The sequence below is a fragment of the Sceloporus occidentalis genome, unplaced genomic scaffold (genome assembly GCF_023333645.1).
Source record: "Sceloporus occidentalis isolate IW3139 unplaced genomic scaffold, rSceOcc1.0.p SCAF_150, whole genome shotgun sequence".
NCBI lineage: Eukaryota > Metazoa > Chordata > Lepidosauria > Squamata > Phrynosomatidae > Sceloporus > Sceloporus occidentalis.
The window spans coordinates 195,433-302,613 of record NW_028317130.1 but is presented as its reverse complement, the minus strand read 5'-3'; the positions used below and the strand labels follow the sequence as shown (position 1 = coordinate 302,613).

Genomic DNA, 107,181 nt, shown 5'->3' with positions numbered 1-107,181 from the left:
CAAGTGCGAGCCCTCCGGGGATGGCTTCCTCCCGGACTTCGCTCTGGGCTCGGAACCCTCAGTCCCCAACGTTTTGTGGGGGCGCTTGGAGGGCTTGTCGGTGGCACTGGGTTTTTGCGAACCACGGGTCACATCGGTGGTGGTGGACAACTCTGCCATCGGCGGGGCAGACACCACGCTGGACACGCTGGCCCAGGAAGAGTAGGCGGCTGGTGCAGCTGAGGATGGACGCGCCCCCCTCTTGGACTTTTCCCTGAGCGATGGCCGAAGTCAGCCGGGACTCACGATTCTTCCGAGCCTGGGAAGATAGGGACTTGCAGAGTGGACAAGCCTTCGGGTCGTGGTCCTTTCCTAGGCACAGGAGGCAGGAGGAGTGCGGATCTTGAATGGGCACCTTGCCTCCGCAAACATCACACTTCTTGAAGGGTGCAGGCATCCTTCTGAAGTAGACAAAGTGAAAGGGAGAGTCCAAAAACGAGGTCAACAAGCCGAAAGTCCGAAGTTACCAGGGGCGAGAGAAAGAGAATGGTCAAGAACAGTCTGAGGTCAAAAGTGAAAGTGATTCCAATTGCAAGCTAAAGCGAGCGAAGTTCCCTGAAGCAGCTAGCGCGGCGAAAAAAAGGAACCGGGAAAAAGAGCGGGAAGGCAGGAGCCTTATAACGGGTGGGCAGAGTTACCGCCAAAAAGTTTCTATATGTTGCAAAGTAAACTTTGCCTAGTGATTCCAGAAGGTTCCGAACAGCACTGCGCAGGCGCAGTGAAACCCATTTATATGATTCGCAGAGACCACGAAGAAGAATGTAAAAGGTGTACGCTAAGTATTTATTAATCCAAGGAAAGAGTAATAGGAATTGTTAAGAACCATCCAAAGGATAAAAAAATAATTTCTAAAATTAGAGAAATTGGGAAAATGTGAGGTGGAATGGATGCTGGCTTGTAAATAAGCAGTACAGAGGAAATCAAAACTTATTATAAGGAAATACTACTCAGAATTACACTTCTGTTTTGATTTTATTGCATAGTTCGTTACAAGGAACACAGACACAAACTACTTTTTTCAAGTTCCACATATTTTAATTTAAAGGACAGACTCTTATTCCTGGCATTACATAAGATAAAATTACACTTCATATAGCTTTCCTCTCTCTTTTAAAAAAATACCATATCAAAGTGGGAACACTGTGCATCAGTAAAATCTTAAAATGTGAAGAATAATATTTCATACTCTCTTTAGAGCACTCTCCTCTTCAGTTGAAGATTACATGGTCCTTTTTGGAAGCTCAACCTCCTTCACATTATAAAAAGGAACAGTGCTCAATGCTAGAGGGTTATGGGGGACCCGTGAAACCTTCTGTGGCATGACCTGTGTAGAAAGTAGCATTTGATTACACTGAGAGTGAAACCAGGTTGTAATTTGTGATGGGTGTAATGACCTGATTTTTGTTTTAAATCATCCCTAATTGAATTGATCACAAGTGGAAAACAGTGTCTGTCATCATGGCTACTTACGATTACATTTGGAACATTACCACATCTATAGGATCATTCTACTTGAGTCATTTTACAACATCTAACTAGCCCCCTTGTTGTGCTGGATATTTAATTGCTACCACCTCATAGGGAAAATTGTTATCAGTGTGTAGCTAAAAAGAAAAGGCAATAGCTTTAGTCAGGCAAATCCCAGCTAAGCCTTATGTTTGACATAGTCGTTAAAGTCTCTCTTCTTGTTGCTAAAAGAGATACTTCAGACTGCTGTTGTATGAATTCTGAATGGGTAGTCATTTACAGTTTTTTTTGGCTTTACTCCTGTGCCTTAAATAGAGCCAGATAAGAACTCTTCAGCAGCTGAAGCTTTTCCTGAAAGGTACATATGGATGGAAAATACTTCAACTGCTAAATTTCTTATCTCTTTCTGTTAAGTGCACCCAAACCTGGAAGAAAGTGTGAACCGTAAAAGTAAAGAATATAGTTATAGTGTTTTGAGTTCTTAGATCTAAGGTTTCAGAGTTCCTGTATTTATTTGTGTAGTATTAAGAGTTCTTGTCCGTCCCCCCCTTCTTGTTCCAGGATGAACCTGCTAAAATTTCCTCTGTCGCTCTTAAAAATACAAAAGCTCAGTCCTCTGCATTTGGGCATCCTTTTTATAATTGTAAAAGGGAGTTTAGACATATTTACAAAGAGCAAAATCTACTGGATGCCAAATGGAAGACCTTTACATGGAAATTACTTTCCCCTAAAGCATTTAATAAAGAACTGACTTAGAACTGAATATTATTGATTATTCATATCAGTGTACTGGACCTCTGAATAAGCAACAGCAATATCCAGTGCTAAGCAACATCGAGGCCAATTTATCAGCAGCTCTATAAAAAGTTTACTCTACTATGTACCACAATGTAGAGATCAGTTAACAAAACATTGTCTGTGCTCCTTAGTTATTTTCAGTGAGAAGTTTCAGAATCCATGAGCCAACTTGGGTCATTTCAGCTCAGAAATTAGATGTGACCAGCTGAGATCAGTACCAAGATTGTCATCAAGCCCAGGAAAACTGACATCAAGTAGGATTTTGCTTAGACTGTCATTCATAGTATCCAAGACTAGGCCTTCCATGAGTGAATGGTTTTCTGAAAGAACAGAGACTTGAAGCTCTGGGGATGACTGCTTGCTGGGTGCAGGAGAGCTTGTCAAGGGGCCAGAGACCATAGCATTGGCTTCTGCATTTAGAAGTGGCAGATGTGGGGAATCACAGAGGGATTGTCTTGGGGGAGTGCTACAAAATCCCAAAAGATCTACATTCTCCTGGAGGGATAGTAAAGGTACTGGAAGGGTTCTCACAGGGGTGAAATCCAGATCACTAGTTTCTTTGGCAAAAGGTGCCAGTCTCCAGGTGTCAGTAAGTGCTAGGCAAGGTGGAGCAGCTACAGAAGTTTTACTAGGGGTGGAAGAAGCTGGTAGTTTGTTGAACATCTCTTTCATTGGAGTTTTAAAGGGACCATCTTCCTCTTGAAAGCAACTAAGCTGAGATGAGTTTACCACAGCAAGAGTCTCCTGCCCAAATTGAAGGTCATGTGTGAATGAATCTGAACTACCACTGGATGGCAGAACCATAACTGGTTCTTCTGAACAAGGCAGGGATAAGTGCTGCTTCCTTCTGGATTTGCCAGTTTTATGCCTTTCTTGCCTCTTTATAGGCATTGTATCCAACGTGTGCTGGGGTGGCAACGTGAGGGCTGTAAACCGTCTCTTCTGTTCTACAGGCGGAGCTGCAAGGCATAAATTCAGTTCTTTGTCAGGTTTTGTTGGCTCTTCTTTTACAGATAGTGCTGTAGGAGAGACCCATTCTGTGGAATAAAAGGTGTCATTCTCTTCTTTAATAGTCAGGGCTGTAGGAAAAGCTCTGCTGATCTGACAGGAATCCTCCTTTGTGGAGGCAAATGGAGACAAGTCCTCACTAGAGCAAATCTCCTCCTTTATGGAATTTGCAGAGAACAGGGCTGGCTCTTCAGTGGATGATGGCACCTACAGTAGGAGCATAGGAGGTGAGAAGTGTCAGTATAGTTCAGAACAAAGTAATTGTTTTTAAAAAATCAGTTTAAAGAGTTATTATGCATCCTGTCTGAACTGCTTGAGAGATTGGTTAAACTTAAATAATGATAAGCTTCTAAGTTTAGAAGTTTATCATTAAGTTTAGAAGCATATGGGAATAGATATGGACGCTTATCTAGTCCATGACCAAATCAAAGTCAATCAAGATTTCAATAATCACATTATAAGGAAAACGCTTTTCAGGATCTGAGCCAAATTCAAAACACATTTTAACAGAAAGATACCTCAATGAAGCCATCTATCCAAGAGAAAAATTAGGTAAAGAAAAATTGCTGAGATATGAAGATAAATTGATAAAAGAAACATCAGACAATTACAAAATAAAATCATTAAAGGAATTAAGACAAGAAGGTTACAACATACAATGGTTCACTTATAGACAGGTAAGAGAAAGATTATTATATATACAGCAAACAGAATTAGAGAAATTATTGATGACAAAAGAAGACACAAAACTACTATCAAGGATATATAAATTTTTACTAAATCTGGAAATGGAAACAGAACTAATAAAATACTGTATGATAAAATGGGCACAAGACATAGGGGAAAACATTCAACTTGAGAAATGGGAAAAAACCTGGAAAAGAAGATTGAAATACACTTTGTGTATGGACTTGAAAGAAAATATTTACAAAATGCAATTCAAGTAGTACTTGGCCTCAGATAGATTAAGTAAAATCTACAATGATAGGTGTTGGAAACGTTCAACAGAAAAAGGGACTTTTTATTATATATGGTGGCTATGTGCAAAAGCTAGAAATTATTGGACACAAATACATAAAGAAATTACAGATATATTACAAATTCAAACTGAAAATAAACCCAAAATATTCCTTTTGGGAATGTTAAATGAAGATTTGGAAAAATAACACAGGAAAGTTTTGGTTTTTTATGATCATAGCCACCAAAATCACCTATGCTAAATATTGGAAGGATGAGAAAATTCCAAATATCAAAATGGTTTTCAAAATTATATGAATATATGGAAAATGATAAACTTATACAACTATTTTACAATCAATTGATTTTACAATTGAAAAATTTGAGGAAGACTGGTTGAAAATCTGTAGTTTGGAAAAGACTGAGATAAAAACCATTATAAAAGTTTTTGTTTACAAAAATATTTTTTAAAGAGTGTAAATGAGTGTAAAGCCACAAAACAATGAACTGGTTATAAATGCATGATCTAGTGGAGAGATATGTTTTCTGTAAACAAGGTTTTAATAAGAAATCTAAAAATCAGTATCAGAAATCAGAATTAGCAGAGAGGGGAGGAAGCTAATAAATGTATGTTTTAGGTTTTTATGTTTTAAGTTCAGTTAAAATGGATTTACAAATGTAAGTGAATGTGTTTTTATATTTGTTTATAAATATATTAAAAATAAATAAAAAATAAGTCAAGAAGTACCAGAGAAAGGTTAAATATATTATATTCAAATGTTTAAAATTATATTTTATACTGGCTCTGTTAAATATTTTAAACAAAATTGGTAATCAGACTCTAAAAATTGTGTTTGCTGGTTTGTTGTTACTGAAGAGGAATCTTTTCTTCTTTTTCGTAAATGTACATTTCAGGAAGAAGACTACTTTCTCTTTTAAGAAGGCATGGGGAGTGTCTTTTTCCCTTCCTGGGCAAAACTAAAAACAAACAAACAAACAAAACCCAAAACCAAACCAAACTAAACCAAACCCCAAAAAACCCCTAAAGATCATTGACAATCTTTCTCAAGTGCCTTGCATTAGACTGGGGCATAATCTGTTTCTTGAGGTTTTACGGGTATCTCTGAGACCGATCCTTTCCCTCAGGGAACCTAGTGGAAATGGGTATGGAATGGTCCTGGCAATACCCTAGGAAGAACACGAGAAGGTATTTGAGTTTGGCATTGTGTGGGCCAAATGGAGATTTGAAGTAGGGTCGTGCCAGATGGTGAATCACTGTGGAGGTGGGTGTCACAGAGGCAAGGTAGATCATTCACTCAATGCTAGGTGACAAATTCTCACTGATAATTAAAAAGCATTTTCCAGCTCTGTAAAATAAAAAATCCTTGCCCTACTCTGAGCATAAAGACTAGCCTTTCCCTTCTACTGCTTGGAAGCCTACCAAAAGTACAAGATTGTTTCTGCTACTAAGTGTACCACAGCACTGTGCAAATTGAACAATGATTCCAGTAAATTCCTGTGAGAAGGAGGCAGCCTCTCACCTCATGCCAGTATAGGACATGTGTCTTTAGAGAATGACCTGCCTGGCCCGGCAGGAGATAGTTTATTATAAGGAATGTATGATAAAATGAATGCAAGACATTGGAGAACAAATTCATTTAAATATGTGGGGAAAAGTTTGGGCAAAAAACCTAAAATTTACTAAAAGTGTGCATCTGTTAGAAAATTAATATAAATTATTTTATAAGTGGCATTTGACACCCACAAAGTTGGCTAAGATAAAAAAAGGTAAAAGAGATAGGCTTTTGGAAATGCAGGCAAATCAATGCCTCCCTCTTCCATATGTGGTGGAAATGCCAGGATGCTGTAAAGTTTTGGAGGGCGATTCATGGTAAAATCCAAATGATCTTTTTAGTTGATTTAGGCGGGTTACAGACCGCCCATTTGGGGCGGGCTGCACTTGCCCCTTTCCCCGGTGTAACGGGGCCTCAGCTGCCAGATTGGCAGCCTCCGAGGCCCCGATCCGCCGCTTTCCAGGCTGCGGGGAAGCGGCAAAAGGCCCCTTCCCCACAGCCTGAAAAGGGGTGTCCTTGGGGCTTCAAGCCCCAAGGACACCCCGCGGCGGCGGGGAGGAGGAGAAAGGGGCCGCTTAGCCCCTTTCTCCCTTGCTTCGCTGGGCGCAGCCGTCTGAAGGCTGCGCCCAGCGACGCAAAGCGGCGCTGCAAACCAGGAAGGAGCTCCGAAATGGAGCTCCTTCCTGGTCCACGCAAAGGGCGCACTAAGCACCCTGGCGCGGACCGACGACGTCATGTCCACGCCGCCCCGTATAGAGGCGGCGCGGTCATGACGTTGTCATGGCGGCCCCCATGTGGAAGGGAGCCGCCATTTTGTACGGACCCAGTCCGTACTAGGGTTAGGGGGGTGCGGAAGCACCACACCTACCTAACCCTAGTACGGACTGACTCCGTACTTTCATGGCAGTTTGTAAGCCACCTTTGAGATGAAAACTAAATTATATTTATTGAACATAACAGAAGACTTGAAAATAAAATTAAGTAAAGAAGAGATAGGCGTAATATTGTACATGATCACTGCAGCCCGCCTAATTTATGTAAGGCATTGGAAAGAGAAATATGATTTGCTACTGGAAGACTGGACAGTGAAAGTATATAATTTAATGATTATGGATAAATTAACAATGATGTTAAATGACAGATCAGATCAGCAATTTGAGAGAAAATGGTTGAAAATTAAGAAGCTTTGGATCTGAAAGAAAAAATCCCATTGCTTTTTTTTCTTTCCTCATTCCCCCCCCCCCCCCCCCCTTTTCCTCTTCTTTTAAATATTGATGTCTCGAGACTACTTTGGACTGGATGATACATAATCGTATAAGCTTGCCTCTGTTTTATAGGAATTTTCTCAAAAAAATTAGAATTTAGAGGGAAGGGAGGTAACCACTTTGTCCTGTTTGGGTAGAAGAATGTTTCTCATAGTAACCATGGCATGCTCTCCTCCACTTCATTTCTTAAGTATGGTACTTAGTTATGTTCTAAACTAAGTGTGTACAACATCTGGAACTGTAAAAATAAAGCCCTCCATAAAGCTTTTTAAAAAAGGAGAAAGAATTTTAAAAAAAGGAATTTAATTATTACGGTATTAAAACAGATAGTTATTTAAAAAACTTTATCAAATTGTTGAATGCTTCCCCCCCCCCCCCTTTCTGCAAGTTCTAAGGGCCTGTTGACCATGAATAATGTGTCAAATTTTGTGGGGGCCCCATTTGCAGTTTGATTGATTCCTCAAATTGAAGCATAACATCTTAAAATGAGCTGTTGAATAAAATTTATTTCTATCCACGACCATAGAAGTGTGAAGTAGTTTAGAATTTATTTTCGTACCATTTAACTCTAGAGTTAAAATATGATCATTGCGGAATAGCGGTCTATAAATAAAACGTATTATTATTATTATTATTATTATTATTATTATTATTATTATTAGAGTCCCTCCACCAATCCATAAGTAGCACAGGTCTAATGAATGCTTTGGAATGAAGCTGGGTGTTCCAGTTTAACAATTTCTTTCACCATTTTAATGAAGAAGTGAATTCTGATGCAGATCTGGGAGGGGCTATAACTAGTTTAAAGGGTATGCCAAAAAGTCAAAATTATCAGATAAAAACATTAAGCCTTAAGAAGGGCCAAGATGACACCCTATAAAGATTTGGCACTGTGATTTCCTAAAGGAACCATTATTATACCTTTTGTGAGCACCCACATTATCCTAGTATTTATCCTGTGTAATTGAGACAGTACATGCAGGCGCAAAAATGGAGGCATCAGTTGACCTGAGGGAGCTTCATGTTTTTCAGAAGTACAAGAAATGGGGCAGGGGCATGAAGGGGGAACCCCTGGAGCTGCCCAATGATTGACTGAGGCCAGAATTCTGTTGCTGCACTATGCTAGTTTAACGCTCCATTATACTAATGCAATGCATTTTTGCAGAACTGCAGGTGTGGGAAGGCACAGAATATAATCAGAACTGTTGTTAGGAGGATGCTCTTGGTTCCAGGCAGCCTGTTTCTTCCAATTCCTGGGCAGGTTTTCTAAATCAGTATATTCTGAGTAGGCTGGCTTGGAAGCATCATCTGTGCAAAGCCAGCCTTCCTAAAATACTGTACCCAGAAACTAAGAATTACAGAAATGGTAGAGGAACCAAAAGCTTTCTCTCCCGATAGCTGCACTGATAAATTTCCCAGGCTCTCCCCTGGCAATGCTGCATCCACAGCCTTTTTACTCCTGTTGCTATTACAATGCTAGTATAGTGCACCAACAGGATCTTGGCATGAGCATGTATAGTGCCACAAAATGTTGAGTGTCTGTTGAAGGAAATGGAAAATAGGGGTGGCTGGGGTAAGGGGTATATCAGGTTGCAGTTTATTGAGGTTTTGCTGTAATTAGGATAACAGATCAAGAATTAATCAACTCTATTTGCCATGGTTAGATTCAAAGAATCAGTTGGAAGAGACTACAAGGGCCATCCAGGAACGCCAATCAAAGCACCCCTAACGGATGGTCATCCAACTTTTGTTTAAAGACCTCCAAAGAAGGGGACTCCACCACACTCCAAGGGAGGATGTTCCACTGTCAAACAGCTCTTACTGTCAGGACGTACTTCCTAATATTGAGGTGGAATCTCTTTTCCTCTAATTTGAATCCATTGCTACAGGTCCTATTCTCTGGAGCAGCATAAAACAAGCTTGCTCCATCTTCAATATGATACCCCTTCAAATATTTAAACAGGGCCATCATATCACCTCTTAACCTTCTCTTCTCCACATGAAACATCCCAAGGTTATAAGTCTCTTTCTTCTCATAGGGCATGGTTTCCAGACGCTTCACCATTTCGTTCACCTTCCTCTGGTCACCCTCCAGCTTGTCAACATCCTTTTTGAATTGTGGTGCCCAGAACCAGATACAGTATTCCCGGTGAGGCCTGACCAGAGTACTACTATTTCCCTTGATTTAGATATTATACTTCTACTGCTAGCCTAGTATCACATTGGCTTTTTTGACTGTTGCATCACACTGTTGACTCATATTCAACTTGTCTACTAGGACTCTTAGATCCCTTTCACATGTAGTCTTGTAATGTCCTCCATTCTATATCTATGCATTTTATATTTTATCCCTAAGTGTAGTACCTTACATTTCCTCCTAGTGAAATTTATTTTGGTACTTTTGGCCCAGCTTTCTAATCTGTCAAACTCATTTTGAATTTGGAGTGTTAGCTACTCCTCCTAATTTGGTGTCATCTGCAAATTTGATATGCATGCCCCTATTCTTTCATCCAAATCATTGATAACGATGTTGACATTTGCCCTCTTCCAGTCTGCTGGGACTAATCCCATTCTCCAGGAGTTCTTAACTTAAAGAATATTGCCAGTGGTTCTGAGATTACTTCTGCCAGTTCTTTTAATACCCTTGGATGTAGTTCACCTGGTCCTGGAGACTTGGAATTCATTTAGGTTAACTAGGTATTTCTGTACTAACTCTTTACTTATTCTGTGCTGCATTTTCTCTATTGCATCCTGGGCTCCATTTTCCTCAGGTTGAATGTCCTTTTCCTTTTGTAAGAAGACTGAGGCAAAGGTGGTGAGCAGTTCTGGCCTTTTCTCTGTCCCTTGTTAGTATTTCACCATCTTCTCCACACAATGGCCCTATCATTTTCTTCTTGTTGTTTTTGCTATGGACATACCCCCAAATCCCCTTTTATTGTTACCTTTGGGAGATAGCTCTACTACTACTCTGCACAGAATATGTTTATTTGAAATACACATTCATTTAAGAAGACATGCAAGCAACATTTAAGAATATTAGAAAGGTTTATTCCATTATCCAAAAGGGTGGATGTTCCTTATCCTCTGACCTGAAGCAAGAGTATGCATCTGTCAGAATGTGGAACCAGTATCCAGGAAAATCAATTAGTCAGTCTTATGAAGAATAAGCAGAACTTTATTGATAGCTCCAAGATCAGCAGTTCAACTCCATTCAGTGTTTAAGCTGAGACTAACCCCCCCACACCAAAAGCAATACATAAAAACCCAGGTTTGTTTACTCCACCCCCAACCAAAAGCCTGCACAACAAAATCCCCACCTCTTTCTCACCATTATTCATCCCCTATCTCTCCCCCCATAGCTTCTATCCCTCTATGCTCTAAGCTTGCATTCCAAGCCTCTGAGAGAGGCCTTCAAGGACACTGGATAACAGCCACCTGGTACCACTCAGCTCCTACATAACTACATCTATACTAGCCATAGCAAAAGCATCCCAACCCCCAGCATCCCCACACACATAAAACATATATCTGATAGAATACTAGCAAGGATTCTAACAGCATCCAGCATCTCTACTTGGCTTTTGTCTCTAGGGGCCCCTCTTAGGGATGTGATAGGTTAAGGTTTAGCACCTCCTGTGTTAGGGCCTGGGGTGAGGCAAAGCTAGTGTGCTCTGTCTTTGTGATACTCTTCCTCTTTTTGCTGGAGCCAATTAATGGTAAGGAGAATGAAGCACAAATATAGGTTGAGTTTCTCTTACTTGCAATGCTTGGGACCAGAAGTGTTTTGGATTTCAGATTTTGATAAAATATCTTGGAAATGGGACCCAAGTCTAAATAAGAAATTTATTTAACTTCCATATACAAGTTATATACATAACCTAAAGGTAATTTTATACATAATATTTTAATAGATTTGCACATGAAATTTGTGTATACTGAGCCATCAGAAAGCAAAGGTGTCACTATCTCAGACACTCATGTAACAATTTTGGAGTATTTCAGATTTCCGAAGGGATAAGGGCCATTCAACCTGTACTTTGTTTCCTTGGACTTATGAGAGGTATAGTATAGTTGTATCAAAAAACAATGTACAGAGCACCAGGAAAGTTTATTTCCTTTAAGTGGTAGTACATTCCTTGGAGACAGAGTAGAAAAAAATCCCTTTGCAGGGATAAAATTTTGGGACTATACTATGGGAGAATTTTTAGATGGCAAGGTAGCTGCTTCTGTTTTTCAGCTGCCTCCAATGGTGCTCTCACTGTTAGGGATTAAAGTTGGTGTTTACCAATTGTTTTCCTGTCTGCAGTGAAAGGAAGAGGTAGTATTGGAAATAAAGACAGAATCACCTAAGCCTGGAGCACTGAGAAAAAACCAAAAACCTATTCTGTCAGATGCAGGATGAGAAGTGAGAAGATCCGCTGAAGACAGAATATTCTAGCATAGCCCTGCTGCCACATATGGATGAAGAGTCATTCTCAACAGAATGCACTTGTCCTTGGACTTCCGGTTGGTAATGGCTCCCTGATGAGACGCACTATGAGGAGGCTCTTGGGGATGTTCTTACTTAACGTGGTTTGCTGCTCTAAGGAATATTTCAAAGAACAGCGAAATTATCCCTTAGGTATAAGGGGGTCGGAGGGGGCTCGACGGAGGCCCAGAGGCCGCACTCCAAGGCTGAAAATTCAGAAGTAGATCCAGTCCTGGTGAAATTGAAGGGTCTGGATTGAAAATGTAAGGTGCAGCGGGGCTGGAGAGCATACCACAACTGCGGGTTAAGGAGTGACTTTTGTTGTATTAGGGAGCCACCAATTTTTAATTTTTGTTTCTTTTGGAGTTAACTTGGATTTGAAGTTAAGGAGTTGTCGCAGAAAGAACTATTATCACTGCTGGGGTGTAAATTCCAAGCAGAATAATAATTTGGATTTGTTGCATTTAACAATTGAATTAATTTAGAGACGGACAGGACTATTAAATGTATTTCTGAAATTTCAAGAAAGAACCAAAAGAGACAGTGAGGATAACCTATTACCTATTGTTGTTGGTGGTGATTGAGAAGAAGAAAGTGACTATCTGGAACAATATAGATATCTTTAAAATTAACGGATAAGTAACTATGCCATGATGCCTTAAGTATTTCAAGGGTTAAGAACATTTATTTACTTGCTGAATACACATTCTAGCTGGTGTCCTTGAAGTCATCTGGGAGAGAAGCTGTGTCTTCTTTGTTTCTGTTTCGTCTCGGCTTGGAGAGAGAGTGGAGAGAGAGAGGAGAAGCGGAGTCCGGACCGCGAGGTGGAAAGGAGGAAGAAGGACAGAATCATAGAGTGGAATTGGAGGAAGAAAGAAAGGAGCCGGAAAAGGGACTAAAAGGAAGTGACGGTGTAACCATAGAGTGGACTATAGAGTTGGACATAGAGTTGTTAAGGAAGCGGATGGACGATAAAACAGAGAGTGCATCAGAGTGTTGGGGAAAAAGGAAGTAAAAATTAAAGGAACATGGAGAATATAGTGTTTGGAAAAAGGAAAAGTTTGAACTTTTGGAAATACAGTACTTAAATTTTGAACGGACGACTTGATGATGGATTTGAACGGGTGGGTTAGTGGGAAGGAACATGGTTGGGGAATAGAAGGGGGTGAAGATTCCATAGGTAAGGGCGGGGGGAGGAAAGATACTGTTAAAATGATGATCTTAGCCAGGATTATATTTTTATTTCAAAATTTACCAATTATTGCTAATGATGCCCCCTTGGAAAAATGGAATAAGGACATCTTGAAATTTGTTTGGCAAAATAAAAAAGCAAGGATAAAAGCAAAAGTCTTACAAGATAAAATAGAAAGAGGGGGATTAGCTTTACCAAATTTAAAGTGGTGTTATCATGCATGTATTTTAGATTGTCTTATAGATTGGTTTAAATTAGAAAATAAGAGATTGTTAATTCTAGAAGGAAATGATTTAAGATATGGATTCCATGGATACTTGTTTTATGATAAATTGAAAGTGGACAGAAATTTTAATAATCATTTTATTCCCAAAGCCCTTTTTAAAGTATGGATGAGATACAAAGAAAAATGGTGCCCAAAGATCCCAACATGGACTTCTCCCATCAAAGCATTATTTAGAAGAGAAGAATTCGGTGGAAAAAATTGGATGTGTTATAGATATATAATAAACATAATGGAGAAAAGTGTTATTTTGAAAACACAAGAAGAGCTTCTAAATGAGGGATGGAACTGTAATAGGTTCACTCATAGACAATTAAGAGAGAGATTTAATATGGATATTAAATTGATAGGTATAGGTCCCACTGACTCAGAATTTGAAAATATAATTTGGCGAGATAACATCAATTTTTTTTTTGAAATTTTATAATATAATTCTAAAATGGGAATTACAGGATGAGACAGTGAAAGAATTTATGATCAAATGGGCAGTAGACTTACAGCAAACAATCGAATTTGAGCAATGGGAGAAATTATGGAAAAAGAGAATCAAATATACAAAAAATATAGACATAAAGGAAAATGTTTAAAGGAACAAATGCTGTATGTTGGAAGTGTCACTCAGAATTAGGAACGTATTTACATGAATGGTGGAAATGTGAGGTAGTTAACAAATATTGGGGGAAAAATACACAAAGAAATGAAAAAAAATGTTCAACAATCGTGCAGACCCGAAATTGTATCTTTTGAATATTCTAGACAATCAGAAACTAGAAATTATGGAAGGCAAAATAATATTTTTGACAATAATAGCGGCAAGAAAGGATCTGGCAAAATATTGGAAAGTAGAAGAAACACCAACAATTGAAGAATGGAAATGGAAAATATTTGATTTTTTTTTAAATGGATAAATTACCATATTTAACAAGACATCAATCATTACAAAAATTTTATGAAGAATGACAACCATGGATTAAATATCTTCAATCTGAAAACCCAGAAAATAAATGGGTAGCTTTGAAAGACTGAGTTGGTGGTGAACTGGTGGTGATAGAAGACATGAAAAATATATTTCTAATTTGTAATCAGTTCTTGTTGTAGATATAAATATTTAGACATATGAATATAGGAATAGGAATAGATAGCACTGGAGGATTTATATACATATTGAGAGAAAAGTTTTGTTTTTCCAGAATTAATGAAGTAACAAATCCAGTTGAAATAAGTGAATTATTACATTAGTCACCTATGGATTATGCATAAAAAAATAACTAAGAGTTAGTAACCAATTATTTTTTCTTAATCATTGGTTCTAATGTGACAACTTTGGAAGTGTAATTATGATTATCATGAAATATGAAATGAAGGGATTAGATAACCTATCACTCAGTGCCTTTCATCAGATACTGTTGAGGGCTTCCTCTGTTCTTGGAACAGGATGACTTTGCTCAGTATTTGATGCTGTGATATAATGCAGCCTATATTAGTGTAATGTATTGTATATGGGTCTACTTTTGAAAAGTTTTTGTCAACTTCAATGAAACCTAGCCTGATTATTAATTGGCATGGGTGGCTTTAGATATGTTGCCTAAGGGTTAAAAGATTTTCATTAGTGCCATTTGTTTTCAGCTTTATTTCAAAATGATGACTTTTGTTTTAAAGCCTTAAGTAGTCTAAAATGATTGCCTTCTCCCACATTCACTTGGCTGGCAGTTGAGACAATATTCAAATTCTCACATCTTTAGAGATTAGTCAGGAAGCTACTAGAAACAAGGCCTTTTCTCTGCTGGTGATTGTATTATAGCAATAGCAAGGGCATTTCTATCTCGGTTATCAGTGAACTAGCACTCCCTGAGTGGCTTACAATGTGTAAGCTAATTGCCCCAAACAAGCTGGGTACTCATTTTACAATTCTATTCTACAAAAGGATGGAAGGCTGAGTGGACCCTGCTGCCATTATGGCTGCAGAACTGGTATTTAACCACTGTGCCATGAGGGCTCCCTGTTATAAAAAAACCCAAAAAACTTTTTTGCTATATGTTTTAATCTGGTGACTTTCTTGATGTTCTTTAGGTCAGATGAAGAGAACCTTTCACGGCTGAGGGCTAAATTGGTCTGGGATGTCAGGGATTTTACGATTTTAATTGTACAATTTTAACTGTTGTGTTTTATGTATATTAGCCGCCTTGGGTCCCACCTTGGGAAAAAGGCGGGATAAAAATAAATAAACAAACAAACAAATAAATAAATCTTCTCACTCCCATCCACATTCTCATACACATACACCTCAATTGCACTGACACAATACATTGTCTATGTGGATCACTTGGGGCATGGGGATTTTCCCTGAGCAAGAGCCACTCTCAGGGAAAGAGTAACAGCTGGTCAGAGACAGCAAATTCCTACCCTCAGCACAGAACAGGAAAAATCTCTCAACTGCTGACTGAAGATAAGAGCTTTCCCTTATCTAGGTTACAGGATTACTTCAGTTCTCATTTCAACCCTGTAACAGTTGTTCTCATGAGAGTTTTAGCACAATTTTTCTTCCACACACATCCATCCCAAGGCATGTAGACAGACAACACTATCAATAATTTGTGACAACCCTTCCCACCATCCAGTACTTAACTAATACAGTATTAAAACGCTACAGACAAGCAAAGTACTTCACTATCTATACACCATGGATGGAAATCTTTGGATCCTGAAACAGAGGAAGTAACTGCCAGGGTGGAAGTTCATTGCCCAGGCCTGTTTTAGGTGCCAGGCAAATTTCATTCTGTCTTGTCAAACGTTTAATAGTATTTATGACCTGCTATATCCTGGCTTTGGGGCCGCTGTCCTATACAGACTGAAGTGGGGAAAAGTTTTAGGTATAAATGTGTCTTAAAGCATCCTAGTGGTGACAAGACTAAACCAGAATATATTTATGGGACTACTACAAGGACTGACCTTTGGAGCAATGCGCACCTGCTTGCTATTCTTCAGCTTCTCAGAGGTACCATGAGTCTCAGGCATCTTCGAAGAGGGATGAAATATAGGGGACTGTCTCACTGGGAACTGGATTGGAACCAAGTAAGAATTGACACGTGGCAACAAGGGCTTCATTTTTCGACCTTGAAAGAGAGAAAAAATTAGCTCAGTATGCAGAATTGGGGAACTAACAGATCAGTCAGTGTAGCAGTTTCATGCTTTGTACAGTTATCACACTTCATTTTGTATTACTGATGTGTAAATTAGGATGCAAATTGTAAACTTAACAATATACAAGAGGACAAGTAACACAGCAATAAGGAGGGCAACTGCCAATCTGAGGGCAATAGCCAAGAGTTCACTCTCATGTTCCTGCCAATGTGACTTTGACAGTAGCAGGACAAATTCCTTCTCAAAGAGCTTATCACCCGGACAACCCATATTTCAATTTGTTTTGTTCTATTTGACCCTGGACCCCTCTCCCTTGGTCTTCTATATAACATAGGCCCAATAACTTTGTCTTAAGTCATATACAGTTTTATAGCTGTATATGACAGCTTGGATTATGACAGAAACAGACAAGTAACTAGGGAGTCTATTTTAACAAGAGAATTACTTATTCCAAGTATAGAATCATAGGGTTGGAAGAGAGCAGAAAGGCCATCCAGTCCAACCCCCTGCCATTCAGGAAACCACAATCAAAGCAGTCCCAACAGATGACCATTCAGCCTTTGCTTAAAAACCTCTAAAGAAGGAGACTCCACTACGCTCGGAGGCAGCATATTGTACTATTGAATAGCTCTTCATGTCAGGATGTTCCTCCTAATGTAACCAGGGATGGGGAGTAGTGGTGATTTTGGGGTTACTCCTTGTCCTACTCCGGAGTATAATATTTTTTCTTAATATTGCTCCTACTCCCGTAAAACCTCTTACTCCTTACTCCTACTCCCCAGCCCTGTGGAAAAGCTCCAGCTGCTTTGCAAGACTGGTGTGTGTGTGTGTGTATGTGTCTCTCTTTGCCCCCCAGTCACTTCCCCAGTGCAGTATTATAAAATTGTTTGTGGTGTTTGCATGTACAATAACAGGAATAAGGAATAATAAATTTATTTTGTTACTTCTTATTCCCACTCCTACAAAAACCTCTTATTCCTTTACTCCTTACTCCTACTCCCCAGCCCTGAATGTAACTCATCCCAGCCAGTAATATCACTTCACCCTAGACCAGCTAAAATTTTCAAATATTTTTTAAAGGCAGTTCCATACAGAGAACACTACAGTAGTTCAAAAGGATGAAACAAAATCCTTTGTTACTGTGAAATCCAACATCTTCAGTATGTGCAAATACATTCTTGGCTGCTGAAAAGGGGATTATAATTTCATTAAAGACAGTTTGTATTTCTGAAATATAATGTGCCTTTTGACTGATCAAAAGCAACTCTGTCCTGATTAGACTAAGCTTCAGTTTGTTCCCCCTCATCAGTCATAAGACACTGATTTAGAACTTCAACCATTTCCATGGATTTAGATGGAAAAGAGATAAAATTGGATGCCGTAAATATACTGGTGACATCAATCCCCCAGAAAACAAATCTCCCAACTTTTTCACCATACGGAACAGGGTATTATCAGTATGCTGATGACACCCAGATATATTTCTCCATGTCTCAGTCTACAGTTTTGACTTCAGATGGTGTCTCTCCTCTCAATGACTGTCTTTGAGTGGTAATGGACTGGATGAGGACTAAAGCTGAATCCAGACAAAACACAGGAACTTATAGTATGAGCCCCTAATCCAGGGATTGTGATACAATCTCCAGTCCTAGATGGAGTCACACTCTCCTCAAAGGAATGTGTTTGCAGTCTGAGGGTGCTCCTAGATCCGTCGCTCCAGATGATAAATGCAACTGTCAGAAGCACCTGTTATCAGCTTCGGCTGATACGTCAGCTGCTCCTTTCCTGGAAGTGGGGGACCTAGAAACTGTAGTGCATGCGCTGGTAACCTCAGACTCAATTTCTGCAATGCGCTCTACATGGGGCTACCTTTGTGCTTAATTCGGAAACTTCAATTAGTTCAGAACATGGCAGCCAGGTTGATTACTGGTAAAACCAGAAGTGATTGGATAACACATATTCTAAAATCGCTTCACTGGCTGCATATTAGTTTCCGGGCATAGTTCAAGCCCTAAATGGCTTGGGTCCAACCTATCTCCGGGACCGCCTCCTTCCGTACAATCCACCCTGCACATTCAAATCCTCTGGGAGGAATTTATTGCGACATATAAAAACTAGGCTAACTGCAACCACCCAGATGACCTTCTCATCAACCACTCCCAGATTCCAACCTGCCGGAAGAGATCCATCACATCACCAGTCTAGACAGCTTTAAAAAAGCTATCAAAACGGATATTTTTGGCAGGCCTTTCCTGAATAGAAAACCTAGCCACCAATTTGAACCCTCTTATGCCTCTGAATTCGCCACGGTTTACTGCCTGATTGTTGTTGTTGATACTGATGATGTTGTTTTGATGTTGTTTTAATGTGTGATTTTAAATTGTTAAGGTTTAATTGATATTTTAAGGGGATGGTGGGATTGTGCATATGGGATTGTATGTAAGGAATAACTTGTAAGCCGCCTCAATTGTCATAGAGAAAGAGGTGAGATACTGTATAAATAAAAGTTTTATTTTATTATTTATGTATGTTAAGTGTCATGGGGGGACGGACGGACACTAAGTGCAATGGTTATGCTGTTGAATAGGAATGTCCCACCCCAAAGGACCAGACCACTGTAAAATGGTGCCATCAAAGTTCCATTCTAGCTAAGTAATGATATTGAAAGATACAGACAGGATCCTTGGAACTAACAGTGGCATACATCTACTTCCAGCGGTAGGTCCCCCACCAAAGCAGTCTCTGCTCAATCACTCGATCTGGAGATAGACTGAAATGGAGTGAGTTAAGCCATTTCATTCACAAATTCCAGGAATCCCCAAAAGTCCCATTTGGATGAAAACTGGAGAGATAAAATAAATTATATCTGCATTAGTTTGGCTCTCGTAACTGAAAACTATGTTAATTAACTTTGATCTCTATTCATCCAGTTGTAATGGATATATTTGAATGAATACACTGCAAGGATGAGGAGAGGATCCTTTGAGGAGGGAGACTTACTACACCAGTGGTCGAGTTTTGCCCTTTTTGGCTTCCATCTCCCCGCCCCCTCAAAGTGGAATATTGGAAACCTACTAGAAAATTCACCAGAGGATAGAGTTTTTTTTTAAAAAAATTCCAAATTTTTTTATTACACCGTGTATAATACATAGTACACAATCATGTTTCATATTATAATTTTCTCCCCTCACCCACCACCCAAATAAGAAAACAGCATAGAGAAATTTACAATCAAATTAACAATTGGTTTTGGAGATATGGAAAATATTATTGATTATATTATTAACTTCTTCATACCTCATTTTACCTTTCACGCTCTTAATTACTATTTCCCATTTGTCTTCCCATGGTTCTTTATTGCTTTCCCCAATATATTTTAATATTCTTTCCCTAAGAAAGTCGAATAGTATATATTCTTTTATATATTTAAATAAGTAAGCCTTGTTCCAATTTAATTTGTTTCTCCATCCATAAGCAATCACTGCATGAGCAGCTTTTAGAAATTGATATCATTTAAATCAAAATAATTTTTAACTTCCTCCCTAATTTGTTGTTTATTTTCCTCCTTCAGAATAACCACAGGATCAAAAATCCATTTTTTACATCTTTTAATATTGCTTCCTTCATTCTTTATGTATAATGGTGCATGATCTGAAAGCCAGACTCCCCCAGCATTAATTTCTTTTATTTTCAAACTATTGTCTTTTTTGACTAGGAAATAATCTATACAACTACATTTTTATGTCTAGCTGAATAATATGTATTTTCATAATTATTGTTTCCCGTGCTTTCATAACCATCAATAATATTCAATTTCTCTAAATTAATTTTAGAATTTTCCTTTCTATTCTTTTTCTTTTTTGTTCTTCCCCTTATATTTCCCTTTGTATTACATCTTGATATATCAAGACTGAAGTCCCCTCCCAGAAATAGATCCCCTTCGTAAAAGTCCTCCTGTACAGTTAACACCTTATTTATGAATTCAACTTGTTTTTCATTTGGGGCATAAATACAAGCAAACACAACTTTTATCTTCTTTATATTCCCTTTAACAAAAATATATCTCCCCACCAGAGGATGGAGTTCAGGAAAATTTGGGGGGGGGGGGGATCTCCACTTATCATGTCCTACAATGACTAAGCCCAGTAACACCCAGTTGAAACAACCATATATTCTTTCCTGGTTTACCCCTACATTTCCTGTCCTACCGTTCATCTGTTGTCTCTCCTATGTGGAACTTTACTGTGAATGTTCCATGGGAGCAGGACCTAATATTTTATAGTACGAAATATCATGTACAGAAATGATGCAAACTAAATTATTTTTTTAAAAAAAGTTGTCATCACTACTTTTGTCACAATGGGCTATAATTTGTCACAAATTTGTCACAATCGGTGATACTTCTTTCCCTCTCATGGTACAGAATGTAATAGGAATTTCATAGAATCACACAGCTGGAAGAGACAGAAAAGGCCATCCAGTCCACCCCCTGCCATGCAGGAATGCACCATAAAAGCGCCCCTGACAGATGGCCATCTAGCCTCTGTTTAAAAACATCCAAAGAAGGAGATGCCATCACTCTCCAAGGGAGTGTGTTCCTCTGTCAAACAGTTCTTACTATCAGTAAGCTCCTCCTAATGTTTAGATGGAATCTCTTTTCCTGTAGCTTGCATCCATTGCTCCAGATCCTGGAGCAGCAGAAAACAAACTTGCTCCAACAAATATTTAAACAGGGCTATCATGTCACCTCTTAACTTTCTCTTCTCCAGGCTAAACATACCCAGTGATGCCTAAGTCGCTCCTCATAGGGCATGGTTTCCAGACCTTTCACCATTTTGGTCACCCTCCTCTGGACCCGTTCAAGCTTGCCAACATCCTTTTTGAATTGTGGTGCCCAGAACTGGATGCAGTATTCCAGGTGAGGCCTGACCAAAGCAGAATAGAGTGGTACTATTACTTCCCTCAATCTACACACTATACTTCTATTGATGCAGACTAGAATCACATTGACTTTTTTTTAGCTGCTGCATCACACTGTTGATTCATGTTCAACTTATGATCTAATAGGACTCCTAAATTCCTTTCAGATGTACTGCTGTCAAGTCAGGTGTCCGCCATCCTGTATCTGTGCATTTCATTTTTTTGTCCTAAGTGTAGTACCTTACATTTCTCCTTGTTGAATTTCATTTTGTTATTTTTGGCCCAGATTTCTGATTTATGAAGATAATTTTGATCACTTGAAGAAGTTTGATAACTCTGTGTAGAGAAGACGATATGTGTCACTAGTCATTGCCATGTAGGCTTTTAAAAGGATTCTAGTCCATACTCTAACCCACTAGGTTCTCAGCCAACACTGCTCCGGCTGGCATCCCATTTGTTTAATCACCCCCTTTCTCTTGAAAACCCAAGAATCGTTTTGAATGTTCTCTGCAGGCAAAGGCACTCAAGATGGTTGAATAGATACCACCCACCTTTTCCACAGAATTCTTATTCTGTTCTAAAGAGCCACCTTCTGATAGCCACACTAGAACTAAAAAACTTTTCATTAAGGCACCTAGTCAAGTGGACAGAGTTCTGATAGACCATCACAGTTTTGTCAATCTTTCCCTCAAGCCTTGCCTGCTGCTCTAAGAAAACGCAGGAAGGAAAACTGGGACACCCCACTTCCACCACCATTTGACTGACGGAGCCACTAACTCCCAAACTCTTTGAGCTGATGTGATGGTCACCAGAAAATGGAAACTTAAAAAACAGACATCTTAATGAAACTTTCTTTAACTGTTCAAATGATGAATTTTACAATCTATTGAACACCAAACCTAGATACCACAAAGGGAACCTGTCCCGGTTGCCCCTCATGGTTCCCTTTGCTATGTAAGGCCTGCTTAGCCATGCTGTAGCCATGTTGGGAGCCTGGGTATAAGGAGAGGGTGGAAAGCAGCTGCGAGGGATTGTGGTGTTTGAACCAAGGTCATATAATACCAGGTTCTTCATCGGAATGAAATGTGAAGAGAGGGAGATGAATCTGATGTTTTTTTCTGCTTCCTAGCTTGCTTCATCATTCTATGCACACCAGCTGGAAATCTTTAACATGTGTAAACAACCTTCTAGTTAGACTATTTCATTCAGGGTAGGATGTTTATTTAGGGCTGAGAAGATTGGCCTTTTTTCTGGGTTTCACAGAGATGCAGGGTACACACTCACGTGTAGTCTGTAGTTCAGTTTTTTGGCTACTAGAGCCTCCTAGATTCTTCTGCAGATCCACAGTGTGCCGTTTTTGCTGCTGTATTGATTTTGGGTTGAGAAAGACAAGAAAACAAAAGTTAGAGGAGAATCCACCACTGCGCCATTGCCTTGTGATCTTCCAGAGGGCAAACTGAAACTAATACATGGAATATAGCTGTCATAATATAGAGACATTGCGTGTTATGTATCACCTACAGCTGCAAGCAAACACATTATTTTTGGTGACTGCCATCTTAAAGCCCCATAGAGCCACTTGGAGTATGACAAAGCTTCTTCAGCAGCTGTGAGATCTTCTATGAGGGAAGGGAAATGGGAGAACTAGGTATAGTATCTCACATTGCCTGAGGAAGTAATAAATAATTATACAGTGTTGCAATCCAGCCAAGATCCCCATGCTTGTGTGCAGCAGCAGAAACTGAGGGAGATGAAGGAGAGAGCTGCTTCTAGAAGGACTGAGTCAATCTACTTTGCTACTTGCAAGTCTATTACCAGGTACAGAAGAGAGCGGTCAGCTTTAATCCTGCCAGCCTCTTTTCGTGTCCAAAAAAGATATATTAAAAGGCGTTATTGCCAGGATTACTTGGAATATCCTGCTAGTTTGTTCTATAAACCAGTTATCACAGTGGAAATCAATCTAAAAATGCAGCACAGACATTAAATACATTACGTACTTAAGCTAAAACCCACCTTTTGACCTACTGACAATACAGCATTAATAAACATAAGCCCCAATCTCTTAGTCCAACTACTAAACTTCTAGTCAAGCCTGTTCTGCCTCATTTTCCCCAGATGCTACCATGTGAGAAAGAGAGGGAAAGCAATAATTTTATAATGAGTCCAGTATAGATAAGCATCATCTATACATCTGCAGCAACCAAAATGAAAAAAGAAGCCCAAGCTCCCAGCCAGGAGGGAAGGTCTTACTGATTCCAAGAGCTCAGGTGATGCTGGTGACCCCGCATCCAACGACTGGTGGTGGCCAGGCATACAAAAGGAATGAGAATGATATTATCAGTGAAGCAGGAGAATAAACAAATGCTCAGGCAGAAAAAACAGTGGCAGAACAACCTATCAGCTCTCAGCAAGACAGTATGTTGTACACTGTTGACAAGCACTTTCAGAGCCTCCTGTGTTCAGAATACCATTGACATCTGAAGTTAAACCAGTCAGCATAAAAATAAGGGCCTTTTAAAACAAAGACATGTGCAATGATTAGACTGAAATTACTGTGAATATTTTTTCCTCACTGTGGGTGGAAAACTAATCATAAGGCTGAATGCAAGAAAATAAAATAAAATCAAGATTTGAATATAGTGTTGCCTGGGCAACAGAAGCATCCCTTTCCCACCTCCCCACCCCCCCAAATTAGAATATATCAGGGTTGTTTTTTTTAAGCTCTGGTCTGTTTTTGTGAAAAGCTTCATGCTGAGTTTCCCAACATTTAGAAGCAGTACGTGCCTGCTTGTAAGCCAATGATGCACAAGGCTTTTGCATCCAAGTGAATACTGATTTAGTCTGGGAGGAGGCTAGGGTGGGGGGAAATTTATGTCAATTGACCTTTGCTGCAACCTGAGAGGCACTTTATATGTAAAACCTTCTCATTTGCTCAAGATCTGGAGTAACAGAGCCTTTTAAGAAAAAATTTGAAACGCAATTAGATTTTCACATGAATATCTGAGTTAGAGTACAAAGTGGGGGGTTTTTTATATATTTTTATGTGGATATGTTTTGTTTGGGAGTGACCATGCTAGTGTTAAAAACTTCTGAATTCTCCAGGAAGCTCTTATCTCTTATACATTTACAAATGATTTCCCAATGGCAACCAGAAAGTGATTTCTCCAGATTATGAGATGGGCACATCGGGTTTTTTTTTATTATGATGTAGTTCATGACACTTACATTTGAGAATTAATTCCTAGAGCCTGCCTCTTCAGGAGATTCTTTTTCTCCAACATATTTGAAAATGATGGATGAATTAAATGTGAATTTGTGTACGCCTTTTCATTTGAAGAATAGTCAAAATATTTTCTTATTTGTACTGTATAGTATTCTGTATTGGTTTTAGTTGTTTTTCTGTTCATTTGATTTTATAAATGTATGGGAAATGTCAACACAAGACTCAATGCTTCTTTTGAGATTATGCTTGGTATGGCAATTGAATGTATGATTTAGAAATGAAGACAACTGTGTAATTTTATAATCTGGACCTAATTATGGTATACATGTTTAAAAACTAGGGATGTTGTACAGTTAACGTTAACATTGCATGGTGTACGTGTGTAGCTGGCAACCGGTATCATCCAGCTAGAAATGACAGTTTGAAAATTGAATTGCATAGGGTTTTCTTAGCAAAGAATATTCAAGAGGAGGGTTTTCCAGTTCTTTTCTCTGAAATATAACCAACAGCATTTGGTATTTGTTGCAGTCTCCCATCCAACTACTAACCAGAGCTGACCCTGCTTAGCTTCCAAGATCAGATGGGATCTGATGCCTTTAGGGTATTTTGCCAACATATCCTTATGCACCTTTAGAGCTTTTCCTACAATTGACTACTAAATGATATACTTCCTAACAACAATAATGTTTTTGTGAACCTTAATGTGTGAACCTTTTCTTATGTGTGAACCTTTTTGTGAATCTTAATCTAACTGGGTAGTCAGATGTTTTGATATTATATGACAAAATGTCTAGAGAGCAAAAAGAAGGATCACTGGTGTAGTGGTAAGCAACAGTTATAGTTTGTAAGGCTTTTCAGTATTTGTCAGGTAATTTGCTGATGATGCAGTTTATATAACTAGTACCTCCTGTGTCACTCTGGGTTGCCTGTGTGCTCATTTACAGAAAAAAACTTGCTGAACTCATTCACTCTTCTTACATATGATGACCAAATACTTCTGCTCCTTGTTTAGTGGCAAACTATTTTCCTGAGTTCAGATGAAACACGAAACTAAGTACTGTAGCTTCTAATCATCATGTCCAAGGGAGAACATGATTTGTTCTTGTACCACTTAAAATTCAGCATTACATTTGTATTATTTTAAAATGTCTATATCATCTGCCTTGTTAAAGAATGTAAAACAATAAAATCATATAAATATGCTAAAGAATAAAATAAAAAAATACAATACACAAAAATTTTAAGAAGTGACAACAGGGAGGGGGAAAAAGCCAAACAAGCATAGTTATTTCCATCCAGTACTAAATGGCTTTTTAAAACTAGCCTAAGAAACACCAGAGTGGTGACAGATACAATTTTACTAGAAGCACAGTATATGAAACGTACTGTATATACTTGTCTACCACTCAAGAACTTTATGTCCAAAAATTGACTCCAAAACCCTGGGTCGACTTATATGTGGGTCAATATGGTAATGCTGATGGTGGCACCTCATTCAGTGACAAACTCACACACATACACTCTTTGTGAGAAGACAAGCCGGCCATTGCAGACAACTGTGGATGGGCCAGCAGTAAAGAGCTTCCATTCTGAGGAGAGGCTATTGTAAAAGCAGGTTTCTTGGCAGGACTAAAGGGGCACAGGGCACCTGTGCCTGTTTAACCCCACTCCAAGGAAGAAATGGCTGCAACCAGGGCTCTTTGGTGCTTCCCTGCTGTGGCAGAGAAATAGCCTCTGTCTGGGGAAATGCTGAAGAGCCATCATGGACCTGAGGAGCCTCAAAGCCTCAAATTATTACTTTGGCCCCAAAACTTGCCCTTGACTTATACCTGAGATGGACTTATAGTCTTTATACAGGATCTCCAGTACATCCAATACAATATAGATGGAACATGACTTTGTAAAAATAATGACACTGCACCATTTGCTTGTCATTTGGAGGGATTAGAGAAGCAGAGAAGAAGCAGGGTGTTGCTAATGCATCCAGGCTACAATATGAACTGGGGACAGAAACATAAAATAAAACAGTACAGTTGGCCCTCCGATTGCATGGGGGATCCATTCCAGACTCACCCGCAAAAACGGAGACTTGCGTGTATTCAAACCTCATAGGCTTGAATAGGGCATGCCTCCATGCGTGCACGCCATTAGAAGTAATGGAGGTCACCCCCGCGCATAATCAAGGTCGTGGCTCTCAGATTCGCAAGTTAGGAGGGGTGACAAAGGAACAGTATCACCCTGTTGCCCATACAGCTAGCATAAACTAAGCTTATGAACTGTCCTCAAAGGCATAAATAATAATAATAATAATAATAATAATAATAATTTATTTATATCCCGCCTCTCCCTGTATTGGATCGAGGCGGGTAACAAGATATCAAAAACAATAAAATCAAGTAAAAAACAAACAAAACAAAAACAAAATGCGGAAACAATAGTTAAAAGACATATTACATTTCAAGTTCCCAAACTCCCTCCCACCCTATAAAACAATAAAACAATTCCTAACCGATGGCCAATAAAATGAATCAAGATCATTCAATCCAATGGGAACAATTAGGTAAGTGGAAAAATTGGAAGTCAGTTCGGGAAGGTTCGCTGGAAAAGATCCATTTTTATTGCCTTCTTGAAGGCACCTAATGATGTTATTTGGCAGATCTCATCCGGTAAACCGTTCCAGAGTTTTGGAGTGGCAACAGAAAATGTCCTCTGGGAAGTGGTTAATAGTCTAGTTCTCTCTGACTGCAATAGATTCATCCCAGAGGACCTGAGAGTGCAGGAAGGATTATATGGGAGGAGGCGTTCACATACAGCATTGCAGTAATACAGCAAGTCATCAAAATGTAGATAATTATGGACAGTTCTTTGTTGAAGAAAACTAGGTTCCGTTGAAGCCAATAAAAGGCACCATGCCCACCACCTGAGAATTCAGTGGTAAAGCAGTATTCACAGACAATGTGACCTGTCCTTTATGGGTAAGTGGAATCCATCCACAGAGATTGCAACCTCTGTTTTATCTGGATTAAGTTTCAACTTGCTAACCCACTTCTTAGCATTCAAGCACTCCCAATGAATGGCAGTGGTTGTCATCACTAAGATGATGACACTGCATTCCAGATTGTTGTTATTGATCCCAGAGGTTGCAGGAGTTAAACATAGGGAGAAGAATCCCACAGTATCCCACAGGATGAAGCCCTGCCTTTAGTGCAGTCACATCAGATATAAGAAACACCACCTCCCTGATTCCTTTCAGGTTCAGAATAAGGAGAGTTATACTCTTCATCTCTAAATACTGGTAATCTGATAAGGTACATTATGTTTTATCCTGAAGATTTGAAAAACCTTCTTTATAACCACTATAATGGCTTTCTAAAATGTTATGATCACACAATAATAATTCTTACCCTTGGTTTTAAAAAAGATCAGCTGCACACCAGCATGTGTTCCTCTCATTATTTATAATGCAAATAAAATTGTTTGAGAGATGAGGAATTGTGGAACCAAACTCCTTTTCAGTATGAAAGGTACTTACCTTGAACACCCGGTCTAGTGTCAAATAGCGATTAGCTTCAGGGTGAATAGTCCAGAAGGAGATTTTGCCATTGGCAGATGTCTCCCGAACAAACATGTCATGAAGGGAAAGATTGTGCCGGATGGAGTTCTGGATGGAGAGGAGAACCTTTTGTGGTTTTCAGTTTCAAAACACTTATGAATTCTTCAGGCAAAATGAAATTCAGACTGAAAATCCACAATGACTTTGACATTCAAACTTTGCAATCACAGAACATATCTTTATAGTTCTGTTTTTGGGAGGGTCATGTAGCCCTTCCGAGTTATTGGATTGCATCTCCTATTCACTCTCATCATTGACTAGGCTGGTTAGGGCTGATAGGAGTTGAAGTCCAGCAATATCTTAAGGGCCATATATTTCCTAGCCTGGGCTGGTTCATATAATCAGCAGGTAGCAGCAGTGAAATTAAGTATCTACTTTTACAACTGAATGCTTCCTCAGGAGGGAAAAGATTTTCTGTGCATATAAAAGCTGCATATGAAGAAGGCTATCATGGAATCATAAAATAATGGAGGCTAACAGAATTGATATACTGCTTTCTATGCACATGGCTTAAAAACATAATTACAGTCAGCTCTACTTATCCACAGATTCTGCATTCACAATCCATGGCTTGAAAATATTTTTTAAAAGTATTAAAAATCCCCCCAAAAAAACTTTGATCCCCCCCCCCATTTTATATAAAAGACACCATTTTACTACTCCACTGTATATAATGGAACATGAATATCCAGAGAGTTTGGTATTCATGGGTGTGTATGTATGTTTTCTAGAACCAAACCCCAGTGGATACTAAGGGCCCCCTGTACATAAATAAGAACTCAGTCCCCACATGATTTTTCTTCCTAACTCCACATTTCTAGCATTGCAGCAACTTAAAATTTAGTTTTACCATTTAGAAATACAGTTTAGGCATGTTTTGATGCCTAATTCTTTGTACAACAAGGCTTTTCTCCTTTATAAGCCAAAACATTCATTACCTTCCAGCCTGGTTTGGCCACATGCTTGAAGTAAGGGAAATGATCCTCAATCCAGGTATAGATGTCTTTCAACATCATGCGCTTCTTCTCAGTGCTGTTAATGGCAAACTGGATCATGGCCATATAGGAGTAGGGAGGTCTTTCGGTGAATGACTCCAGCCATGCTGTAGAGTCTTCCTCAATCTTGTAAGTATAAAAGAAGGGAACACACTATGAATGATGGAAGACCTATAGAACATTACATAAAGGGCTTTTGAATCTTGGTGTGCCAGACAGGGGAACACTGGTTATGATAAGATTAGCAGCTTAGCTGATTAAATCTTTAAAGTAGAGGTAGGCAACTGCAGAAGATTCAGGAGTTAGTTTTCTGCCCTAGGGGACATCAGAGGGCTGCACTGACTGTTAAGAAATCCATACCAAAACACCCCCTTCACCTCAAAAAAACCCTACCCTGCACAAAATCTGCAACCAATTTAGAAGGTGGATTGCCTCTCATAGGTCACTCTACTACCTTTTTGTTGGTCCTATGGCCAGTAGAAGCAGTGGCACACCAGGCAACCTTTCTGAAGATTTCCTGGTGGTAAGGAAGCAGCAAGCAGTGGCTCCGTGGACAGGTCAACCCCATTTCCCTGTGCTGCTCAGTGTGGGGAAATGAGATGGTGCAGATCATGGTATGTGGACAACTGGTTTGGCCCAAATTGGGTCCGGTTGAACTGTCCACACACCAACCCCCCTGCACTCACCTGGGGTTTTGGGGATACCCCAGGGTTTTCTTTGATTTTGCCTTGGAATAAACAAAGTTGATTAGACAGCAAAAACTCATGGTAGTGTCAGCCATGATTATCCGTGGCATTCCATTTCGGACCTCCTGCATGGATGCCAAAAATTGTGAGACCTTAAATCCCATGGTTTTTAATGTAATATGTGCTGCCATGCACACGCACCGCTATTAGGACCAATGGGGTTGCCATGCATGGAAGCTCAAATCCATGATAGCAAGACTGTGGTAGGGTGGGTGGACTGTATTTCACTGGAAGTTGCTGTGTCATGGAAACAGGCAGCACCAACTTCGGGGGGTTTTGTCCATGTAGACAAGGCTCTAGAAGTTTCCAGAAGATAATTAAACCTTAGATTTAAAAAGTGGTTTGAGTAATCTGAAGAGGCTGAGGGCCAACAAAATGGCCATGGATGAGATTATGCAGCCACAAGGCTACATTTTGTCAATCCCAGATTTAAAGCATGAATTTAGCAAAAACATTACCATGATGATTATGTTACTGAGAAAAAAAAATCTAGGTTTTGATAATTGTGATGATACTCCACATTCAGTTTGGTGTAGAGAACAGTGTTTGACTTGAGTTTAAATTGCTACTTAGCCCAGCTCATCGAGAACCCTAGTCAAGCTGCTGGTCCTCTAGTGAACAGGCCATGCACTGTTTTGGTGAGAGAAGAGTCTGATATAGGAAGGGTGGGATTCAAATTCAAGATGTTTTTAAAACAGTTTTAAAATAATTGGAACTAATTATTATTCACAACAGTGCTACACAAATAAAACATGCAAGTGGTATTTGAAAGATCAAATTCACAACAGTGCTACACAAATAAAACATGCAAGTGGTATTTGAAAGATCAAATTGTTTTTAGATATTTGTCTGTTATTTTTATAAAAATAAAAATAAAAATTATTTTTATCCCGCCCCTCTGTGTAACACAACCGGGGCAGTGTACAACATTAAAACATACATTCCCGTATCCCAAAATCCCAACGCACCTAAAGACAATTAAACGATTTACATTTTAAAATAGAGCATAAAATATTAGACAAGAAAACAAACAATAACTGCAGCAGAAGTCAGAGTAGAGCAGGTTAGGTCTTTTTGGTAGTGGGGAATCTATTCAGGAAAGGCCTGCTGGAAGAGATCCGTCATAACAGCTTTTTAAAAAGCTGTTCAAGGTGGTAATGTGACAGATCTCATCTGGCAGGCCGTTCCATAATCTGGGAGTGGTAGCTGAAATGGTCCTCTGAGGACAGCCTTGTTTTCATAGGTTACAGCAAATTCCTCCCAGAGGACCCGAGTGCGCAGGGTGGATTATATGGAAGGAGGTGGTCCCGAAGAAAGGTTGGACCCAAGCCATTTAGGGCTTTAAAGGTGATGACCAACACTTGGGCCTGGAAACTGATAGGCAGCCACTGAAGCAATCTCAAAATTGGTTATATGGTCTCTTTTAGTTGTACCTGAAACCAGCCTGGCTGCCATGTTCTGTACTAATTGGAGTTTCCGAATCAAACACAAGGGTAGCCCCACGTAGAATCATAGAATCGTAGAGTTGGAAGAGATCGCAAGGGCCAGAAATTGAGACGGGAGTGTACCAGCGTATGTACCACAGTTTCAAGGTTCCTCACTTCCAGGAGAGGGCGCAGCTGGCATATCAGTCGAAGCTGATAACAAGCACTCCTGAGTGTCGCATTTACCTGATTAGTCATATGGAGCGACGGATCAAGTAGCACTCCCAGACTGTGAACACAGTTCTTTGAGAGTAAGAAGGAGGTTGGGGCCGCTACTTTAAGTACCTCCATTTTGTCTGAGTTCAGTTTCAATCTGTTTTTTCTCACCCAGTCCATTACTGCTTTAGGACCATCATTGAGAAGGGTTTATCGGAGCATATCGATTTATATTAAATTCTGGAGTGTTCACGTTCACTTTGACCCCAAGCTGACCTCCTGGGGCACCGCCATTTCTCCAAAGCAGAGATATCATGTACGCAGCTTGCAAAGGAGGGGGTAGGAGCCCTACAGAAAAGGACTGGAAATTCCTCACAGGAAGTTTGGGAGTTGCTAGACAAGAAAAACCATCTCCTCCAAAATCCAGTACAATACCTGCTGTTGTTTTCAGCCTCACACCTGATGGCCCAGTCATTAAGTCAATGACCATCTATTCATCTGTTTCCCTTCCCCGGTTGTGTTTAGATCCCAGTGCCTTGGCTAAGTCTATTCTTCACCTTGGTTTAACAAAAGCCCAGGTATTCACGCCCTTTGTTTTGGCTGCAGCTAAGCCATTAAGTTCATTGCTAGAGACTAGAAATTGTCTATATAAGCCTCAGTCTAAACCCACATTGGTGTGCTATATTCAGAATACAGCCTGGCTTCACGTCACTCTGATTTTAGCTCCCTTGGCCATTTTGCCCCACGTTTCGGCAGCTGTGTCTTCTCATCATCTACATCCACATCTGGTTCCCGGAGAAGCCTTTGGAAGTAAGTATCTCCCGTAGATTTGCCTTTCAACTCTCTCCCAAATTTCCCTCCTTTACTTTCATTGAGAATTGTGTGTATAAATGTGCCCTTTGTTTTCTCCTTTTAATAAATATTTAGACTTAATTGGAGCAGTCTGTCCAAGAGCCATCTCTCAAGGGATTCTTGTGGACCTCTCGTATACACCACGGGACACAGTCTCGCGAGGGTGTTGTTAGGACCCTACCTTGTCAGCAATTTGAGCTAAATTCAGAAATTCCCCTAATTAGATCCTTCCTAACAGGCTGCTCCTACATGAAGTATTTTAATGCAGAGGTCACAGGCTGGAGACTTGGAACAAATAGCCTTCTGCTATGAGATGAAACACCTTAAACAAAGGCATTTTATGAAATATTTGACCAGTCAATAGAATGGCACCCCAACTCTAACCCTGATTGTCTAGATTGTCAAGTCTGTTGGTCTACTGTCCACCCCGTAATTTAACAGACTCCCTAGCTGAGCTGACATAACTAATCTCAGAGCTGGTGTTGGAATCGCCTGAGCGACCTCAACATCCCCCTCAAGGCTGATTTGTCCGGCTTGGGAGTTCATGGGTTTCATGACAAACATGGGCCCCTCCCAGATAGTCTCTGAGTCCACACATTGCGCAAGTCATGTTCCTGATGTGATCTTCTGTGCGGAACAGGCATATCCGTGGGCAGAAATAATTAGTATCTCCACATTATCATGGACAGATCATTTCCTGGTTAAGGTTGAACTGAAAGCTACTATTCCTCCCTCTGGGGGTGGAGGACCAATTAGAATGGTCCGCCATTGAAGGCTGATGGAACCCATTAGGTTCCAAGAAGCCCTAGGAGGTTCTATGGTTGGCAATGCTAGCGACTCTGTCGAAGCTCTGGTTAATTTGTGGAATAACAACATCACCAGAGCTATAGACATGACCGCTCCCAAGTGTCCTTTCTAACCCGCTAAAAACTGTAACCCTTGGTACACTGAAGATCTTAAACAAATGAAGCGGGTTGGACAACTAGAGAAGCGTTGGCTGAAATCTCAACTCATATCCTATCAAGTGGTGATATATGCAGCCAAGAAATCTTTCTGCTCTGCATCTATCGCAGGGTGCTGTTCATGGTGGTAAGGAGTTTAACACAACTGCCTCCCACCCAGAACCCTCTATTAGATTCAACTATAGCTTGCTGTGACGCTTTTAATGATTATTTCATAGATAAAATCTTGGATAAGAGCTGATTTGGATACCAATTTTAAGTCAGAAGCAATGAGAGAGGTATCCAATGCCTCCGCCATTACTGTCAGACTGGATCAATTTGAGTCAGTAAGTACTGAGGACGTGGACAAGCTCTTTAGTAGTCTGAAAAACATGACTTGCCCTCTCAACCCTTGCCCACCCTGGCTGGCTGTCCAGGGGGAGGGGGTGATACAGTCAAGCTGATGCTGAAAAATTTAATCATTGCATCCTCCAGGGAGGGTACCCTGCCTTCTTGTCTTAAGGAGGCAGTGGTCAAACCACTCTTAAAAATGCCCTGCCTGGACCACCTGGAAAAAAATAAAATTTGCTAAAATTTGGCACCCCCCAGGGCGCCATATTGTCTCCCATGCTGTTTAACATTTACATGAAGCCACTGGGCGAAATCATCCGGCGACATGGGGCAGGGTGTTATCAGTACGCTGATGACACCCAAATATATTTCTCTATGTCTCAGACTGATGCAATGACTAAGGATGGCATCCCTCTTCTGAATGCCTGTCTTGGGGTGGTAATGGACTGGATGAGGGAAAACTGACTCAAGCTGAATTCAGGTTAGATGGAGGTATTCGTTATAGGAAACCCAAGCCCAGGTATGGAATTATGTCAGCCAGTTCTGGACGGGGTCACACTTCTCCTGAAGGACTCTGTCCGCAGCTGGGGGGTGCTCCTCGACTCATCGCTTCACCTGATAGCTCAGGTGGATGCAACAGTCAGGAGCACTTGTTATCAGCTTCAGCTGATACGCCAGCTGCGCCCCTTCCTGGAACAGGGAGACCTTGAAACAGTAGTACATGCACTGGTCACCTCTCGATTGGACTTCTGCAATGTGCTTTACATGGGCTACCCTCGTGCCAAGTTCAGAAACTTCAACTTGCACAAAATATGGCAGCCAGGTTAATTACAGGTACTCGTCGTAATGATCACACAACACCAGTTTTGAAATCCCTTCACTGGCTGCCAATTAGTTTCCAGGCAAGGTACAAGGTGTTGGTGATTACCTTTAAAGCCCTACGTGGCTTGGGTCCAGAATACTTAAGGAAATGCCTTCTTCCATACTGTCCGCCCTGCACTCTTAGGTCCTCAGGGAAGAATCTACTACATCCAAAAAAATCTAGACTAACTTCAGTTACCCAGAGGGTCTTCTCCACTGCTGCTCTGAAGCTATGGAATGACCTGCCAGAGGAGATCCACCACATTTCTACTCTTACAGCCTTTAAGAAGGCTCTTAATACAGATCTCTTCCAGCAGGCCTACCCTATTTAGTTCTGCTCCCTGTTTACTGTGACTTACGTCACTCTGTCCACCAATTTTTCTCTTAAATCTAATGAGAAGAATTAAATTAAAATTAATTAAAATAAAATTCTTGCCTCAAGAAGAAGAACTCTCCCTCCGTATTTACTGTCATCATCAGACCTGGGAGGGAGTGAAAAAGACAGGCCCAATTCCATCAGGTCTAACTGTGAATTCTGTAACTCATGTCACTCTCTTTTATTTTATTGTATTTTGTTTTATTGTATTCTCTGTATTTTTATTGCTGTAACCCGCCCGGATTTCTTGTGATTGGACGGGCTATAATAAATTATTATTATTATTATTATTATTATTATTATTATTATTATTATTATTAGGCTTCTTGTCGACACATGGTTGCCAAATGGCAACTAAGGGATCACTCGTCCCACACTTTAATTCTTCACTGCTTCCAGGGAAGATTCAACTGACACTTCTCTCATTACTTCTTTCATCTGTCTCCTGCTCACCCTGAGTCCAGCTTGTTGTATGGATAGAAGTCAGAAGCATATCAAAACACTGGGAAGGAAAAAGGTGGAAGAAGCATCTGCAGAGTTAGCAGCAGCAGACTGAATGTTACAAGTGATGAAATCCTGGACTACAGACTGGAACCTCAGTTGTTCTTGGGCACTGTTTGACTATGAAATTTGCTCACCTTAATTGTTTTGTGCTTTGGGGTTTGGTTCTCCTTCTCCGTTTCTTTTTTCACACCGCACGGACTCAGTTCACTGGAGCTCATCTTGCCCAGCCACTGGATATTAGTCAAACTGTTATCCAGGCTGCAACTTGTCTCCCCACTGCCTATATGGACACAAACGCATAGTTCTCATTCTGTAAACTGAGATCCGCAAGAAGTGGTTCTAGGCATTGCTATGAGCAGAGATCCAGTATCTTGGAGATAAGTGGTCCTACAGTGAAGTTTGGGCAGAACCACCTTATAGACTTAAGTTGAAGCCCTTCAAACCAGAACTTCATGGATGCACAAACTACTCAGTCTTATTCATAGCTAAGTCTGCCAGCATTTTACCGGCTCTGTTCCTGTGCTACAAAGAACAGTATGGCAGACAGAAATTTAGCAAATGACGTTTTTCCTATTATTTACATGACAGGAAACTCACCTGCTTAAATTCTGCATTTCACTAATCTGGTGCCCTTTACAAACACAAATAGAATAACGTCATTAATAGAAAACATTACATGAGATAAGGATTACCTCATTCTATTTCCTAACAAAACTTAGCTTTAACTTTTGGCATTTTTGAGAGAATATCATGAGTGAGCCTGAAACAGGCAGAACCCTTCTTATTAGCAATTTAAAATCCAGTCAAGTTTCATAACATAACAGAACATTTCATTTCACAGAAGTAATCATCACATATACACCCTTTTCTCCCCCCCCCCCTCTCTTTCTCTCCCATCATAACATTCTGACAAAATTAAAACATCAGGTAGGGAGAGGTTGGAACTTTGCTTTGCAGTAGGCCCAACAGCTGCTAAGACAGGCATAGAGACAATTTTGTAAGTCTAGCACTGGGGAAGGCAGGTCTAAGTTATCTAATCACAAAGTGCTCAGAGATAGTCAGATATGGGCAAGATTAAAAGTCAGTGGCTAACATATCTGCTAAAAATTGGCTATCATAGTTAAGAAAAACTTTTATAATTCTCAAGAATGACAGGTCCCCCCACTCTTACCCTGGAAAATGCCCTGCCTACAACATTCAAAATAGTTTGGAAAGTTACTTTGAAAACTGACTGGTTACAGTTACAGATTAATTCAAAGGAGATTTGCCAGCGCCTTCCTTATAAATTGAAAGAGTTTAACTTGCCCAAGATAATTTACTGCTGTTTTCATGGCTGAACAATATTTCAGACCTTGGTCTGCCAGAGTCCTGATTCAATGCCCAGAGTGTTACATCATGCTGGTTCTTATGGTACACACGTAGGAAGTTTATCTTGATGTCTGAGAACCAACCATTGAGGTGAGGGAGGAAAATTTAAGATCTATGATTCCTCATGACATGACCTTTGCACTGGACCTAGCCCTCTCCCATTTCTGAGCAGACACCTAGAGCGATGGAGTTAATGCCCGTGAGCAGTATGGATAGTGAACAGGACTAGAGAGTTGTTCCTGCGAGAACAGTGAATTACAGTCTGCTCCACAGGATCCTGCTGAAAATCTGGGTGATTCTCTGGAGAAAAATAAATCAGATTTTCCTATATATGATAATGCCATAAAAGATATGGGAAGAACAACTAGAAACATATTTAATACAAAGATAAGGCAAAAATTAGAATATGAATATTATATGGCATGTGTAAAGTACAAAATTAAAATCTATATGCCCCAGAACAATTTCAGCTCACAAAGTTGTCTTCAGTATTTGCATAGAAAATGACATAGGGCTGGTACAGATGGCATAAAAAGCTGGCATAAAGCCAGCTTGGGGCGTGGCGTATGCACGATGCACATCCCCAGCTGGCTTGATAGGCTGTTTCAGGGTGCTCCAGCAGTGCAGCATTCACATGCCAAATGCTACAGCAGCACCGTAAAGCCACGGTGGAGTGGGAAAAGCCGGCTTTTTGCCAGCTCAAAAAGGAGCAGCCTTTTACTGCTTCTTTTTGGACCAGCAAAAAGGCAGATTAGGGACGTGGACTGCCGCTGCCATGGCCCCAACCAAATTCTCTCAGGGGTGGCTTCAAGCTGCCCCTTTGGGGTGGTCTGCTTCACCCCATAGACAATAGTTACGGTCAAATTCTAAAAGACTGGTGAAATGCCATCTGAAAATTCTATTAGTCAACCAGGCTATAAAACCCAAATGTAGAGGTTGGCCAGAAGACTGAAAAACCTGGTGTCAAGGCAAACCTTTGCACTGGACCTCTTTAGTAAATCTTATGGCCATCACAAACCATTTGATTTTGGGGCAAGGTTCTGGGCCAGCATATAGAAACAAACGTTGGGTACTTACCGTGACACGTTAGTTTCCAGCAGACGAGGGTCCGGTCATCTTGTAATCTGGGTTATGTACCTCCCATTTGCTCCTGTAGGCAGGGACAAAAGAAGACCGGCCCCTATATAGGGAGGGACTAACCCCTCTGGGCCTCAGTCAATGACAAGCCAAGCGAAGCAGGATAAAATAACTGACCTTTAATAGGCAATCATAAGGAACAGCTTAAAACTAAACATGATAAGGGCCGTCCCGTGAGACCGGTCCCAAATGGCTTGACAACAAGCAACAATAAACCAGCAAAAACCAGCGAACCAGAAGTAGAGGAAGGGTCAAGCAACAGGTCGCGCTGAGCCGCAGGGGCACCGAGGGTGGGCAGGATGACAGGACCCTCGTCTGCTGGAAACTAACGTGTCACGGTAAGTACCCAACGTTTGTTTTCCCAGCAGAGAGGGTCCTGTCCTCCTGTAATCTGGGATTTACAAAAGCCCTCACCCCTAGGGAGGGACGGTGCCTAGTCGGAGCCTGCGGACTCAGCGACCACCTGCTGGAGGACCCTTCTGCCAAAGGCCGCCTCGGCGGACTGAAACACGTCCAATTTGTAGTGTCTCACAAAGGTAGAGGAGGACTTCCAAGTAGCCGCCCTACAGATCTCGGCAATCGGGGCATTAGTAAATAGGGCGGCCGACGTAGACGCACTCCTGGTGGACTGTGCCATAATGCCTTCAGGGGGGAGAGGCCTAAAGCCCTATAAGCCTCGACAATACAAGCCCTGATCCATCTGCTCAGGGTGGACACCGAGACCTTACGTCCTGAAGAGCCTTGACGAAAAGAGACAAACAAGGCCTCGGAAGATCTAAAGGGTTCTGTTCTCTTAAGATAGACCTTAAGGGCCCTCCGCACGTCAAGCATGTGCCAGCACTTCTCCAAGTCCCTTTGGGGGTTGGGGCAAAAGGAAGGCAACAGAATGTCCTGAGAGACATGGAAGGGTGAATTGACTTTCGGGAGGAAGGTGGGGTCCGGGCGCAGGCACACCGAATCTGGCCTGAAGATGCACAAGTCCTTGCGGACTGACAGGGCCCCCAGTTCCGACTGAAGGTAGCCTCGTAGATGCGGTTGGTAGATGGTCGTCTAGTGGCCAGGATGGAATCTATGACCTCTGTAGAGTATCCACACCGGCGTAGCATGAGGCGTTCAGCCTCCAGGCGTGAAGGTTCAGCCACTGAGGGTCGGGGTGGAAGATCTGACCCTGGCTCAGGAGGTCTCGGCGGTGTGGTAGGGTCAAGCTGGCTGATGCCATAGTCTGGACCTCGGAGAACCAAGGGCGTCTGGGCCACGCTGGAGCCACCAGTATCATCTTGATCCTTTCTCTCCTGATCTTGGCCAACAGTCTGGGCAGCAGAGGCAGAGGTGGGAAGGCGTAAGCCAGCTCGTCTGGCCACTCTAGGTTGAGAGCGTCCACTGCCTCGGCCCCTTCTGTCTGGAAACGTGACACGAACCTGGGCAGTTTGGCGTTTATCGGGGAGGCGAACATGTCTATCTGCGGCTGGCCTAGCAGGCGAGATATCAGACGGAACACCTCGGGATGGAGTTCCCATTCGCCCTGGTCGACATCTGTCCGGCTCAGCCAATCGGCCATCGTGTTGAGTTTGCCTTGTAGGTGTTCTGCCTCGATGGAGACCAGGTGCTTTTCTGCCCAGAGGAATAGAAGGCGCGACTCGGTCATCAGATCCTTTGACCTCGTGCCGCCCTCGCGGTTGATGTGAGCTTTTGTCGTCGTGTTGTCCGTCCTGATCAGGACTGACCTGTTGAGGATTGACTGGTGGAAGGACAGTAGGGCCAGCCTCACTGCCCTCAGCTCTAGTCTGTTGATGGACATGGCCTGTTCCTCGAGGGACCACCTCCCCTGTGCCATCTGGAGTCCGCAGTGGGCTCCCCAACCCCTCAGGCTCGCGTCGGTGGTGATCTGGACCATCTCCTGGCTCCAGATCAGTCGTCCCTTGAGGACTGCCGGCGATCTCCACCACTGGAGGGAGTCGCGCACCTGTGGGGTCACCGTGATCCTGAGGTTGGACCTGGTGGCTATGGCCTCCTGGTAAGGTAGGAGCAGCCATTGAAGGGGTCTTGAGTGGAACCTGGCCCATGGCACACAGTCTCTCGCTGCCACCATGAGGCCCTGAAGATGGGCCAACAGGGAAATCTTGGCTCTGGGGCAGGCCAGGACCTGACCGACTGCCCTGAGGATGGCTTGGACCCTCTCCGGAGTGAGAGCGATGATCCCCTTTGTAGTGTCGAGCTGCGTCCCCAGGTGATGGATCTGGTGGGCCGGCTCGGTGGAACTCTTGTCGAGGTTCACCAGGAAACCGTGGTCCTCTAGTGAGCGAAGAATCAGGCGGACATCCGAGCGACCCTGCTGAAGCATCGGGGACCTTATCAGGAGGTCGTCGAGGTAAGGGTAGACATGAAGACCCTGTGTCCTCCAGTGAGACACCAGGGCGACGAGGACCTTGGTAAACACCCTCGGAGTTGACGCCAAGCCGAAGGGCAAGGCCCTGTATTGGTAGTGATGGTCGTCGTAGGCGAACCTGAGGTATCGTCGATGACTGGGGTGAACAAGGATGTGGAAATAGGCATCGCGCAAGTCCAGTGACGAGAGAAAGTCTCTGGGCTGAAGTGCCTCCAGTATCGAGTTGAGGGTCTCCATTTGAAACTTCTTGTAGGTTATACAGGAATTTAGGCCCTTTAAGTTTAAAATAGTCCTCCATTTTCCATTCTTCTTTGGGACCAAGAAGAAAGTGGAGTAGCAACCTGTGAACCATTGTGAGCTCACAACCTCCTCTATGGCCCCCAAACGGAGCAAGTCTCTGATGGCTTCCAGCAGGAGAGCATGTTTGGCTGAGTTCTTTGACCTTGGAGATGGGATGAATCTTTCTCAAGGACGCCGGCAAAATTCTATCCAGTATCCCGATCGTAGGGTGTCCAGCACCCACCGGTCCTGGGTGGACTGTTCCCAGACCGACACAAAGTCTCTCAGCCTGCCTCCCACTGGAGGCGCCCCATCATTGTTGTTGTTGTTGTTGTTTGCGGGGTCCCCTGTTGCCTCCGGACTGGCCTCTCTGGTGGAAGGGCAGCCGGGGCTATCTGGGCTGTTGTCTATTGTCACCCCAGCGCTGGCCGAAAGGTCTGGCGTCCCTGGATTGGGAGAAGGAGGCGGGGGAGGAGGAGGGGAAAGGTCTGGAGGGACGAAAAAACTGCTTTCTAGATCTAGGCCTGGCCCTGTTGTCCGACCTGCGACCCCCTGGTAATGTTTTCTTTTTATCCTTGTCCTCCACCAGAACCTGGTCGAGTGACTCTCCAAATAATTTAGCCCCAAGGAAGGGAGTGAAGGCCAAATTGTGTTTCGACTTTGCATCTACGTTCCAATTTTTCAACCAGAGCTGGCGGCGCACGGTGACCGCCGCTGCCTGGGCCCTGGCGCAGAATTGGACTGAGTCTAAGGTCGCGTCGGCCGTGTAGGCTGAGGCCAGGGCGATCTTGTTGAGGCCCTGTTTGAGATGTGGTTTGTGGGGGGGCACCTCTTGGAGGAGTTCCCGCGCCCATGACAGGGAGGCTCTGGCCACTATGGAGGCTGCCGCTGCCGCCCTAATTGCCACAGACATAGCCTCATGGGCCTTTTTAAGGGCTGTCTCTGCTTTTTTGTCCTCTGGGATTTTGAGGGTGTCCTCCCCGTCCTTGCAGAAGACGGCGGAGGACACGAGAGCCGACACAGGGGCATCAACGACCGGGATCTGTAGCTTATTCATCACGGCAGAGGGAAAGCTATATAGTTTTTTGATAGAGTTGGGCAACGGGCCCGATGTGGCCGGCCTGTTCCATTCAGCCCTGATGACCTCCATGAGGTTAGCCGGGCATGGGATCTCAGCCAAGACCGGGGTGGGCACAGGGAACAGTCCCTCCCCTACCCTGGGCAACTCGGAGTCCTGGAGGGGCCTGGCCTCCGCTGGGGGGGCAATGGCCAGGGTCTTTAGGGTCTTACCTAACAGTCTAGGGAAGTCCTCGGCCCTGAACAGGCGCGCTGAGGTCACCGGGGGCTCAGACTCCTGAGCCTCCTCTTCACCTGAAAGTTCGCCCTCCTCCTAGTCATCCCTGGCTTCGGCCTCATCTTCCGCGTCCTCATCCAGGTCGGAGAGGACCGGACTGGCCTGAGGGAGGCGGCGGGGCGCCCGTCTGTGTCTCTTGCGGGGGGGCTTGTATCCGGCCTCGACCTCGGAGTCAGAGAGGGAGGCCTCATCATCGTCCCTGGGCCGCTTGTGGGCGGCTGACCCTGCATCGTCCTGGAGTGCAGGGCGCTTCTCGGCAGCATCGCGGCTGCGGCGGGGCAGGAGGGAGCGGACTGGGCGCTCCCAAGATGGCGCCTCCCAGGGCCACCACTAAGATGGCGGCCCCCATGGACCTGATCAAGATGGCCGCCGGCCCCCACGTGGTCAAAATGGCGGCGCCCATCGGGCCAACCAAGATGGCGGCCCCCATCAGGCCGTACAAGATGGCGCCCGCCATCCGCCGGCTCGCGCGCCCCTCCCCGGAGCAACGGGGGCGCGGAGGAGCAAACCGCCTCAGCGGCCAGGTCGAGCTGGGGCTTGGCCTGCAGGGCGTCAGGACCACCGGTCAGGCGCTGGAGGCGCTGCCAGCCGGCCCCCAGGTCGGAGGGCCATGTGAGGAGGCCCGAGGAAACCGCGGGCGGGAAAGGGAGGGAGGCCAGGGAGAGGCCGGCTCCTGGGGCTGCCCGCAGGTGGGCACTCTCCGCAGCGGCAGAGGCTCCATACTGGTCCCTGGCCGGCAGGGACTCGGAGGAGGGGGGGCTGCGGCAGCCCCTAAAACATGGGGCAGGGGCGCGGGGCCGGGGGGGTCCCCAGTCTGCCCTCCAGGAGGGAGGCTACCCACCCCCAGGAGGCTCGCGGCTTCTCGGGCGAAGATGGCCCTAACAAACTCACCAAGCTCCCGGACCACGCTCGCCTCATGGAGGCTGGGGGTCGACGGGGCCTCTTCCAGGCCTTGGGGACCACCATGGCCCGGGCGGAAGGAGGGGGCCTGTTCGGAGCCCCCCGGGACCGAGGTCCGAGGAGGCAGGGCCCCATGCTCTACCTCTGTCGCCGGCTCCCCTGGGGAGGCCGGCAAACCCTGCACTGGGGAAGCCCTTCCCTGGGGAGGCCCTTCACCCGTGAACCTAGGGTCCTCTGCCATAGCCCACCACCGAGAGGAGGGAGAGGCAGGGAAGAGGGAGCAAGGAGAGGCAGGAGAAGGGACAAACTGACCGCTTCGGCGAAAGAAGAAACGACTTCGCTGGCTGAAGGAGTTGACCTGCTCGGAGCGTAGGCAGGAACAAGACTGAGGCCCAGAGGGGTTAGTCCCTCCCTATATAGGGGCCGGTCTTCTTTTGTCCCTGCCTACAGGAGCAAATGGGAGGTACATAACCCAGATTACAGGAGGACAGGACCCTCTCTGCTGGGAAAGTAATTCAGCACTTACAAAGAAAATATTTTTGTAGAGAGATGTACAGTGGGAGCTCAGTATCCGTGGACTTGTCATCTGTGGAATTAAGCATCTGCGGACAGCAAGCCCATGCTGTCCCCAAAGGTGACACATGCACATGGCCATGCCACCATTAGGCCCAGCCATCATTGTCCCTAATGGTGGTGCATACACATGGCTGCACCATCATTAGGGACAACCTCTGTTGTCCCCAATGGTGGTGCATACATTGGCCCCGCCACCATAAGAGTCAATGAGACCTGAGGTTTTTTGTCCCTAATGGTGGCATGGCCACGTGTACATGCTACCATTGGGGACAATGGAACTTGAGATCCTGTGGATTTGGGGTCTCACTATATTGATTATTTGGAAACATCACGCAAAGGCATATTGTGATAAGAATAGTTTGGGAATCTTTCCCACCCCACCCCCAAAATTAATGGGAATCTTATTACCCTTTCTAGTAGATCTTTCACTAAAAATGTTTAGGAGAGAAAAATAGCTTATTTTAATAGATATTTTGATAAAACATTAGTTTTAATGGTGATTTTAATTTAATTAATTTTTCTAGAAACAAAAGTAGATTGAAGTAAAAACCAACGAGTCTTTAGTATTTCTTTCAGAACTGAAAAATGAAGAGACAGAATCGCTGATTCATGAAACTCAAACAGGGATGTGTTTAAAAAACAAACAAAAACCCTTTCATTACCTGTAGTCAAAATAAAAAAATAATAAAAAAGCAACCTATGATGATTCTGATAACTCTGACTTTAGAACAACTTTATAGAATAAGGAAGGGCAAGTGCCATCTTTGACAAACAGTTTTGCCTATTCTGTTGTATTCCACAAACATCCAATGCAGACATGATTTTAAAAGAAAAATAAAACTCGAAGCACACTCATTCTTATACTCCAAAAGGCTTGTACTTAGAATGTGTGAAATAAGCATTATCTGGGAATTCATCTCCTGGAATTCTGCTTGTTTATCTATGCTAATCAGGGCATGCCTCCTGATTAGAAGGAGGCAAGCCCAGGCCAGTAATTCATGTAATGGGCAGTTCCCTTCATAGATGGGTGCTTTAGTCTTCATCAGTCTTGAATTATTTCTTGTAACACATCAGAGGTTCTTTCAAGGGCTGCTAGTGTCCCCTTGTACAGTTTTGTTTTCACAGTGGACCTTTGTTATACGCTGGGGTTTGGTTCCAAGATTCCCTGGGTATAAAAAAATCCATGTATGATCAAGTCCCATTAAATATAATGACATAGCAAAATGGTGTCCCATATAAAAAATGGAAAATCAATGTTTGATATTTGAAATTTATACTTTTTTTGAACATTTTCAAACCTTGGATGCTTGAATCCGTGTATAAAAAATCCATGCATAAGAAGGGCTGACTGTACTATTAAACATTTGATTTCTCTCACTCCATGTACCAGAATTTTGCACTGGACTACTCAAGAGCTTCTGTTTTCAAGCACTGAGGTTTTCTGCTCCCAAGGACACACTTCCAAGACAAAATTTACATTTTTCACCATGAAAATGTCTACATACCATTTCCATCCTGTTCTTGTCCTCCCACCGACAGTGACTCCGAGGCACAAGAGACTGACTCTTCTATTGTTGCAGAACTTTCCCCACTGCACTTGTCCACTCTCTGTGCGACATTACTGGCAATGACGTGCTGATCTTCAGTTTGAACTGCTCTTAAATCCATCTGGGGATTCCTGCTCTCACCACTGATGAGAATAAACTTGTTAGGCCCATTATCACCAGATTTTTTTCCTCTAGTCATCAAAGCCTCAAGGATACTTTGGATATCTGCATTGGCAGGAACAGCTACCACCTGTGTATTTGACATGGTGGGATGGTCAATGATCTTAATTCCTGGAAACACTCTCTGAATTACATGCTCCTGTCTGTTTGTATCATGTACATCAGTTTTTGCTAGTTCCTGCTCAGGGGATCCTTTACTTGGTTCATCTCTTCCTTGGCTGACAGATGAATCAGTGTGAGAGAGAGACAATTTCCGTCTCTTGAGAATCAGGGGTCTATGTGGGCTGCTCTTCATCCTTGACCAGTGCAGTCGATCTCCATCAAGAAGAGAAGAATGTATCCTACATAACACAAAGAAGAGCATTACAATCCAACTATGAGAACACAGGACATATTATTGCGAGGGAGCTTCTTGAAAGTAAGATACTTATTTTTCTGCATTCTAATGCAGGAATCATATTTTTAGCAAGTGTAAGCAGTAAAATATCATAGACGGTATTTATTATTTATTTATTCTATATTCCCATCTTTCTCGCCACATGGTAAGGGGGAGGGCACATAATATAAGTTGAAACAATGACCAATATCAAAACATTGTACAGTCAAAACAATGACTAATGCAAAGTTTAAAAGTTTAAAAATTAATTATTTAAAACATGAACGTAGTTAAAATAATAATGATGATAAAAATGGAGCACCTCCAGATTATAAGACCTTCTCAATGGACACTTAACAATCAAACGTCTGGATAAACAAAAAGGTTTTCATCTGGTGGCGGAAAGAGGACAGAGAGGGGCCCAACCTAATCTCTATGGATTGGAATTCCACAGCCTGGGAGTAGCCACCAAAAAGTTTTTCTCCTGTGTTCCATGAAACATGCCAGTGATGCTGGTGGGATCAAGAGAAACCCCCCCCCCCCCAAGATTTTTAAAACTTAGGCAGGCTCATTTAGGAGATACAGACTTTTAGATAATCTGGATCCAAGTCATAGAGGGCTTTATAGGTTGTAACTAACACTTTGAATTGTACCCAGAAATGAACTGGTAGCCACTGGAGCTGTTTCAACATTATACATTCCCTGCAATGTTTGTCAAAAGTCTAGCCACAACTTTATGGATCCTCTGAAGTTTCCAAAGGCAGTCCCACATAGAATGTGTTATAGTAATCCAAATGGGATAAATGAATGAATGTTTCACTGTGTCCAGATCTGACATTTCCAGACACAAGTGCAAATGAATAACTAGCTTTAACTATGCAAATACACTCCTGGCTACTGCTAAGACCTGGGCATCTTGCTCTCACCTGAATCCAAGAGCATGCCCAAGCTACAACCCTGAGATTTAAGATAATTTAAGATCTGGCAGTTCCCTCACTTGTTTAGCAGACAATTTCATTGTCCAGATGGTGGAAAAAGCAACTAGGGAATCAACTGTTTTAAATCTGATCCTAACCAACAGGGGTGACCTGGTTATAGGGTGCAAGTGTCAGGATTCTTAGGTGGCAGTGATCACACACCCCTGGGAGTTTGTTACACAGTAAAAAGACAGAGCCAAGCATACCCAGACATGCAATTCGGGTAATGATAACTGTGATGGTGATAAGCATAACAAAGCAGAAGCAAAGACTGAAACTGACGCTGAACACTATAGCTCAGGAAAACTGAGCTCCTGTGGATAGCAAAATCTGTGGATGCTCAATTCCCATTAAATACACTGGCCTAGTAAAATGGTATTCGTTATATAAAATGGCAAAATCAAGGTTTGCTTTGGGGAATTTTTTTTTTTTTAAATATTTTCAAGCTGTGGATATGTGAATTGGTGTATAAAAAAACCATGGATATGGAGGGCTGACTATACTGTTAAAATCAGTGTATGAAGTTATATGTTCATATATAGGAATGAACGGAGGGAAAGATTCCAAACTAGAGGTGATGAATGTGAGATAAATAATTATAGCCGAATTGATAAATAACAAAAGAGGTTGATGTAAATTTTATTTGGCAAAATTTGATAATTAGCTAATTTAGAGGTGGAATAAACTAATCTTTTTTCCTTTTCTTTTTGGTGTAAAGATACAGATAATAAAGAAGAGCATTAGAAAAATTAAAATTGGACTTTATATTCAACAAAAGCAAGATAGGTGGTAGGAGTGTAAATAAGGATTTCTGATAATTTTTAGATTATAATATATAAACTTAAGTGGAAATAAAAATGCAAGCTACAAAGTGACTATTTGTTTTCTTTTTATTATTAACCTTACTGAATGTAATCTGACTATATTACTATGTTAATTAATGATAAAAAACTAAACTAACAATGTGAATGGAGCTTGGAAACAAACTAAATTAAACTGGTCCTTTAGAATCTTATATCCTTGCAGGTTTCTTATAACCACAAATTTATTCCCTGGAAGATTTTAGCTTGCAGCATCTCACTATTCCTAATAAAGTGTAATTACCATATATACTCCACTATAAGTCGACCTTGTGTATGAATTGAGGATAGATTTTTGGGGCCAGAATTATGGTTTTTGATATGACCCATGGATAGGTTGAGGGTAAAATTTAGGAGCATGTAACAAAAGATGTAAAGAATGAAGCAAAGGGAAACAGTGCTAAAGAACTTTCAAAATTCAAGCAGACATCACTGTTTCTGCTCACACTAAAAGCTGGATGGATGAGAGAACAGAGGAGAGTCAGTGCTTCCAGGACAGATTAAGCTCTTGTCTTTCACCAGAGGCTAGTTCCCCCCCCCCTTTTTTTTTTTTTTTTGGCTAAGAGTTAGAGTATGGTACTTACATTGACTGTGGATAAGTCAAATCAGGTTTTTGGAGTCAATTTTTGATTTAAATTTTAAGACTTTTATATATACAGTATACCCACCAGGTAATGATGCAATCATATGATTGAAGATGTTTATTTAACTACCTTATTTGTTGACAATTAAAAAAAACGTATGACCTTGTAAGTGAGTAAAACTTGTCATAAGCCCAAATATTAGACAGAGAAAGAGTGCAATAAAACCATAGCAACCAAGCTATCCCCATTTTTTTAATGGATGCAATTCCATGCTGCTCGTTTTTTCTATTTTACCATGGTAGTCAATTATGTCCCACATGACACTTCACAGTAGTAATTTTCAAACTTAAAAGCTTCCTGCAAATGTCTTTGCATGGGTCTCTACATGAACATGACCAATTCTTGGTTCATGTAAAATTCTGACTAGGCATGTTTCACTTTGCAGTATTTCTATATGACCAGAAAGAGTGTACCTTAGAATACATCTAACCTTCCAGGAGACATGAATGGCAAGTGGAGATCAGTAGTGGTGAGCAAATGCAGCCACTGTTGGTTGTTTTCTAGAGGAACATTACAGTTTCTATGACCAGCTTGAATTCTACTGCCTAGTATAATTGGGAGGAATTCTTGAAATAAAATATGGAGTAGAAGAAACCTTTTCCTGACCGTCATCCATCAGAAAATACAAGCCATTCTTCAAAAATTTGTACAACTGCTTCTTGCAGTCTTTAACTGGGGACCCTACAGATACAGTCTCGTCTCTTCTCCCTTCTGGGAGTCACTCCCCACAGTTGCAGATGACAGAGTAATTACTAACAGCATTGTCTCACAGATACAGCCCCAAAACGTACAGATGAATCTTATCTCATCAAGATCCTCTATGACAGATGCAGCCAGTCTTGGCCTCTCCGTAGCTGTTACAAGGGTCAACTAGTAGTAATTCCCAACATCCCATGGAGGTTATAGTTACTGTTTCTTCTGTATCAATAACCAGGACAGGAGCTTTTCTGTATCACATGAAACAGTACATGAAACTGGGTTAAACCTCTTCACATTAAAAATCAGATATACTTTCCTCATCTTGTAGACGTATATTGGGGAGGAGTTAGTGACTTCATAAAATCATTAACATACAGTATGCCTCTTCATCTTGATGATGAAGCAAGAGTCCTAGGTAATAGTGACGGTAAGATTTTCTTATCAGTCTTACCAGTTTACAGAACAGTATTTTTTTTCCTGAACTGCCCATTCATGATCTACAAATGCTGTAATTTTCAGTTTGTTAAAAAACATTACATGAAAAAATTTATGATGAAGTCATAATTATTTTTAAGGGGTAAGGTGCAACTGAGAGTCAACATCGTATAATAACTTTGGACTATAGCACTGGAGACAGGGTTCAAATTCCTGCTTGACCATGGGCACCTACTGAGTGACCTTGGGTAAATCACATTCACTTAGCCTCAGGGGAAAGCAAAGGCAAAAGCCCCCTTGAACAAATCTTGCCAAGAAAAACCTGTGATAGGCTTGCCATAATTGGAAATGACTTGAAGGCACACAACAGCAACAAGATGCAACTCAGTGAAAATTCCCCTATTCATGCTTCTTTGGAAGAATTGGAGCAGCAACAAACAAACATTACTTGAATGCTCTCCACATTTCAGCAGGCCTTTTGTAGTACTGTAGAAGTGTATCCTCCTATTTTAGCTTTACGGCTATACAACATTGCTCTTCCATGAATTCATTTAACAAAAATACTAGCTACCTTTGAGAATGGTTGTATAAGTTCAGAGCTCTGCTAGTAACCCAAGTTAATCAAATGATAAGGAATAATCTACAGAGAAATATTCCTTTTGCAATATGGATATTTTAATTGGGAATTAAAAGGACATGAAAGAAGCTTTAAGAAAATGGTTTGTTGAAGTTCTTCCTTTGGAAGGGTCATGAACAGACTGACAGCTATTGCAAAGACAACGATTCAAGTGAGTATGAGATGTCACACGGCAGTAATAAATGAATAAATGCAGCTAAAAATAAATCCTCTCTGGTAAATACTGCTACCCTTCTAGTGTCAAGCATTCCGTCACTGGATACACTAACAGCTATGAAAAATGAAATTAAACTTGCAGTTGCAGAGGTAATTTTTCCTTTACAGAGATACCTCAGCTTTGACAGCTAAAATAGTATTGTAGACTCCAATAATATAGCTCCTCAGCAAAGACTGAAAACCAAAACCTCTCAGGAATTGAAAGAATTAATGTAGTTCCACAAGATAATCTCATTGAACTTGAAAACCACAGCTGCAGATGTAATTTAAGCTTGTGAGGGGTCCGAGGCAACACAGCAAAATGACATGCTTTCTTTTTTTTAATGAAATGGCTGTCAGATATTTGATAGTATGTGCATTGTTCAATCTCAGCCAGACCACCATCAAGGAAAGGGTCTTGGGCTAAAAAAATATTATTGTCAAATTTCTAAGGTTCCCTAAGAAAATCTTTCAAGCCTTAACCAAACAACCCAATCTACAATGCATGGGCCCAGAAATTCTATGACAAAGCAAAGCATTTAAGGAAACCATAGACATGTTAAGACCAGAAAACACATGCTACTGATGGGGATTCCCACTGAAATTTATGTTTAGTGTCTAGGATAAATCCTATGTAGTCAAAACACCAGCTAAGGATTTGCTAGAGATTTTCGATTCACAGGCTCATCAAATACCCCTAATATTACCAAGAAGTTTTAACCTGAACTTTAGGAATCTACAATATCTGATGAGTGTCTCCTCTGGTTATTACATAAAGAAAAGTGCCTGTTGTCATCGGGATGGAGCCTGATTGCCATTTTGTCACTTTCTTTCTGTCACTTTCCTCTGCCATTTTCTTCTCTATCATAAAATCATAGAGTTGGAAGAGACCTCAAGGGCCATCCAGTCCAACCCCCTGCCATGCAGGAACTCTCAATGAAGCATACCCGACAGATGGCCATCCAGCCTCTGTTTAAAGACCTTCAAGGAGGGAGACTCCATCAATCTCCGAGGGAGTGTTTTCCATTGTCGAATAGCCCTTACTGTTAGGAACTTCCTCTTAATGATGAGGTGGAATCTCTTTTCCTGTAGCTTGCATCCATTGCTCCGGGTCCTAGTCTCTGGAGCAGCAGAAAACAAGCTTGCTCCCTCCTCAATATGGGTTCGGGCTGGTCAACCAATTACAAATCCATGTAACAGTTGCCTTGTCTAGCCCACATTTTACAAGCTTGGTTGCAAGAATGTCATGGGGAACCTTGTCAAAGGCCTTACTGAAATAAAGATATACTATATCCGCAGCATTCCCTTCCTCTACGAAGCTGTTAATTTTATAAAAAAAAAAAAAAGATATCAGATTTGTCTGGCATGACTTGTTTCTCTGAAACCAATGTTGACTTTTTGTGATTATGGCATTGCTTTCTAGATGTTCACAGACTCTCTGTTTAATGATCTGCTCCAGAATCTTTCCTGTTATTGATGTCTGACTAACTGGACGATAATTGCAGGGATCTTCTTTTTTCCCCTTTTTGAAGATGGGGAAAATGTTTGCCCTCCTCCAGTTCTCCAGGAGTTCTCAAAGATTATTGCCAGTGGCTCCGATATTACATTTGCCAGTTCTTTTAATACCCTTGGATGTAGTTCATCTGGTCCTGGTATTCCAGATATAACCAGGTATTCCTATACTATCTCTTTACTTATTTTGTGTTGAAATGCCCCTATTCTCTGCTCTATTATCCTCAGGTTGAGCACCCTTTGCCTTTTCTGAGAAGATTGAGAAGGTACTGAGTATCCTCTCTCTTTTTATTCCAGTAACCTTTCACACTATTCTTACTAACAGAATAAAGCCACAAGATCTAAAATAAAATGCTTAGTTTTAAATTGACATTACACAGTTGGCCCTCCTTATCCACGGATTTTTTTTATCCACGGCTTGAAAATATTCCAAAACAGTATAAATTCCAAATAACAAACTTTGATTTTCCATTTTATATAAGGGGCATCATTTTATTATGCCATTGTATTTAATGATACTTGAGCATCCACGGATTTTGTTATCCACAGGGATTCCTGGAACCAAACCTCCATCAGATAATAAAGGCCCACTGTATTTATTTTTTCTTTGTTTATACATCTCAATGTTGTTAATTTATAAATAAATGATGGGGTAGTAGATACGTGATTAACAGCTTCACCTCCAACTTTACCATCCATTCAGATGTCTGTACTTTCAGACCAGGCACAGAAGAACACTTCTCTCAAATCCATTTAAAGGTTTTGTTCCAGTTAAGTGTTCTAATGTTATGGTTAGACGTTTCAGTGCCTCGCAATACCATGTCTACTGTAATGAAACTGTTTTATATCAAAAATCTTATAATGTAAAATGTTAAAATTCAGTCTGTGACGAGTTCCCTAGAATTGTTTCGTATAATATAAATGTGTCCATTATAGGCAAGACATGGTATACAGTGGTAAAATATCTGAAAGCCCTTAAACTAGATATAGTTTCTCTTCAGGAAACACACCTATGCAAGAATGTAAAAAATAGCTTTAAAACGTGCATATTTTCCAGTTCACTTCTGTGCTGGGATTCCCTCAAAAAGCAATGGGATAGTTTTATTATTCTCAAACTTTTTCCACTCGACAAAAAGACCCTAAAGGTCACTTTGTGCCCAAACAGGCAGGCCAAAATAAAGCTGCTTCAGGTCACTTTGGAGGTATGCTGTTTAAATGATGCATGCATCCTAAGAGGCCAGAAGCCACTCCAAAGCCATGCTCGAGCCCTAAGGACTGGAGTGCAACTTTGACGCAGCTTCTGGCCTTTTAAGATATGTGTGTCATTTAAACAGCAAGCCTCCAAAGTGACCCAAAGCAGCTTTATTTTGGCCTGTCTGTTCGGACCCTTTATATTCATTAGGGGACAAATTGAAGGGAAATATATCACTATAGGAAACTACTATGCTCCTGACACTGGACAGCTTGAATCCTTTAAGGATATGTTTAAGGCAGTAGAGAATTTTGTTCAGGGAGATCTGATAATGAGAGACGACTCCAATCTTGTACTCAGTCTTAACTCAAACAAATCTTCAATTGGGGGAAAAAATAAACTGGCAAAATCTAGAATCATGGAGTTGGAAGAGACCTCAAGGGCAATCAGGTCCAACCCTCTCCTAGAAGGAATACACAAGTCTCATAGCCCTTCAGTCTCAAGAAGGGGACAAAACAAGGCTGTTCTTTGTCTCCCATGTTGTATGCATTGGCCGTTCAACTGCTAGCAAACTTTATTAGATCAGACAAATGGCTGACAGGAGTAAATATCAAAAACAGTATTGTAATAGGAATTTATTTGTATTTCTATTTTATTTCTAACAAATCCAACACATTCTGTACCTGCACTGCAATCAATTCTGACATGGTTTTGAAAGGACAGTGCACATATGCTGGAAGCCGCACTGGAAAGACTTCTCCCACGCCCCGGAAGAAGCAATGGGGTGCGCCGGGTGCGTGCCATGGGAACAAGCCCCATTATTTCTAATGGGGCTTGAGTTTACGCATTTTTTCCCTTATGTGGCAGGGTCCAGAAAGGATCCCCGCATAAGGGACGGGCCAACTGCACTCTGGCTTTAAGATAAATACCAAATTTAAATTATTTTGTATCAGTGTCTGTAAATCCAATTAAAAATTGCTTCAGCAACAAACAAGAGTAGAAATCAGTCATTCAGACTTCAAATATCTGGGCATTATGCTAATGTAATAGATTGGAACCAACTAATTAGAAGAAATTATCTACAGGTTTTTCACCAATTAATACAAAAATTAAATAAGTTTGCTTCAATTTGGTACCTGTTTATTGTATACACAATATTTGAAACCTTGTAATTTGAACCTCCAGATCAGCACCTGAGCTTTTGGACTAACTCATTTTAATTATTCACAACAGAAGAATGGATAAACACACAGTATATTTAGACTTGCAGATACTAAATTAATACATAATTCTTGCCATAGAGTTGAGTTTTATATTGTTAATTTCTTCCATGTACATTGTTCTTCCCATTTCATTTATTTTTTCCTCTCTATGTAATTTTGTTAACATTTGAATTTTTTTTAAAAAACATGAATACTATGAAAGGACCTCAAATAATTTTTTTCTTAAACACCAAGCATGGATCTAAAATAGAGGCAGCAGACTTAGCTGTATACTTGACACCTCCGAATTTATTAGTGCTGGCTAATTAAAGAAACAGTCATTTTAGGGTCAAAAGCATAAGTGGCAAAACTACAACTGACCTGGAGTTATTTATCTCTTTCTTCAATCATTTTATCTCCCACTTCTGGTTTACTGTAACCTTCCAAATTAATTATTGGAGATGTTGCTATTTGAATGTAATCTCTGGAAATTAAAATCAACTGCTCAGGAAAAGTAACTACATGTGATAATATCAGCAAATACCTAGTGTAGTTAGCACACACTGTTGAGAAAGAGAGACAGTGTAGCAAATGCCAAAGTCCATAATATCTTACTATTGATCCTCTGAGGAAGTTGTACTGAGCTCCACTGTAACAGAAAGGCAGACCTGTTCCCAGGAGTTAAAAGTAACCATTTGTGATGGGTAGGATTATTTTGCAAGGAGGACTGAGAAGAACCAAGAGCACTTTATAAAGCAAAATTCCACACTAGTGCCATAGGTAGAGTGCTACCATTGAAGCTTGGTCAGCATATTTGGCAATGGCTCAGCCAAGAAATGTTATAAAAGTCTATTGCTGATTTTAATTAATCTGATGCACTGTTTTTAATTAAAGGAGCTGAGTCTCTCAGCTTGCCTACCATAGTTAAAAAAACAGCTTTGCTTGCTTACATGTAAAATTGTACCAATACTGGATGATGGGGTATGTAGTTATAGGTTAATTGCTAAGGCTGTTGCTTACGTTCCTTTGGTAGTTAACAAGAAGATGGGAAAAGGAGAGGAGGCTGTGATGGGAGCTTCCATGTCAGCCTCATGAGAAGCTGTGGTATATGGTAAAAAGAGGGGTGGTCATGGCAAAGAGGGAGAAGTGAGTGTGTTGATTTTATGGGCAAATGGGGTATCAGCCAGCTCAAAATTTGAATTACTATATGATTTAATTATGATGTGTTAACTGCTTTTCAGTCCGGACAACATATGTCTGCTGGAAATATCTTTGGTTCCTGAATAAAGTTTTCTGATTCATTACTGAAGCTTGAGTTTCTGAACTGAAGTAATCCTGTACATGACAGGAGCATGTCTGGCAGACTGGAAGACAAAGCAATACAAGGAGAGGAAGGAACAGATGAATATCATCTTCTCCATTTTGCCAGAGGGATTCACCTTCTGGAGCAGAATCATAGAATCATAGAGTTGGAAGAGACCCCCAAGGGTCATCCAGTCCAACCCCCTGCCATACAGGAAATCACAATCAAAGCATCCCTGACAGATGGCCATCCAGCCTCTGCTTAAAGACCTCCACGGAAGGAGACTCCACCACTCTCCGAGGGAGTGTGCTCCACTGTCTAAGAGCCCTTACTGTCAGGAAGTTCCTCCTAATGTTGAGGTGGAATCTCTTTTCCTGCAGCTATGTTCACATAGACAAGGAAACTTTTCACCTGTGGGAGGTTATGTCTGAATATAATCCAATGTGTTTATGAAACTTTCACGCAGACTCCTTTACCTGCTATCACAAGATTGATATATTAGCCAAGACAATTTCACTGTCGACAAAGTGTAAAGTATTAGCTAACTTTTTTGTTTGCTGTTAGCAGAGGGTCTGTGCAATACTGCATATCACTGTTTTTGTTGCTGATAGAGGAATTTGTGTGATATTGGCAGAGGTCAATTCTTTGCTTACATAGATTTTTCTGATATTGGCACCTACTTTCTTGGCATTAACAGGTGGCTGGACAAGTTCATTTTCTATTTATCCCATTGTCAAAAGCTCTAATAGTAAAGGGTTTTCTCTAATGTTTAGGAGGAATCCCATTTTCTTGCAAGTTGAATCCATTGGTTTGTGTTCTAGCCTCTGGAGAGGCAGACAAAAAGCTCACTTGATCTTCTATATGACATTCCTTTAGATATTTAAAGATGGTTATCATGTTACCTCTCAGTCTTCTCTTCTCCAACATACCCAGTTCCATAAGCCATTTCTCATAAGACTTGGTTCCCAGACCTTTCACTATCTTGGTCACTCTTCCTTCTCTGGACGCATTCCACCTGCTAATATTCTCTTCCTCCTCTTATGTATTTTGGGCCATGTACTCTGCTAGAACACATGCTCTAAGACGGAGGGGCTACTGTTGGAAGAGAGTACTGAGTAGAAGTGAATCACTGGTTTTACTGGGAGTGGAGCTAGCTGCCAGTAGCTTTATAAGGCTGTCTTCAATCTATGTAAGCTGGTGAACAGGGACAAAACTCAGGGGCTGAGTTTTGCTTACAGCAATGATATACAGTTGGCCCTCTGTATCCATGGATTTTTTTATTTATGGATTCAACCACCCACAGTTTGAAAATGTTAGCAAAAAATAAAATCTAAAAGCAAACTTTGATATTGTCATTTTATATAAGGGACACCGTTTTACTACCCCATTATATTTAATGGACTTGAGCATCCATGGATTTTAGTATCCACAGGATGTCTCGGAACCAAACCCCAGTGGATACCCAGGGCCCACTGTAATATTAGAATTGTATTCCATTCCAGTACATGACCAATCTAAATTCAAGACATTAGGGGGAACTTTCTGATAGTAAGAGCTGTTCGACAGTGGTAGTGTAGTGGGGTCTCGTAGTGTAGTGGGGTCCCCTTCCTTGAGATCTTTAAACAACCAGAAAGAAGAAAGTGAACAAAATTTGGCTACCAGTCCTGAGGAATAGCAAAATAAGGACTCAGGGAAACAATTCAGAATCAGGAGCTTTCCCAGCAAATAATGATCACCAGTTAGCAGACATTAATCCTCCTTTGCATTAGCCTCCCAGCCTGAGGCCAGCCATCAACACAGAACAATACACATGCAAATCACTCCTGCACTCCCAGGCTCACACAGTATATATACACCCAATTTTTCCAGGCAAAGCGTTCTCTGAAGATGCCAGCCACTGATGCTGGCGAAACGTCAGGAAGAAACTTTTATGGAACATGGCCATATAGCCTGGAAAACCCACAAAAAACTATAGAGGCTGGATGGTCATCTATTGGAGATGCTTTGATTGAGAGTTCCTGCATGGCAGAGGATTGGACAGGATGGCCCTTGTGGTCTCTTCCAACTCTACAGTTCTATGATTCTATGTCTGTGACAAAATCGAAAGCCTTCACCATCTTGGAACTTCAATACTTGAAGAAAAATTCCACATATATGCCTGCTTGAGAGGTTCCTCTGTATCTCACCAACAGTCTCAATAAAGTGTTTAGGAATAGCACAGAGAGACTTTTTTGATATGGCTGCCTGGCTACTGAATGGCTAGAGATGCAAAATTTCTGGAAATTCTGAAGCCATGGAAGAAAAAAAAAAAACCAGGGTTGTTTTTTTCTAGAAAAAAAGGACAGTTTGGGAAAAAAAGTAATATTAGGGTCCAAAAAGACAGGCCAAAGTAAAGCTGCCTCGGGTCACTTTGGAGGTATGGTGTTTAAATGCTGCATGCGTCCTAAGAGTCCAAAAGCAGTGCAAATGTCACGGTCCAGTCCTAAGGACTGGAGCGCAGCTTCTAGCCTCTTAAGATGCATGCGTCATTTAAACAGCGTACCTCCAAAGTGACCTGAAGCAGCTTTATTTTGGCCTTTCTGTTTGGGCCCATTAGTCTTCTTTGGAGTTTTGCTTGTAAAGCAACTTTTCTCCTTTACAAGCAAAAATTGCATTATATATAATTTGGCTCAGGATAAAAGTATAACATTTTAAAACAGTAAAAGTACAGTGTTTTAAGAAAATTGAATTTACTTTTTTAAACAATATTTTTCTTACAACTAGAACCACAAGGTCTTGAACTGTAAGGAGCCCCTGGACTATAAATTAATATCTGATTTTGCCAGCTTATAAAGCGAACAAAACAAAACAAACCCCATTAAAAGCAGGATAAAAAATTGACAGTAACAAAACAAAGAAAATTATTTTGTCTCTTCTATCAAACAGACATATAAAGCACATATTCTTATTTAAAAAATGGGAAAAGAAACCAATGTCAGGAATGGCAATATTGTGAGTTGGAAGAGTGTTAGATTACTCTAAGACCAGAGTTTGACTTCCTACTCAGCCATGGAAACCCACTGGGTGACCTTGGATGAGTCACACACTCACAGCCCAGAAAGCCCTTAGGGTTGCCACAAGTAAGAAAAGACTAGAAGGCACAACAACAAATTCCTGAAAAGTAGCCAAAAAGAGGACCAACATAGTGTAATGGTTTGAGTGTTGGATTAGGACACTGGGAGACCAGGGTTTAAATCCTGACTTGGCCATGGAAACTCTTTCAGCCTCAGAGGATGACAATGGCAAACACCTTTGGAAGAAACTTGCCAAGAAAACCCTATCAAAAGGTTGCCATAAGTTGGAAATGACTTGAAGGCACATAGCAACAAGTCCTAAAAACACCAGATCCTGTCTGATTTTGGAAGCTAAGCAGGATCAGCCCTGGTGAGTATTTAGATGGGTGACCATCCACAAATACCAGGAAGGCAAAAGACAAACCCACTTTGAACAAGTCTAGCCAAGAAACCCCTATGACAGGTTTGCCTCAGGGTCACCATGGCCTGTTACAGACTGCCAAAATAAAGCTGCTTCGGGTCTCTTTGGAGGTATGCTATTTAAATGATGCATGGGTCCTAAGAGTCCGGAGGTTGCGCCAAAGCCACACTCCATTCCTAAGCACTGGAGTGCAGGTTTGGTGCAGCTTCCAGATTCTTAGGGTGCATGCATCATTTAAACAGCATACCTCCAAAGAGACCCGAAGCAGCTTTATTTTGGCAATCTGTGGCCTGTTACAGACTGCCAAAATAAAGCTGCTTCGGGTCTCTTTGGAGGTATGCTATTTAAATGATGCATGGGTCCTAAGAGTCTGGAGGTCGCACCAAAGCCACACTCCATTCCTAAGCACTGGAGTGCAGGTTTGGTGCAGCTTCCAGATTCTTAGGGTGCATGCATCATTCAAACAGCATACCTCCAAAGAGACCCGAAGCAGCTTTATTTTGGCAGTCTGTAACAAGCCTGTAACAGGCCCATAAGTTGGAAATGATTTGAAAGCACACAACAAGGCTATATTTCAGAGGAAGTAACTGACAAATCCACCTGAGTATTGTGAGGAACTGCCTGTGAAATGTATAGGGTCGCCATAAATTGACAGGTAATTTGAAGGCACATATACACACACAAGCAAAAAGCCACTTCTGGTTTTACCTTCCAAATTTTTGGAGCGAGTTTGGGGTATAGAAGATGGTAAAATGTGGTTTGGGGTGATTTTTTTTGCCTGAAAAATATAAAGGGGCTGCTGATGGGATTTGGGAGCCCATTAAAAATGTTGGGGGGCACACTTCATCAACCCTGCTGCATGGCTTACTGTGATACTGTAGCTGAACTACATTGTAGGTCTCCTCTGCAGAAATAAGTCCCTCTCAGGTTGCATCTGCACTGCAGAAATCATGCAGTTTGACCCCTCTTTAACTGTCATGGCTCAGTGCTATGGAATCCTGGGATCTGTAGTTTGTTGTCACCAGAGCTCTCTGACAGAGAAGACTCAATATCTCACAAAACTACAAATGCTATAATTCCATAGCATGGGACTGTTGCACTTAAAATGGGGTCAAACTGGATTATTTCTGCAATGCAGATATAGCCCAAGTTCAAAAGGACTATTTCTAAGATATCTCCATAATGTTTTGTCCAAAGTGCTTGAGACTCAGTGGGTCTCTACAGAAATTAAGCACAGCTGAGAAATAGAAAGAAAACTAAAATACTTGTTGTGTGCTTTCAAGTCATTTCCAATTTATGGTGACCCCCAATCATGGGATTTTCTTGGCAAATTTCTTCAGAGGTGGGTTTGCCATGGTCATCCTGAGGCTGAGAGAGTGTGACTTGTCCAAGGTATGTGCCTTTAAAATAGCGGTTCCTAGGAAGCGCCTCTGACATTTCACTTGAAGCCTTTTAAAGGGAACAATAATTTTTCTGGAAGTTTAGACCACAATATTTTTACATTTAGAGATCAGCAAGGGCAGCGCTTTGATCTGAACTTGAAAGCTAGATCCGCACTGATGAAATAATCCAGTTTAACTACCCTAGCTCAAGGAATTCTGGGAATTGTTTGCCCTGGTGGCACAGTGATTAAATGTCAGTACTGCAGCCACTCACTCATAAGCCACAAGGTTGTGAGTTTAATCCCAGCCAGGGGCTCAGGGTCGACTCAGACTGGCATCCTTCCAAGGTCGCTAAAATGAGTACCCAGATTGTTGGGGGCAATTGGCTTACACTTTGTAAACTGCTTAGGGAGTGTTTAAGTGCACTGATAAGAGGTGTAGAGATGTACTTCTTATTGCTATTTGTTGTGGCTCCAGAGCATAGCCGAACTGGCTCCAGGTGGCTTCCTAACTGGCTTCGTATAGTGCTGTTCTTCAGAGATGCCACCCCAAAGCCGCCATAATGGAAGAGTGCCTAGTGATGGAAATGGGAAAGGGAAATTGAGGCAGGCAGGCCTTTCTCGCCACAAAGAAAGAGAGGGCAGTTTACTATAGACAGAAAGGGATCTTAACTCCTAATCCTAGCACCCTTGTAATAAGTGCCCTGCTCCTCTTCAGTCTCTCCCCAGAACCTCAGAGCCAGCCTGGCCCAGTGGCTTGAGCGTTGGGCTACCACTCTGGAGACCAGGGTTCAAATCCTGGCTCAGCCACGGAAACCCACTGGCTGACCTTGGACAAAGCACACACCCTCAGCCTCAGAGGATGGCAATGGCAAACCCCCTCAGAGCAAATCTGGCCAAGAAAACCCCTTCACAGGGAGGCCATGAATCAGAAATGACTTGAAGACACACAACCATCACAGCAATGACATAGGCTACGTCCACGCTGCAGAAATAATCCGGTTTGATACTGCTTTAACTGCCATGCTGTGGTAGAATGGTAAAAATAAATTTACTTGCTCAGAAGTTAAAATGATAGTGCTAAAATGAGAGCAAAAGTTGTTATTCCAGGTCATGTCAAATGTTCTGTTTTGGAATGTTAACAATTTGGAAATGGCTCCTAACTTAAAATTTTAACCCAAATAAAAGGAAGTGCTGCGTAAACAGTTTAAGGACTGAGAAACAAAAAATATAGATAAACGATTGATTGACGTGGGGTAGAGACGTATGCTAGGATATCCAGTTAATATACAGGGGTGTTAATGTTTAAATCAGTGTCACCAATGAAAATGTGATTTGTAGTTTCTTTCGTTCAAAATACTATAAAAACTTGGTCTCAGAATTTGGAATATGAATTTCCTCTAGGAACAATGCTGCAGCTAAATAAGCTATGTTTCCTTTCCAATCGACTCCTTGGTCTCCCTGCTGATTTCTGGTTAAAATTCAGGTTTTAAAACAATCATTAACAATGCCCCGATGCTATGCCCGCCAAACTCGGCTCCTAAGCGTGGCTGGGTCCTTCTGGCCCCGTCTCCTTGCCAGTCCCAGCCAGCCCCCCTCGCCAGAGCCCCTTCCCGCCTCTCTCACCGGTGGCTGGGGCGGCAGAGTCGTCGGTGGGCTCCAGGGCCGGAAGGCCCACCCTTTCCCCGGCCAGGGAGGAAGCGGAGGGCCGGCCGCCAGTCCTCCGCTCAGGGTCAGTGCCGCCGTCTCCTTTCGGTGGTTTGAATTTGGCGCCCGGCAGGGATGTACGGCCCACGTGACAGCATCGGCCAATCAGCTGCTCCTACAGGCGCCGCCCGTTCCATGTCGCGGAAGAGCAGTCAGGAGGAGAAAAAAGGGACGGGGCCTCAAAGGGGGAGGAACGAAGGGGATAGGGGCGTGGCATTGGAGCTGCCACTCAATACACTTCTTCCTCTGCTGGGGAAGCCTTTCTCTCCATTCTGTAGCCGAGTCTGTTGAGGGGCAAAGAGGCTCGGGATTAGTGTCTGCGCGCAAGACGTCAGGGTGCCAGTCGACTCACGGAGACCTCCCCTCTGTTTCCTCAGGCGAGGAAAACTCAGTGGTGGCTTGGTACTCATTGGCAGTCTCCCGTCTCAGTGCAGCTCTATGGTCGACTTCCAGCAGAATTGTGCTGGAGGACTTAGACAGTCCTAGAGAGAACACATGCAGGCAGGTTATTTGTGTGGGCCATTTAGCAAATTCAAAGAAAAACCCACCAAACAGTGATACCTTTATTGGCCAACCAAAACCATGGGCTTCTTCACCAACCATGGGCTTCTTCACCATTCTTGCCAGATGAAGAAGCCAGTGAAGCTTTGGAAGCTTTGGAAGTATATTGTGCGTTTTGGTTGGCCAATAAAGGTATCACTGTTTGGTGGACTAGAGAGAACACGTTAATCAACAAATAGCAAATCTGTAAATCTCAAAGCTGCAATGTGAAGAGACAACTGTATTTATTTAGTTTCTCCTTTTGGTTTCTTGCCTTCATCTTGGTGATTAACTGTGTTATGCCTTCCCTGTTTACTCCAATATAAAATGGATGACATCTTGCTTAGTGGCAGTAAATGCAAAAGGGATCAAGAACCACAAGATGAACATGAGTTAACAGTGTGAAGTGGCAGCTAAAAAGGCCAATATAATTCTAGGCTTCATCAATAGAAGTATAGTGTCTAGGTCAAGGGAAGTAATAGTGCCACTCTATTCTGCTTTAGTCAGACTTAATCTGGAATATTTTGTTCAGTCCTGGGCACCACAGTTTAAAAAGGATGTTGAGAAAGTGGAGCATGTCCAAAGGAGGGCAACTAAAATGGGGAAGGGTCTGGAAACCATGCCCTATGAGGAACGACTTAGGGAGCTGGGGATGTTTAGCCTGGAGAAGAGAAGGTTAAGAGGTGATATGATAGCCCTGTTTAAATATTTGAAGGGATGTCACATTGAGGAGGGAGCAAGCTTGTTTTCTGCTGCTCCAGAGACTAGAATATGGAACAATGGATGCAAGCTCCAGGAAAAGAGATTCCACTCAACATTAGGAGAAACTTCCTGATAGTAAGGGCTGTTAGTCTCCTTCCATGGAGGTCTTTAAACAGAGGCTGGATGGCCATCTGTCGGGGATGCTTTGATTGAGATTTCCTGCATGGCAGGAGGGGGGGTCACCATAAGTTGGAAATGATTTGAAAGCACACAACAAGGCTATATTTCAGAGGAAGGAACTGGCAAATCCACCTGAGTATTGTGAGGAACTGCCTGTAAAAATGTATAGGGTCGCCATAAATTGACAGGTAATTTGAAGGCACATATACACACACAAGCAAAAAGCCACTTCTGGTTTTACCTTCCAAATTTTTGGAGCGAGTTTGGGGTATAGAAGATGGTAAAATGTGGTTTGGGGTGATTTTTTTTGCCTGAAAAATATAAAGGGGCTGCTGATGGGATTTGGGAGCCCATTAAAAATGTTGGGGGGCACACTTCATCAACCCTGCTGCATGGCTTACTGTGATACTGTAGCTCAGTGGTCTCTCCAAACTGTGCTCTTTAAGCGATTTTGGACTTCAGTTCCCAGCATCCCACCATTGGCCAACATGGCTGAGGCTTTTGGGAACTGGAGTCCAAAATCTGCAGGGCCAGTCTGCTTAAGCAGGGCTCCTACATTCCCCCGCCCCCTTTTCCTCGCGTCCAATGGGGAGGCGTGATGTTGGGAAGCCTTGGCCAATGGAGGGAAGCTTCAGTCTGGGGATCGGTTGCCAAGGGAGAAGGGGGCGGGTGCCGATCCGGGAGGGAAGGGGAGGGCCCTCATGTTTCCGTGGCGACGCCAGGATGGCGGACTGGAGAGGACTGGCTGCTCCCAGCAGAGGAACCAGGTGAGCCCTTGCTCAGGGCCAGGGAGACCCCGGGCAGCCTTATCCTCCCTGCCGCAGAGCCTCATGGCGGCGAGGAGCACCGCCTGGGCGGGTGCCTGGCTGTCTCTGCGGCCTCCGTGGAGGAAAGGGCAGCCCCTCCTGGGCAGGGATGGGGAGATTAGGCCTCGCACGGTCCTGGGGAGAGGCGGCTGTGTGTCTCTCTCTCTTTTCGGGGGCTCTTTCATTTATCTACTGCTTCATACCATGCTAAGCACTCCCGAAGCGGTTGACAAAGTGTAAGCCAATTGCCCCCAACAATCCGGGAGGCCACAGAAGGATGCAAGCCTGAGTCGACCCTGAGCCCTGCCTGGCTGGGATTGATCCCACCACCTAGTGGTTTGTGAGTGAGTGGCTGCAGTACAGGCAGTACATCCACTGCGCCACCAGGGAAGAGCCACTTGTCCAGTCCTGAGCGAGCAAAGGGAAAGCTGGGCCCTTGTATGGCGGAGGCAGCAGCAGCAGCAGCAGCAGCTCCCGCAAGTCAGCCCCGGGTTCCCTTTGCTCCTTTCTGTGAGCGGCCTGATTCTGGCACTGCTGGGAAATGGCCCACAGTGGCTGCTCCCTTTGCCTCCTCCCTCTTGCTGACCTGTCTGCCCAAAGAGTACCCACTCACTAATGATAATGATAATAATAATAAAGAACACAACCAGGGTGGCTTACAAGATTAAAGCATACATTCCCATATCCCACAATCCCATCCCTCTTAAAATACAATTAAATAACTTATATTGTGGACATTGAGAAACTGGAGCCATGTGTCCAAAGGAGGGCGACTAAAATGATGAAGGGTCTGGAAACCATGAAGCCCTATGAGGAACGACTCAGGGAGCTGGAGATGTTTAGCCTGGAGAAAAGAAGGTTAAGAGGTGATATGATAGCCCTGTTTAAATATTTGAAGGGATGTCATATTGAGGAGGGAGCAAGATTGTTTTCTGCTGCTCCAGAGAACAGGAAAAGAGACTCCACCTCAACATTAGGAGAAACTTCCTGACAGTAAGGGCTGTTCGACAGTGGAACAAACTCCCTCTGAGTGCAGTGGAGTCTCCTTCCTTGGAGGTCTTCAAGCAGAGGCTGGATGGCCATCTGTCGGAGATGCTTTGCTTGTAATTTCCTGCATGGCAGGGGGTTGAACTGGATGGCCCTTGGGGTCTCTTCCAACTCTATGATTATATATATATATATATATATAAAACACTCTTCCTTTTCTGCCCCCAAACCCCAAGAAATGCAACTTTTGCAGATCATGGAAGGAGCAGCCACCTCCCAGCTCCCCCCCCCCCCCCGACTTGAATTATTTTTTTCCGGCTGCACACTAAATGGAGATGTTGTCCACGGAAGGAAATCCTTTCTGCTGTGCTGAATGTGAGATGCCAGTGAGCGATGCCTTGTTTTTCTTGCTGCCCACCCAAGCAGAGACAACAGCTGTCTCTGGCAGGAAGAGCTGCTTGTGTGTCCGAATTCAAAGATATAGCCATGTTAGTATGTAAAATCAGTACGTGGAGAGGTCTTGTAGCACCTTTGAGACTCACTGAAAGGCAGCATGAGCTTTCCTAGACTTCAGTCTACTTCTGATGCCTCTGAGGAAGTAGACTGAAGTCTACGAAAGCTCATGCTATCAGTTTCTTTCAGTTAGTCTCAATGGTACTACAATAAACATATTAAGAGCTCTCTACATACTGTTTGTGTTCCTGTGTGTGTATATGTGCCTTCAGGGCACTTATCAGCATATAGTGACCCCATGAGTTTCATAGCGTTTTTTTAAAGCAAAGAATACTCAGATAGTTTTGCCACTCTGAAATACAGTCTTCAGCATTTGGTATTTGTTGGCATCCCATCCAAGTGTTAACCAGTCCTGACCCTGCTTAGCACTTCCATGATCTGGTGTCTTCAGAATATTTAGGAAGAACTGTTATCTCCTTATGATCATCCAGCCTTTCTTCCTTTCAACAGCTCAGATTAAGCAAGTGATAGTTGCTGCTGTGTCGGATTTCTTAACACTGGATGGTATGAAGGAGCACTCAGCTCTGAGGGGGAGGGGAGTGCAAGTGTGCAAGTGACCGAGTTAATAGATAAGTGAGTAGAGGCTGTTCTTCAGTGGCCAGTCTTCTATGAGGGGAGAAAGGGTCATTGGATGTTATCAGACAAGGGAAATTGGAAGTATAATCCAATGGCAATCCAAACGCAATGATGGGGTTTAACGTTATTGCGTGATAGACTTCCACACGCAATTTGGGGCGATGGCAAGCTATTTTTGGGCCATGGGAAGTCAGTTCAAACGCAATTTGAATTCACGGACATTCGCTGAACTAGCGAATTCATGTGAATGCATTCTGGCCCCACTTTCTGTTCATTCGAAATTAAGAGAAATTCCTCCCGTGAGGAGGCGGCACTGGTAGCCACTCACATGCACTCTCTGAAGACTGCATTCCCTCCAATGATGCCTAATGTGGGAGAGAATGAGAGGGGATGGGAGCACCTTTTTCCTTTTCTTGCTTGCATACCTCTTTGCTCCCATAATCAAGAAAATTGACAGAGGCACATGGAAAGCAGGGCACATCATGGTTGGGAGCCAGTTCTTAATCTTTTCTTTCTCTTGCAGGGGCTGTGGCAAAGAAAAGACACTACTGTTTTCTGTTGCTCTTTGATTGTCAGTTTTCACCTAATCACAGCTAGTTTTTCCTTCAAAACAAAAGAGGTAGCATTAAGCATCTCTCTTCAAATTCATATTTAACATCCTAAACAATTAGCTCCTAATGGTTCTAGCCGTTCCTTCTCTTCTTTTTTTTTATATCGTGCCTTCCCCCACCCTCATACTCAAATTGGCTTAGAAAAACACTAAAACCAATACAGATTAAAAGCATATTAAAATGTCAGTAAAATATATGAAAGTTATTTTAGAATACAATTAAAAGCTCTATAGATTATTATGTCTGGTGGGAACAAGGGAGATGACCTTCCTAGTAGCTGATCTCAGACTTTGGAAATCCCTTCATAGAGAGGGTAAAATAGGTCCCTCCTTGCTCTTCTTCCACTAGCAAATGCTGGTATATTCTTTAGAAACTGAGTGCAATGAGCTTTTAATGATGTACTGTTTTATTAATTTTTGCATTCTGTCTTTTCAAGATTTTAAAATGGTTTTAATTATATAGAAAACCATTCAAAAACCTTTAAAAGACAAAATATAAAAATTACCAAAATAGCACATCATTAAAAGCCCATAGTACTCAGTTTCTAAAGAATATTCTGTACCAGCTGGTGGAAAAAGAGGAAGGAGGGAGCCACCCTAGTCTTTCTAGGTAGAGAGTTCCAAAGTCTGAGAGCAGCTACTAGGAAGGCCATTTCCCTTGTTCTTAGCAGACATGTCTGGAACAGTGGTGGGACCCAGAAAAGAACTCTGAAAGGTTCATATAGGGCAGGGGTAGGCAACCTGCGGCCCGTGGGCCGGATGCGGCCTGGCAAGGCCTTGGGACCGGCCCCAGCCCGGTCCTGCCGCCGATTGCTGCCAGAGCCTTTGGCCTCTCGCGTGAGGGTGTGGGGCCTTTGGCCTATCAGGAGGATGCGGGCAAGGGGGGGCAAGTGGCAGGCAAGGGGGGCAAGTGGTGGGCAAGGGGGGCAATTGTCTATAGAAGCCTCCGAAACATGCATTTATATTTTAAAAAATTTTAAAATCAGCAAATTTTTAGCGTGTCCTCCATTTTTGTTAAAAAGTGTCCTCCATTTGAAATTTTGTCCTACATTTGTCCCAGTTTATTTATTTATTTAATTTAAAAAATATATTTAATTTTTTAATTTTTTTTTGGCTTCGGCCCCCCAGTTGTCTGAGGGACAGCAACCCGGCCCCCGGCTCAAAAGGGTTGCCTACCCCTGATATAGGGAGATATGGCCCTTCAAACATATCGGACATGTGTTTTATAGGCCATAACCAACACTTTGAATTGTGCCTGGAAATGAACCAACAGCCAGTGGAGCTGTTGCAACAAGGGAGTTGTGTGCTCCCTGTAGCCAGCCCCACTTTAACAGTTTAGTTGCAACTCTCTAGACCAGGGGTAGGCAACCTTTTTGAGCCGGGGGCCGGGTTGCTGTCCCTCAGACAACTGGGGGGCCAAAGCCGGGGGGGGGGACTTCCACCCACCAGGGGTGGGGCCGTGTGCCGGGAGTGGAGCTTCCACCCTCCGGGGGCGGAGCTGCATGCCAGGGACGGAGCTTTTGGCCGAAGGGAAGGGCTTGGGCACCCGTCCCAGGCCCTTCCCTTTGGCTCTTCCCTTCGGCCAAAAGGGCTCCAAGGGGCCCTTTCAGCCGAAGGGGAGGGAGACCGAAGGGTTGGGCACCCGTCCCAGGCCCTTCCCTTCGGCTCCTCTTCTTCCTGCCGCCTCCACCTTTTCCTCCTCCATCTTCCTCCCACCATCACCTCCTCCTCTTCCTCTTGCTGCTGCCTCCTGCCCTCCCCCTCTTCCTGCTGCTCCTGATCCTTGCTCCACCTCCTCCACCTCCACCCTCCTCCTCCCGCTGCCATTGCTTACTCTCTCCTCCTCTTCCCACCTGCTCTTTCTCTTCCCTCTTCCTCCTGCCACCACCTCCTCTTCCTCCTCTTCCTGCTGCTCCCAACCGTTCCTTCTCTTCCCCTCCTCTTCCTTCTGCTGTTGTTGCCTCCTACTCCTTCCTCCTCCTCTTCCTCCCATGGCATCCTACTCCTCCCTCCCTCCCTCCTCTTCACTCTGCCTTTTCACAGGGACGTAGCTACGGGGGGGTTTCTGGGGTCCGGATCCCCCCTTAGCAGGAGGAGAGAAAAGGGCGCTCAGCCCCAAACAAACACCAAGGAGTGCGCTACTTGCTCTCCTCTAGGCTTCAGGAGGAGCAGAAGTGGCTCCCTGGTGTTTGTTTGGGGCTGCGTCCAACAAGCGCCCTTTTCTCTCCTTCCGGCCCTGGCAAAGCCAGGAGGAGTGCCCTTTTGCAGGGCCTGAGGAGGAGGTGCCTGAGGAGGAAGCCCTGGAGGAGGAGAGGGAGGGAGGGAGGAGAGGCTGCATCAGGCTGCATCCACACTAAAGAAATAACCAGGTTGGGCAGTGCTTTAACTCTTTTCTAGCTCATGGCTATGGAATTCTGGGAGTTAGAGTCTGTTCTGGGGTCCAGATATCAAGGTTGGCTCTTTTCTGGCTCCTGGCTATGGAATTCTGGGAGTTAGAGTATGTACTTGCCTAGTGGGTTTGTTCATAGAGTCTGCCTTTGGTGACTTGGGTGTGTGCGAGTGTGCGCCTTCAGGAGGTTTTCTTGGGAGGTTTGTTCAGAGAGGGTTTGACTTTGCCATCCTCTGAGGCTGAGAGAGTGTGACTTGCCCAATGGTTTTCCTGGAAGATTTGTTCAGAGGAGATTTGCCTTCACCTTCCCTTAAGGCTGAGAGAGTGTGACAAGCGCTGTGATGTCCCTTGTGCGCCGCACCATTTGGACATGATGCATGAGCCACGTCATTGACATGTAAGATATTTAGCCTTCTCTGTTGGAGAGAATCAGATTTTCATCGAATCCTGGTCTCCAGCGTCATAGAATCGTAGAGTTGGAAGAGACTGCAAGGGCCACCCAGTCCAACCCCTTTATTCTGCCATGCAGGAATTCTCAACCAAAACATCCCTATTGACAGATGGCCATCCAGCCTCTGCTTAAAGACAGCCCCCAAAGAAGGAGACTCCGCTGCACTCTGAGGAAGGAGTGTGTTCCACTGTTGAACAGCCCTTACTCTCAGGAAGTTCCTCCTAGTCTAACACACAAAGCTATATCCCAACCCAGGAAGAATGTCAAAATGTTCTCCATTTTGAGCATGACTGAGAAATGTGAATTTATATTGTTTTTTATTAATGTTTTCGGCTTTTAGTTGGGTGTGTTCTCCATTTTTGAACGTCCTACAATTTGTCCTACATTTTTCCGTGCATCATGTCCTACATTTTTCCTACATTTTGTGTCTGGGGGGCTCTTAGCCTCTCAAAATGGTGGCACTTAGTCTGGACCCCCCCTTCCCAAATCCTGGCTACGTCCCTGCTCCTCATCTTCCACCTCCTCCACTCCGCCGCCTCTTCCTCCTCCCTCCTCCTATTCCCTCTGCCACCTCTTTCTCCTTTGCCACCCCCCCCCCCCCCCCAAAACCTGGGCTTGCTGTCCATGGATGCTGGGATCCGCAGGTGGCAAGTCTGTGCTTACTATATAGTTGCCGAAGGCACACACAACTTCCTGCAATAATCCAAACAGGATATAACTAAGGCATGTGTCACTGTGGGCAAATCAGACATTTCCAGGATTGGGTGCAGCAGGTGCACTAAATTCAACTGTGCAAGTACATTCTTGGCAAACGCTGAAATATGGCCATTCATGATCCCTTCATTAGAGGAATGGATAATAAAGATGTTTAATTTGGCAGAAATGAATAAACTGTCCAGCCTGTTGAGGGAGAAATCAGTGAATAAACTTGTTAAAAAGTGGGAGTCTTTCCTGCAGTCTGTACATGAAAGAAGAGAAAAGATGGAAATTGTTGATTTTGAGATTTGATTTGTAGAAGGTAGAAGTACATACAACATTTGAGTTGTTAAGTGGAAAGACACCAAGGTAGTATAGTGACACCAATGTTGGGAAAGGGGGCAATCAGGTTTATGTTTAATACTCTTTAATGTACATGCAGGGTGTGTTTATTGTGGGATTTGTTTTGTGGGATGTGATAAATGTAGTGATTTCTTTATATGTTATATATGCATATCCCAGTTGGGATGCTTGCTGTTATTCATATGCCAATAAAAATGTATTGTAAATAAGAGTGGGGGCAAGGGTAATGGGATTAATTTGAGGAATACAGTCCAGTATTCTGAAATTTGATGTAAACTAGGCTAAATAGGATACACCTTTATTAGGGATACAGACAAGATCTGATCATATATAGAACAGAGTGTCTTGTGCTCTATACTTAGCCTCAGTGTATATTTTAAATTTTCCATCTTATGACCTTAAGAAACTAAGAGTCCACTCAAACTGTGAACCTGTGTCTTCAGGGGGAGTGTATCGGGACATGGGTCTATTGAACTAACTCAAATGAATGTCATTATGCTGTCACTTTTATCTGGCCCTTTGTAAACAGATGCAGGGGTTCTGAACCAGGCAACCCACCCCCCCACACACACACACACACTTTTCCAGTCAATTTACCCTGTCTTTTAACTTTTTGGTTAGATTTAATTTTTATTGTGATACTGTACTTTATCTGATGTTTTATTGACTTATTAGGAGATATGTGTTAATTTTTGAAGTTCAGATTGCACATTGTTTAGATTAGGGATGGAAAAATCAGGTAGGCCTCCAGATGTTCTTAGATTGCAATTTACAACTAGTAGTATTCTGCACCATTAGCTGTGCTGGCTAGGGATGGATGGGAGTTGCAGTCCACCAACATTTAGGGAGCCAAATGATGGTAAACAGACAATTGATAAATGTAAATAATAAAAATAAAAGTTAGGTAAAAGTCGATATTATCACCATAGTTAAAGGCAGGAAAAGAGCAACGGAGAGCCAATATTTTAAAAATAGTTTGTGTAGGAAATAAGAATTTGGCTCTGAACCTCAGTCATTTCATATTTGCTACACAGTATTTCATGCTGGGTGTATTTTAAAAACCTGAACAGATAATACTTATTTGTTTTACAGTAGCTTTGAGGATGAAACTTTGAAGTTGCGGCAACTGAAACTAGAGAACCAGGTAATTAAATCCACAAGACAGTGCCTTATCATTATTATAGTGGGGTCATATGAAACAACTTGGAGTCCAATAACAACAACAATAACAACAACAATCCATAGGGTTAAAAAGGGGCCCTAAGGGCCATCAGACCCAACCCCCTGCTCAATGCAAGATTTCAGGCTAAAACATCCCAGGAGGTAGCTATTCAGCCACTTTTTGAAGACATCCAGAGAAGGACACCCCACCACTTCTCTATGCAATTGGTTCCATTGCTGAACTTTCATTGTCAGGAAGTTCATTCTAATGTTCAACTGAAATATACCCTCCTGTATCTTCATACCATTACACCTAGTTCTATCCTCTAAGGCAGCAGAGACAAGCCTGCACCTCCCTCTTTTGTGTCAACTCTTGAACTATTTAAAATGTGATTGTGTAACCCCTCAGTTTTCTCTTCACCAAATTAAACATATCTGTCTCCTTTAACCTGTCCTCATATGTTTTGTTCTCCTTCAGGAGCATTGCTAAAGGGGTGTAAATTACATTGGGTCATACCTCAGAACCACTGGAAGCACCTCCATTTCCCGGCATGGCTAGCAGCCCTACCAGACTCAAAGGGGTTGCCAGCTGGCAGCAATACACCACCCCCATCAATTCCTGCAGCAGGCAAATGGCAGACATGCTCTGACAGTCAGAGAGGGACAGGAGGCGGTAGTGGTGGTCTTGGGATGGATGGTGAGTGATCACCACACTGGATGTTCACCCCACTCTGAGGTGTCACCCAGTGCAGTTTGCACCCATACACCCTGTTAGTGATGCACCTGATGGAGAACAAAATAGTGTCCCACCTTACACTGCCTGCTGGGGATGGCATCAGGCCAGGTGGAGCTGCTGTAATATAGGTGGCAACATCCTCCTTCTCTTCTGTGCTACTCCCTCCTTGTTTCTGCAGGGCTGGAGTGGATCCCTGGGGGCCCCATTCCAAACCCCCTGCTGCCCCTGTCTTTATTCCAAGATAGGCAACCAAGACTGTCCTCTGCCAGCAGCGCCCACTCACTGGAGCTGTGGGGTGGCTGTCTCATCTCAGGGTTTTCTTGGCAATAGGGTCTCACAAGGTGGGTCACCTTTACCTCTCTTTATGCAGTACTAACATATGTCAGCTATGGTGTCACTGCTGTTCTCTCTGTGCGATTTAGCATCAGTGTCACCCACCACTACTGCTGCTGTCCAGTGGCTGTTTGTCACTGTTTTATGCATCCAATTTGAGTTGTTTTCCTCCTCAACCCCTATGGATCCAAGCCATATAGGGCTTTATAGGTCAAAACCAGCACTGAATTGTGCCTAGAAATGGACTGGATCTGAATCCAGTCCATAAGGTGTGTCTGATGGTAGCAGTGAATAAAGAGAGATGGTGTGCATTGGGGATATAAATTACATAATAACTCACAAAGGTACCCTGAGCACATCTAGGACATCCTTATAGTTGGTGGCCACAGTAGTAGGACAAAAGGAAATCGGTACATTCGTGGCAGAGGTGGGGACCAAAGAAAGTCTTCACTCTTCTTAGTAACCATGAGAAGTCTTCATATTTGGTGTCACTGGTGGAAAAGCAGTAGGTTAAGTGGTAAACTCCCACAGTCCACACTGCAGTAAGGTAATAAAATCATATTCACTGTGCAATGGATTAATCTCAAGTAGGCTTGCTAACAATGAAGCCACTCTGCCTTAGTTTAACTACAGCATTAAGTGCTACACTTACAAGAATTACTAGGAATGCTTGCCTAAATTAAGTAAATGATTTTATTACTTCACAGAGAACTCTTCTGGAGAAGAAGCAGAGGAAGAAGCGTCTTGAACCCATGATGGTACAGCCAAATCCAGAAGCAAAGTTGTGCAAGTTGAAGTCCAAAGTGGGTGAAGAGCAAACTGCTTTAGTTGGATGCACTGCCTCTGCGTACAAGAGTGTTGTCCTCCATGGTACATAATGTATTTGATTTGATGAAAAACATTCTTACTTTTAATAATCCTCCAGGGGGGAAAAACTTACCAAAAATTTGAGAGAATCTGGCTGTCTACAGATTTACTTGGTTTTCTAAGCTGTAGTAAAGTAAATAGTTAATTTTTGGTTAAAGTTGGAAAGCACATATCTGGCTCCCTCACTGAGGGGTCATGGAGACTGGCAGCTTGGAGCAGCCTCTGGCCACTCCAGTACCGGTCAGCTCTCGATCAGCGTGAGACTGCATGGTCCCAGTCCTGATCGGGGCCGCCACCGCAGTCTCCAGCACAGCAGCCAGCAGGAGTGGCTTTTTGCCACTCCTTTTTGTGCTGGTTCTTCTGGGTTTGAGCGCTGTTGGTGTGCTCCCCATGTGGCTTCCAGATGCTTTTGGGACATGTGTCATGTGCATGCCCCACCCCCGAAGTGGCTGGAAGCTGCTTTTTCATGCCTGTTTGTTTCAGGCCTAACTGATTTTAAATAGGACCTTAAGACCTGTTTATTTGACTTGTCTATTTGTGGAATTATTGGCTTAAAAATGGTTCACATACTGTAAAAGGGTTTCTTGAACTGAATTGTTGGCTGAGTGTGTTGGGCATTCTGGAAATGGACACATTTCTTTAAGATAAAAGTTTAAAGGATCAATATATGTAAGAAATAATATGACTAAACTCCCTCTTAAATTATCTTGATCTCATGATATTTTGGGTGGACTCTAAGGACAGCAGATATTGCATGAAATATTAAATAATTAGTGTCATACTTATTTATTAAAATAGCTGAAATACAATATATCCACATAGGGAGCATGAATACACGGGGAATTTTATGTCTGACATATCCCTCAAGGCCTTCTACTCTGACCCCAAATCTGGAAGTGGGCTGAATAGATACAATGGCTTATTGGCACACTACACATAACACTAGTTAACACCCCAGACTCATGAGATTATCATATCTCCCTTCTGGCTCTCAGCCTGCACACACTACATTCCAAAACTTTCTCTAACATTCATATGGTCATCCACCCACCCTGGCCTTAGGCAACATTTTTCCTCCTACCTTTGTCCCACAGTGACTATACTTGAAACTGAACTTGTCATCTCATCACTATACCTACAAGTTTTGTATTTCTGTGGCTGTTCATACAGTTTGATTATAAAGGTCTTTCCTGGGCACCAGTTCATTCTATGCATCTGTGGAAGCAGACAATCATGTTTCATGCTGAAATGTGTCTTGTTTTTAATTTTGTATATCATATTTTATTTTAAAACTGAACAATATTTTATATACCATATATACTTGACTATAAGTTGAGAAATTTATGCTCAAAAACTGACCCTAAAATCCTGGGAGGACTTATTTACAGGTCACTACACTAATACTACTTAGAACAGTCCTGAAACAAGGAAGCCTGATGTCCCACTCTAGGTGCCTTGAGGCATGTGTTTCTCTCTCTCTCTCTCTCATTCTGTGTGTGTGTGTGTGAATGAGGTTCCCAGTTCGATCCATTTAACTCCACTTCCTTCCCTCCCCAGTCTGATTTTCAAGGCTTTTTTTCCCATGGAAGAAACACCACTTCCTTCCCTTCTTAATCCTATATGCAAGCTTTCTCTACCCATCAGGGAAACACCCCTTTTAATGCCACCTGCTTCTGTTCTCAATCCAATGTTAAAACCTCTCCTCCAGCACATGGGAATCAGTGTTAGGTGGTCAGGAGAGTTTCAGAGAATAAGAAGGAAGGACGGGAATGGTGTTTTCCTCTTTCCATCCTTTGTTATAGCTCCTTAAGTATTACTTTTGACTTATCCATGGGTCATATCAAAATCCATGAATTTCACCTTGAAACCTTCCCTCAACTTATACATGAGGTCAACTTGTAATAATGTAATTTTAATATAATTTTTATATAAAATTCTTTTAAACTAGACAAGGCATACCTGACAAGCACTTTTAACAAAGTTCATTTTATGCCCACCCATCCCTTTTTCTCGTTTAGCCTCTGTTTAGCTGCATGCATCAGGACTGAGAGCATGATGAAGGCAAACTGGAGAAACACAGACTTAGAATCATAGAATCGAGTGTGTTCCACTGTCGAACAGCCCTTACTGTCAGGAAGTTCCTCCTAATGTTGAGGTGGAATCGCTTCTCCTGTAGCTTCCATCCATTGTTCCAAGTCCTGTTTTCTGTAGCATCAGAAAACAAGCTTGCTCCCTCCTCAATATGACATCCCTTCAAATATTTAAACAGGGCTATCATATCACCTGTTAACCTTCTCTTCTCCAAGCTATACTGTATCAGGTTGCAGCAGTGTGTGCAGTAAACAGTGGAACAAAAACTTGAGCTGGGAATTAAGGTGGTTCTGCTCTAGAAAATCCTACTGTAGCTCTAGCTCTGTATGCCTGGATACAACTGGCAAGATAAATAGCACCAGCCACAAGAATGATGCGGCAGCTAAAAAGGCCAATGTGATTCTAGGCTGCATTAATAGAAGTATAGTGTCTGTATCAATGGAAGTAATAGTTCCCCTATTCTCAGACCTCACCTGAAATACTGTATCCAGTTTTGGGCACCACAGTTCAAAAAGGATGTTGACAAGCTGGAGTATATCTAGAGGAGGGCGCCCAAAATGGTGAAGGGTCTGGAAACCATGCCTTATGAGGAGAGACCTAGGAAACTGGGTATGTTTAGCCTGGAGAAGAGATGGTTAAGAGGTGATGTGATAGCCCTGTTTAAGTATTTGAAGGAGTGTCATACTGAGGATGATGATAATAATAATAACAACAATAATAATATTTTTATTTCTATTCCGCTTTTTGCCAGGCAATCAAAGTGGCGTACAACAAACTAAAATACATCCATATATACATAGTACCCCCCTTAAAATAAGATTAAACAGTATAAAATTAAAACTAACATGCTAAAATCCAAATAATAACCATGGGCAGAGTTCGATGGATGGGAAGTCTTATTCGTGGCTGAGTATTTTATTCCGGGAAGACCTGCCGGAAGAGATCCGTCTTAATGGCTTTTTTTGAAGCTCTCTAGATTGGTAATTTGACAGATTTCATCCGGCAGGCCATTCCATAAGTTGGGAGCGGCTACAGAAAATGTTCTCTGGGAGGTCGCTGTTAATCTGGTCTTTAAGGGCTGTAGTAAATTCCTCCTAGAGAACCTGAGTATACAGGGCAGATTGTATGGAAGGAGGCAATCCCTTAGATTGGTTGGGGCCAAGCCATGTAGGGCTTTAAAGGTGATAACCAACACCTTGTACTGTGCCCGGAAACTAATAGGCAGCCAGTGAAGTGACTTCAATATTGGTGTTATATGTTCACTCCTTGCTGTTCCTGTGACCAACCTGGCTGCCATATTCTGTACCAACTGGAGTTTCCGGACAAGGCACAAGGGTACCCCCATGTAGAGCACATTGCAAAAATCAAGTCTTGAAGTTACCAGCGCATGTACTACGGTTTCGAGGTCACCCTGTTCCAGGAAAGGGTGCAACTGGCGTATCAGCCAAAGCTGATAACAGGCGCTCTTAACTGTGGCATTCATCTGATTCCTCATCTGAAGCGACAGGTCAAGAAGCACCCCCAGACTGCGAACACAGTCCTTCGAGGAGAGCGTGAGCTCCTCTAGTACTGGAGGTTGCAGCCCAATACCTGGTTTGGGGGCCCCTATCGTAAGTACCTCCGTTTTGTCTGGATTCAACTTGAGCTTGTTTTCCCTCATACAATCCATTACTGCCTGAAGACACTGGTTGAGAGATGCCATCTGTCGTTGTCGCTGATGACCGGGACATGGAGAAATATATTTGGGTGTCATCAGCATACTGATAACCCCCAGCTCCATATCCACAGATGATTTCTCCCAGCGGCTTCATATACATGTTAAATAGCCTCGGGGACAGGATGGCGCCTTGAGGGACACTGCAGTTAAGCTCTATTTTTGAAGAGCAACTGTCCCTGAGCATCACACTCTGGATCCTGCCAGAGAGGAAGGAACGGAACCACTGCAACACAGTGCCTCCAGTTCCTAACTGAGGCGTTCCAGGAGGATGTCGTGGTCTATTGTATCAAATGCCGCTGAGAGGTCTAGCAGCACCAGCAGGGTCACACTCCTTCTGTCAATGCCTAGACGAAGGTCATCAGTTCCAAGGATCTTGTCCACGTCATCGGTACTCACTAACTCAAACTGACCCAGTTTAATCTCATAAACGGATTAACTAGACACCTCATTAGTTGGTTTTGTTTCAACATTGGCATCCAAATGGGCTCTTATTTGAGAGATTTTGTCTGCAAAGTAGTTGTTGAAAGAGTCACAGCAGGCCGTTGTTGGGTTAAGTAGAGGGTTCTGGGTAGATGGCATCACTGTCAGTTCCCTCACCACCCTAAACAGTTCTACCAGATGAGACTTTGCAGGATGGAGCAAGCTTGTTTTCTGTTGCTCCAGATAATAGGACTCGGAACATGATGCAAGCTACAGGAAAAGAGATTCCATCTAAACATTAGGAGGAACTTCCTGACAGTAAGAGCTGTATGACAGTGGAACACACTCCTCGGAGAGTGGTGGAGTCTCCTTCTTTGGAGGTCTTTAAACAGAGGTTGGATGGCCATCTGTCGGGGATGCTTTGATTGTGATTTCCTGCATGGCAGGGGGTTGGACTGGTTGGCCCATGAGGCCTCTTCCAACTCTAGGATTCTATGATTTCTTACTAAGATGTGTGAACAGCAAAACAGAGAGAAAGGGGGAAAGCAAATTAATTTTCTTTAAAAAGCATAGGGCTATAGACCAAAATGGAAATCCTAGGAAAAGTGGAGGCTGGTGAAAGAAGAAATCTTGGATGAATTTTAGAAAAAGCTTTCAAGTGGTCTCTAGAAAGTTCAATATGTTTTTGTGTACTTGTGTAAACCTGGTTGCATTTACCTGCAATGCTTACTTGACCAGGTTATTTTGTTTCACATATGCATAATGTTAGTTTTGAATAAAAGTTTGCTAAAACATGTTGAACTGCTTTTCCTTTTTGTGGTGTAGGAACCTATCTTTATCCTTTCCATGTTATTTCTGCCACCAGTACCAAGTTTTTTTAATTAAAGAAGTAATGCCCAGGAAATACCTACTTTGTTAACTGAGATATGCCTTCTATACAAATTGCTGATCATCTTTTGCTACAAGTATATGTAATGTGTTGCCTACATATAGATTAAAAAAAAGTATTGTATACCCTATGTGTCAACAATTTATTTCACTCTGGTCTACAGGTATTGATAGCCCAGCTGTATTTCTGAGTCGATTAGTAGAAGAACAGGGAGACAAACACCAGATCATTTCAGTTGCATCATCCATAACAGAGGATGACATAGAGCCAGAAAAGAATGAGGAAATTCAAACAGATGTAAGTTCCAAGATGGATCTTCAAGACATCTTACAAAAACAAGGTGAGAAAAGGTACATAGAGTGATTTAATAGGGATTTGGACTCACCAAATTTATATTATATTTATGATGTTATTATATACATTACATTATATTTAGTTGTTATTATACAGAATAGATTTCTTTATTCTTTTGCCTCTCCAATCCATCCAAAGAGGTTTTATAAGTTATAGCTCCTCAGATGACATCTGCATCATAAGTACAGTTGGTCCTCCACATTTGTGGCTTTGACTTTTACAGTTTTGATTATTTGTAGATTTGATTAATATGTTCTCTTTAGGAATCCCTAGGTCTTCCAGAGAGATTCTGCTGGAAACTGACTATAGAGTTCTGATGGAGGATCTAGAGATTACTAAAGAAAGCACCTCCAGGCATTTGTAGGTCCTCCAACATGATTCGGTGGTCAACTTTTGACAGATGTTGACCATAGAGTTGTACTGGAGGACCCAGGGATTTCTAAACAGGTGGTCTCTCAGGTAAAAATGTAGTGTTTATTTGCAGTTTTTCCACTTTCACAGAAGTTCTGTGCCCCTAACCCCACAAATGGGGGGGACCCACTGTATTTCACCTGCAAGAGCCTGGTGTACTTGTTGGTTAGCATGTCTTCACCATTTGTTTATTTTCAAAATACTTTCTCTGCTTTCTTTTATTCTCTCATTTTTAACATTAAAAAACCCTTTCAGTTTAAATCTAAGTGAGTTTTAATTGTCTCCCAGCCCACATAACAATTTCTGTGCAAACATTACCTCTCTGCACTGAAAGAAAAACAGGAGGATACTAGGCTGTTTGCCCATGCTGTTTGCCAATGATAATATGGTCAACTGCCTGGCACTTGAGTCACTCATAGTTCTAAGGACCTCCTGCATTGAATAAAAGAAAAATAAAAGTGATGGTGATAATCTACTGATGCATCCACAGTGCTTATTTCCTTGAAGGCTACTGAAGGAAATGATGAGTTATATATCTTGCTGATTAGTAAAGACTTAGATAATTTATTTTAAGCGTAATTGATAATGTCTGAACTTCTTTCTGTTTGGTTCTTGAATACTGAATACTGAACTGGGAAACTGGAGTTGACTTACCGTAATTCTTTTAGCTAGCCTAAAATTGATCTTGTCCAGCAACCCAGACTAAGTGTATTTGATGAAAGCATCAAGAAGATTAAAGGAAGCTCTGAAAAGGGGACAAGTGTCTTCATACATAAGGCACATTTCTGGATTCTAATGGTGAGGGTGAAGGTGACAATGATAATGTTTTCCCCCAAATTAGAACTCAAAAGTGGCTCACAATTTAAAACAACAACACAAAACAGAACATAGAAAATGTGAACATTAAAAGAGAATTAAACTATTTACAGTATTAAAACAATTAACCCTCCAGTTAAAAGAATAAAATGAAATTAAAAAGATAAAAAAGCTCAACAGTTAAGATAAAACAATGCAACGCCCCCATGCCCATTCTGTAAAAACTTTGTGTTTTGAAAGCCTATCTGAATAAAAAAGTTTTAGCCTGTTGATGGAAAGATAGTAAAGAAGGGGCCATGGGAAGGAGGTTCTCAAGAAAGTGCAGTTATTCAAACTCATACTGGTCAGAGACTTAACTCATGTTCTTTCCCCTTATTCCCATTTTGGTGTTCTCCATAAATGGAAAACTGAAACAATGGCAGGTTACACACCACCATTTAGTACGTAATGAATACGTACTAGGGTTAGGAAGGGGCGGTGCTTCCGCACCCCCCTAACCCTAGTACGTATTCTGTACGTACAATATGGCGACGGCCGTTCCACATGGCCACCGCCATATTTACGTATTGGACGCTGTGCGTCCGCACGTGTCGCGGCGTCTATGACGTCGCGAGTCCGCCCCTGGTGCCTCGCGACGTCATAGAGGCGCCGCTTTAAGAAGCTCCATTTTGGAGCTTCTTTTTCGGTCCGTGCGGGAGCCGCGCAGTGTGGCTGCTGCGGCTCCTGCACGGAGCAAACGGCGGCTGTGTTTTGGCAGTAATTTTGCCCCCTTACCTGTACTCATATAAAGTGTGCGTTTTTACCAAAACTCAGTTCCTTTTCATCCACCATTGTGGTGGGATAATTAGAAAGTCTCAGCATTTTGGCATTCTTTTGTCTCTTTGCCTTCTTTCTCTGGAGAAGTATCTAGGCTGTGAGGTTAATATCCCACATTCGTATTGTTTCCCCTGCCTGGGCAAAGACCATATGGTTGATTTGTGCCATATTTCTAGATCTTTACACGGTGTCTTAAAGCTCTTAGAATCATAGAGTTGGAAGCGGCCACAAGGGCCATCCAGTCCAACCCCTGCCATGTAGGAACTCACAATTAAAGTACCCATAACAAATGGCCAACCAGCCTTTGTTTAAAAACCTCTCAAGAAGGAGACCACCACTCTCTGAGGGAGTGTGTTCTACTGTCGAAAAGCTGTCAGGAAGTTCCTCCTAATGTTTAGGTGGAATCTCTTTTCTTGTAGCTTGCATCCATTGTTCCGAGTGCTATTCTCTTCAACAGCAGAAAATAAGTTTGCTCTATCCCCAATATGACACCACTTCAAATACTTATACAGAGCTATCCTATCGCCCCTATTAGGATTTCTAGATCCCTTTTACATGTCTCCCATCCTATATCTGTGCATTTCATTTTTTATGCCCAAGTTCAGTACCTGACTTTTCTCCCTGTTGTAGTTGATCTTGTTAGTTTTGGCCCAGCTTTCTAATCCATTAAGGTCATTTTGATCCTCTCTTCTGGGGTATTAGCAACTCCTCCTTCAGTGGGAAAGGGCCCTCCAGACTGTAGCTTGGGAGATGAAGGGACTGCTGTGGATATACAGTTGGCCCTTCCCTTACACGGGGGATCCGTTCGGGACCACCACCACCCCCGTGTAAGGGGAATTCCGCATATGCTTGAGCCCCATTTAAATGAAAGGGGGTTGTGTGCGTAGCGGAATGGCGGTGCACACGCCATGAGTGTGCATGCCATTACCCCTTGCGGGTGTGCCACTCCTTTTCCCAGCACGGCTTTCAGCGTATACTGTAGTATATCTTGATTTCAGTAAGGCCTCTCACAAGGTTCCCCATGACATTCTTGCAAACAAGCTAGTAAAATGTGGGCTAGACAATACAACTGCTAGGTGGATTTGTAATTGGTTGACCAGCTGAGCCCAAAGGTTGCTCAATAATGGCTCCTTTTCATCCTGGAGAGAAGTGACCAGTGGGGTGCCACAGGGTTCTCTCCTGGGCCCAGGGCTATTCAACATCTTTATCAATGACTTGGATGAAGGAATAGAAGGCATGCTTAACCAATTACAGATGACACCAAATTAGGAGGAGTAGCTAATACCCCAGAGGACAGGATCACAATTCAAAATGACCTGAATTAATTGGAAAGCTGGGCCAAAGGTAACAAAGGTAACAAAATGCAATTCAACAAGGAGAAATGTAAGGTACATTTAGGGCAGAAAAATGAAATGCATAGATATAGGATGGGGGACACCTGGCTTAATGTAAAAAGGGATCTAGGAGTCCATGTAATTAGCTTACTTGCTAATTAGCTTACTTGCTGTTCACCGCTATGATCTTTGGAATAGCGGTATTTAAATAAAACAAATTATTATTATTATTGTTATTATTATTATTATTATTGTGTAGACCACAGGTTGTACATGAGTCAGCAGTGCGATGTGACAGCTAAAAAGGCCAATTCAATTTTAGGCGGCATCAATAGAAGTATAGTGTCTAGATCAAGGGAAGTAATAGTGCCACTCTATTCTGCTTTGGTCAGGCCTCACCTGGTATACTGTGTCCAGTTGTGAGCACCACAATTCAAATAGGATGTTGAGAAACTGGAACGTGTCCAAAGGAGGGAGACCAAAATGATGAAGGGTCTGGAAACCATAGCTTACAATGAAAGACTTAGGGAGCTGAGTATGTTTAGCCTGGAAAAAAGATGGTTAAGGGGTGATATGATAGCCCTGTTTAAATATTTCAAGGGATGTCATATTGAGGAGGGAGCAAGCTTGTTTTATGCTGCTACAGAGAACAGGACCCGAACAATGGGACAGGAAAAGAGATTCTACCTCAACATTAGGAGGAATTTCCTGACAGTAAGGGCTGTCGACAGTGGAGCACACTCCCTCAGAGTGTAGTGGACTCTCCTTCCTTGGAGGTCTTTAAACATAGGCTGGATAGCCATCTGTCGGGTATGCTTTGATTGAGAGTTTCTGCATGGCCCTTCCAATCCAATGTTGTTTGTTCCAACTCTATGATTCTATATAGACTGGACCTACCTAGCCCCGTCTGTTTGAACTGTAACTTTTTGACTTCTGCCTGGAAACTGCAATGTAACCATTTGATTTCTGCCTGGTAACTGAACTACAACCTTTTATTTTATGTCTGGTAACTGTAATGAAACTTTTGGATTTCTGCCTGGTAACTGCTATGCAGCCTTTTGATTTCTAACTGGCAAATACAGTAAAACTCCTTCCAACTGTTCTTTGAAACTGGTGCCAAAATTCAAACTCGCCTAATACATATAACACAATATATTTATATGTATACATGCAACACAACAAATTACAGACTTTATACAGTGGGCCCTCCCCATACACATGGGATCCGTTCTGGACCCCCCTGCATATGGGGAAAAACACATATGCTCAACTCCCATTTATGTTAATGAGGGAGCGCTGCTGTGTGCAGTGCTCCTCATGCGTCATTATATCTTCCGCAGCTTAACTTTCCACATAAGATTAAAGTTGTATATGGTGAGCCCATGTATGGCACAGGCGCACCATATATACATTTCCCATCTTCCATAGTGACAGAACAAAACCCTTTTGAGTTCTGATATACCACCATCCTAAGCTTAGCCTTCCCTATTGTTCCCAGATTTGTCTCAGTGGGCCTGATGGAAATGTTGAGCTAATTTGGGAGCGTCAACATGGTGGCCATACACACATTTGTTCTCAGACTCAAGGAAGTGTTTCCAGCGAATTAAATATTGCAGCTTGTTTCTGTGCATTTGGGAGCCCAAGATGATGTTTGCCTTCAACCACCAAGGGTGGGGGTGGGTCCGGTTCAGTCCGCCATGGGTCCGTTGACAGGGCTGGTTTCAATAGGCTAAAATGAAGTGCAGGATGCAAATGTCTGTATGACTTGGGCAAGTCCAGCTCAGCAGTTACATCATTAATCAGTCTCTTTATAGTAAAAGGTCCCAACAAATTTGGGTCCCAGCATTTTGGCTGGCTGTCACATCATTAGATGTTTGGTAGACAAGTAGACTTTATTATTATTATTATTATTAAACTTTATTTCTAAAGCGCTGTAATTATACACAGCGCTGTACAAAATCGGTAAAATTAAAGAGTATATAAAAGCCTGCCCAGGGCGTACATTCTAAGATAATAACAATTAAAAAGAGGAATAGATAAAGTTACCATATAGAGAAGAAAAAACAAATTAAAAACATCAAATATAAAACAATCACATCACATCAAATATTGTCAGACAGCCAGATGACAATCACAGATTCCCTGAGAACGCTTCCCTAAACAATTTGGTTTTCAGCTCAGCCTTAAAGCTGGTTAGGGAAGTGATGAGCCATGCATGCAGAGGAAGAAAGTTCCAGGAATGAGGGGCAGCAAGAGAGAAGGGACGGATCCGGGACGGGGCAGAGGAGATCCTGGGTTGAGAGAGGAGACTTTGGCTGCCAGAGCGGAGAGTGCGAGTAGGGAGAGAGAAGATCGGTTAAATAAATAGGGGCCAGCCCATGCAGGGCTTTAAAGGTGAGTAGCAAAAGTTTGTACCTGATGCGGAAAGGAAAAGGGAGCCAGTGAAGGGAGGACAACAGAGGGGAGACATGATCATAACGGCGAGCGAGTGAAATAATGCGCGCAGCTGAATGCTGAACAGAAATTAATGGGTGGAGATGAGAGAGGGGAAGCCCTGCCAAGAGGAGGTTACAGTAGTCTAGTCGTGAGACCACTAGGGCATGGACCAGTGTCTTTGCGGTAGAAGCTGAGAGATATGGACGGATTTTGGCGATATAGAGAAAAAATCTACAGACTTTGGCTGTGGTCTGGATCTGGGGGATAAATGACAAAGAGGAGTCAAAGATGAAACCGAGACTGGGGGCTTCCTGGACCGGCTGGATAGAGACGTTATTGACAGAAATAGAAAAGGAGTAGTGAAGGGTGGGCTTAGGAGGGAAAACAAGAAGCTCGGTCTTGGGCATATTGAGCTTCAGATGCCAATGGTGCATCCAGTGGGAGACAGCTGTTAAACAGGATGACACTTGCTGCTCTAGCTCTGGCAAAAGATTAGGGGTGGAAAGGTACAGCTGGGTATCATCAGCTCCAGGGAGACTTTGCTCCCTGGAATCAAATCCCACTCCTTGCTGCGCTTATCGTCAGCAAACCTTTTGTATTCCTTGTCTAAACCAGTCACTATCTGAAGTGAAGCATCCTTAAATTTTGTAATCCACTGTGTTAATGGCACAGGGTCCATAGGCTCTACAGTCAATGAGGGTAGAGAGTTTGGCTTATATCCATAGACTATTTCAAAAGAGGAATGCCCTGTATTCTGATTTATCGCTCCATTAAAAGCAACCTCTGCATGTGGCAATAAATCAAACCAGTCATCTTGTAAGTAATTACTGTAACATTTTAAGTATTGCTCCAGAGTTGAATTACCTCTGTCCTTTTGTCCATCTGATTGGGGGTGGTGAGAGGTACTCAACGCAAGTTTAACCCCCAGCCTTTTCTCCAGTAACTTCCAAAATTGGGAGGTGAACTCAATCACTCACAATTCTAGAATTCCGATTCTGCTGGCACAGCTGTCTTGTGGCTTGGCTCCTTGAGGACCTGACGGGCTATAGTTCCCTTGCATGGTCGCCGCTGATCTTTTGACAGAGCTGTATTAGATTGCTCTTTGAGAGTCGTCTCACTTGTGCTGTCTTCTCAATCAGGGCAATCAGCTATGCTATGGCCTTTCTTGCCACACGCCAGGCAGAGACTGATGTCAGAACCCAAAAGGGTTTTGGTTCTGTTATTATGGATGAAGTTGGGAAATGTATATATAAAGTCTGTATTAGTTGTGTGTGTGTGTATATATTTGTGTTATATTTATTAGGCAGGTTTCAATTTTGGCACCATTTTCAAAGTACAGTTGGGAGGAGTTTTACTGCAGCTGCCAGGCAGAAATGAAAAGGCTCAATAGCAGTTACCAGGCAGAAATCCAAAGGTCACATTACAATTAACAGGTAGCTCCAGTCTATATATAGTGACAAGAGAGCAGGGAAAGTCAGTACCATGATGAGCCCTGGTGGTGCAGTGGTTAAATGCCTGTACAGCAGCCACTCACTCAGAAACCATAAGGTTGCGAGTTCAATACCAGCAAAGGGCTCACGCTCGAATCAGGCTTGCATCCTTTTGAGGTCACTAAAATGAGTACCCAGATTGTTGGGAGCAATTAGCTTACACTTTGTAAACCACTTAGGGAGTGCTTAAGTGCACTGATAAAAGGTATAGAAATGTACATCTTCGTGGTCTCTGCGAATCATACAAATGGGTTGTACTGTGCCTGTGCAGTGCTGCTCAGAAAAATTCTGGAAACACTGGGCAAAGTTAACTTTGTAACTTTTTGGCAGTAGCTCCGCCCATCCCTTATAAGCCCCTTACATTCCCGCTCTTTCTCCAGTTCCTTCTTTCCGCCGCATTAGCTGCTTAGGAACTTCGCTTCTGCTTTTTGCTTGTTCACTGGATTTTTGACCTTATGGACCGTCTTGACCATTCTTGATCTGACCCCCCCCCCCCATGTACTGTTGACCCTTCTGTGCGTCGAACGACTTTGCTTAAAGGACTTTGATTCAGCTCACGATGTCTCCAGCACCGTTCAAGAAGTGCAATGTCTGTGGTGGTAAGATCCCCGGGCAGGATCCCCACTCATCGTGCCTTCTTTGCCTTGGCGAGACACACAATCCCAAGGCTTGTGCCCTCTGTAAATCCCTGGCTCCTCAAGCCAGGAAGAACTGCGACTCTCGTCTCCTGGCTGCCCTGTACCGATGGGCGCTTCAACCCCAGCCTGCCTCACACTCCGCTTCGGCACCTGCTGCCTCGGAGTCCGTATCAGCTGCTGCTGGTTTTGTGGACCAGAGCTCCTCCACTGAGCCAAGTGCCACCACCGCGATCCCTGAAAAGGGTGATGGAGCCGAAGGAGCATGTCAGCCGAGGTCCAAGTCTAAGTCCTCCAAAAAGGACAAGACTAAGTCTAAGGACTCGAGCTCCAAGAAAGATTCGGCCCATGTTAAGGATACGAGCTCCCTTGTGGATTCAAGCTCAAAATCCTCCTCTAAAAAGAGGTCCAAGCCCACCAATGTGGGAGACGTTTCTCCTCGGGGCTTGTCAAGGAAGAGGCTTTTGGATTCTGGGGACAGTTCCTCTCATGGCTCTTCCCATAAAAAGGCCCATGCCAAGACTCCAGACAGCGCTCGGTCTTCTTCCAAGGACCATGGTTCGTCTTCAGTACCAAGACGGGATGCGTCAGTACCACTCTCTCCCCGGACCCGTCCGACCTTGGCCTCAGCCGCCTCTCCACCTGCTACATTGACTTTCCATCAACCCTTGGATGAGGACGTTGAAACCGCCTCTCAATCACCTCGCCATCGATTATCGACGCCAGTCCCTCGAGTTCAAGTTCCCGAGGCAGAGGTTCATCAGTCCCCCCATGTCTCTCACCACGATGAGTCAGACTACTACTACGACAGTGAGACTGACAGATACTTTGTCTCTGTGAGTCAGGAGGTTGTCCAGAGTCGCTTGGGCCCCAAGACCACTGTGCCACCAGTGCCAAGGTCCTAAGCAGCTAACAGGCGAGATTGTATCCTTAATCAAAAGAGTGCGTACTTCGTCAAGAAGGGTGTCTGGGGTAGTGGTGAGGAAACAACAGCTCCAGTTGGAGGGAGCTCTTCAAACTCGAGGGCGTAACTCATACAGACGATGTCAAGGACCCACGAGTTGGAAGTCACAGAGGCCCAGATGTTAAAGAAGGGCCTCCGGATGTCACAGAAGGAGGTGGAGGGAACAACGGAGCACGCAGGGACCCTTCAGGATCTCTTCTTGCCCTGGTCAATATCCTGTCTGCGGTTCTTACGATACCGAGCAGGGGGCAGGCCAGCGATGCCCAGATAGCCCTAGGTCAAATGGCCGTGATGACATTCGTGACCCCATGGGCAAGACTGCGGTTTCAGACCCTTCAAGCATGGTTCCTGTTGGCCTTCAATGCACTGACGGACCTCCGTCCAAGTGGCTCACTGTTCTGAGACCCGTCGCCTGCTCCCTCCATTGGTGGCTCGACTCCCAGAACGTCTGCATCGGCATGCCTTTTTCTCCACCGCAGCCTCAGGTCACCCTGACCACAGATGCTTTTTCAATGCTACTCGGAACCAAAGAAGGGACTGCCTGTGACAGCGCAGAGGCTTTTGAAATGGGTGGCTGATACCATCCACCTCTGCTGTGAACTGTTGGGCAGACCTCTCCCAGCCAAGGTTCGGTCCCATGCAACTAGGGCGGTAGCGACATCCTCCGCCTTTCTGATTGGGGTCCCTTAGGAGAATGTCTGCAAGGCTGCTTTTTGGTCCCAACCCCTGACTTTCATTAAGCATTATAGGCTGGACACCAGGGCCAAACGGGACACAGCTTGGTGTCATGACACTCCTTCCACCACTGCCCGAAGCTTGTCAGTCTAACCCATTTGTATGATTCGCAGAGACCACGAAGAAGAAGGACAGGTTGCATACCTGTAACGGTATTTCTTTGAGTGGTCATCTGCGAATACATACAAATCCCGTCCGTCCTTCCCTCAGTGTCTTGCTCTTCATTGGCTCATTCTCATGATGCTCATGCAGCATAAATTTCAGAACTGGGGAAAGAGCGGGAACGCAAGGGGCTTATAAGGGATGGGCGGAGCTACCACCAAAAAGTTGCAAAGTTAACTTTGCCCAGTGATTCCAGAAGTTTTTCGAGTAGCACTGCACAGGCGTAGTGCAACCCATTTGTATGTATTAACAGATGACCATTCGAAGAAATACCTTTACAGGTATGCAACCTGTCCTTCCTATTGCTATTGTTACCAACTTACTGTCAGTAACAATGAGTTCTGTTCCAAGGATTCAGACAATAGTCTTGGTGAAAGAACAAAAAGACTATTGGAGACCAAGGACAATAGTGATCAGCCAGCGTTTAAGTTGGTACTAACCTTTCCTACCCTCTTGTCACTATATATAGACTGAACCTACCTAGCCCGCCTGTTTGCAATGTAACATTTTGACTTCTGCCTGGTAACTGCAGTGTAACCTTTTGATTTTTGCCTGGTAACTGTACTACAACCTTCTGTTTTATGCCTGGAAACTGTGATGTAATCTTTGGAATTCTGCCTGATAACTGCTATGCAGCCTTTTAATTTCTGCCTAGTAACTGCTGTAAAATTGTTCGTTGAAAACCGTGCCAAAATTCAAATTTGCCTAATACATATAACATAATCTCTCTCTCTCTCTGAGTGTGTGTGTGTGTGTGTGTGTGTGTGTGGACACACGCACACACACACACGCACACTACAACCAATACAGAGTTGGGTTCTGACAAAAGGTACTTTTTAAAAGTATTTTCCTTTGCTCATTATATAATTTAAAAAGAAATATTGTTGGTACTCATTACAATGTTTATTTAAAAACTAGCATATTGCATTAGTTGTTACTTTTTGGTTACTTGTCATTGCTTTGAGGAGACCTTAGATGTGATTATTGACATGCCTCTAAAAGTGCCCTAAAAGTAACATTTAAAGGCAACTAAAGCTTATTACTTGTTACCCAAGTAAACAGATAAATTCTCCACTTTTTCTCTTAGGCCCTGTACAGACAGGCCAAAATAAAGCTGCTTCTGAAAATGAACAAGTTCCAAGAAGTGAGGGAAGATTTAATTTGGGTCAATGAAGACAACAAGCTGATAGAATAAGGTTATAGGTGCTGTAAATGTATTTGTAACTGTGGTTTTATGTTCATGCTTGAAATAATAATAAAGAATATTTATAAAAAAACAAAACAAAATAAAGCTGCTTCAGGTCACTTTGGAGGTATGCTGTTTAAATGATGCATGCATCCTAAGAGTCCAAAAACCGTGCGCGGCTTCCAGACTCTTAGGATGCATGCATCATTTAAACAGCATACCTGCAAAGTCCAAAACAGCTTTATTTTGGCTTGTCTGTATGGGCCCATACTTTTGAAATGTTACTTTGTTAATCTCTCGTTCAGAAGGGGGAAAAGGGAAAAACAAGGTACTAATTATAGATAAGTACATGGCTTGTAATATGTTACTTCTGAGCTCTGGATATTTGTCAGTAGATCATGTATTTATGGTATCTTTTTTTGTAAAGATAGGATCAGCTAGTTCCATTAATTAGTTGCTATGTCATTCTGACAGGTATCTCTGGAAGCCTGAATTTTGATGAAGAGGACACTGAGGAGGAGGAAGAAGAAGTGGAAAAACAGTCAGGCTCTCCTTCACCTTATTTAGAATCTCAGAGATCTGACTCTGCAAACTGCCAAAATGCTGCTAAAGTAAGCAAAAAATCAATTCTCCCAGTACAAAACTGTCCACTCATGACCATCTTTTGGTTTTCTTAGTGTTAACCTTGCCATGTTCATTCTGTGGAGATTGGCTAGCATGCTTATTTACAAATTCTAACAAAAAATGTCCCTGGTAACCTTCTGTAGTTTTTCAGCTAGATGGACAGCGTCATAATTGTTCTTACAATTGTTACTTCTGAAGTTGCTTTAATTATTTCATTTCTGTTCATTTCAGCAAGCTCAGGGTAGCTTGTGTGGTTCTTAATTTCTTTCTTTTTTTTCCCCTCAGGCAACCTTGTGAGATAGGTAAGGCTCAAAGGCAGTGACTGAGCTTTAGGGTTAGTTGGGGACTGAAATCCAAATTTGTTTGATCAGATTCCCAGCTTCCACCATTTGTTCTTGTTCCCACAATGAGTCATTATACATTTGACAATAATTTTAGATATACAAAGGACTTTATCAGACAAGGGATCTTCTCTTACTACAATAGTGTTATTTTGAAAAAACTGTGCAATTGTTGTTGCTTTGTCGTCATATCTAAAAATCATAACTAAAATCTTTCTGGGATTACAGCATTAGTTTGCACTAAAATCTTATCACACATTACCCTTTTGGCACGCTGTTACCCTAAAGGGTGGGTGGGGAACATTGGGGGTCTCCACCAGCAGTGTCAGCGTCTCCTTGAAAATGTCTTTATAGAGTCATCTCTGCAGTAGTCAAGGTGTAACTGAATTAGGATAATTTTGCTTATCCCTTGAGGCAGTGTACAGTCTGTTGAGACTTCATTTGTGAGGAGCAGGTATGAGTGCTTGGTTCCACTATTTAGCTTTGGAAGGTTTTGAGATATTGCTCTACACAGGCACAGAATCCCATATACTAATTTGCAGAGACAACTAGTAGCAGAGTATGACTTTTAGTTAAGCAACCACCCTTTTCTTTGTCAAACTTCCCTCCACCTACCATGAATTAATTTTATTAATTTAAGACATTTTGCGGGGAAATAGGCTTTTATTCTGTATGTATGTGCTGGAGAGAAGAAGTATGTTCTGGCTTGATGATGAAGAGAAATTATTTCTCACACAGGAGATAGGTTATTCTAGTGTGGCACTGACTGGGACAGATGCACAGCTGGGAGAAATGGAAAACCTGGAAGAGTTTGTGCTACGTCCTGCACCACGTGGCATGACAATGAAGTGTCGGATCACAAGAGATAAAAAAGGGATGGACCGAGGTCTGTTTCCTACTTACTATATGCACCTGGAACGGGATGATGACAGAAAGGTACTGAGAACAATGGCATGGTATCTAATTCTGAATTCATAGCTGTAATATAGAAGTTCCATGGAAGAAAACCACACACAATCAAAGTTTACCAACCACTCCAAAAGAATCATAGAATCATAGAGCTAGGAGAAACCTCAAGGGCCATCAAGTCTTAAGTCTCTGCCATGCAGGAATGCATAATCAAAGTAACCTCTGACAGATAGGCATCCAGGCTCTGTTTAATAACCTCCAAAGAAGGAGACTGTACCACCCTCTAAAGGAGTGTGTTTAGACGGTTATCTAAAGAATTTTCAGCTGAGCTAAGATTTGAAAGGGATGTACAAGAAATGGAAAAAAAGGGGGGAATCAGGAAATAAGAATTCAAACAGATAGCCAGTTCATATAAGGAGAAAGTCAGAAAATCTAAAGGACAGAATGAGCTCAGGCTTGCTAGAGAAGTTAAAAACAAAAAAAGGCCATTTTTGGTTAAGGCCATAGCAAACAGAATAACAAGGAAATATTAAGATTGCTGCATGGAGAAGATGTAGAGAAGCTAACAGGGAACAAATAAAAGACAGAGCTATTCAATACCTTCTTTGCATCGGTCTTCTCTGAATAAGATAACAGTTCTCAACCAAGGGAAAATGGAGCAAATCGTTCAGTAGGGGAAATGCAGCACAGAATGAATAAAGAGGTTCTGCAAGAATACCTGGATACTCTACATGATTTCAAGTCTCCAGGGCTAGATGAACTTCATCCAAAGTATTAAAGGAACTGGGAGATGTAATCTCAGAACCACTGGCAATAAACTAATATCATAGAATCATACAAGAGTGTCACATTGAGGATAGAGCAAGCTTGTTCTCTGCTGCTCCAGAGACTAGAACACGGAATAATGGATGCAAGCTACAGGAAAAGAGATTCCACCTAAACATTAGGAGGAACTTCTTGACAGTAAGGGCTGTCTGACAGTGGAACACACTCCCTTGGAGTGTAGTGGAATCTCCCTCCTTGGAGGTCTTTAAACAGAGGCTGGATGGCCATCTGTCAGGGATGCTTTGATTGATTTCCTGCATGGCAGGGGGTTGGACTGGATGGCCCTTGTGGTCTCTTCCAACTTTTTGATTCCATGTCGGAAGAGATCCGTAACACCACCGATCTTGACAGCTTTAAAAATATTGTATATTTTATCGTTATGTAACCCGCCTTGATCTCCAAGGAAAGGCGGGATATAAATAAACGATTTATTATTTATTTATTAAAAAGGCTGTCAAGATGGATCTCTTCCATTAAGCCTTCCCTGCCCCTGCTAATATAGAATACCAGCATCCTCATCATCTTTCTGTTGTTTTTATTATTGTTTTTTATTATTGAATGTTATTTTATTATTGTTACTGTTAATTAGGAATTTTAACTGTTGTGTGGGAGGGAGGTATAATGGATTTCATTCTGTATTGTATATTTTTACCTATATTGTAAGCTGCCTCGATCCAACTGGAGAGGCAGGATATAAATAAAATTTTATTGATTAATTAATTAATTAATTAATTATTAATTAAGGTCCCCCATGATATCATTGCAAAAAAGCTAGTAACATGTGGGCTAGACAATGCTACTATTAGGTGGATCTGTAATTGGTTGACTGACCAAACCCAAAAGGTACTCAAGAACAGCTGCTCCTTATCCTAGAGGGAAATAACTAGTGGGGTATAACAGGGTTCTGTCCTGGGCCCAGTGCTATTCAACATCTTTATCAGTGAATTAGATGATAGAATAGAATGCTAATTAAATTTGCAGATGACAATAAATTCGGAAGATTAGCTAATATCCCAGAGGACAGGATCAGAATTCAAAATGACCGTAACAAGTTAGAAAGCTGATCCAGAACTAACAAAATGAATTTCAACAAGAGTATTTTAGAATACTACACTTGCTCAGTAAAAAATGAAATGCATAGATATAGGATGTGTGACACCAGGTTTTGTGGCAGTACATGTGAAAGGGATCTAGGAGTCTTAGTGAACCACGAGTCAGCAGTGTGGTGTGGCAGCTAAGAAAGGAAATGTAATTCTAGGGCCTGTTACAGACAGCCAAAATAAAGCTGCTTCGAGTCACAGTGGAGGTATGGTGTTTCAATGATGCATGCGTCCTAAAAGTCCAGAAGCCGCACCAAAGCCATGCTCCAGTCTGGAGTGTGGCTTTGGTGCGACTTCTGGACTCTTAGGATGCATGCATCATTGAAGCACCATACCTCCACTGTGACTCGAAGCAGCTTTATTTTGGCTGTCTGTAACAGGCCTTGGTTGCATCAGTAGGAGTGTAGTGTCTAGATCGGCGAACTAATACTACCACTGTATTCTACTTTGGTCAGACCTCACCTGGAATATGGCATCCAGTTCTGGTCACCACAGTTCAAGAAGGATGTTGACAAGTTAGAACATGTCCAGAGGAAGGCAATCAAAATGGTGAAAGGTCTAGAAACCATGCCCTAAGAGGAGCAGCTTAGAGAGCTGGGTATGTTTAGCCTGGGGGTTAAAGGATGACATGATAGCCAAGTTTAAATATTTGAAGGGATGTCATATTGAGAGGATGGAGCAAGCTTGTTTTTTTGCATCTCCAGAGACTATGACACAGATCAGTGGATTCAAACTACAGGAAAAGAGATTCCACCTCAATATTAGGAAGTAATAGTAGTAAATGGTAGTAAAAGCTATTCGACAGTGGGATATACTGCCTTGGAGTTTGGCAAAGTCTCTTTCTTAGGAGGTTTTTAAACAGAGGCTGAATGGCCATCTGTCAGGAGTGCTTTGATTATGTCTTCCTTGGACCAGATGGCCATTGTGTTCTCTTCCAACTCTATGGTTCTATGATTTTATATGATTCTATGATTGCTGCTGGCAGATGTTGCAGACTGCTCTGAACTCACTAAATATCCTGCACAAGACAAATAAAATATCTTCTTTCTGAACTCATATCTGTAAAACTTTGTAATGCAAAATATTCATTTCTCTAAATTTTAATATAAAGTTAGACATTAGAGACAGGATTTTAAAAATACTAGGGCTGACTTGAAATATGTCTCAAAGCTTCAGTAATTTTTAAACATGTTTCTAGGTATTCCTTCTTGCGGGAAGAAAAAGGAAAAAAAGCAAAACATCAAATTATCTCATTTCCATTGATCCAACAGATTTATCCAGGGAAGGAGAAAGTTTCATTGGAAAACTCAGGTAAGACTTGCTGGTACAAAATTAATAAATTAACAAATAAATATTTGAAGCTTCCTTATGTTGTCAAATCATTTACTTTAAGTAGTAGCAGTGCTATGAGATATTTGGCAGACGCCTTTTCATATTGCTTGAACTGACGGTGTCAGGGATTGAATTGGATGATTTCTGTAATTAAAGCATGTGGTTTACCATTTAGTTATGGCCATTCATGAAATGTTCACTGATGTACTAGTCTTGCCGAAGTGTGTGTGTGTGTGTGTGTGTGTGTGTGTAGTAGTAGTCTGCCATGATAGATTGCATGACTTTATTCTGTACCACCATAGCCATGTCTGATTTTAGTCTGAGTGTGTTGTGCTTTTCCTGCATTTTGTGGCTTTTGTTATGTCTTCTTTGTATGATAGTTCGTATTTTTATTGCAAATCATAACCTGATGGTTAGGCAGTCTGAACAAGTTGGGCTATCTTCTCCATACTTGTGGGGGTGAAAAATGGCATGACTTTAGCATCAGACAAAGGAGGTGGATGGACTTACAGTCAGCCCTCCACATTTGCGGCTTTGACTTTTGAAGATTTGATTGTTTGGATTCGATTAATATGTTTTCTTTAGGCCCTTCACAGCACATCTCTGTTGTAAATTGATCATAGAGTTGTGCTGAAGGAGTTAACTAGAGAAAACATTTTTCTGGGCGTTTGTAGGTCTATGTGATTCTATGTGATTCTATGTGTGATTCTGTGATCAGCGTCTGGTAGATGTTGACCATTGGGCTGCACTGGAAGACCTAAAGATTCCCAGAGATAAGTTCTCTCAAGTTACATGGATTTCTAATTGGTTGACTGGCCGAACCCAAAGGGTGCTCCTTTTCATCCTGGAGAGAAGTGACCAGTGGGGTCCCACAGGGCTCTGTTGCAGGCCCAGTGTTATTCAACATCTTTATCAATGACTTACATGACAGAATTAGGGGTATACTTATCAAATTTTCAAATGACACCAAATTAGGAGAAATATCTACTACTCCAGAGGACAGGATCAAAATTCAAAATGACCTGAATAGACTAGAAAGCAGGGCCAAAGCTAACAAAATGAACTTCAACACAGAGAAATGTAAAATACTGCACATAGGGCAGAAAAATTAAATGCACAGATATAGGATGGGGGACACCTGGCTGAACGAGACTACATGTGAAAGGGATCTAGGAGTTCAAGTAGACCACAAGTTAAACACAAGTCAACAGTGTGATGCAGCAGCTAAAAAGGCCAATGCAGTTTTAGGCTGCATCAGTAAAAGTATAGTGTCTAGATCAAGAGAAGTAATAGTGCCACCGTATTCTGCTTTGGTCAAGCCCCACCTGGAATACTGTGTCCAATTTTGGGCACCACAATTCAAAAAGGACATTGAGAAACTGGAGTGTGTCCAAAGGAGGGCAACTAAAATGGTGAAGGGTCTGGAAACCATGTCCTATGAGGAACGACTTAGGGAGCTGGGGATGTTTAGCCTGGAGAAAAGAAGGTTAAGAGGTGATATGATAGCCCTGCTTAAATATTTGAAGCAATGTCATATTGAGGAGGGAGCAAGCTTGTTTTCTGCTGCTCCAGAGAACAGGACCCGGAACAATGGATGCAAGCTACAGGAAAAGAGATTCCACCTCAACATTAGGAGGAACTTCCTGACAGTAAGGGCTGTTTGACAGTGGAACACACTCCCACGGAGTGTAGTGGAGTCTCCTTCTTTGGAGGTCTTTAAGCAGAGGCTGGATGGCCCTCTGTCTGGTATGCTTTGAGATTTCCTGCATGGCAGGGGGTTGGACTGGATGGCCCTTGTGGTCTCTTCCAACTCTATGATTCTATGATTCTAAGTTATTTTACTTGTGGTTTTTCCACTTTCACAGAGGTCCTTTGCCCCTAACCCCAGAGAATGTGGAGGGCCCACTGCACATGTGATACAGACTTTGGATGAGAAGAATAATTAAATGACAGTTGTATTCCAAGAGAAAGGAAATCTTCTATGTGATTTGTATTCCTTAATCCTAGATCAAACCTTATGGGAACTAAATTTACCGTCTACGATCATGGGGTTAGTCCGATCAAAGCACAGGGGCTGGTGGAAAAAGCCCACACTCGGCATGAGATGGCTGCTATTTGCTATGTAAGTGACTTACTAATGGTGGCTGGGGACAGAGGGAGGTGGTAGAAGTTTTTATAGCATGCAAACTTATACTAGAGGGGAGTGTAAATTGGAAAGGAAGGAAGTAGGAGAAGTAGTGAAAAAGTTCTTACAGCCACAGCCATATTATGAAATTCTGTTTGGACAGAAACCAAAATGTGGTAAAATGTCTTTCACTCTACATGTAAACTAGAAAATTTTTCTTAGTTATCTTTTTCATAGATCTTTTTTTGTTACAACAGTTTCTGTCCTGTCTTTGTACACTTTTCTAGTCAAGATGGCTCAGATAAAAGTGATATGTAAATAAATACCAAAAATAAAATAGCAGTTTAAAAAAACCACATATTGCAATAAAACAAGGGGAGATCAAGGCTGCTGCCCACTGCAGAATTCATGCAGTTTGACACCACTTTAACTATCATGGCCCCATCCTATGGAATCCTGGGATTTGTAGTTTGTTGTGACACCAGAGCTCTCTGACACAGAAGGCTAAATATCTCACAATACAAAAGATCCCAGAATTGCATGACATGGAACTGCCATGGCAGTTAAAATGTTGTCAAACTGCATTAATTCTGCAGTTTAATTGCAACAGTGTAGTTGTACTACTTGCTGTTGAAACAACCGAGAAGGCCCAGTTCCTTTTGCCTCATCAAATAAGGAACATAAAAGAGAGGCTCTGAATGAGAGTTTGGGGCAAATTTGTACATGGGAAAGTGAATTCCAAAGAAAATGTACCTCAAGGTAACAGAACCTTGCCTAAATGAGATGGTTAGAGCAGTGCTGATTAAGGTATCTGATCTGGGGGACTGGCAGAGTGTTTTTTCCCAGTGTGCCAGGAATTGACACCTGTCATGGCCAGCCAAGAGCAGGTCTCAGAGGATGAGGAAGAGGATGTGGCTCCTCCAGTGCAAGGGGAAATTGAGGCTACAGCAGGTTCTAATCCTGCTCTGCCAGATCCCAGCCCTGATCTCCCAGCCCCAGAGGAGGAGGCTCAGCCAGGTCCTAGTGCTGGTGGGATTCCTCTTGTGGTACAGCAGCCTAGTGGTGACTCTGGGGAGGAACCATGCCTGGAGGTTCCTTCCTTTAGACAACGCAGGGTTGAGAGTGCTTGCATGCGTAGATCCAGGAGGATTGCGGAGAGGCAATTAGCAAATCAGCCTCAGCTGGCATGGGGGAGAACGTCTCCTACTTAATGAGCAGGAAGACACCAACTCAGTGCCAGAGTTTATCGCAGTATCCTTCTGGATGATTACTGTCAGCACTGGCTTCCTTGAACCCTTGTTTGCCTTGGACCCTTGACTTCGGAACGGACTGGACTCTTGCTACCCTGGCTACCCTGGCTACCCTGACCTTGGACCGAACTGACTTCTGTGGACTCTGGAATCCTGACCCTGGCTTTGTTGTTGATGTGCTTCTTGTGGACTAACCGAAAGTTCTGTAGCCTGCCTGTTAGCTCCTTTCTTGCTACAACACCCTTATCAGCGTTTGTTTGGACTTGTACTGGCCATAGTCCAGGACAGCACCATATTTGTGCCCATTGACTGCAACTGTTTTTTACCTGGAAATTTGCCACAGACCAACAGTAAATAGGTTGCTGTCAATGTGTTTGAGGACATGTATTAAAATACCTTACCTGGCCATCTGTTCTTTGTTACAGATCTTTTGCTTTACTTTTGTTCTACTTTTGGTTATAATATAATCTTGTAATTAATAAAACTGGTTATTTCAAAATAAAAATACAACTTGGACTTTTCTGCTATAATAAATAGGTTTACATGGAATCTCACATTGAGGGGATGTCCACACAGGCCAAAGGCTCATGTCCCCCCCCCCCCCCAGTCTTGCATCATTGTGTTTGGATGACATAGGCCAATATCCCCATGCCAGGATCTGGTAGATTGAATGGTGATCTGGCAGTCCTGGTCTGATTTAATTGCAAAGGGGTCTTAGTGCAGGTCAGAATGGCTCACTGTTTGCTGCAAAGTTTCTTGGAAACTCTGTGCTGGCCCCTGGCAGCCCCATCTGTACTGCACCTGTTCTCGTCTTGAAATGAAAATGAAAAAGTCTAGTATTTCTGTCCTGCCCAGCCCAGAATGTGTTAAATAGAGACAGGACATTGACAGATATGGTTTTCTATTCCAACAGTTGCTAAGATAAGAATAAAATATTGACTAGTTCTGTGAACCTGCCCCACCTTCATAAGACACATATGCCAGGTGAGAGGGAAGGAGACTGATGTTGAAGTAACATCTTAAAGAGAGAGGGAGAAAGGGAAACAGCTGTTTTTAAATATATATATATACTTGCACATGCACACGCATGCATGCACACACACACACCTCTTGATCTGCAGGGGCTTGAGCATGTGATCTTGGTGTTATTGGCACCACACTAAAACAGATGGTAGCGATGAGATCATTGTGGCAGCAATCAGTCCTGAGAAGAAGGCAATAGGCTGGCAGTTCAGGTTGAATATTGTTAGAAGTTTGGAACTAAGACTGGAACCTGTTAAAGCATTTACTTTTCAACTGGGTATATGGGTATAATAAAACTTATGAATTTTCTTGCTATTTTGTTAATTTTGACTCAGACTATCCACTTTCATCCTAAATCATGGAGTGCTCATACTTATCATAAAGAACACAAAACTAACACACATTAGTCCAGAGTGAGATAGTTTGGAAATCCAGTCATCCCAAATCCAAGGAGGGATTTTGAAGAGGGCATTGGGCCAAGGTGAGAGTGGCAGGCAGCTAAGGCTAAGAACTGCAGGACCAGTCTTGGGAAGGCCAGTGTCATAAGCACCAAGACCATTGTTACAGGGACCAGGCAAGCTGGCTTTCTGCCTCTCCAGAGACTAGAGCACAGAGTAATGGATTCAAAGCACAGGAAATTTCACCAAAAGTTAAGGAAGAACTTTCTGATGATGATAGCTGTTTGACAGTGGAATACACTGCCTTGGAGTGTGATGAAGTCCCCTTCTTTTGAGGTTTTTAAACGGGCTGGATGGCCATCTGTTGGGAGTGCTTTGATTGTGTGTGTCTGCATGGCATGTGGCTGACTGGAAGGCCCTTGTGGTTTCTTCCATCTCTATGATTCTATGATTATAGATCACAATATGTTTGGGTGTTAGAAATTGCAGTCTAGATGAATCTGCAGTTCGGGTTCTTGGTCATATTAGGGCAGCCCACTAATATGGCTTTTGAACATCCCTCCCCCCGTATGCATTTGATTTATGACTGAATGATTTATGACTGAACTTCAAATCTTAGTTTCCTGATGAATAAACTACTCAAATCTCTTCTCCTCCTCTGCTTAGGTTCTGCAGGTTCAGGACCGTGACCTCCCTGATTAAGTCCACCAACTGATATGTTTTTCATCTTTTTCTACTACCTTTCTTAGCATTATTGTCTTTTCTAATGAGTCATGCCTTCTCATGATGTGGCCAAGTACGACAGTCTTGGTTTTGACATCTTTGCTTCCAAAGAGAGTTCAGGCTTGATCTGTTCTAGGACTCATTTGTTTGTGTTTTTGGCTGTCCACAGTATCCTCAGCACTCCTCTCCAGCAACACTTAAAATCTTTTTAAGTTCCTAATGTAATTTTCAAGATAATGAATTAAATTACTGATTGATATTTCCAATATTATATTCAAGTGGTTTAAGTCAAAATGCGAATTAAAGTCCCATCTATCAGCCTTATCCGGTCTTATAATATTTTTATTTTCAAGTTCCAAAACATTCACCAGCGTTATCCACGGTAGCTTAAATGCAGCCTGAAAGAAATTGATTCTTCATTCAGTTCAGTCCTTCAGGTTAATATTTAAGAGTTGGTGGCGACCCTGTCCGAAAATCAGGAAACGCTGCAGGCGTGGAATGCCCTACGGTCCCCCACCTTCTCCTTCACCTCCTTTTGGTCCCACAAAGCCGAAGTCCAGGAGGAGAACAGTGTTACTGGATCTCCATTGGGCCCCCTCCGATCCTCCAATACCTTAGGGGCAATTTCGAGCTGACTTGTAGATTACAAGACAACCCGATTCCCGCACCATCCGGTCAGCACCAGACCTGCACCAACCTAGTGCTTCTCACCAGGCACCATTACCAACCGGGGCCATTACCAACCAATTTTTGAAGAGACAGCCAGAGTTTGTCCTTTTCTAGTCCTCTAGTATTTCACCCAGTTTCCAAGATTTCTCAAAAAGGATGGTAAGTGTATCGCAGAGTACATCAGCAAGTTCTTTCATTACCTTGGGATGCAGTTCATCTGACTTTGCACATTTGAACTCATTCAGGTTAACTAGTTGATTTCCGACTATCTCCTTGTCAATTTTGGTTTGCAGTCTGGATCCATTACCAAGATCTGTGCTGATGCATGGGTATGCAGAGTTCTTCTTTTGGGGAAAAATGGAAGTAAAATAGCTGTTGAGCAGTTCTGCCTTTTCATTTTGTTTTGTTAGCATATTACCATTATTGTGGAGCAGGAGCCCCACTGTTTTTTCTTGCTTCAAATGTATCGGGGGGGAAAACCTCTTTTCCCTAGTAAATCTCAGCTCATTCTGAGTTTTACACTATAGTATTTCTGCAAGTTTAGGTTACATGTCTGTACTCTTCATAGATGAGTCACCCTCTCTTCCATTCTTTATACATGTTCTTTTTTATTTTTACTTCTTTCTCAAATTTACTGTTGGGCCACATTGGCTTTTCCAGATGTTTCCCATTTTTTTCTTCCATGGCATTGCTTGTGATTGTGCTTTCTGCAACTGCTTCTTCATTAATTCCCACCCTTACTTTTCTTTAATCATTTCTAGTCATGGTATTCAGCCCCGTAGTTCCTAGAGCTTGTTAAAATTAGCTTTCCTGAAATGTAGGGTCTCTGTTTAACTATACTCTTCTTTGGTCTTTCCCACAATTGTGAATTCTTGCATTAGATGGTTAATTTTCCTTGAAGTACTGACTATTTTGATTCCAGTGACCAACTCTTCCCTGTTTGTTAGGAACAAGTCCAGGATTGCTAGTCCCTTTGTTCCTTCCTCTGCTTTTTTGAAAATTGAAATTATCTGCAAGGCATATCAGGAATTTGCTAGAAAATCTATGTTTAGCAAAATTAGTCTCCCAGCAGCTATCATGGTAACTGAAGTCCCCCATAACTACTTAATTCTTGTGCCTTGGAGATTTCTGAGATTTGTTTCAGAAAGGCATCATCCACCCCCTCTTCTTGGTTTGGTAGCCTGTGGTAGGTTCTTGTCACAATGTTGGTTGAGGCAGAAAATTTGAGAATGGGAACTAAGACTACCCCTTCATTTATATAATTTTATTTCTTTTCTTTTTATCACACTAGAATGAGGTACAGTGTTGGGATGCTCCTTTTCATGAAAACATCCAAAAGTGTCATTCTACTAAAAATATGGGTTTGTGGGTGGGGAAGGTTGTGGCGGTGGTAATTGCCATATTCATATTTTAATTGTACTCTCTCTTCTTCAATTTCTCTCTTTTTTCAAAGGAAACCAATGTACTAGGATTCAAGGGGCCCAGGAAAATGTCAGTCATAATTCCAGGAATGAATCTGAATCATGAGAGAATTCCTATCAGACCACAAAATGTAAGTTTGAAATAAGTGAGAGAGAAAGCAGTGAAACCAAGAGTTATAAGGGAAAAGAATTAAGTGCCTAAGAAGGGCTAAAGAAGAGAGGCATTCATACCAGTCTTCTTGCTTACAGAGATATAAACCACAGGTTCCTAAGGCCCTATACAAACTGGCCTGAAAGGCTGGCCTGTAGGTGGATTTGGGGTGCAGTGTCCTGACGACACACACCCTGACTCCACCCTCAGGGTGCCATGATGCCACGCTCTGCTCCAGATGGCAGATGGGATCATGGTACACCACTGGCGCTTGTGTCCAAGTGATGCAACGCCGAAGGGGCACCATACAGATGCGCCGCCACGGCTATGGCACCCTTTAGAGGGTGCAAAAAGGACCCACATTTTGCAGCTCCTTTTTGTGCCCCCCAAAAGCCGGATTGGAGCCGCATCGTGAGGTTACTGTGGCCCCAATCTGGCCAGGAAAGGGGTGGCGTCTCACCACCCCTTAGGGGTGGTCTGTAGAGCCCCTAAATTCAAGAATAGAAATTGTACTGTAGCGTCACCCATTTTTTTTGGGGGGGGGGACTGGGATAGTTAATAAAATAGGAAATGCCACAACGCAGCCATACCGCTTTGTCTTGTTCAGAATCTTGTGAGGCACTATTTCTCCCAATGACTATTCCTTCACACTGAGTCCTGTGTCAGCTTGTAAATTTTGAAACTTTGAGAAAAGGAATAGGACAATAGTGAGGTAACCAGGCAGACTGCCATAGAGTTTTACAGAGCTGATTCAAAGCAACCTGCAACAGTGTACATGTCTGAGTGTGTGTGTGCACACCTTCAAGTCACCTATTGACTTAAGGTAACCCCATGAATTTCATAGGGTTTTCTTAAAGAATACTCATAGATAGTTTGCTATTGACTTCCTTAGAAATATAGCTTACAACACCTGGGATTCCTTGGCAGTCTCCCATCCAAGTATTGTTGGCTGATCCTTCTTAGCTTCCAGGATCAGTCAGGATCTGGTATCTTCAGGGTATCTACGCCAACTGAAATAGTAGGAGATAATAACACACAGTGATATATTCGAATGCACATATAATTTCTAAGGTAGAGTTCTTGCTGTCTAGGCCTGGAGGATTGGAGCCAGACCTCGAGAGCTGCAAATCTAAATCGAACTGAAGCATCTATGAATACAGGTTGAGTATCCTTTATCCGAAGCATAGTGTCTACCTGTACTGCATTTGTGAGGCTGGGGAGGTGTGAGGCTGGAGGGAGATACAAGGATCTGTTAAATAGTGGGAGATGTGGATTCATGCTGAGGACTACACTTGGATTCCCACCATTTCACAGATTCTCTGTTTGTCTCCAGCCTTGTGTCTTTTTGCTGCCAGCCACTTGCTTCTGGCTTTGGGGTAGCAGTTGCAGCACTCCTGCTCATTTGTCTCTCTCCATCTTTGTGTCTCTATCCAGCCTCATGTCTTGTTTATTTGCTACGTGTGTTGTGTATGATGTGTGAGGCTGGAGAGAGATTGAAGATCTGGGAGACAAACAAGCAGAGGTGTTGCAGCCTGTGTCTTTAAGGCAGAAATGAGTGGCTAGCAGTAAAAAATTCCAGGTTTTGGGAAGTTTTCAGATTTCCAGATTAGGGGTGATCAACCTGTAATAGCAATTCATTAGAAGAAAAATAACACCACCCCACTTTCCTGTCTCATAAAAAATATGGCAAATTATAAGCAGCTTGCATATAGAATCATAGAATCGTAGAGTTGGAAGAGACCACAAGGGCCATCCAGTCCAACCCCCTGCCATGCAGGAAATCTCAATCAAAGCATCCCCTACAGATGGCCATCAAGCCTCTGTTTAAAGACCTCCAGGGAAGGAGACTCCACTACACTCCGAGGAAGAGTGTTCCACTGTCGAACAGCCCTTGCTATATAATTATACATTAATTAGGAAAGAATGATAACAAATAGTTATTGAAACTGGAATAAGAAATATGGGAACATCCAGCCATTTTTTCTCTGTGGGTGGATATGTTTCTTTGTAGATCTGAAAAGTGAACACAGGGTTGTTTTTTAATAAAAGGGAATTGTGTATGTGAAGTTGAAGAATACTTACTTGTAGTTTTGTGGACCAAACCTGAGAGAGGTGGATACAAAATCTGTGTCTTCTTTCCCCTCCCCACCTCTTCCCCCTGCTTATTCTGTTGCACAGGAACATGAGAGTTTGCTGTCAAAATGGCAAAATAAAGATATGGAGAACCTGATTGAGTTGCACAACAAAGCCCCAGTATGGAATGATGATACCCAGTCATATGTCTTGAACTTTCATGGACGAGTCACCCAGGCTTCTGTGAAGAATTTCCAGATTGTCCATGAAAATGACCGTAAGAACTAAAGCAGGGACTGAAGGGCCAAATTTCTAATTCAGTAGATGCCAGGGTTGAGGTGGGAAGTTTTCAGCAATCATTTCTAGATTTGATGTGGAGGAGGTGACATGTAGGAGTTGTTACTGGTGGTTTTTTTCTAAAAATATCACCAACAACTTGTCCTAGCAAGTCACGTTTCCCCATCTTGCTTCCCAAAATCCTTTCACTAGCATGATAGCTGTCCTGAAGTGAGGTATCCCACACACCTGTCTAAGCCACCTTCTCGCACATGACTGTTTTCTCTTCACAAACTCTTGTCTTTAACCAAACTTAAACATCCCTTTTAACACCATCCATTCCAAACCCCCTTGATTGCAAAACATTTGCAAACTCCTTTCTGCTAAATTTTAATAGAATGGGAAGAACTCATGCTGTGAGACAGGGCAACTGTACTAAATGGCTTTGAATTGCCTGGACACAACTCAGGACTAGATGTTGGAAAAACATTTTGAGAACCTTCTGGCAGGTAACACCCCAGTTGTGTTTCAGGTTAGGATGCATCCTCTTCTTTTAACTGAAAAGCCAAAATATGAGAGAGACCATGGATCTTTTATAATAGTAAGTTCGGGTGTAAACAGAAATAAGTTGCAGATATCCTACCTTTTTTCTTCTCCCATTCTGATGTGTCCTCCCAAAGGTAAATGGCTGTATGAATAGGTATAAATACATACCTATTTTGTTACTACCTCTCAATTTAGCTTAATCACTCACATGCATTTCCACCTTGAAAACCCTGAATTCATATACTGGAGAGATGGGCAGCCATATGACAAGAAAGACAGGGAAGCTCCTGGGGATTGGGAGGCTTCTCATGAACAGAGAAGTTTTGCTTCAGGATTGTATGTAAGCAGGTTGAAAACGAGGGGTGGGGAAGAAGAAAGATGGAATAACAAGAATCTTTAACCCAGCTGGAGCATAGGCAGTGATGAGAATTAATTAGCAAAGTATGTTGAGCAACATATCTGTCACAGATAAATTGGTTGGTTCCAACTCACTACTGTCTGTATGTGATATAACAAGTTTATGATTCTTTTTCTTTCTTTCTCTCCTTACCCCACTCCTTCAGTTGACTATATCGTGATGCAGTTTGGACGTGTTGCAGAGGACTTATTCACCTTGGACTTTAATTACCCACTGTGTGCCCTTCAGGCCTTTGCCATTGGACTCTCCAGCTTTGATAGCAAACTGGCATGTGAATGACAGATGTGTTATATCAATGCCACATTTTATTTTTATTACTGTACTAATATTTGTAAATAAAAATATACAATATAGTCAGGACATTTCCCCACATTTTGCAGCTATTGAGGGGAATTTGATCACCTGTGTTCCTTATGGTTTTTGACCTACTGAATTCAATGTTGTCTGTGCCTAAATCTAGATTGGACCCCAGAGGACTTTATTAGAAACACTTGTTCTTGCAGGTAGGTAGACTCTCTATCAAGTGTTGTCACCATTTTGACAAAAAGATAATGGTAGACGTCATAGTAACAAATCTTCTTAGAAGCTGGAGCTGAAGCATTATGAAATGTTGTGATTTTAAATTTAATGTTGATAACATAATATCTGGAAAAATATACTGTATTATAAAACCAATTGTTAGTAGTAGAAGATTTTGTTACTGACACATTGGTGTGTAGATGAGGCTTCTGTGATACTGGGAAAAAAGAAAGTTCAAAATCTAAAATAACAGCCCAAATCACTACATGTATCTTACAATTAAATAAGCGCATCATTTTGTAATACATTTGGTATCCACTGGGGATGGATTCCACGATCTCTGTGGATAACAAAATTTGCAGATTCTCATGTCCCAATGCCACAGGAAAATGGTGCCTCTTGTATATAAAATAGCAAAATCAAGGTTTGCTTTTGGAAATTTAAATTAATTTTTTCCCCCAAGCAGTGGTTGGTTGAATCCATGGATAAAGAATCTGTAGATATGGAGGATCAACTGTAACAGTATTAAAGTCTGCAGAAATAGCAACACAGATTAC

General features: G+C 42.4%; 2 protein-coding genes across 6 annotated transcripts; one reads left to right on the top strand and one right to left on the bottom strand.

The window, feature by feature from the left end:
- Positions 1-1,071: 1,071 nt before the first annotated feature.
- Positions 1,072-61,604, bottom strand: FOXM1 (forkhead box M1). 3 transcript variants are annotated; one of them, XM_089500259.1, is made up of 8 exons: positions 61,455-61,604; positions 44,720-45,282; positions 35,349-35,494; positions 28,887-29,069; positions 27,868-27,996; positions 22,397-22,475; positions 16,001-16,164; positions 1,072-3,519 (listed from the first exon to the last, which is right to left on the bottom strand). In XM_089500259.1, exons 2-8 carry the CDS (start codon positions 45,234-45,236, stop codon positions 2,479-2,481), a joined length of 2,259 nt encoding a protein of 752 aa, XP_089356385.1. In that variant the 5' UTR covers positions 45,237-45,282; positions 61,455-61,604; the 3' UTR covers positions 1,072-2,478. The 3 variants fall into 3 exon arrangements, with proteins under 3 accessions (XP_089356385.1, XP_089356386.1, XP_089356387.1); XM_089500260.1 differs by lacking the exon at positions 27,868-27,996; XM_089500261.1 differs by lacking the exons at positions 44,720-45,282; positions 61,455-61,604 and adding an exon at positions 41,675-41,688.
- A 2,049-nt stretch (positions 61,605-63,653) lies between these two features.
- Positions 63,654-106,780, top strand: TULP3 (TUB like protein 3). 3 transcript variants are annotated; one of them, XM_089500231.1, is made up of 11 exons: positions 63,654-63,724; positions 71,444-71,492; positions 73,286-73,448; positions 78,726-78,902; positions 90,376-90,512; positions 91,605-91,802; positions 94,899-95,011; positions 97,040-97,154; positions 102,674-102,772; positions 104,971-105,142; positions 106,251-106,780. In XM_089500231.1, the coding sequence occupies exons 1-11, from the start codon at positions 63,681-63,683 to the stop codon at positions 106,382-106,384; spliced, it is 1,401 nt and encodes a 466-aa protein (XP_089356357.1). In that variant the 5' UTR covers positions 63,654-63,680; the 3' UTR covers positions 106,385-106,780. The 3 variants fall into 3 exon arrangements, with proteins under 3 accessions (XP_089356357.1, XP_089356356.1, XP_089356358.1); XM_089500230.1 differs by having other exon boundaries at positions 63,657-63,724; positions 71,441-71,492; XM_089500232.1 differs by lacking the exons at positions 104,971-105,142; positions 106,251-106,780 and adding an exon at positions 103,884-103,970 and having other exon boundaries at positions 63,657-63,724; positions 71,441-71,492.
- Positions 106,781-107,181: the final 401 nt, after the last annotated feature.

Coding starts and splice junctions, on each gene's coding strand:
- FOXM1 (XM_089500259.1), bottom strand. CDS start 45,236: ATGAAGAGCAGCCCACATAGACCCCTGATTCTCAAGAGACGGAAATTG. Junction 16,165..22,396: donor AACTGAACTACAGACTACAC/GTGAGTGTGTAC, acceptor CTCTCTTTCAAG/GTCGAAAAATGAAGCCCTTG. Junction 3,520..16,000: donor AGGTGCGCATTGCTCCAAAG/GTCAGTCCTTGT, acceptor CTCCTACTGTAG/GTGCCATCATCCACTGAAGA.
- TULP3 (XM_089500230.1), top strand. CDS start 63,681: ATGGCGGACTGGAGAGGACTGGCTGCTCCCAGCAGAGGAACCAG. Junction 63,725..71,440: donor GCTCCCAGCAGAGGAACCAG/GTGAGCCCTTGC, acceptor TTTGTTTTACAG/TAGCTTTGAGGATGAAACTT. Junction 90,513..91,604: donor ACTGCCAAAATGCTGCTAAA/GTAAGCAAAAAA, acceptor TTTCTCACACAG/GAGATAGGTTATTCTAGTGT.